We start from the raw sequence: 144,179 nt of genomic DNA, 5'->3' as shown, positions 1-144,179 counted from the left end.
TATTTTATTTATTTACATTTTACTTCTGGAAAACTGAACCACAAACAGGTTAAGTGACTTGACCAACCTCATGTTGGGTATATCTACACTGCAGTTAAACACCCACAGCTGACACAGGTCAGCTGACTCAAGCTCACAGGACTCAGGATACAGGGCTATTTAATTTCAATGTAGATATTTGGTCTAGGGCTGAAGTCCAGGCTTTGGGACCTCACAAGGAGGGAGGATTTCAGAGCCCAGGCTCCAGCCTGAGCCTAAACTTCAGTAAGTAGGTGTTTTACCTCACTGTGTTTGTTACTTAATTGAATATATCTGCACATTCCCTACCTGCAGTAATGTAAGCTGTGTGTGTTTCTTATGCATGAGCAGACCTTTTACAAAACTGGCAATTTGGACCTGCCTCAGTACAGGGCCCTGGACTTGATGACATCTCAAGACCCCTTCCAGCCCTACATTTCTAGGATTCTATGATAGAAAGATTGGATCACTATTTTCTGGCAAATCAGATTACAGGTACTGACAAAAAGAAATCAGTCTTTCCCTGTGATTGTGGCAGTAGAACCTACTTCTCTTGAGGAATTTGTTACAACCTCAGAAATCAGAAGATAAAAGTTTAGAAGACCTGCAAAAGAGCTTGTCATAAATATACAGCTAAGGGTAGCATAAAATCCCTTCTTTACCTGTAAAGGGTTAAGAAGCTCAGATAACCTGGTTGGCACCTGACCAAAAGGACCAATAAGGGGACAAGATACTTTCAAATCTGTGGGGGAAGGTTTTTGTTTCTTTGTGTTCTCTCTGGGTCAGCAAGGAACCAGGTCAGGGAAAATACATCTCTTAAAGCCATACCTGAACTAAGCATCTAAGATTACAAATTGTAAGTAATAGGAAGGAAATGCATTAGATTATCTTTAGTTTTAGATTGTGAATTTTCCCTGTGCTAAGAGGGAGGTTTATCCCTGTTTTTTGTAACTTTGAAGTTTTGCCTAGAGGGGAATCCTCTATGTTTTAAATCTTATTACCCTGTAAAATTACCTTTCATCCTGATTTTACAGAGGTGTTTCTTTTACTTTTCCCCCCCTTTATAATAAAGTCCTATTTTTTAAGAATCTGATTGTTTTTTAGTGTCCTAAAAACCCAAGGGTCTTGTCTGTGCTCACCTTGTTTACCTAGCTGGTTGGTAGATTATTCTCAAGCCTCCCCAGGAAAGGGGGTGAAGGGGTTTGGGGGATATTTTGGGGAAACAGGAACTCCAAGTGGTCCTTTTCCTGAATCTTTGTCTAACTCACTTGGTGGTGGCAGCAGTACTCATTGAAGGACAGGGAAGGATTTGTGCCTTGGGGAAGTTTTTAACCTAAGCTGGTAGAAATAAGCTTAGGGAGTCTTTCATGTGGGTCCACACATCTGTACCCCAGAGTTCAGAGTGGGGAGGGAACCCTGACAGAGCTTAACAGAGCACTACACACAAAAGCCAAGCGTTATTGTATAACACTGTAAGTTTCATAATAGATGAGGAGTATGGATGAAACTGTAGCTGTGGATGTGGCAGAGCTAAAACCTAACAGAATAGTGCTCATTTGGAAATGCCCTAGAGGATATGTTGTGGGACAGATTTATTTGTGGTATTAATAATGAGAGAATTCAAAGAGAAGTGCTGGGAGAGGGGAACTTAATCTGGCCCAAAGCAGTAGAATTGGCAACAGCAATGGAAGCAGCAGTGGAAAATTTACAGGATTTGTACATAGAATATAGGAACAATCAAACAGATTCAAGAAACAAAATGCAAAACCAGATGGAAGGGGCTCTGGCACCTGAGGGGTGTTTCTGTTGTGCAAGAGCTCATTTTGCATCAGACTGTTAAATTTAAACTGTCCCAATGCCATAAAATGCCTCCAGATTAGACACTTAGGCAGAATGTTGTTTTTGGACTGCATATGGAAAATAAGATGTGAGATATGTGCTCTTAACTGGGATGGGGGAGAAGCAGATTTTCCAATCTGTACATAGTGAGACACTGCACCCCATATCCTTCATAATGATATGATTATGACATAATTATGTTGCATCTTGGACAAGATATGTCTTGTGAGGTGTCTATGGAAAAGTTATGATTTGCTGAATATGAGTATCCTATTTGTATCCATGTATCATTTTTGTATCTGAAGTTATGAATATTATGTATCTGTATTTCAAATGTGCTTACTCTGGGTAACACCCACAACTAGCCTCTCAGGTACAACAATGAAGAAGCCAGACTGTGCTGATGGCTCATCAACAAAGACAATGGACCATGGTAGAGTTTAGCCTTCCTGTGAACATTTCAGCCAGACTATAAGTAATGGCTGCTATGACTCAGCAGGGCATGTGACGAGACCACATGACACTGAACTCCATTTTGGTTGCTGCTGCATATGGTGCAGTTTGAAGTCTAGGGGCTTCCACAGTAGCCCAGCCACTCACTCATGTATTGTAAATTGCAGGATTGGAGCATAGGTTATTGAAAATGGCTTTTGGTGCTAAAATGGAGAAGGCCATACCTCAGTTTTTCTGTATCATTTAAACAGACAGACAAGAAATGAATATATAACAGTGGTAACACTTCATATGAGTAGCTAAATTAGAGCTTGTTGAATATTTTTAACATATAATAGGGGTATTTTTTAGTTTTGACTGTCTGATAAACTTTAAATATTATAGACACTTTATTATTTGTCTAGAAAATTAAAGAAAAAAGATCATGTATTTTTTTGCTCTAAAAATGTTTCAGTGATTTGTGAGTTCATCCATGAAAGCTATGTCTCCTTTTATGTTGACAATCAATAGTAAATAAAGCAACAAAAACGGTTCTAAACTAGTGGTTCTCAAACTTATTTGATTGCGGCCCCCCTGCCACACGAGTACATATACCACTGCCTAGATCTGAAGGCAGAGTGGTGGCTGCTGGCCAGGCACCCAGCTCTGAAGGTAATGCTGCCGCCAGCAACTCAGAAGTAAGGGTGGTATGGTATGGCATTCCCACCCTTACGTCTCAGCTGCTGCTGGCAGCAGAGCTGCCTTCGGAGCTGGGCGCCCCGCCAGCAGCCACCACTTTCCTAAAGCTTCTCACGCCACTCCAGAATATATTTTGCGCCCTTCCCCCCCCCCCCCATTTGAGAACCTCTGTTCTAAACAACTGCAAATGGAATAGCCCATGTTAATGCAAACACAGGTAGTTTTATGCAAAGACGGTGTGGTCTTGATTGTGCAAATCCTCATTCGTGAGCAATTACTGGATAACAACATGAGCACAGACCACTGACATGAGTAAACGATTGGTGGATCAGGCCCTATATTAGCAAATTGAATAATATTCTTCTCTGAATGCAATCAAAATGTGTTTTGCTACTACTTACCCAAAGAAAGCCTATTTTTGTGTTTGTCCAGTTTCATTAGCTGAAAAATTGTTATTAATGGGCATTCTGATAGGGCAGAAGAGGAAATGTGCTTCTCACTAATCAACTTGCAGACAAATAAAAAAACAGTTCTGTTTGTGCAGAAAAAAGCAACCCCCTCCTGCTACATTATTCCATTGATCTAAAAACATTTACATCTCCTTTGTTAACTAGTTTTCAGTGGTTGTTTCGTAATCGCTGTGCAACTCTATTATAACTGCACCTCAACAAGCTGCTCTGTGTATACCCACAATTTACTTCACAGCTAGAAAAAAATCTGTTTTCTAAACTTAAGTCTGCCATACATCAAATCTGTCAGCCTTTTCATGGACATGCATTGTAAATAACTCAAATTGATGTTACAAAGGAGAAAAAAATGTACAATGAAGTTAAGAAGAATTGAACATTGTAATATTCCTGTTGTGGATTTTAAATCCTTTCTAAAACAAAATATGGATGGCAAAGCATATAAAAGTATATCATAAAATCCACTGTTGCATATTTTAATTACATGTATATTTGTTTTCTATGTTGAATATATTACCTTGATATAAATTTACTATTTAGGGATTTTTTTCCCCATCTAAATTTTTTTTTTAAATATTCGAATCACTTGAAAATTCTTGTAGTTATAGTAATAACGGTATCCTGTGCTGAACAAAGCCCTCAGTTATTTGTAGCAAACTATGAAACCAAAGGAGGTTGAGTTTAATAGCCATGGCTATCAAGTTAACAGTAAATACTTCAAATTATTACTATACTGATATTTCATTTAAATTCTTGATTTTTTAAACGAAGAAAAACCTACAAAAACTGTGAAACAACTTCTGAATGGCAAACTGTTTGTTTTATTTTAAAAAGGGTACAACATTGTTTTGGTCCTTCCTTTCCTCCCAAAACCTTCATCTTTCCTTCCTGCTCTCATTTCTCTATTGTCTTACAGATCAGCCAGGTGCTTCTCTAGTACACTGCAGTATGCTTTTGTTAAAATTGATATTAAATTGTAGTGTAGACAAACCTCCCTTTTTGAAACAGTCATTGCAAATTTACTGAGTAAAAAGTTGCCAGACTGATAGTAAAGTAAAATTAAGTCCTTTATTTATCCTAGGAGAAAGAGCAAGGCCAGTGCAATGTATGTTCCCCAAACTGTCCCAGGAAAGTCCCTAAACACTATTCAGGCAGGAATAGCAGTAAGATGCAGTTCAGTCTCCAGCCCCATTCAGCCCTTGACACCCTTGCTGGCAACCTCAGAAAGCCAGTTAGTGCCAGCTACATCTGTTTATCTGGGTTGATAATTATGTTCCCCATCATCACAGCATCTGAGGAACCTCACAAGCATTATGTCCTCACAACCACCTCTCTGAGGTAGGGCAGCAGCAGCATCATCCACACTTTACAGATGGGGAATTGAGGCACAGAAAGAGTAATAGGTTTACCCAAAGTCACAGAGGAAATCTGTGGCAGAGCCAGGAATTGAACCCAGGAAGAATCTCTCAAAACCCATCCTTCCTTTCTTCCCTGACCAACTACGATGACCATGAATTTTCTGATGTGACACCTTGCACTGAACTTGACTGAGAAACAGCCATCAGACAGTAACAACATTTTAGCCAATACTGCTATGGGCTGAATGGCTCATGGATCAGATATGGAAAGATGACATTGCACTAGTTAGTAATCATGGATTGTTCTCTTTTTAAATCTGATGGATCTTCATTCATCTGAGGGATGATTTACTGATTGTGGATAATTCACCCAACAAATATTGAGATGTTCCACCAAATAAAATTGTGATGATTTCCCCCCATTCTTTGGCCTGCTCTGCTGCCCACAGCCTTTGTTTTTACCCCTGATGAATTTCTCCTATCTTAGCTTGTCAACCAACAAATCAAAATTGAACATGTTACAAAATAAAATAACTGAATCCCCAGTATAAGTTTGGCAAGACAGCAATTCTCTTGATTGCTTTTCACTAAATGCCTTCCTTAAACTAGAATTTATTTTAACTTGTTCTTTTAAAGTCCACTTGTGCTACAAACGTTTACAGGGACAATATCACCTTTAAAGCAGTGCAGTGCTTTAAAAGGATTCTTTTGAGCCAGATCATCTCAGGGACCCATTTCTGCAGCGCTGTCCGCGTACCTTCCTAGTCCATCCCAGAGAGTTCTCTGCAGTGCTTGGATCTGCGTATAGGGGGAGTAGGACTGGGCAGTGAGCTGACAGGGCCTGGACCACATCAATAATCCACTGAACTGGCCCCATGTAGATACTTGGAAAATGTAACACAGCCTGGGGAGTGTATCCCCTTCTGTGAGACACCACACTCAGAGAGGAAACTAAGGAAGGGTACCTGGGGCAGCCCCATATTGGTACTGTTGTAGCATTAATCCAGTAATGCAAAACTTAATAAGAGCACTCATGTCTACTATTATTATTTAACATTTATAGTCTGGTAGTGCCTAGAGAGCAACAAAGTTAGGGTCCCATTGAGCTAAACAGCATGGAAACAAAGGAAATGATGGTCCCTACCCCAGAGAGCTTACAAATCTAAAAGACAAGGCCAGGAATGTCAGTGCTGGATCTCTGACTCCTGTTATTCCACTAAAATTAGATAAATACAGCTTAACAGGATGGTAGATTTCTCCTCGCCCCATTTTGGTTGTTCAGCAGCAAAAAGATAGAGCAGTTGTCATTCCCTGTAGTACTGCTGAAACAGGGAGGAAAGCTAGCTGCCTGCACTATTTGCCCAACAAACCTATTGCAAAGAATATAGTCACAATTCAAAGTTGTTTTTTTAATTATACCTCTGCCTACCACTACTTTGGCATTTAAGGGTTTATCTACACTGCAAATATAATGGTTAAGGAATCCACCTAAGAGATAGCAACATTCACTGGTGGGACTGAAACATGTCCCTATAACATGAGAGAATAATGCTTTTAAGACAGGGAATACAGGAAACTATGATCGTTATTGTTCTCTTCACCCGATTTGCCCTTGCTGTTTCAGAATGTTATAGTGTTGCCATGTAAACTGTTAACCAGCTACCACTTTCCAACCAAGAGGAAGCTGTCTTTCATGGGCAGCTGAAATAATTCTCTCTCTCTTCCTTAGTGAGCTCACAGAGTCTATGAAGCAAAATTAGCATTTGTAAAGCGCTTCAATATCCTCTAAGGAGAAGTGTACTACCACATTATGGCTCCCACCAGCACACAGAGATCATTGCGTATGGAGAAGCAGAGGCACAGGAAAGAGTCATCTGCCTGTTCTGCTACCAGGAAACAACTGCATGGTCCCATGATGAGAGTTTCTCTGAAGCGGCTAACCAGCCAAAAGTATCCCTCCCATGGGAGACTTAGTAAATTGGAAGCACAGCACCACTCAGTATAGTGGCTGCTCGAAGAGACCCAAAATAAATACTTTCCCCCCTTCCTTTTTCACCTTTGTTGAAGAATTGTCAGAGGGACTATTTTAGACACTATCACTGCATCCTAGGTACACAGCCTTGATCTGGTCAGTTTTACCTTCTCCTCAAAACAGGCTGGTGTGTTGTCCCAACGGGGTACAGTAGTACTACTGGCTTCAGATGCCTAATATCTAATGTCTAGACTAGAAGGATTTGAGGAAAGAGGAAGAAAAGAAGGGTGGGGTAGAAGAGGGCAAAATGTGACAAAATATTGGTGGGAGGGTAACATTGGTCAGGGGTTCCCCAACTTTTTTCCCTGAGGCCCACCTGTGCAGCTTCATTAGGCATTGTGCCCCGCTATTAACACACATCTGTCAGGGAGAGGGTCCCTGTGGGCATGTGCAGCCATCTTGTTGCAGCAGGGACCAGGGACAGCAAGAGGGCAAAGGGGCCTGGCAGGTGCCACAGCCAGCCCCCACCGACAGCCTTCACCTCAGCAGCCCACTGAGGGCCTTGAACTGGTCACCCGGCAGCCCTGCCTGTCACCCACCCAGCACTCTGGCTGCCTCACAGACACCCGCTCCATGGGAATTAGGAAAGGGCTTGAGGGCCGCCAATGCTGGACAGAGGCAAGCGCTCAGGCTGGGCCCAGCTGTTACCTTGATGGTCCTGATCACAACATTGTAAACTCCAGGCAGAAACAGAGGGGCAAGGCCAAGCCCGATCCCTGGGGGGTCTGCAGGGCTGATATTCCAGGGGGCCTAATAGCCCCAGAACACATGATGCGGCAAAGCGGGAATGGCCATAGTGTTACCATATTCAAGTTCCCAAATAGAGGACACTGCTGAGGGGAGAGGAGGTACAGCTAGGGAGTACTGGAGGGGTGTGGGTGTACTGAGAAGGGTATTTGGGGTGCTAGAAGGGGTACCTGCAGCCTCATTGTCAAGGTGGGGGGCAGTGTTGCATTCCCTGGCATGGTGGCAGGTGCGGGCTTGGGACAGTGCAAGCCCCTCAGTCAGCACCTCTCTGCAGGCCTCTCCCCCTCCCAAGGATGGAAGCCAGGGCCAGGCCCTTTCACCCCTCCCAGCCAAGCTCTGAGGCCCCATGACAGGGTAGGTGGCCTGAACAAGAGGTGCCTGGCAGCTCTGCTTATAGCAGCAAACCCTTCAGCTGCCCTGGAAACCACCACCCCTTGGAGTCGGCCCCTTCTCCTCCTCTGCCCACCGCCTGGTGGCTCTGCTTCACCTTCTGCTGCCCACCAGGGGCATTGAGCTCCTTTGACCCTGAGCCACCGCTGGCTGCCACTCTGCCAATGTATACAGTTTGAAGGAGGGCAAAACCTCCATGCACCCTCACTAACTCCACCCATAGTAGACCACCTGGGACTATGTCACGGCCCACAGTCTGAGAACTCCTAGCCTAGGGAACACAGATCTAGCTACAGAGATCCATGCCTTCAGGACCACACAGCTGGACTACTACAACTCACCCTATTAGGGACAAGCACCCCAAATCATGAAATCTTAAATTAGTTCAGAAGGCAGCAGCCAATGTTCTGTTTAGTACTAACTGGCTACTCACAGAATAATGGGTAAAAGTCAAGGTTTGTTAATTTTATCAAGTCCCTCTATGGAATTGGCCCATGACATTATAGAAAACTATCCAACAATTTTGTTCCTTGGGAACTCAGAAGCTGAAGGTCATGAGAAACAAGGCTTTGGAACTCATTACCAGAGAAGGGGAGTGACCACAAAACTCATGGCCTTCAGAATAAAGTATAAAACTCACTTTGTTCAATGAACCTTTCTCACAGTTGCAACTAAACTCAGCAAGGAACAGGAGGAGAAAGAGGGAGAAGATAAAGAAAAAATCAATAGGGCTTTTTTTTTTTGTTATTTTCTTTAAAGCTGCATAGCCCCAACAACCATAGGGGAAGTAGGGAGCAAAATTAGACCACTAGCATATTTCTTGTGAATTTGGTTCTCTTGGGATGTGCTCAGATGGATATCATTATGAGAACCTAGACAGAGATAAAAAGAAGGGGGGGGGGAGAAAAAACAGAAAAGGTAGAGACATGCATGTCAAGCTGTCTTGAGTAGCTCACAACTGTGAGTGAATGCCAGCCTCAGGGCAGACTGTCAAGAAGCAGGGCACAAACCCTAAACTGACTGTGAGCTCTATACTTAGATTTCACCAACTAAGTAACAAACATGAACTCCTAAAGCACTATAGCAGCCTAAGCATGGAGTCACAGACAGTCCCCTTGGATACTCTGGGCTCTTGCCACCCAGGCAAACTTGCCTTTGTGACAGATGGTCCCTTACACCAAAAATCACAACAATATTCAAGTTACTCCCAGTCCCAATGGACCAGTCACTTACCCTAGGTCAATTTCACCTTAAAACTCACACCAAAGGTAACACGTATAGCCAATCCTATAATAAACTAAAGATTTATTAACTAAGAAAAAAATAAGAGCTATTTACAAGGTTGAAGTAGGTAAACATACACACAAATAAGTTACAGTGTTTGGTTTCAAAAGTTAACAAAAACTGCTGTGATGTGCAAGCTTTCTATGTCCTCTAGAACTAATCCAAGCCAAGCAGCTTGGGGATCCCTTGCTTATGCTTAGAAATATTGCCCACTCCAAATTCCAAGGAGCATAGAGATACACTTCCTTCTGGTCAGGGATTTTTATTCCATTCCCCCAGAGTTCAAACTCATGGGACAAGTGTTTGTGGCAGTCTCCTCTTCGTGGGTGTGGAGAGCCAATCAACAAAGTCTTCGTCTTTGGATGTTTCACAGTGCCTCATTTGGTTTCAGTAGGCCTTCTTGTGTACAAGACCAGTACTTTACATTAATAAATGCTTCTTTCCTATTTGGGGAGTTACACAGTTACAGAGGTTTACAATGCAAACACTCACCATAATTTTATACCATGGGAGATGTTATAGATGTTATAAATGAGATCAATACATGGAACATCTTACAAGCATTTCATCAAGCCTAAACACATTCTTATAAATAGGGCCCCACCAAATTCACTGTCCATTTTAGTAAATTTCACGATCATAGGATTTTAAAAATCTTAAATTTCAGTTTCAGATATTTAAATCTAAAATTTCAATGTTGTAACCATGTGGGTCCCAACCCAAAAGGGACCATAAGGCCAGCTCTGCCCCCCCTCAAAAGTCATGACTTCCTCCCTCCCCCCCATACCAGGCCACCTTCACTTCTGCTGGCAGTGGTATTGCTTTCAGAGCTGGGCACCCACCCAGCAGCCACCGCTCTCTGGCCACCCAGCTCTGAAGGCAGTGCAGAAGTAAGGATGAGAATACTGCGACCTCCCTACTCTAGCCAGATTTCACAGTCCATGATGCCTTTTTCATGGTCGTGAATTTTGTAAGGCCCTACTTATAAACTTAACACCTTAACAGCTCCATATTAGCATTTTAATAATGCTAATGCGGAGATGAGCCAGACTGGTTTCCAGCTACGCATTTGTCAGTGTTCAGTGAGACCTAGAGGCCTTGGCATGAGCTGGCACCTAGTCTGCCAGAGTCACAACGCGCACACGCAAAAGGAATCCCATCTGGAAGAATACCTCATCAGACCAGAAGCACTGCCTCCTAGGAAAGATGGACATTTTGGTCAAACCTAGGAGGCGTGCCCAGGAGTGGGGCTCCACTGTTTTAGGCACTGTACAAACAAACAGTTCTTTACTTGCAGAGCTTACAATCTAAAAAAAGATAAGAGACAAAACTGATAACCTATTGTCAGAAGCCCAGAACTACTAACTTACAATCCCTCCCAATTTCCCCCTCAAACAAACAACTCTTCCCACTCCCTTTCCCTGAGTCTAGCTACCAAAGCCAAGATCCTTTGCTACCATTGCTCACAGAGTTCTCTTCCCATCTTCACTGCCCCCACAGCAGAACAGTGAGCCTCACTGTGGGAAGAAATAGGAAGGGTTTTTCTCCCCATTTTGTTTTTCAGAAACCTGTGAGGGGTGTGCTCAAGACCACTTCCCTGGAGGGGTCGGGGTCCATGCTCACCCCTAGGGGAGGGGACCCACATGGCCTGGTCTCTGGCAGCAGCTCAGAGCCATTCCCCCTCTCCACCACTGAATTTTGCAATTCTGAAGTGGGGAAAAAAAATGTAGCCATAACTCTTATTTTTTACTTCTATATTTCCTCTTTGGTATGACACAGTCCTAATTTAATACATTTCTGAAATGAACCCTTATTTAAAGCACTGGCAGATATACTTAGCAGAATTCATATGGTAATATTCATGACTTGTATTTATAGTATAATTTTTTATGTTATTTTAAATTTAATGAAAAATGAATATTGTTGAAAGTTAATTATATATTGTGACCCATGAAATCTGGCAAAGTCCCTTTAAGGAAGCCTTTTAAAAAGACTGAGTCCTCTTATGCAAGAGTATTTTTAAGTATTATGTTTCGGTTTATTCTAAAGTTAGAATCAAGCAATTTTAAATGTTCACTTTCCCCAAGTTTACAGATGATACATGAAGCATCCTTGGTTAACAGGTTTCACATTTATTCTCAACTCACTTGAAACAAAAACTAAGCTATATGCTCATTCAAATAGTTATGTCTGAGGATATTTAAATCCCAAATGCTTCACAAAACAAGTAATCAGAACACAGAGAATGAAGACATACAGAGTATAATGATGTGTAATTACATTTATGAATTTTAGAATTCTACCACTACAAAACTGTCATACAGGCATTGAAAGTTATTACATCAGTGGTTAAAAAACAATTTTTTAATCCTTGCTCTGTGACTCTAGTATTATATCTAATTGTAAAATTCACAGGCCTGGATAGAGACATGGTAATGTTAGCTGCTGAGGTTGTTTTCAAAGCACTGTCTCTATGTTTTTCACACTACTTCCTCTGAAGAGGAAAGTCTAAATACAGACAGAAGTATTGCATCTATAGTTTATTACTGCTAATATTTGTCATCACTTCTGATCAGTTTGTAGAACATATGAGAACAGGTGAATCATATTCCATATTACAGATAATTCCTCCTAGGTATTAAAGCTAACATTGCCCATTTTAAATTTATTCTTAACACTAAAGAAATTATCTATAGAAGTCAGCAGTTCTTTCAGTAGATAGATATTGACCTCTTACAAGCTACAGAAAGTGTACATGTGGGTTCAAGTCTTCCTTTCTTCAGGTCTGATCTATCCTGCAAAATTAACATCAACACAAATGAAGTTTTTTTTAACTGAGTTTAGCATTAAAGTTACCACTAATTTTGCATGTAAATACACATTTACTTACATTAAATTCCAAAAAAGTAAACAGACTAAAAGAGTCATACTGAACAATGAAATATATTAACTTGCAACACCCACTGAGAGCAAGTCCCTAAGTTTAATTAGGGAGGGGGAGAAAAAGGGAGAAGTACGTAGTTCTAAACTAATCAACAAATTAAAGTTGTACTTTATTTTCTCTTAAGGAGCCCCAAATAAAGTCCTATAAAACCACTCCAAGATTATTTCTCACAAAAGCTAAGAGATCTGTATTGAACAAGATCTTCTTTTTAAAAGACTAAATAACATCCCCACAGTCCAAGGTTTAATTACATTCCTGGCTTATAACAGCATGTATTCATCACCTTCTCTGTTTGCTTGGTCACTTTTCGTACTTATCCTTTGTGTGCCGGCTCCTGTTCCGGTACCTAGGAGGAGAATAGCTGACTCTTCTTCTGGCCTGAAAGCTGGGTGTGTAAGGATAAGTTCTATGTTTCTTTGGTTTTTCTTCTTTCCTGCTCTCGCTTGGCTCAGGTGGTTTACTGTCCTCCTCCTCCTGTTCATGTTCTTGGTCTTGCTCTTTTTGGGAGGGTAACGTGTTCTTAATAGTATTAATAAGAAATCTTTTATTTGTACCTGCAAGAGGGCACTTCATCCTGTAAAGACATTTCAAAGTAATCATAAAACAACATCTTAACACAAATGTAAAAGTTCCACATCAGAATTCCCCACAATTTTTAGAGAGATTCAAGTTTGTGGTTTTGGCTTTCCTTGCATGCCACCTAGTGTAAACTGTGAGTACAGAAAAAGACATTCAGGATGTTCCCATTCCCCTTTTATCTTAGTCTTAAGGCTGGAAGCAGAATGGTTGTGTTACTTTAATAGGGAGGAAATACAGATTAGAGAAAAAAGATGTGGAGACTGAAGCTTATGTTACATTCTACATATGTGGACTTGCATAGTTCATATTAGAAATTATTTGTCACTGCTTAAATTATCTGATTTTTGAATAATATATATTCCAAGTCTGAGGGGAAAGGGCTGCAAGATCATGTTTTACATATTCAGTGTAGTTTATTTAATGAATTGAGAAATGTAGAAAGTAAAAGGCATTTTTGCATTAGGAACATCAAGCAGTTATAGTAATAAAATAGATAGGCTATTAAAGTGTTTAACTTTAGATTTGGGAAATGTCTTTCAAAAGAAAAGTTTATTTTTCAAAAAACCCAAGACACCAATCCCCTTTTTTCCCTTGTATGTTTCTAATCTTTGTCATGTACCAGCTCATCCAGTAGTCTCTAGCACATACCAATTTTTCTTTTTATCCGCTAGTTTTATTAACTAAATATTTTGCACTTATTTCATTCCTCTTGCTAGGATTAACTCTTTACAACCTTTTATTCCCTACACGTGTCATCTGCTAACACATGCACTGAATAAAACAGATTGTTCAGTATCTGATTTAGATTTTTTTTTTCTGCTGTAAAAGTTTCTGAAGATTTCTTTTACCCTTGTGAGCTGCACTGACATTTTTCTCTCTCTTTGTTTAGAGTTCATGTGCAGGTTGAAAAACCTTCAAAAAATTTCTCTACAAATCCGAAGTGTTGATTCAGTAGGTGGCACTCTGTCCTCTAATTCTCAACATATGACCCAGAATTCATGTTAGGGATCACAGTGCTGTTGAAAGCAGAGTGTTTTGTATGAAATATAAGAAATACATCCTGATCATTTGCAATCATTCAGAGCCTATGGCTACTTCTGGGAAATTAGGGCTATTAAACCCCAATGTACAGGGGAGATTATTACTGTGCAGCTCCGTTTTGCACATCTAGCATCTTCCCTTAATTTCAACTGGATACAGTATTCATTCATGTTCCACAGGAATTTGCATAGCACTGCTAAGCAGTTGTCAAGCTTCACTCCAATGCTGGTTTCATTTCAGTATTAAAAAAAATTATTTATATAGATCTAGAATACATGATGATATGTCGGGATATAAATGTTTGATTGGTAAAAGTTAACGGATAATTACTCTTGAAGTAAAGCCTCAAGGGAATTATGCAGGTCATTTCAGAAGAGTGCCAATGAAAGAGTTATGCCACAACATCTGTTTTCTGTGCTTTACAGAATAGATCATTTTAGTTGCATGTAAATCTGGGATCTTTCAGCCGCACAAGTCCAGATGAATGAGAACATGGAGTTTCAAACTCCTAACAGTCAGGGAATGTTTTGACAGATATGCTGGGACATAAGATAAATTCAGAAGTATTGAACAACACAGAACAGTATGCATTTGCTTTGTTGTGTGAAACATACTTCTGTCCCGACTCAATGGCTTCTCAATGCAGGTGGGAATGAGGACCAAGATCAGACATGTTCAAAGAGATTTGGATTGAGTTAACCAGCCTTCCTGAGAGGATGGGGAATAAGACAAAGGACAGAAAGAGAAGTAAACAAAGAACAAGTTTGGGCAGATAACATAAGCTTTCAAGAGTGGAGCTGGGGTGGTTGTGTGTTTTCCTTTATAAAGAGCCTTTCTTCTGTATAAAACAGCCAGACGGCTTCTGGAAAGAGAAGACTTTATGGAAGCATTCGCACAGACTGGAAGGACAAGCTACGATAGCTGACAAGGCTAGGCCTGAATGATAAAGCTCAGAATTTTTTCCAACATGTCAGAAAACTTACCACCAGCTTTAAACCTTTGTACCTTAAGCTTCTTAGAGTATTAGGGCAGCTTTTTGCAGCCTCTGCCCAGATAAAAACTTTAAATGCTTTGCATTTGTCTGTTTGTGCTTGCTTTTTACTATTATTGTTAAGCAAATGTACTGTTCTAGCACTGATGTGCATGGCACAGTACGAAGCAAGACAGTCCCTGCCTTTATAAAACAATCCCCTTAAATAAACAGCATCTTGTTTAACTGTTTGCTTTTGATGGTACAGTTGCTGCCTGCACAACACTGAGAATGAAGGGAACAGTCCTCTGTGGAGGAAACCTGATGGGAGGGATTCATCAGCCCCAAGATCAGAAAGAGGCTGAAGCAGGGCTGCAATCCAGGTGAAACAGGTGTCATGGATTGGGGTCTGTGCTGGCATGAAGTGAGCCCTCAGAGCTCAGCAGCACAGGGATAAAATAACCCATTACAGTGAGATATCAATCTTTAGGTTTTAGTGATCTAGGAGTAAATAGAGCAAATCATCATCTTCAAGACAGCATTCCCTGCTCTTTCTTGATCCAGTCCAGGCTTTTCTCATGCTAAGATACTGAAGAGAGGGAAAATAAAGCATTTGAAGTACACACTTTTTATTTTTTTAAATGGTGGTAGTTTGAATATGAACAGTTTGGACTGCTAAAGTGGGACAGAAAAGATGGATTAGTGGGCAGTATGCACGGGAAATGGTCAGACGTGCAAATTTAAGGCAGTTTATTCCATAGTTACACAAATAAAAGATTTTTTGCATTTCACCACCAGATGTTGATACATTTATTTTATTCTCACGTGGTGGCGATACCCATATTACATTCTACTTTTGACCACCTCACCTGCAATCTCCCTCATGTATTGCAATATTCTAAACCTCTGCTTCAAACAGTCTCAAATTTTTAGTGTCTCCTTATCTCCCTCAAAAGTGCAATTCTCTATCTCCCCAAAATTACACTGGAGGCTGACAGTAATATTCCTGGACCAGTATCTTTCCTGGTCTGGATACCTTATGACAACGCTACGAAACTAAAGATGGAAGTACTATTCCATCTCTAGAAATGAAATGGAAAGAAATGATTCTTCTAGCACCAGAAAGTTTCAAGACCACTGGATACTAAAGTCAAGACATTTTTATATCTACAAAGAGCTATTTTAGCTTATTTTTAAGAGGCATTGTAAATGTCAGTGTTATTTTTTCTCCCCTTCTATACTAGGTGTGTAACTAAACTGGACTCCTAACTAAGGATTATGGCTTTCTGGATGGAAGGAAATAATAAATAATTCCAGGAACACCTCAAAAGCATTTTTATAAAGATGGGTAGCATGTACACAGTTGTATTGCGAAAAATAAAGTTTGGGAGTGATCCATATTACTCACTGGTGGACTTCACCAAGTGTTAGCAATGGTGGGAAAAATTTTAGAATGTTTCTTTAGGGTAGACAAGCCTTATGAGGCAAGAGCCTTGCCTCTCTAAGTAAAATGTACTCTTTTAGCCCTTGCCTTATTGAAGGTCTGATCCACAGAAGACTATGGAAATCATATCTTTGATTTTAAATGATGCAAGACAGCAAATATGCATTTTGTGCAAGATAAAGAATTTTACTGCTGACTAGCAAACAGTTCCACAGAATGGAATTTGTGCTTATTGTTTTTCATTTTAAAAAACCCTAGGAAATTAAAAATATTAAAGAACATTCAAGTTTCAAAGTGAAGTATGCATAAAGTACAGGTTCTATGGTATGTGGGGGAATGTATGTGATCATATAATTAAGTGTGCCTGATTTACAGTCTATTACACCGCTTTTACTCCACAATATCAATGTGGTTGTATGTTTTTAAAAAGTATTGTGTTTTTAAAAACATATTGGATACGTTCCCAGAGGCTAAAATGAATGCATATTTTATAAATCTAAAAATAAGTTACCTTAAACACAAGGATGCTGTGATAGCTTCATAATAGGAACAAAAATCATGCCTCTGGTCTTGTGGGTTTAAGTCAAAAGCTTAATGGCATTTTAATATTTGTAGTCCAACTGCTACACATCCTAATAAGCAATGAGCCACCTTCCTTTTCAATCTAATATCTGCCAGACAACTGCAGATGAAGAGTAGCACTGCATTCCAGAACATGGTGGTGCTTCCTGTTGTAAAACTGATTAAGATACTGGGCCATGACATTCTAATCACTGACTTAGCAACACGCACCCGGTGTATTGCATTTCTATGTGGAGCACAGGAACACTTTTCCACCGCAACCGTAGGCCTGAACTTAGAAAGGAGAAATAGGATAGGGACATAGTCAAATAGAGACAAGCAGCAATCAAAACAAAGAACAACAGGGATGCTCTCAAAACATTCCTGTTTTAGCCCCAATTTTGGTATCCTACAATGTTTCTGGCTAAGGATTTCTATTTAGTATTGAATAGAAAATAGTATATAGACACAGACCAGGAATTATTTAAGATTGCACTTTAGAAGTACAGGCACAAAATTATTTTTTTCTTCATTATGCCCCTTCCCCAACTGTTCTCTTGTAACACATCCAGCTGTACAGATTTTGCTCAAAACTAAGGGTTTGTCTACACAGAGTTTTCATACCTCTTTGACTATGATATGTCTACACTACAGGCGTTCTAGCAACAGAGCTATGGCACCGTAGCTATGCCATGTAACTCTAATGTAGGCACAGACTATAGTGATGGAAGGTTTTTCTGTCATTGCTGGAACTCCATCTCCCTGAGTGAAGGTAGCTAGGTCAAGAGAAGTATTCTTCCATTGACCTAGCTGCGTCTACAGTGCATCTACAGTGCTCATGGGAGTGGATTTTTCATACCCCTGAGCACCGTAGCTATGTTGATGTAAGTTTTAAGTGTAAACCAGGCCTACAATGGTTTAGAAACAGATGGGGATGCAGTTAGAATCACCTTTATACCAATATAGCTGCATCCCCATTACTATTTTGGTATAAAAAAATCACACTTCTAACCAAAATAGTTAAATTGATACAAATCCCTGTGAGTACACCAGGTCTAAGACTAGGGGTATGTCTACACTAAAAATGCTATAGCAGCAAAACTGCAGTTGCATTGTTTGTATCGCTTCAGTGTAGACACTACCTATGCTGATAGGAGGGGTTCTCCCATTGACCTAGCAGTGTCTACACCAGGGGTTAGGTCAGCATAGCTACATCTCTCAGGGGTGAGGTTTTTCACACCCAACTGACATTGCTATGTAGATGTAACTTTTAAGTCTAGACCAAACCGATGTGAAAAGAATGAGTCTTAAGCAAGTTATCACTGTACTTTAACCCATTTGCAGCTACTTTAAAAACAAATCACATGAGAAGCCTGCTGGTGTTGTGATCATACCATTACTCAGGGTGTATAGCTTCCATTTGCGAGAGTCAGGGCTGTCTTGTCTACAAATGGATTTAAACCGGTTAGAAACTGGTCTCACTAAACTGGTGCAATCTGGATGTGTGAACAGTCTTAAATTTGTTTAAGAGTGCCTGATATCAAAGACATCAAAACCAATTTGAGACAGATAAACTATACCTCTGATCAAATCACTGTATTTATTGTATTACAATACTATGTGCAGGTACACTTTGAAGGAATAACTATGAGAATTAAAATACTGCTTTTTATTCCAAAATAATGCTTTTAATAGTTGACATAATGCATACTAAAAGTATCAACAATTTTAGTTTTCTTTCCATTAAGATTAATTGAAGGGCAATTAAAATCCCGTGGATTTTATTTAAGATTACATTAAAAATCTGAAGGAAAAAAACCACCTTCCAAAAGTATATTTTACTTTGAGTTTACAGACTATTGTACTTTAAACAGAAATTTACTTCAAAAGAACAATTTATATTAAAAATATTTGTCATAAAGTTTCTTTGTTATGACATTAGTATTTTTAATCTAAACAAAAAAAATCCAACCTGAGTTGGATATGAATGTTTACTGGCCAACATGCAATTACATCTATGTTGAAACTAACTATCAAATATGTCCCAGGCTCATAAATATCTTGACTGAAATTTGATATAGTGACTATTGTGATAAGGACTTGCTACTACAAAAAGTGCCACTTGTTCTCCAACTGGTATATTCTGTAAATGCTTGGTATGGCAATCTTCACTCAGGGCAGAAATTTCTTCAGTTTCTACCCTAGTCAGTGGAGTTAAAATTTTTGTATCTCCTGTTATGTTTGGAGAAAACTATTTGTAAAGTCAAGAAAATAAATGTTTTAATGTTATGCTATTAAAAACTAAAAGTTGGAGATAAAAGCTCTGTCATATGTTAAGTTTATATGGTTTAATTTTTTGACACTGCTTAGTGTCTTTTTTTTTTCATTCCATCTATATTTTAAAGGTATGGTACATTTTTTTAATTTAATTTGTATCAGAACTTACCAACCCATAGCTCCCATGGTTTCAGCTCTGGTTTTCCCACGTTTTGCCTCTTTAAGAAGCTCTTCTACTGCCTTTCTAGATATGAAAAGGGGGAAAAAAATATTAAAAACAGATGTATAGACCACCTTACTAAAATGTCCCAAAAGTCACACTGCCACAATTGAGAAAGAAGGACGTACTGGTTAAAAAAACAACCTGGTTTAGAGGGGATGTGAAGGCAACTCTAAAAAATAAAATATACCTAACAAATGGAAGAAAGGGGAAATTGATAGTAATGAATATACATCAGAAGTTAGGAACTGCATAAAATTGATAAGGGAAGCAAATGGACACAATGAGAAATCTATGGCCTGCAGCGCTAAGGATGGTAAGTTTTAAAAATATATGAGAAACAAAAAGAATACTGAAAATGGTATTGGTCCAGTACTAGATGGAAATGACAGAATTATCAATAATAATGCAGAAAAGACAGAAGTGCATTCAATAAATATTTCTGTTCTGTAAAATGGGGGAAAAACAGATGAAATGGTCTCATCATATGGTGCTAACACAGTTCCAATTCCACTAGTCTCTCCAGAGGATGTTAAATAGAAGCTACTAAAGTCAGACATTTAAATGAGCGGATCCACATAATTTGCATCCAATAGTTTTACAAGCACTGGCAGAGGAGCTTGCTGGACCATTAATGTTGATTTTCATTAAGTCTTGGAACACTGGGGAAGTTCCAGAAGACTTGCTCAGCAGGTGCAGAATGAGAGCTGAATGTCTTTTGGTTGTTTGAAGAGTCACTGGCATTGTTGACTCACAAGATTGGACCTTAGTGAGAAAAATATCCCAATGGCTATAGCTGCCCACTGTGTCACGCATAACGTATGTGAAGCAAAGGGGGAAAAGTTTCTGTCGTGATGGAGGTGGAGTGGTTGTCTGCTGAATCTGAACAGCAAGATACAAGGGTCATCAGAAGAGCTCAATGCCGAGCTATACAACTCAAGGAGGCTTTGAAAGACCGTTTTAACAGTGAGCCAGAGTAGTGGGTGTTATTGTAGTGTGCTCTACATGGCCCTAGTCTTTGGTGGCTTGGCAAGAATCATGTGATGATTGCTGTACATACAGAAATAGAACACTGTCAATGTATCTATTGCATGTGTGAATGATCCTGAGTTGTGTGACATTGTGCAGTAACAAGTAATTAGTTGCTTTCAGAACTTCTGAGCACTTGGCAGCTAATAAACTAATAAAGATGAATTATGTTCCAGATAGGATTTTATTCTGTAGTAAAATCAGTGCAAAATAAAACCCTGTGTTATTTAAAACAAATACAGTAGAACCTCAGAGTTACGGACTGACCAGTAAACAACACATCATTTGGAACCAGAAGTACGCTATCACACAGCAACAGAGATAGATAAATAAATAAATAAAATGCAGCAAATACAGCACAGTACTGTGTTAAATGTAAATTACTAAAAAAATAAAGGGAAAGTTTAAAAAAAGATTTGACATGGTAAAGAAACTGCTTCTATGTTTGTTTCATTTAAATTAAGATGGATAAAAGCAGCATTTGTCTTCTGCATAGTAAAGTTTCAAAGCTGTATTAAATCAATGTTCAATTGTAAACTTTTGGAAGAAGAACCATAACGTTTTGTTCAGAGTTACGAACATTTCAAAGTTACAAACAACCATCATTCCTGAGGCGTTCTAACTCTGAGATTCTACTGTACACTAAAAAACTTAATACAACGTAATAAATTAAGAGAACAGAACTTATGAAAGGGAAAGAACATTCATGTCCATTTCAGCTACACATGCCATGGCTTTCAGAGGTCTGTATAGGTATGTGAAGCTGTGATTGTCTTTAATGTCCTGCAGAGTGGAGTGGTAGGGAGAGTGCAGCGACCCCTGATGCCACAGGGAATTTTAGGGAGATCCTGATATTGAGTTCTCGCTGGGCTGCAGAGGGAGCTGAGCATGCGATTGTTGAACCTGCAGGTCCACCAAAGTCTGAAGCACACGTGTGCTGCCTGAGAAGGCCCATTATGTCCTGGTGCATCTCCCTCTCCTTTTCCTACTGGGACTTATTGGACTCTCTCCTCTCCACTCTTTCATTCTCCAGGCTGTCTGCAATGTTCATCTTCCAGCCCTGTGCTCACTGTCTGATGCAGTACTGGCTTGCAGGATCTCAAACAGGTCCCCCTGAGTCCTCTTCTTTCTCCTCCTTGTCTGGCTCATGCATTCCACGGGTGTGGAGGGGGAGACCCTGAAGGCCGCTGCAGTGGCAGCAGCTGAAGATAAAACACACAGTAGTATCACTGTCAGTGCATTTACTATAGAAAGCAAAAATTAAGATGCTGAACTCACTTCCCTTGCTCCCCTAAAGTTTTATGCACTACATTCTTGCTTTCGGTGTGGACTGCTTGCGCACGGTGCCATTCAATACACTTGCCACAGTGAATATGGCCTGCCCACCTGGGGTTGGGGAAATGAGGAGAGAACTGCTCGGTTGCGTGATTCTAGTTGTAGAGAGCAATGGCACTGAATACTGGCGCTGTTTTCCACAGGCCACGGTGATTTTACCGGATACCTTAATCCTGAGGGTAACAAAGGCACTGAGAGCACAGCTGCTGTTGGTGTCCTGAAGCTGCCTGGGCCCATATGCTACTAGCCTGTGTACTGCAACAGTGCTGGCTGACATTGCCGAGCGGCATGGGAAAGTGTCCTACTTCAGAGAAAGAAAGGCAGCCCTCCCTAGAAATGTTCAGGGGAGGACTGCAGAGTACCTCCATGAAAGTTTCATCAAGATCTCTCAGGAGGATTCAAGGGACATCTCTGTGTACGTAAATAAACTGCACCACATCCCTCCCGCCCCCGACCTAGCTATGGAGAGGAACAAAAAGCAGATACCAACTCTATCTCTCTTGGTTGTACTACTACCTCTTCTAGCACGAGTAAAGTCAAAAGATGTGTTCTGCCTCTTTGGGGGTGCCATCCCTATTACTGAAAATCTATCTACACACTTACATGAGATCCCTTACCCCCACCATGCTTGACTGGCAGGACTGTGGTGGAGTCAAAAACAGATCCTGGCTCACTGCACAGCTGGATCCACAGGTTGCCTGTCCCCCATACACCTCTTCCTCATCCACCATCTCCTCCCTTCCTCAGTGTACACAGCAGGGGCTTGTGATTTGGGCTCCATGGAGGTATCCACGGGGCTGCTGGGGGTCGTGCTGGGGTCTCCACTGAGCATGGCATGCAGCTCTTTGTAAAAACAGTAGGTCTGCAGCTTGGCCCCCCGGCCTTCTGGTATGCCTGCTGCAGCTCCTTGTTATTCACTTGACACTGCCGCTGGTCCCTGTCATAGCCCTTCTCCTGCGTCTCCTGAGCAATCTGCTTGTAGATGTCGACATTTCTACAGCTGGTCCATAGCTGTGCCTGAACAGCCTGTTCTCCCACACAAGCCCAGGAGATCCAATATCTCGTCTGCTCCAGCCAGGAGCACGTCTGGAGCTTGTAACCAGCACAGCGAATTGGGCAGCTGCATTCAACAATGGAGAGCTGTTGGGTGTGTTCACCAAGCCAGGAAATCAGGAAAAGGAATTTCAAAAATTAGCAGGGCTTTAAAGGGAAAGAGGACCATCTGGTCTCCATGACCCCTAGACAGTGGAATTCACAATGGTGACCAGAGCGGTCAGTGTGGGGCACAGTGGGACAGCTGCTGGAGGACAGATTGTGTCAACATAATTAACGCAGTGTCTACACACTCACTGTGTTGACCTAAATACTATTCCTGAGGGCATTCTGCACCAGAAAATTCAAAATTCCAAAAGTTTTATTCGTCAATAAATAAATGCAGAGAGGCTCCAGCTTGGCTGTGGGGAGCACGAAGGTGGGAGATCACCCTGCAGCCTCTCTACCCGCAACCCTGAGACATAGACTCAGTGGTGAGGCTGTACCCGATTCTGACACAGCACAAGGCCTGGACCTGCCCCAGAAACACCCTAGGGCCCTGCCCTTCTGTGCCAGGTGCACCAGGTGTGGGGCAGGTAGGCTCAACAAGGCAGGATCCAAGTGTGGAAGGGCTCAGTGTGGGGGGATCCAGGTGTGGGGTGAGAGGATTCTGTGTGGGACAATCTGGGTGCAGGCAGCTCAGTGGCGAGCCGGGGGTCTAGGTGTGGGGGGATTTGGATGCACAGATGCTCTTTGGGGGAAGGGGGTTCCAGGTGCAATGGGACTCTGCAGTGGCTTCCAGGTGAAAGTGTTTGGGGTTCAGTGGAGGGGTCTGGGCAGGGGGGTCTCAGCAGGGGGTTTGGGTACTGGGGCTTGGTGGGGTGGGGGTCTGGGTGCAGCTAGTTGGGGGTCAGTGGTGTAGGGATCTGGATGTGGGGGCTCAGGGTGCTGCAGGGGGGTGGGGCTCATCAGGTGGGGGCTTGAGTGCAGGGAGCTCAGTGTGGGATGGTCTGGGTGCAGGGGTGGGGGTCTGGAGGCAGGGGGTCTGGAGGCAGAGGGGCTCCAAATGCAGGGGTTGAAGTTCAGTGGGGTGGGGTTTGGGTATGGAGGGCTAAGGGGGTTCTGGGTGTACGGGGTGAGGCTTGGCCAGGGTGTCTGGGTATGGAAGGTCCAGATGCTTGGGTCTGACACAGCCCCAGCCACTCCTTGTAGGGGAAACGAATTCCCATCCTCTCCTGCCTCTAGCCCAGCTTGGACTAGCAGCTGATCCTGGCTCAAGCTAGGAGCCACAGGCTGGGGTGTTCCCAGCCCTACGATGATTTACCTCTCCGCCGGTTGCTCTGGGTGCCTGAAACGATGTACCTGCGCAGCTAGGAAGTGGGTGGCTGCTCTTGCAGCTTCCCTTTGCTTCCCTGTCAGAAAGTCATTTTTCTGCGGGGAAGCAAATTAATATGTGGGGGACATGAATTCTGCACATACACAGTGGCACAGAATTCCCCCAGGAGTAAAATAAATTGACTGTGGCTCTATGCTGCTCGGGAAGGTGATATTACTGTCAGCATAATGGGTCACTTACAGTGGTGGGAGACCAATTTGAGCGTAGATGCATACACAAATAAATTGATGTAAGCTGCTTTGCATCAGCCTAACCATGTAGTGTAGACTAGGCCTAAGACTGATGCATTTATGTGGTTCCTTGACAACATCATAGCACTCTTTGTCAATAGCCTTACTCATATTACAAAATGTTATCTATACTTTGTAAAACTATGTAACTTACTATTTATAATTCCTGTACCTTCAACCTTGAGCCAAAAACTAGTCTGCTCTTTAGACTAGTTAATTTTAGTCTAAGGTAGAAATGAGTTGACTAACTGTTTTATAGGCCTTTGGTTCACGTTAATAGACAAACAATAGATGGGTAATATAAACCACCCTCCAATCCTCTGATGTGGTACCAGACTGACTGAACATATAAGCTAACTGGTTTGCTACATCCTCACACGGACGTATCTTATTATTCTGAGGTATAAACCATCCAAGTCCAATGGCTTATTACCATTTATATTGTTTAAATTTGCAAGCACAACACTAGTGGTTTTCGCAAAAAGAAAAGGAGTACTTGTGGCACCTTAGAGACTAACCAATTTATTTGAGCATAAGCTTTCGTGAGCTACAGCTCACTTCATCGGATGCATACCGTGGAAACTGCAGAAGACATTATATACACACACAGACCATGAAACAATACCTCCTCCCACCCCACTGTCCTGCTGGTAATAGCTTATCTAAAGTGATCATCAAGGTGGGCCATTTCCTGCACAAATCCAGGTTCTCTCACCCCCCCACCCCATACACACACAAACTCACTCTCCTGCTGGTAATAGCTCATCCAAAGTGACCACTCTCCCTACAACGTGCATGGTAATCAAGGTGGGCCATTTCCAGCACAAATCCAGGCTCTCTCACCCCCCCCCCCCCCGGGACACACACAAACTCACTCCTGCTGGCAATTGCTCATCCAAACTGACCACTCTCCAAGTTTAACCAGAACGTCGGGGGGGGGGGGGGTAGGAAAAAACAAGGGGAAATAGGCTACCTTGCATAATGACTTAGCCACTCCCAGTCTGGCTTAAATAGAGACTGGGAGTGGCTAAGTCATTATGCAAGGTAGCCTATTTCCCCTTGTTTTTTCCTACCCCCCCCCCCGACGTTCTGGTTAAACTTGGAGAGTGGTCAGTTTGAATGAGCTATTGCCAGCAGGAGAGTGAGTTTGTGTGTGTGTGTGTGTGTGTGTCCGGGGGGGGGGGGGGGGGGGGTGAGAGAGCCTGGATTTGTGCTGGAAATGGCCCACCTTGATTATCATGCACATTGTAGGGAGAGTGGTCACTTTGGATAAGCTATTACCAGCAGGAGAGTGAGTTTGTGTGTGTGGTTTTTGGAGGGGGGTGAGAGAACCTGGATTTGTGCAGGAAATGGCCCACCTTGATTATCATACACATTGTGAAGAGAGTGGTCACTTTGGATGGGCTATTACCAGCAGGAGAGAGAGTTTGTGTGTGTGGGGGGGGGGGGGGGGGAGGGGCGGACGGTGAGAAAACCTGGATTTGTGCTGGAAATGGCCCAACTTGATGATCACTTTAGATAAGCTATTACCAGCAGGACAGTGGGGCGGGAGGAGGTATTGTTTCATGGTCTCTGTGTGTATATAATATCTTCTGCAGTTACCACGGTATGCATCCGATGAAGTGAGCTGTAGCTCACGAAAGCTCATGCTCAAATAAATTGGTTAGTCTCTAAGGTGCCAAAAGTACTCCTTTTCTTTTTGTGAATACAGACTAACACGGCTGTTACTCTGAAACTAGTGGTTTTATCATCATCATAGTGCCCAATCATGCACCCACTTGCAGTATACTTGTTTAAACAGGTTTTCAGCATCGAATGAGAACATTTTATTCAGCTACATAACAATTCATGTCTGCTGATCAAGATATGCTGACCGTTGTGATAAGAACCTGCTGGTACAAAACGTCATCTGTTGGGGTATCAGTTTGTTTCTGTCCTACAGTATGTCTTTACTGGTTCCCTTTAGAACATGTTTGTAAAAAAAAAAAAAAAAAAAAAGGGAATTTTTACCTCCATATATTTTCAGCTGCCAGGGTTGACTTTCCTTTCTTTGTTTATTTCATTTTATAAATAATTTTCTACAAATATTGTTTTAATCTCTTCAGTCAAGATGTCCGTTTGCACTGGTCTGTTTAATAATGGAAAAAGTTTGACCTTGCTGCTAAATACATCCAGTCAGAATATATGTCAGAGCGTGGCTACATTGTGGCCTTGGAATGCACCAAAAATGTGGTTTCCCAAGATTAAAGATGTTTCTGCCCACTTCCATCCAACTATCACAGAAACATTTTACCACATTATAATCATTTCCACCAAGCAACTCTCTGACATGAAATTCCCTAGTCAGGTCTTCAAAATCAGTCACTAGTATTTATTATTTATTTATTTATTTATTTAGTGCTCTTTGGCTACATGATACACTGAGAAAAAAAAGTTCCTGCCACAAAAGGTTTATGATCTACATCAGACAGACAAATATGCTAGTGGAGCAAAAGGTCTATTTTTTTTAAAATTGCAGGTATTTTTATATATATATACACACACACACATATACATACACACCCACACCCACCACTTTTTTCTTTGGGGATTCATTATTGAAAGGCTTTGCAGAAGCAGTGTGGTTTGAGGATTTAAGTATAGGATAACTGATTGGTGCCCCAGAAGAGGGAGAATCTTTTGTCAGATCTCCCACCTGTTGACTTTATGAGTAGAGCACTGTTATAAAGTTCTCTACAAGACCCCAGGTTCCGCGGTAAGATTATCAGCTTGACTTTACCAATACTTTGTTCCTCAATAGCTTGGGGCTAGTTTTTTAAGTAAGTGCACAGTTGTGTGTCTAGTTTACACATGCAATTACCACGATTGTTCATGAAAATTGGGTATTTGCATATGGAAATTGCCATTTGTTTCTAATGCTCATATGCATTAGCAAATATCCAATCTGCAAACAGTTACAACTCCTCCTATGTGCAAGTCAGGACATGCAATTGTGCATGCGCTTTTGTAAATCAATCCCACAGTGTTTCCCAATTATCTTTCGTGTTGTGCTAATGTCAGGCCCTTTTGTCCTTTTCCACACTATTTCGGTAACATTAACAGAGGGATATCTTGTGATCCATCTTGCTACTCTTGGCAATCTTACCAAGTCTCAATAACATTTAAGTAAAATTCAGGTCTGACATACTGAATAGTGAAACAAGTGGTGTGCCCACTCCCTTTTTTCTGCCTTTCAATGCCTAAAATCTAAACAGAAAACTGTAAACAGCCTTTTCAAATGCCTCAGTAGAGAACTTCCAAATTTCCTCCTTTGAGAGTGCCATTTCCCCACTCTACCTTGAGAGAGTGATGATAAGCTATTTAAAACTGTGGAGGAAGGCAAGTTTGAGAGAATAAAAAAAATAAAAAGATCTGCATCTAGGTTGATAAGCTATGTATCATGAGAGAACATAATGCATTTAGAGACATCTAGGATACCAAACCTTCAAAAGACAGGACTGTAATAGAAAAACAAAAAGTAAAAGTGTTGACTTTCATCACAGCACTCCGCAAAATATCTTCGTAATTCTGTTCTTTGAAAGATCTGTGTCAAAGGTAGATTAAAATTCAGTGAATCTCACGTTATTTTATGAGTTAATCATACCTGAAAGAATTAAGTGGGTCTGAAACAATTATATTTTTACAATAATATAAACTACAGTTAAAATGTTGTTAGAAACACTACAAATCAATTAAGTGAAGCTAAATAGAACTGGATTATATGAAAACTAAAACACACACAAAATACAGGCATTTTGATTTGTATTTATCTATAAATGATATTGCAACTCAGATTGACTTGACACCCAACCCAGCAGTCTTTCATTGATCTGTCTCTTCCTAGCTAATCTGAGTCTTTATATCCATAATAATCCTCTTTTAAGTACACTAATTTTTGTTGCTCCTGACTCACAAGGACTATGAAAAGTCAATTGAAGAGAGTGGTATAAAGACAAAGGGAAAACACTTAAGAGTATCTTCCATGTAATGTATTTCCACATGCTGAATTTATACTCCCTCACAAATCAGCCAAAGGCTTCACAATTGTGTAAATAGGTTTTATATTTGCTTTTAAAAGGACTCTCCGGGCGGGACTCAGCACTCCTAGCTGTCTCCAGTTATAAAGCTTGGGTACAATACAAACGTTCTTGCAACTGCTGAATTCAACTATTAGAACAGCAATACCAGATAAATGAAGGAAAGGACTAGCACACAACAGTCAAAACCTCCACATGAGGAGAAGAGCCCAAAGCACGTAGGGAGCTATAATTAATAAAACTGATGCATGGTCTGATCCCAAAGGAATGCCACAACTAGTAATACTGGCATCATTTATAATATGAGCAGCAAAAGCATCCAAAACCTGCATATTTTTGAATGATCGGAAGAAGACCAAAATAATTACAATAGATTGGTCTGTTGGGGAGATAAGTTTGGTGAGAACAAGAGGTTCTTTTCCTTGCAGGAAAGGATGGTCCCTAGTCTTCTTATATTCCTGAATGATTAAAATTTTGCTGCATATTTTAAGTGATGATCAAAGAATACTTTGTGTAAAAAGTCTCTAACCTAAATTTATATTATATATGAAGAAAAAAAGGAAGTTAAGGCTGTAAAGTCAAGCCAAACAACATATATTCCCCTAACCTCGTTCCTGGAAAGGGATGGCTCATTTTTGCTGAAAATCACCTAGCATGAAAAGAAAAGGAGTACTTGTGGCACCTTAGAGACTAACCAATTTATTTGAGCATAAGCTTTTGTGAGCTGTAGCTCACAAAAGCTTATGCTCAAATAAATTGGTTAAGGTGCCACAAGTCCTCCTTTTCTTTTTGCGAATACAGACTAACACCACTGTTACTCTGAAACCTAGCATGAAAAGTTTAGACTGAATGGTTAAGTTCTATTAAGATATAAGCAACTGAAAACAGGTTGTTATGATAGAAAGCGTTAGGTAATTTCTAGCTATTGCTGCTAGCTTCAACTCTAATAGCACCTTTGATCTGCCAGGATCCTAAAGTGCATTATGAACTATACAGGGAATGGAGACATGGTGGGTGAGGTAATATCTTTTACTGGACCAACTTCGATTGGTGAGAGAGACAAGCTTTCAAGCTATGCAGAGCTCTTCTTCAGGTCTGGGAAATGGACTCAGAGTGTCAGCTAAATACAAGGTGGAACAGATTCTTTAGCATAAAGAGTTCACACATATTTCAAGGGACCATTCAAGGTAAAGTCACTCACCTTGTCTCTCTAATATGCTGGGACCAACACAGCTATCACAACACTGCATATACAGGTAACACTCAAACAGGAATTGCTTCACAACTACAATGCAACCATTTACAGGGTGGGCAAAATCAGGTACCAAAATCAGTACAGCGTCTTACAAAACTAGAGATGGCTCATTTTATCAAAGAACACAGAAACTAACATCTCTTAAAAAAATTCTCTGGGATCAATAACTTGACCAGGACCATTAGAGACTCATCTGAAAGACTGTTATAGCCAATTAGTTCATTTTGTCATTCATTTATCATTTATAGATGGGTTTCATATATAATCAATATGGGGGTCACTGCTGGGGATGGCCGCCCCACAGGACAGTCAGCGCTTGAACCCTGGTGAGAGAGTAGACAGCCACTATAACTAAACTAACATAAACTTACCCAGAGGTACTACGAACGGCTGTATGTAAGAAAAAAATTCTCAAAAACAGACCAATGAGCAGGGGGCGAAACACCGGACGGAGCTCTGACTGTAGCCACACCCAGTGAGAAGGAACTGAGGGGACTGGGGTGGTGCTGCCCTGCCCGGGGCACAAAGCGTGAGTGCCGCCCCTTTGGGCACTGCTGGGCAAAGTTCTCTGGCTCTGGTGCGCTGGGCATGCACACACCTAAGTAGCACACACGACTGTATCTACTTGAAGAAGAAAAGTGGGATGAGATTCAAAAACAAAGTCAACAGTCATAGGAGCAAAAATAGCACCACCATTACACTACCTAGGCTGAAGCATATATCATTCCTCATATTTCAGAGGTCAGGAGGCCTGGATCAGGAAGGAATTTCACCCTGTATGCTAAACAGATTAAATTGCAGAATTATAGAAATAGAAGATTAAGTATTTAAGAGTGATGAGCGTGCATTAGGTATTAGTAAAGCATGGCCGAAACACAAGGCCAACAGGATGAGACTTGTAAGATTTTAGCTTAGCCAGACTAGGCCATAGGTTTAAGAACACTTGACATGTATGCATGACCTAGGAATAACCCTATGCCAGCAAGGTTACCGCATAAGAAGTGCCAATAGGTGAGGTTATGGAAAAATGTATTGCAATAGGCCGCAACATATTGTCCAAGACCACGAGACACCCGATTGTAAGACCTTTGAATATCTATCTTGACCGTAGGGTACATGTCATACGTAGATGCTAAGGAGAATAAGAGGAACTACAAACAACCTATGAGAAATGGGGCATCCCAATCAATATTCACGGGATGTGGAAGTTCAGATAAGGGAAAGAAGGTTGACACCTGCATGCATGTGCATAAGGTATTAGGTGTGGTCAGAACTACAATATAAAAGAGAGTACTCTGGTTGGGTAAGAGTGGGAAGACCCAAGGGAATACCTATGTGAAAACCCCAGCAGGAACTGTCCCTCTACTGATGATTGTCTTTTAAGAGCTCCATCAGACCCTAGAATATCTTTTAGGATGGGAGTATGACTGTGACACTGCACTCCATATTTTTCAGTGATATTATTATATGATTATGGCATAATTATGATGCATTTTATGCAAATGGGTCATGTAAGATGTCATTGAAAAGGTTATAATTTGCTGAATGATTATCCTATTTGCATGCTTGTATCATTTTTGTATCTGAAGTTATAAATGTTGACTATGTATCTGTATTTCAAATGTAGTTACACCTGGGTAATGCCCACTAGACTTTCAGTCTAGTTAGTGGGTGGGGAAGGACCTATTCAGGGCAATGGGCCATTAGAAAGAACAACAGGCCTTAGGAGAAGCTTATCTCCCACCTGGTGAGCTGTCCTGAGAATGCTCCAAACACCCTGTAAGTAACGGCTGCTTTGACTCTACAAGGCCATGTGACCAGGCCACAGGATGCTGGCCTCCATCTTGGGATGCCAGTAATTTTCCCCACAGACTGGTCTGGGAACCAAGCCTTGGAACAAATGGTTCCCACCATACGCAGAAGCTATAAGGCAGGGAGTGACATCTGTGGTTCTTCACTCCTCACACAAGACGACTCCTGGAAACACCTGAGGAACAAAGACTGAACTGGGGGAAGTGCTGGACCCAGGCTAAAGGGATGTCTAGCCTGTGAATGAAACACCTGGGGATCCCAAGCTGTAAAGCAACTGCAGCTTGCCCCTTAAGAATCTGAAGCCTGCTTGCATCATCTCTTAGGGTGAGAATCTGCTAATTCATATCCAATCTATTTAGTTGATTAAGCTTAGTTTGCATTTTTTGTTTATTTGCTTGGTAATCTGCTTTGATCTGTTTGTTATCACTAAAAATCTATCTTTTGTAGTTAATAAATTTGTTTCTGCTTTATCTAAACCAGTGAGTTGGAGTGTAGCATATGGGAATCATAGCTCAAAGGGCAAATGCTTTTGCATATTCCTCTCCACATTAAGGGACGGGGCGAACTTTATGAGCTTATAGTGTACAGATCACTGTCCAGTGCAAGACAGTATAATTTTGGGTTTATACACCAAAGGGGGTGCATGCCAGGGGAGCTGGGAGTTACCTTGGGTGTAACCTTCTTATGCAGGAGCTGGTCAGATAGCCTGCATGTAACTGCAGCTGCGTGTGTCCTGATCTGTATGACTGCTGACGAAAGTGCAGGCTGCAGAGCTTTTCAGCGTGTCACAGCAGAACAGCATGAGGAGTCCTGACTGGCAGGTGAGGGGGCTCAGTGGTACCTCAGTTCCAGGTGGCACCCCAGGGGGAAACCATCACAATAACTATAGTTATAATTGCATAGGTTTTCATAGGATTTCTATATGCTTGGTGTAGTAGAAAGAGAGAGTCTGAGACATGAGACCTGGTATAAGAAGCCTGAACTAAAGTAGTGGTCAAGTCCTGCTAACATAAAGCAAAGTTAGCAAAAGTCAGGCTGTGAGCAGAAGTCAGGCTCTTCCTGCATGCAGGCTCACAGACCCTGGCCAGAACAGGGCTGGTATTGCAAAAACACACACACTCCTAAGCAGCACTAGGCACAGGACACCCCTGCAAGCACATTCGAGAAGGGTGGTACCAGAACACAGAATTATGGTGTGCACACACTCCCCAAAGATGACACAAGGACACACTGACCCCCTTTTAAAGATAAGGTCAGGATGACAGTGTGACGGATAGAGATGTTTTGACTGAACCAACATATACATGGTAAAGGGTGGTACCTAGCCACATCAGAGGGGCAGTAACTAGCCAAGTCAGAGGGGCAGTACGTAACTTGTTTGTATTGGGGTATAAAAAGGAATTTCAGAGGGAGTGTCTTTGGCCAGCCTAGGGGGAAATGGAAAGTTCGGCCATTCACTGAGCTGCATCCATTGTCATGGGCATGCATTTGTTAAATGTACTTGTAGCACGTATAGGACATAATACCATGCTTCATCAACAATAAACCTGGCCAAGTGCCTTCGCTACTGAAATGGGTCTGTAGTTTTATTGGGCAGTTCGATCGAGGTCTGCTGTGTCCGCTATCTGAGCAGAGCTGGGACAGCACACTGACAGAACACTCACATGCCGCCAGCATCTGACAACACACGGGTAATTGTAACTTTGCTTATTACTTTAACAAAACTTATAGTACAGATAAGACTTTGTACTTGTGATTGTGTTTATATGATCGTTACACTTGGATATTGTGTGTTCCTAGAGTCCCCAAATTTGAGAAAAGCTCCAGAAGCAATTTCACTATGTTGAGTTTGCAACCGTAGCAATCAGAGCCCAACCCATGGCAGTGTAATACAACATCAAAAAATTCACTGTAAATAAAATAAAAGGCTACGCTCTGGTGCTCAGATACTATGTCCCCTAGAACCAGATGGAGCATTGATTCAGTAGTGACTGAATATTCAAAACCACTTCCTGCAGCATTAAATACATTCAAGAACTGACTAGGCTCTACCCGGTTTTGCTCTGAAGATCAGAACTCAAGATGGTAGTGCTACGGATACCACAAGTGCCATTCTATTATACATGAATGTCATTGGAACTGGAGAAGCTAGTTGTTTTTTCAACACACCTAAGGATCCTGACATCTATTTTTACAACCTGTCCAAGCATTGGCACAGGACAAAAATACCAGTACTAGAGTCAGCAAGAAGAGGTACATACATAAGGGACATTAACAACAATGGACACCCAGGATGTAACATGAAATAATTAAATGGATATATACAGAAACTGATGAAAAGGATTTCAAAAAATGGAGCCTGAGGAATGCCACATTGAACAGCGAAGAAACAGGATTAAAACAAATACCAAATAGGCATATAAGAATCAAATGGAAAGCATGCCTTAGGAGAGTTTGGAGTTAACTCACCTGATTTAGAATTCCACTGTCTTTAAAAAGAAAAGGAGTACTTGTGGCACCTTAGAGACTAACCAATTTATTTGAGCATGAGCTTTTGTGAGCTACTAAGTGAGCTGTAGCTCACGAAAGCTCATGCTCAAATAAATTGGTTAGTCTCTAAGGTGCCACAAGTACTCCTTTTCTTTTTGCGAATACAGACTAACACGGCTGTTACTCTGAAAACTGTCTTTAAACAGTTTTAAGGCTGACAATAGATCACTTCTTTTAAAAAAAGCATTATTTTAAGCTTTTTTCTGTGCTAATGACCCCCACAGTCTGATTAGTGAAGATTCCACACAGGAATTCATCCTCAGTTTTTATTTGGCAGATCACCTTTACGTTGCATACCCCATGTCAAGTGGCAGACCTACACACAGAACCAAGATCTCATGATTGCTAGATCTATAGTCTAACGATTACTTTTAGCTATTAAATTGTGCTTCCTTTCTAACATGTAATTTTATAGTTTAAGGATTTAGATTTTAAGTGCAACTTGTGCACTTCAAAAAGTAAAACTGTTTTTAGTATTACATCCCATTGTTTTACAATACTATAAGGAGTTTATTCCAGATGCTAAGGGCCTTATCACCTAGGACAACAAACAATTTCAAATAGATGACACTGCAAACTAGGTTTGGAAGGCAGTTCTAGTAGGACATGCTATTCAGGAGTTGTGAAATGTTTTGGCAACTGTGGAAGAAATTATGAGTGAGGAAAAGTATATCCAATGCTTTCTCCAACAACCTCTAATATATTCCCATAAGACTGCATATTTGCTGTGTTGTTCTAGGGCCCAAGGTAGGGTATCTTATCTGTAGGAGATTTGATTGTTTAGAATGCAAAATCTTCAGAGCAGGGACATAAATGGTGTTGTGAACAATTAACATGCCAAAGGTGTAGAACAGGGAAGAAAAAGTAAGAACAGTGGAGGTGAAAAATAATCCAGCCCTGTCAGACACTTTGACACTCTTCTGTTAGTTTTTTTTATAACCCTGCATACCTATCCCTTGAAGTGTAAGTTATACTCACAGCATCAATTACATTTAATTGGAATTTGGCCTAGTATCTTAATAAGGCTATGAAATGTTTCAGATTTATATTGTGGATATTCTCCAATTAATAATAGGATGTTCAGAGGAAATTGCCAGCCTCTAATTTCCATCAGAAAGGAGTTGAAATTATTGGGGGGGAGGGGAAGTGGGGGGAGCATGCATAGCTCTATGGCATACTTGCCATAGATAGTGGCAAAGGTGAATGAGAAACGTAGCTTTATTTACAACCTGCAGGTATTTGTAGTCACTGCTTTTTTATTGCTTTAAATATCAGACTGTGTAAGGGTCACATAACAAGAGGTAGCCAATTCAGCATCCATCATTCCTGGTGACAGTAACATTTTAATTTATATTAAAGCAAGAAAAATACAGAACATAAGACCAAGTGAGTTAGTGACAGTAAAAAAGGAGAATAAAAGTGAGAAAACCTGGCACAATAATCCAAAACAGAACGAACAGAATGTAGAGCACTGTCTTTAAACCAGTGATATCAGAACTCAGTGGATCAGGCGCCATATTAGCAATCAACATTACCCAAAAGAGCCACAGTAGTGTGAATTCATTGTTTCATTATAGTACTACGATTCATATTTAAATAGTATGATGGAGGAATATATAAAAATATATAAATAAATGATGGGAGAATATATATCTATAATGATGGGGGAAGATAGATGGATATAGTCACAGCAAAATGACTAACCAAGTGTTATTATTTTATCAACTACAATTGGTTAGTAACATAGTAAAAGCATCCTGATTGGTTAATAAGTAAATCACACATTGTTTTAATATCATGAGCTGCAAAGAGCCGAGGGAGACACACTAAAGAGCCACCTGCAGCTCGCAAGCCTCAGTCTGAGTATTACTGCTTTAGACCATCAAAGCAGCAACTATCTTTCAATTTAATTTGCCTGAGAGAATGAAGTCACTATCAGAAACTTGGGACAACCAAGTTTTCTTGTCAGACCACCAGACTGTAGTCTTACCTGCATGTGGACAAATAATTAGAATTTTTTCCCTTGTCTGGAAAACTTCTGGCTTCCTAGTGGGACTCAGCAGGTGCTCTAGACCCAGAAGGTGTCCATAACAGACTTTAAATGTATAATGCTTGTAGACACTTAAAACACTATTTTAAGTCATTATTATAAACCTGTATGTTTCCTTGAGCACTTGGACTCATGGTAGCTAAGGCACCTAAAAATAGCTCAAATAAATATTTTTAAAACTCTTTAAAAACATCCCTAAAATAGCTTTTCTGTAACATGCGTGGCAGATGTAGAAGTCATGATGGTATAGTTTAGATTTGCTACAGCAAGTAATGCGGCCTTCACAAACTTTTGCCAATACCACCCCTCACCATGATATATTCTTATTTAGTTTGATATGTCAGACCAGTGCGGATGTAGTAGTTTTTTAAGATCATAGGGGAAAGGTGCCTTACTGAAAAATTATAGAGGCAAATGGATCATTAAATTTTCTTAGGCCCGATTATCCCCTCACTTCCACCAGCACAACTATTATCTTTGTCCCATCTACTATATCAGTTGGAGGCAGACAGTGAGGGCAACAAGTTATTTTTTGTAAATGGAGCCATCAAGTTAGTTCCTTATAGTTGGCTGTGAGACACACTGGACGAGCAGTGGGGGAAGCTTGCCTTGCCACTACCCATGCTATCATCGTTAGACATACAGCTAACAGGTAATCTCACATGAGATTCTGTTTATACATGGTTTAGTTGTAGTGTTGACAAGTCATGCTGCAGAACTATTATTTCAGTCATTCTTCCCAGGCAATTCTACAATAAGTAGCATAACACCAACAAGATTTACCAGTAACGTAGGTGTTTCTGGTCCATTTCCAAACCAGAAAGTAAAACAGAGGTCTGATATGACTGCAGTCAACTAAATGAACCTGCATTTAAACTGAATGTGTTCGTCTGGATATGACTTAAGTCAATTTGCATAGCAGAATGAATGATCTCATCCAAACAGAATGTAAAGCATCAGTCATTTTATTCTCCCTGAAAGTTATTCCAGTCAATGTAGTCACAATTTGACTATAATAAATACAAAGTCAGAGATTAGGCTTTTCTCATTTCAATTAACAAAACAAGGCTTATTAATTTTCCAACTTCCACTGTGATCTAGTTGCAGTCATAACTGGTACTGGCATGCAACACAAGTTTATTAAAGTGATCATGGAAAATCTCCCATCTTTCTTCATTTAATAGGGAGGTTTCATTTATTTATTTTATACAAGTATGCTTTTCCTTAAGTAAGGAGTTTGAAAAAGTTGAGTTTACATTTTATTATGAAGACACTGAGGCTCATAGTCTTCCCAGAAGCAAATTCCACAATTGTGGGCCACATGCCCAAAAAGTCTTCTGAGCACACTAGTCTCACTTTTAAGATTGGTAGTTATATTTTCCAGTAGATCATAACCAGGCCATGGGATAGAGTAAGACAATGAGGTAACCTGCGCCAACCCAACAGAGGATTTCAGAATTCAACAGAAAGTCAGCAGTATCATCAATGCCCCTGTTTTTTTCTCACAAATAACCTGAGTTCCCTCTGTGATAAACTACTCTCCTGAATGCATCCACTTGGAATCAGATTACTGCCTCACAACAGGGACAGAGGAATGATATTGCAATAGGGAGATAAAGGGCTCCCATAAAGAATGGCAGCCTCAGAAATCCTGGAATACTATCGTACCTCTTTCCATGTACTGCAAAGTACATCTTAAATGTTTTTTGGTAGTATACTGTATATGCTTCAACATCAATGTGGAAACCACTTATATAGTCTAAGACAGGTAAAAGTAAAATATACTTGATGTTGTAAGAATAGGAAAACAATTCTACTTCTCAAACTAAAGTCAAAGGTCTCTTGCAAGTACGTTTGTGTTCTGTAAACTGGGACCCCTGTCCTCCCAAATATTCCAGGCCATGCAGGCTTGATGTTTAGGTAAATGAAACTGTAAGCATCCACATTAATGCAACCCCCTTTAAAAAAAAAAGATTCAATTTTTATTATATGGCATAGAACGCTGTAGGATCTCTTTACAACAAAGTGGAAAATAGGAAATTTCAATACTTTAATCAGCACCAGTGAACAAGAGACAGTAAACAAAAGTGAAAAGAAAAGGAGCACTTGTGGCACCTTAAGAGACTAACCAATTTATTTGAGCATAAGCTTTCGTGAGCTACAGCTCACTTCATCAGATGCATATGTGGAAAGTATAGAAGATCTTTTTATACACACAAAGCATGAAAAAATGGGTGTTTATCATACACATTGTAAGGAGAGTGATCACTTTAGATAAGCTATTACCAGCAGGAGAGTGGGGTGGGGGGGAGAGAAAACCTTTTGTAGTGGTAAACACCCATTTTTTCATGCTTTGTGTGTATAAAGACAGGTTTCAGAGTAACAGCCGTGTTAATCTGTATTCGAAAAAAGAAAAGGAGTACTTGTGGCACCTTAGAGACTAAGGAATTTATTTGAGCATGAGCTTTCGTGAGCTACAGCTCACTTCATCGGATGCATGCCGTGGAAACTGCAGAAGACATTATATACACACAGAGACCATGAAACAATACCTTCTCCCACCCCACTGTCCTGCTGGTAATAGCTTATCTAAAGTGATCATCAAGTTGGGCCATTTCCAGCACAAATCCAGGTTTTCTCACCCTCCGCCCCCCCCCCCCCACAGAAACTCACTCTCCTGCTGGTAATAGCCCATCCATTCATGGTCTCTGTGTGTATATAATGTCTTCTGCAGTTTCCACTGTATGCATCCGATGAAGTGAGCTGTAGCTCACGAAAGCTCATGCTCAAATAAATTGGTTAGTCTCTAAGGTGCCAAAAGTACTCCTTTTCTTTTTGTGAATACAGACTAACATGGCTGCTACTCTGAAACCTAAACAAAAGTGCTCCAGCTTCTCTCTTCAAGGCTCTCTAATGGCCCCTCTGAACTACAAATGCAGGTTATTTACTTTCTCAAGCCCCACACCACAGCGAGTAGGTGGGCTCTCAATCAGCTGCTGTTACCTGACAGCAGAAAGATTAGCTAGGCACTTCCAGACTGAGGAGGGAGGGGACATGACGAATGTGCATTTTACTGGGTCCAGCACCAGCCCGTCGTGGGGCCGCCTCCCCCAAAGGTCTGGCACAGGAGTGGCCACGAACCCTACCCATGACCCCTTCCCACCAGGAGGATGTCAAGGGGCGGGTCTAGAACTGAACTTTTAAAACTCAAGAGGGAACTACCCAGGTAACCCCGCTCCTACTCTTCATTTCTTCATCCCTGCGCTTCCCCCGCCCCCACACCCCTCTGCTCCATCCCCCAGGGCTGAAGGGGGCCTACCAGGACAGGGAACAAATGCGTGCGCCAGGCCGGCGCGGTAGATCACAGCGGGCCCACCCCGCCCCAGCGCCCGGGAACACACACCCCGGAGGGCCCCTCTCACCTCTCCAGCTCCATGTCCTCTTCCATGGCGGCAGGGCGATGCGGCGCGGCGCGGCCCCCGCTAGGCCAGAAACACCGCGGCGGCGGCGGCTCAGGTACAGACGTAGGCCGGGCCCATCCGCTGCTCGCGGCTGGGGACAGGGAGGAGCGAAGGGGCGGAGCCGCGGGAGCGAGGACCCCGTGAAGGGCGGGGCCGGGGGCGGGGCGAGCCGCAGCTGGGAGCGGGGGCAGGGGGGAAGCGAGCGCCGCCTACCCTGGGTGCCTCTTAGCGCCCCACGCTGTGGCAAGGCCCGGGGTGGGCAGAGACCGAGGGGGACTCGGATCCCGCCCACCCTCCACCGGGTCTGGGCCCCGCTGCTGCCCCATGTGCTGGAGGTGGCGGCTAGGCCCCCAACGCCCATGGCCTTATCGACCCCGATTCGCCGCACTGGGGAGGAGGCCCCCGCAACACCCGCTGCCCATAGGCTCTTCCCTCTCCCTCGGTGTGTTAATTCCCCTCTGGAGATGGGGGGCAGGCGGGGTTTGCTCTGTGCTCAGGCTCTTCCTCTCTCAACATGGGCGCAGAGGGCTTTGCTGGGTACGTGACGCCTCCTTTCCGCCGCCCCAGAGAGAAACCCCAACAATTTCCCCAAAGCCTCCATCCCAAAGGGCGTCTCTCCCTCGCCCCACCCCCAAGTTTTGCATAATGGTGATGCTACAGAGGTTACCCACTGATCATCCTGGTGCCCAGCACAGGGCGGACAGCGGCAGCAGGCTGGTGAGTGGGGTTGCAATGACTCCGGTGCCAGTGACTGGGGAAGGGAAGCTGGAGGCAAAGGGGGACCAGCAGTGAAAATGCACGATCTGAAGCTGCACTGAGGGGAACGTGAACATGACAGTAACCAGGCTACAAAAAGGGAAGGGGTTCAGAGTAGCAGCTGTGTTAGTCTGTATTCACAAAAAGGAGTATTTGTGGTACCTTAGAGACTAACCAATTTATTTGAGCATAAGCTTTCATGAACTACAGCTCACTTCATCGGATGCATAAAGTGGAAAATACAGTGAGGAGATTTATATACACACAGACAAGGGTTATTTACCCTCATCCCCACTAGTGGTTGCAACTGTGGCTTCGCTTTGCGTGTAACCCAGCACACAGGAGCAACCTGTGAACTGAAAAAAGCTAATTTTTGTTTCCAGTGCGGCCTCTAGCTAGCCACAGTTGGTAACGTAGAATGGGGTGCCTGCAAAGCGGAAAAAAATCCCTCCTTTTTATGTATCCAGCGCTCATCCTCCTACTGCTTCGCCCTGGTCTCCTCCGGGCTCCTCCCTCGCTCATTTCATCTCAAATCTAATATCGCCCATTCCCTAAATCCAGTTATTGCCAGACCCGCCTCAAACCCCCTTCCCATCACTCCCCCACTCGCTTCCCCGGCACCCCACCGCCTACCCCCAGGCTCCACACCCACCTGCCCTTTCCCTGTTAACCTCTCCCCGCTGCTGCCCCAGCCCGCCCCGCGGGGCGCGTGTGCGGCTGGAATCAGGCGAGCGGCGGGGACACCCCAGCGCCGGGCCGATGTCGCCTCCTCAGCCGGGTCCCGCCCTGGCCCCGCTCCCATTGGCTGCGGAGCTTCCTCCGGCCCCGGGCTGGCGGCTGAGTGGCTGAGCCGCGCCGTCACTCGGGCCGCGGCGCTGCCCGCAGGAGGAGGCGGCCCGCCCAGGTGAGGCGTGCGGCGAAGTCCTTGCCCGGAGTTGGGCGCTTGTCTCTTGCCAGGACCTCGGCGGTGACAGCGGGAGGCGGAGCCGCCGCGGGCGGGGGCAGGGAGGCGGCCCCCGGCCGCGGGATGAGCAGGACCCGGGCGCCGCGTTGAGTTGGGGCCGGAGAGGAGGAGGAGGAAGAGGAGGTGACGGCGTAAGCCGGTCGGGGTAAGTTCGCTGCTAGGCTGCGCGCTCTTAGTGCCGCAGCGCCGCCATGCCCTGTGCCCCGCCGCTGGGCTGCCAGTGGGCTCGGGGGCTGGCTGGTGCCTCCTGGGCTCTGTATCGGAGCTGGTGGTGACATCTCCACCCCCCTGGGCTTCTGTCAACTGGCTGCTACTTTAGCCTAATATCAGACCAGGGTAGTAAAAACCTGCGCTCAGGACCACAGATAGTGATTGTGCTTGAAATCTGAAGGCAGGGAAATAACCTCTCTCCTTTCCCCAGTTCTGTTTCTTGTGTGTGTGTGAGGGAGGCAGGTCCTCTCCTCTCTCACGGGGACAGGGTCTGTTTTGGGGGAGGATGTGTGGGTGGGTTGATGATGATGATGATGACTACTCACTTCTCTTCCTGGGCACGAGTCTCTCAGTCTCCACTCAGTGGCAGATGGGGGTAGGGTGTTGATAATGATATCTCCTCCTCCATCTCCCCTTGTACTGTCTCTCTGTCTCTGGAAGACCATTATTCTTTATGTATGTTGTGGTGGCAGTGCCCTAAGGTTCTAGTCAGGTTTAGGGCCCCATTGTGCAGGGCACTCTGCAAACACATAAAATGGCACAGTACCTGCCTCAAAGGAGCTTACTGCTTTTAGGGTCCTAATCCTGAAAGTTGATCTGCTTGGGTGGACTCCTACCCCCACATAGTGCCCCATTGAGGTCACTGAGGCTTTGCTTGGGGTACAGGGGTCAGCCTGTACCCCAAGGTTTGTTCGGGGCCTAAAACACATGCAGTGAGTATGGCCAGGATAAAAGTAATGAGAACATGTATTTATATAGGATAATAATATGCATACCTCAGAAGTTCTGGATTAGTTCAAAGTTTTGTTTTATATTTGTGTAAATAAAAGTATTTGCAATCTCCACTGGTTCTCAACCTGGTCAAAGATTGGGTGGGGAGAGATACTGATTTTTCCTCCTACTCCCCATAGTTCTCTCTGAGTCCCTTCTCCATGTTAGAGATTTGTGAAGTGGGTGAGTCAGCCTCTTACTGGGAGACAAGCTGGGTGAGAAAATATCGTTTATTGCACCAACTTATGTCAGTGAGAGAGACAAGCTTCAAGCTTACACAGAGCTCTTCTTCGGGTCTTGGAAACGTACTCAGAGTGTCAAAGCTAAGTACGAGGTGAAACCGATTGTTTAGCATAAGTAGTTAACATGTATTTTGAGGCAGATTTACTGTTTCTTGAGGATATGTTGGTGGTGATTACCTCTATGCTCCTTCAAATTCTAACATACTGCATTTCCTGTCACTGTAACTGGGAGATTGTGAATTCCCCCCCCACCCCCCATGTTTCATACCTTTCAGACAGAAGATTTGGATAAATCCTGCATTGCAAGCAGAGGCTGCCTAAATATGTCTGTTGACCGTCAGCTTGACTTTGTCTGTATATATATTCAAATTTTTATTTGAATATAAATAAGTTGTCATTACCTTTTGGGGGAAAATACAAAACAAAAACAACAAAACCCACACATTCTGAGGATAGAAAAAAGCAAAGGCAAAGTCATCGTTGCAAAAATGTAATGAGAGAAGAGGGTTTACCTTGCCCCCTGTGGCTGGCTGTTGCCATTTCTCATCTCTGTAGAGAAGAAATGGGGTTTATTCCTGGTGCTTGTGGTATTAAACACAATGAAGGAGAAAAAATGGGTATTTTCTGGATGGAACTGCACACTAGGTGTCTTCCAAGAACTACACAATTCTCTACCCAAACCTGAACTGTCATTATGTGCTAAAGACTACTTAATCCTAAATTGCATGTGCGCCAAAACTGATGTGTTTATGCTTTAGCTTATGTACAGAGGATTGACTACAGATGCATTTATTCTGTCAGATATTGAAATACATCTATTTTACTTTGATATTATTTTATGAAAGAGCACTGAAGTCTGAAAAGCAGTTGAATTACTGAGTGTGTTGGAGGAAGAAAGAACCGCTGTAAACAAGCCCCTATTACAGGAACTGGATTACGGTTGTGTGTTTTACAACCGTGCCAAAGAAAACCATAGACATATGTAAACTTTCCCAGAAGCATGTAGAACAGGCAGCCATTTCAGAACTTAAATGTAGACGTCTACTTTTTAAATAACAAATGCTTTTTCCTTTTTTGAGCTCTATTTTTTTTCTATCAGAAAAATAATGTAAAAGCTAGAGTGGTCTTCTGCTAAACAACTGAATTTTTCCAACGAATGCTTTAGAAATTATTCTTTATTTTGAAAAAAATATTAGTATTCAGTCAGCTAAGTGAATAACCAATTGTTTTAGATGTGTCAGTGGCAAATATGACTGTCCCTTACCATATTGTTAATGAATACTATTTGATTGTTTACATCTGTAGAAATCCACTATTAAGCACTTCTGAGCTTAATTTAATTCCTTTTTTTAATTACATTATATTGTGGGTTTATTTTTTGATCTTCATACAAAATTAAAATATTTGTTACAGATTAGTTCTGGCGTATGTTTGATGATAGTCTCTGAAAATAAATTCAAAATCGTAAGTGCATTTGACCTATTCTTAAAAAGAGAAACTGTTCTGAGCTAGACTCTTCATTTAATGAAATAAACAATTGGAATGGCTGATATTTATTCTCGTTCCCATTTCTTTTGGTTTGCTAATTTTTATCCTAAGAATACAAGCAGATAGCAGATCAAGGAGGCTTAGGAAGAAACATCAGATGGCTTGAAATAGTGTCCAGCTCCATATCCACTTTGAAAATAAAGATGTAGTGCCTTATGCTGCTGTGACTTTATTAAAACAAATTTCCTCAGAATGGAAACAAGGTACATAATCTAAATACAAATTGTAGAACATTAGCATGATTTAATAGAGCACTGTTAGCGTTGCTTCTGTAATTAAGCTTCTTGGAGTAGGAATCTTATCTTCCTTTGTGGTTGGTGCTACATAAAATAATGCAGTGTTTTGGTGATGGAAAGTTAGACCAGGCTGAGAAGCAAATGCAAAGAGAACCACTTTGTTAGTCTAAAGTGAACTGAAATGATATATTTAAAAAAAATAACAATAACTGTTTCCTTTACTAAATCACTAAAATACATGGATAAATGTAACAATTAAAGTTTATTTTAAACTAAAATATTCTGTACTGTTTTCCTAATCTGGCTGCATCTTCATCCTGTATTAGCATTTAGTAACATCATCAACTCAGGCAGGGTGGAGAACCCCGAACTCAGGGCAAGTAAGTAAAGGAAAAATGATTTTCAAATATTGGGGTTTAAATATTTTTGCTTCTTGTGATGGAATATATGAATGGATTCTATTCCAGCAACTTTTAAAAAAACAAAACAAAAAAAACCTAGTTCACTTTAAACAAAGCTATAAACCATGGATCCGGTTCTGGAAGAGAAGGTGGGCACCATGTTTTTGTTCTTGTCGATTACAAGAAATATCGGCCATGGTACTGCAAGCTGCACTGGCACCAAGGGTCTGCTCTCCCAGGAGTCTTGCTAACTCCAAGGTATTGGCGTAAGGGTCCCACCTGCACAGGGCAGTCTAAGAATCAGGGCTGTGGTGCATGTGGTGTGTCAAACCACCACGACGAAATATATCTGTGCATATATCTATGTACTCACTTGCTGACAACAAGCAAGTTTGTTAGCTTCTGGTGTAAAGTAGCCCCACCATCCCATAGAAATTTAATCTACTTCAAAAGATAAGTTAAAGTAGTTTCAAGCCCCTAAGTCTCCCTGCTCACTCATATGTTTTATAATCTCAGTTTTGTACTTTTTAAAATAAATCTTCATGTAGCTGAAATAGACAGTGCAGAGGAAAGAGTGAAATTGACAAAATTTTATGTATAATCATAACAAGAAAATGGAACAAAATAGATTTTCTTATTTTAGTCTTGCACTTATAATAATAATAGGAGGTAAAACATTTTCAGACCAATGCATTTTTTCAATTGAGAGTATCACTTTAAAATTAAAAGTGAAACATATAAAAAGAGAGTGTTTATTAGTTATTGGATTAATCTAAATTGATTTCAGAAATCAGTAAGATGTAGTGTGTTTACTAAGTATTAAATGTTGTAACTAAAAAGAAAACTGCAGTAATTTAAAAGCAAAATGTTCTTTGTCGGAGCTGTAGAAGACAACAGAGGACATGAAATCTCAGTCAGTCGTTGATCTTCCGTATTTAAAAACTCTGTATTGACTTTTATTTGCAATGACAATTGGTTAATATCAAATCACTGACTTGCATGCTTCTTAATTGTCTTATAGTAGACCTATAGAGTTACTTGTTCAGAAAGTGTATTGCCTTCTAAAGATGAAAATTAAATCCTTTCAACTGTCATTATTTAATTATGTAATTGTTGGGTCATGGTGTCTATAGTGCAATAAAAAATAATGTTGTAATGCATGCTTTTTGTGGCCCCAATTCTGCAAACACTTATTCATGGGCTTAATTTTAAACATGAGCATTTTCATTGGAGCTAATGGGTCTACTTTTGTGTTTGACGTTAAACCTATGCATAAGTGTTTGCAGGATCCAGGCTTAACAGGAATAAATTTGGTGGAATAAACCTAACCATCCATGCTTAATACCAAAGCACTTCATATTTTGCATGAAACCTGTAGTTTGTGTGGGTGTGTGTCAAATCCAATGGGCATGCCAGCTCCAAGATACTTTTCCAGCTCATAGCTCTGTTAGCGGTACTGTTGTCTTATTGATGACAATATGATTGCATATGTCATGACATCATATTTGCAGCATATTTTACAAAAATGTAAACGTGTCATAGTTTTTAATTGTTAAAAGAGTTTTTTGATTGTATGATTTTTATGTTGTGAACCATTATATTGTTTTAGATTTGCATTTGTGTCAATGAATATTAATTCCATAAACTGGTAGGTGTTCATTTCATGTGCCCTTTTTAGTATTTTGGATAGGGAAAAGAAAGAGATGAAATCGTGAGCTTCAAGGAAGTACATATTAATCTGGTTAAGATCATGTTTGTTCAGTACAGCAAGAATGTAAGAAAGCATGTGTTTTGAAGATCTAAGCATTTTTCTTGTTTCTAAATGTCAATGCACTCGTAATCAAGTTCTAAATATACTTTTGTAGGATAGTTTATGGATTATACTGTAAAAAGTTATGGCTGTATGTGTATAATTATGGCAGACTTTCAGAGGAAGGGCATTTACCTTGTGAGATTTCAAAAATTAACATAATACTTTGCATTTCTGCAACATCTTCCACCGAAAAAACTTAGCAAATTTTTCCACAATTTAATGAATGAAGCCTCACAACAGCCCTGTTAAGTAGTTTCATTCTCACTTTTTATAAAAATGTAAATAAGTTGTGAAACTGCTCTGTATCTACTGTAGCCTCTTAAAAATTGTCTGAATTTTGTTTGTACTACCATTTGGCATAGTGAAATAGGTCAAAGCAGATAATAAAGTAAAATAAAATAAATGCAATGAAGCCAGAAATGATACTGCTATTCTTATATATGGTCATTTGGATCTCTGGAGGCCCTACTTTTTCTGAAATATAAACTTCATATTTCTTTCCATTACCCTAAATAACAAAAACAAATCAGATGTTTGACTTGAATGTCAGTTGAATCTGCCTATGTATGCATTTTATGGTCCCAATACTGTAAAATACTTAGGATACTTTATTAGTATGTACAGTAGGGAACCCTTCAACCAGAGGTGACACGTAACTGTGGATGGGGGTGGGGTGGGGGGAGTCACAATTGAAAGGTTCTGTGGGGGCATGTGACCACTTTGTATGTTGCCTCTGTCTCCATCCCCTGAAACTTGATATGTATGTACATAACATACAGTAGCAACTACCTCCTCCTTCTCAGTCCTGTGGCTGCCCAGCCCCTTACAGAGCTTGCAGGTACCCCTGCCTGAACTATACTCAATCAATTTAGCAAGTGTTCAAAATAAGACTAACAAAAGGAGCAACACAGTTGGGATGCACATTTCCCCCATGAATCATCAGGGTAGGTGGCACCAGGGTGGGATTGTGCTTGGGGCTGGATCGTCTCAGTTAACAAGAAGTTGGAGAATTATCAGTCACTTTTTGTTGGAAGGGGGAATATGGGACTCCCAAATTGCCTTCTCCTTGATATGCATGTTGGAGGCTGCTGGAGTTTAAACGCACCCCCCTGCTGCTGGGATGGCATGGAAGCAGCAGGGTCTGCCCTTTTTTCCCCACTCTTCCCACCTCCCCCCCCCTCGCTCACCCCCAAGGCTCTTGGGCTGGATGGGGCTCCACCTGAGCTGCCTGGTGCTGAGCACCATGTTGCTGCTCCTCTTCCCAATCTGGAAGATGCCACTTTGACTCGCCTCAGTGAGCGGTCTGCAAAGCAGACTGTGAGAAGTGCTGGGACTCCAGCAGCAGGGAAGGAGAAGCAGCCTCAGGTAGTGGGGGTTGCTCAGTCTTCAGCCAATCGCCCTGCTGCTTTCTCCCTCCCCACTGTGCACGGACACAGGCATGTGACCCCCCCCCCCATGTTCCATCTGCCTTCAACCATCTTTCCCCCCCTTCACTTAAAAAGAAGGATGAAAGCCTATTAGAACTCCAGGTTTGAAATCACTCTGATAGATCTTTCATTGAAATGATACTTTTTTGTCCCTAGGTCATCATCTCAAATTTACCTGGCAAATGTTTTCTTCAAGATGCAGTTTAAAAATAAAAGTTTCTAATTCATAGAACAGAAATTGTGACAATAACTAAGTCACGGTATCCTGTTTAGACAGGAAGTTGTCTAGGATGGAAATGCTTTAGGAAATAGGCTAATGTAAGTGAGAGGATATTCAGCTTCCTGTTTGCACATTTGATTTTTGTTGTCCAGTGGATGAAGATAGACAATTAACTGTTTCCTCCCCCAATTCCTTTAATGAAGTGAGGGTAAATTTCATTGCAGAGGTTTGGGAACATTTACTTAACTAATGGTAGTTAGAGTAGACAAATACTTATGTAAGAACTATTGGCTGTGGTGCAAAAATCATGGTGACTGCGGAGGCGCATATTCATTTGGGATGATTTAACTGGGAATTGGTCCTGCTTCGAGCAGGGGGTTGGACTAGATGACCTTCTGGGGTCCCTTCCAACCCTTATATTCTATGATTCTATGATTCTATGATTACATAATTAGATACCATCTTCTAAAGGTCTAAAATCTTAGGTACAAACAGTGATAGATACCCAGAAAAGAAAAAGACATTAAGGAAATGTGATGCGTAAGATGTACCTATACCTACCAATATATGTATTGGATTAAAACACAACTGAAAAGAGGTGTGTGCAGGAAGCAAGGAATCAAAAAATAGCAGTTGCAAAAAGGCAAGGGTTAGGTTTCAATTTTTCCTGTCTGGAGTGGTGTAGTTCTGTCAAATCTTCTTCTTCGTGTAGCTGTTGGGGGAAATGATTGGAGTTCCCCACAGTTGTGCATCAAAGCACAGAGAGAAATATTTCCTTGAGAGCATATAAGTGATATTGAAATATCTTATAGTTTTACTAACTCTTCTAGTGATAGCCGTGAGAATATGAAACTGCAGTGCATTATCTTCCAAGAGCTTGCACAGGTCCAATGGAAATTATGTCAGGAAGTCTGTGTTTTGCATCTCTTTTTACTGCTTGATCAGAAGATGATGCTGGAATAAGAACAGTTGCTATCAGTGACTGCAATAAGGTTCAAGTCAGTATTCCTTATCTCTTCCATTTTTGCAACCTCTTTTGGTATTGCTCTGGTTGCTTCTGTACTAACATATGTAGAACACACTACTTCCACTTGAATGCAGGATACACAACCCCAGAGCCCTTTGTTATGAACTGTATCCCCTTTAAAACTTGTGGCAGATGACTACTGCAGTCAAAAGACTCCAAATTCTATCTTTTGTGGTTTTCTTTGCTGTTTAAAAATGAGTGTGAACACTAAATTATTAGGTGGTATTGAGGTGCATATGTAGCCACAGAGCTTTCCTAAGCAACAGAGGTAGATGTAAATACAGGCAGAACTATAGTTACTTTGAAAGGTGGAATGCATGGAGAATTTTTTTGATATGGAAGTGAAATATTGGTATCTAACATCTGTAGGTATATTTTGTTCTGGTCACGCTTTAGCTGCCATCCCAAAGTAATTGACATTTTCTTGTCCCAAAGTAAGTTCTCACTTGTTATGTCTACACTGCAATTAGATACCCGTGGCTGGCCTATGCCAGTTGACTTGGGCTAAGGGGCTTGGGCTAAGGGGCTGTTTGACTACAGTATAGACATTTGGGCTTAGACTGCAGCCCGAGCTCTGGGACTCTCCCACCTTGCAGGGTCCCAGAGCTTGGGCTCCAGCCCAATCCCGAACGGCTATACTGCAGTTAAATAGCCCCTTAGCCCGAGTCCCTTAGCTGTAGTCAGCTGACATGAGCCAACTGTGGGTTTTTAATTACAGTGTAGACATACCCACTGTTTTTCAGTCAAGCTTATTCATAGATACTAAGGTCAGAAGGGACCATTATGATCATCTTGTCTGACCTCCTGCACAATACAGGCCACAGAATCTCTCACACCCACTCCTGCGAAAAACCTCTCACCTATGTCTGAGCAATTGAAGTCCTCAAATCATGGTTTAAAGACTTCAAGGAGCAGAGAATCCTCCAGCAAGTGACCTGTGCCCCATGCTACAGAGGAAGGTGAAAAACCTCCAGGGCCTCTTCCAATCTGCCCTGGAGGAAAATTCCTTCCCGACCCCAAATATGGCTGTTCAGGTATGTTTTTGAATCCAGTGCAGGTGCTTCTTGCCACTTGTTTCACTTGGTGTGCAGAACAACACTTTAAAAAGCCCTTTTGTATTTTGATTTTTTTCTCCAAATAGCATACCAGGTAGTGACTTTCTCAGCCAAGGAATAGATTCTTAAAGGTGACTTCTCTGTAGTGGTAGGTTATACAGTAAATCAGATTTCAAGGAGGACATATGGGCTGTGGGTAATTGTACATGACTCATGGATAGTCAGGTTTGGCAAAACTAACTTTTTAAAAATAATTTCAACAGATAATATCAATGTTTACTTTAAAACATTTTCTTAATTTTTTATCAATTTAAATTGTCACAGTTGCGGGAAATTATGGTGGGTCAGTCAACAACTAATCACAGTAGACATTGAGTTTCAAAAAGCTAAGGCTTTATAACTTAAAATATTATGTCAACATCACATGTCAAAATATATAAAGTAAATATCCTTAAATTAAACTAAGTTCTCTAGCAGCATTCTTCTTACTTTGCCTATTACTGATGGAAATATTTTTCTGTTGGTATGTGTGTGGATGGCTAAATCAATGTTTACTGACATATACCAAAAAAAAGAATGAATCCTTCTAAACCTATGGATAATGCACTGAGAATCTACAGTATATCACTCACATAAGTAGGGACCATGTTAGATTGTTCCTACTCAGAGAAAAATCAAAGTAACAGCTGTTGAAATATGAGAACTTGTGCGGCTAGTTCTTTATGTTCATTTTGGATTTAATGCATATTTATCTACTCCCCTCTCTTCCCTGTACTTTCTTGGTATGTTTCCACAGCAATGAAAAGCCCGCATGTGGCCCATGGCAGCCGACTTGGGCTCGCAGGGCTTGGTCTGCGGGGCTCTTTCATTGCTGTGTAGACTTCTGGGCTCGGGCTAAAGCTGGAGCTCTGGGACCCAAACTGAGAAGTCTACACAGCAATGAAACAGCCCAGCGAGCCCGAGTTGACTGGCATGGGCCAGCTGCAGGTTTTTCTTTGCTGTGTAGACATACTCTCTATGACAGAATATTCCCCTGTGTTCACACCAACACATTATTGTAATAATCTTTGTATGAAGTATATCTTCTAAGTTACGTCAAAACTTATAATTTGCTGTTCAATAATACCATGGCAAAATGCACATAGCAGCATTATATGTGAAGTTATAAACATAAACTGAAATCCTGACTAAAAGTATGTTTTCTAGATAAGTCTGGGGAGTGGCCAAACCAGTCCCTCAGAGACAAAGGGTAAGATGATGTTTCAGCCAGATGTAAACAAGGCTGATGGACCATTACCTGCTAAATGGCCGTTCTTTGGCAGGAAAGGGAGCAGGGGAAAAAATCTACATCTTAGCACAGAAATGGCATGGCATTTCCTTCCTTCCTTCCTTCCTTTCACACAGACAACCTGTCACCTTGCTCCCAGCTGGAAATGTTTTTCAAGAGAGGGACTGAAACTATAAAAAGCAGGGGCAAACACCTCAAGGCAAGGTGAACACCTCCACCCTTCCCTCCCCTCCATCACATTCACTGCACCTGAAGAGACAAAGGAAGTAGCCATTGGACTCTTGGGGGAGGAGTCCTGACCTAAAGAGTTTGTTCAGTAAGACTGCTGAAAGCATGTGATGAAAAAACTTTGCTTTGAATCTAACATAGTTTGTTAGGCACCAGTAAGCATTTTATCTTTATTTTTCTTGTTGCCATTTCTGACTTTTATGCCTCATTACTTGTATTCACTTAAATTTTTTCTCTTTGTAGTTAATACATTTGTTTTATTGTATTATCTAATCTATTGTGTTCAAGTTGAAGTGTCTGGGTAACTTTATTTGTAGTAACAAGTTGTGTGTATATTATTCCTTTAAAGGAGTGACGGACATAATATATTTGCACTATCCAGGTGAGGGCTGGGCAATACAGTACATATGTTTCGGGGTGGAGGGTGGAATCTGGGACTAAGAGTGTGTTGGGGTCACCCTGTGTTAATCTTTAAGGCTGATAGGAGCCAAGGTGTGGCTGTCTGGCTGCAACATCCACAGACATAGATGGGAGTGACTTATGTGCTGGATACTGTTTGTGAGCAGTCCTGGTTGGAAGCTACTACAGCAAGGCATTGTAAAGGACACCCCAGGTTACAGGGCAGGGGTGACACAGTTACTGATTAGTATGGATTATACCCTGGTATATCACACTCTCACCACTACTAAGTAGATATTTCCCATCATACTCATTTTTTTTCTGTTGCAAGACACTTTTTCTCCTCAAGTTACTGAGACTTTACTTATGACTAAAGAGATTGCATGTTAAATCTATATTTTTGTAACTATTGACCCTCAACTGCTCTACATATGGTTCTTTTGTATAGTGGAAAACACTTTATATAAATAAAACAATTTGAATAAACTCAAGAACTGAACTTCTTTGTTTTAGCATCACTAATACAAAGATAAAAGTATCATTTACTAATTTATTTAGTCTGGCAAAACTAATTGCAGCGGAAGCACCTGTTGTTTGCACATTGTCTCAGTATGTGCAACTCTTACACATCAGATGCAATAGAATATTCAAATTTATGTTCTGCTTCTAAATGGAAATGAACATAGGGTGAATTAAATTTTTGCCGCATGTACTGCATTAAGTCCATCTTAGTCCCCGTGTACACTCGTAGATACAGTACTGCCTAAATCGTATTGTGATTCTACAGTTTTTTCACTTTGAAATACATTTTGGCTCATAACTGGTGAGTTATCAGGTCTGGTTCTTCTACTTGGTATTGGAGTGGGGGTTGGGGGAAGCTTTCCACTGAAGTAAAACAGGCGATACAGTAGCTGTGAAAGGGAGAATCAGCAGCATAGCTTGTCTATGTATTTGACCTAGGCTGTCTTGCCATGTAAGCAGAAAAAGAGAATCTATGGGAAAATGATCACTGAAACAGATAGTGGTGCAAAAATCTTGGATTACGAGAGGGTGAAATGAAGCTGTGCACTGTAGTTTCTTCTGCATCAAGCTATATGTGCCATAAAAGCATAACTCTGACAAAGAGTGGAACTATCTGAAAAGTGTCAAGGCCAGTAATATTTGTTGCAAAGTGCCATACTATCCTGAAGCAGATATTTGATGAGAAACTTTCAGGTGAAGTCTGACATCCATCAGTTTTTAGTTGTTACAAAACCTTTAGAATAAATGCAGGTTTTTTCACTGTTATAAGTCTTGTAAATTAGTCCCAGATTTATTATTGGTAGGATGTTTCAAAATATTGCTTGATGTTGTCATGGCATCCACCATGAGCTCTTTAATGACCTGAAATTAAAAAAGAATCCTACAAAAAGTGGAAACATGGACAGATTGCTAAGGATGTGTATAAGTATGTGGGGACAAAATGAAAAAGGCTAAGGCACAAAATGAGTTACAACTAGCAAGGGACATAAAAAGCAAGAAGAAGAGGTTCATTAAATACATTAGGAGCAAGAAAAAGATGAAGGAAAGTATAGGTCCTCTGCTGAGTAGGGAAGGAGAGCTAATAATGGACACCATCAAGAAGGTTGAGGTGTTGCTTCAGTCTTCACAAAAAAGCTAACTGAGATCAGATACTTAACACAACACAATATTAACAAGGGGGAAGTAATACAAGGCAAAATAGGGAAAGATTAGGCTAAAGAATATTTAGATAAGTTAGATATATTCAAGTCAGCAGGGCCTGATGGAATTCACCATAGGATACTTAATGAACGAGTTGAAGAAATCTTGGAACTGTTCGCAGTTATCTCTGAGAACTCCATGGGTATGTCTACACTGCCATTAGCAACATGTGTCTGGCCATGATGGCTGACTCAGGCTTGTGGGGTTTGGGCTGCAGGGCTGTTTAATTATGGTGTAAACAGTCGAGCTTGGGCTCTGGGACCTTCCCACCTTGCAGCACTGGTCTTGGGACCTAGGGCAGCTGGACTGCTTGGTTCCACATCCCAAAAGGGGTACCAGCATTTGATTCTGTACCCAGGAGTGTGCCTGAAAGGCCAAACTTAAAGATAATGAATCTGAGTCATGTCCAGACAGTAGGCTTAAAAGCACATGAGAGCTGTGGTTCTGGTCCAGTACATCAACCTGGTGACTATCCACAAACTCAGCCAGGGTTGTAACAACCTCTCTGCTTTCAGCTGTGAATTACCCAGAATATGGGATTCTGATGCACTACTTAGTCTTCTGGACAGAAGCAGAGTTTGGTGTTATGCAGGGACTATATAATCAGCATGGTTCAGACAAGGTGTAGGAAACAAAATGAAACTGCAAAGTGTGTGGAGGAAGCTGAGGTCACCATACAAGAGGAATCTGACTTCTGGCTCTTACAGATAAGCCAGACCAATCCAAATGTGCCAAAACATGCCTGATAGATGCCATGCTGACAGGAGTGCGTGTCTTCCAAAAACAGATACAGTTCTGAATTCTATTGTCCTGTTTTTCTGTTGAATTGTTTTGTTTTTGTCATTTTGCTGCAATGCTCTGTGACACAACTTCCTTCACAAACAGAATTTCGGTGAACATTTGGATCATCACTTCTAATTGCCAAAGAGTAGGAAGGAAGGAACTCAGGATTGTTTTAGCAGCCAAGTTTCAATCTCTTTCCTATTCTGGGCTCAATTTAGGACCTTTTTTGTTTGGGGTCAGTTATATTGACTCACTAATGGAAAGCTTCTCTGAATTATTTTTTAAGTTCGTGTGTGGTTCTAGTTCATTTTTTTTATTAGATCAAGTCAAATTTCCACATTCTTTAATTCATTAAGAATTTGTCATTTCTAATTTTAAGATTTTTATATCTAGTTAACTTTATTATACAAATTTTACAGAAAGCTGGTACAAAATACTTTTGATAAACTTCACTGCTCATTAACGTATTGCTTTTGCCTGCACTTGTTTATCTTCAGGAATACCTTTTAATCTTCTAGTGCTACCACTAACTTTTCATAGTAATAAGTTTGATTGATGTATTGCCTAAACTATGAAAGCTGTGTGATCCATATCTCCATCAAAGAGATTGTTTGTTTGTTCAAGATACTCAGTTACTGTGTTTATACTCCTCAGTTGCCATAGCATTTGTTACATAAAATATAGTTGACTAGAATACTCCATATGGTTTCTGTGTATTTGTTTGCATCAAAAAAATGTAGAAAACATTAAATAGATTTGAAAATTAATATAATTCAATTAATATGTGTATATTACCCTGACTGAATCCATAATATTTTCATTGTATTAATCTTTTTCAGTTTTCATAACTTCAGAAATACAGAATGACAGACTATAAAGTGCAATTATTCAAACACCTTGCAAACACGTATGTAGACTTCTCTTTTGTTAAAGGAGAGTTTAATATTTCAGGGTAACTTTTTGCTGAATTCTTTTAGAATTCAGATGTTAAGCTGTAACCCTTTTAAGGAACAAACAGTAGTTTGCAAGGTTGCATTAATAGGGGACGGATGTTTGCCTTTCAAGTTTCCTGTTCAAAAGTTAGTCAACTTTCCAATATTTGAAATAAAACTGATGTAGCCCCTTTAAATAAAGGGGCAACACTTTATTTCTGCAGATCTTAAAAACTCCAGAAGTTTCTGGTTTAAGTGTGGTTTTTGAAATCCGAGAATGGAAAAAATGGCTCTGCTTTAACAAATGGATTGGAAGAGGATTAGTATCTAACATATATTAATTATGGTTTCTTTGTTAGAGCAAAATATTTTAAACCAAGCTTTTGACTTTAAAAACTTCCTTCTTTTCCCCCCAAATGTTTTCTTTAGCATGAATGATGTATTGTGGAACAACTGTAGCTGTTAATACCATTATCTGTACATTACCATTGATTTAGCAGTTTATTAAATCTTTTATAAATAAATCCTACTCTTCTGGGTGCACATTGTCAGCCTCTGTTGCATGCTATGGAAAATGCCCCAACCTGACCAGAGTGTCATGATACAAGTTGACATAAGTTGTCATAGTAAACGTCAACTTAACTATTGTCTTCACACCTGTGGAGTAACATTATGTTCCATGCAGTGGTGTTGTAGCTATGTTGATCCCAGGATATTAGAGAGCCAAGGCGAGTGAGGTAATATCTTTTATTGAACCATTTTTTCTTGGTGAAAGAGATAAGCTTTCGAGCTTACACAGAGCTCTTCTTCAGATCTGGGAAAGGTACTCAGAGTGTCACAGCTAAAGACAAGGTAGAACAGATTGTTTAGCACAAGGAGTTAACACATGTTGTAAGAGACCACTCGAGGTGAAGTGGACACTTAACACCTCTGCGGTCATAGGACAGGGAAGGATTTGTGGGTTATAGATTTTTGTAGTGAGCCAGCCATCCATCCAGTGTCTTTGAGTCCATGATTTTTAGTGTCTAACAAAGTTATGAGTTGAAGTTTCCAGGCTCGTTTTTTGAAGGCATTGTGCAGGTTTCCTTTGAGGATGAGGAGTGTGAGTTCAGATGTGGAATGATCGTTTTGTGAAAAGCGTTCACCCACAGGTTTTTGTCTTGAATGAATTTACAGAGAAAAATAGTTCAGGAGCATAGTGATTTGTCTGGTTTCATCCACGTAGTTGTTGTTTGGGCAGTTAGTGCAGTGGATAAGGTAGACTACATGTTGTGATAGGCATGTGTAGGACTCATGGACCTTGAAAGGTGTGTTGTGGGAAGAGTTGATAAGATTGAAAAAAACCTGTAGACTTCTCTCCACTGCTACAGTGTTGTTCTGATAGGGTCTGGTGCCACTTTGAGTTGGTGTGGCCTGGTTTGTGAGGAGCTTGCTTCTGATGATGAGCTTGGAGAAGTTGGGGTGTTGTTTGAAGGTTCAGAAAAGAATTCTTTCAGGGTATGGTCCCTATCAAGTATGGGTTGTAATTGTTTAAAGATACCCCATATGGCTTCCAGTGTGGAGTGGTATATCACAACTAGGGGTGTGCAGTAGGAGGGTTTTTTGTTTTTTCCATATTGAATCAGATTCTCTCAGGTTATTTGGGTGGCCTGTTCCCTGATGCGATCTACTTCTCCGGTGGAATGTCCTTATTTGATGAATGTCCTTATATGATGAAGGCAGTTTTAAGCGCATTAAGGTGTATATCCTGGACTTTCTCCTTGGAGTAGATTCTGTGGTGTCTAAGTGCCAGGCTGTAGGTAACAGATTTTATTGCTGGGGTGATTACTGGATCTGTGAAGGTAAGTGTGGTGATTCGGCAGTTTCTTGTATATAGTTGTCTGTAGTTTTCCATTATTGAAGCTGATCATGGTCCAGGAAGTTGATGCTGGTATGGGTGTATTCCAGAGAGAGTTTGCTGGATGCGTGGTGGTTGTTGAAGTTGTGGTGGAAACCTGAGGGAGTTTAGGTCATCTGTCCATGTAACTCAGATGTATCATTGGTTCCGTGTTGCATTTGTCCAGAAATTCTTCCTTGAGGTAACCCAAGAAGAGGCATTTTAGGGAGCCATCATAGTGCTCATCACTATTCCCATGGTTTGGACAAAATGTGTTTGTTGTTGAATGTAAAGTTGTTACGGGTGAGGATGAAATGGATGAATTTGGCGATGTGTTTGGGAAGGATATCTATGTGTTGTCTTTTGTCTTGTAGATCTCTGAGGCAGGCAGCAATGCCACATTAGAAGGGATGTTGGTGTATGGGGAGATGACATCGAGGCTGGCAAAGATGGTGCTCTGAAGGAGGTGATTAACATTGTGGAGTTTCTGGAGGAAGTCAGTTGTGTCCTGGAGGAAGCTGGTACCTTGTGTGATGAGTATTTGGGGATGGTTGCTATGATTCCCAATATTCCTTGAATAAGAGTGCCATGGCCAACTTTGATGAGTGTGCCTGGGCTCCCTTGTTTGTGTATCTTGGGAAGCATGTAAAATGTCCCTGGGGCAGGTTGGTGGGGGATGAGGTTGTAGAGTTTCTTCTGGAGTTGTCTGGGAAAGAATTTGATGATATCCTTAAATTGCTGGGTAAATTGTGTTGTGGGGTGGTGTCTTCTTTGAATTCTTTACAGTATATGGTGTCGGAGAATTGTCGGTTGGCCTTGTTTGACATAGGCATCATAGTTGAAGATCAAGATAGCGCTCCCTTTGTCTGTTGGTTTGATCGCTATCTGGTGCTTGGATTTCAGGGACTGTATAGCTGTCTTCTTGGCAGTAGAGAGATTGTGGTGGATGTGATGTTTGTTAAGGATTTCACAGTCAATTTTTTTTCCCTGAAGCAGTCATTGTAATGATCAAGTGTGTGGTTTTGTCCGCTGTGGGATGTCCAGTCAGATGATTCTTTTTTCTTATGACTGTTAGTGGGGACGTGGTAGTTGTAGCTGGTGTCATCTTTGTTGTGAAAGAATTCTATGAGGAGTCTGCGAAAGAATTCGTCTAGTTCTCCAAATGTTAATATGGTGTCGGGTTCTATGACAGGGCAGAAGTTCAGTTCCTTGGAAAGTACAGATAATTCAGCTCCAGTTAGGGATAGCCTTGATAAGTTGATGCTGTTGAGATATCATGTAGTATCCATGTAGTGGCCCTGGTATCATGGTTTCTTTTAGAAGTGGTGTTCTGTGGGTTGTGGAGATGTAGTTGGTTCCATTTTTTGTTTTTGTTGGATGGCTGTCATCAGGTTTTTTTTTATAGTTGTTTTGGATTGCTTATATGATCTCCAGGTACGTTTCCGGATTTTTTTTTTTCCTTCCAGTATGTGGAAATATGCGACAATTTCTTGTTGAAGGTGGTTCCTTCTGCAATCTGTGAGGTACAGGAGATGATTCCTCAGTTTTTCTGATGTCCTTCTGCAGAGCTGTTCAGCATAAATAAATTATGCATCTCTGACATACTGCGGTCACAAGGGCTAAGGTGCACCGACTATGGGCACTTCTATGTACCCACAACTGAAATGCAGACATGGCTGGGGAGGAATGCAGCAGCTCACAAAGAGTTCAGAATAGGAAATGGCAAAGAATACCATAGCCTGTTGAAACTTCAGGGAAGAATTTAAGTTGGCAGAATGTAATCAACTTAATAAGAATTTAGAATACTGGGGTTGACATCTGGACTCCTGCAATAAGTACCAGGAGAATTAATGACGACTGATGATCAAAATCTTGCTGTTAACTGAATGTTTTTTACCTTATGTCCAGCTATAACAATCCCCCTCCCATGAGGTCCGTTCAGCAAGGTTTGAACTCCAAACTTGCAGTACTGCTTGAGGATTAGATGGCAGCAGAAGGAAGCTTTTATCCCACGGGGAGAAATGGGCTACTGGGCCTATGTGTTGGGACCGGGGGGGTAGGAGTGGTTGGGGGAAGTCAAGCCCAGCCTGACTTTGACTCCATTACAGCTGCTCTGGCAGGTCCTAGGTGTTCCCAGTACAGTGGGGGGAATTGGAGGGGGTGGAGCGTGCTGTGCTGTGGCAGTTTTGTGTGCCTGACCGTAGAATGTTCATTCTCAGTTATTTTGGCACATTGCCCAAATTCTCCTGAGTAGCACAAATGGGAGAAGAGAAATAGCAGTTTTTAATAATTTTTGTTTCCACAATCCTGAATGGAATTTCAGGGGATAGTGCAAACAATGGAAGGGTTTAAAACTTCACAGAAAATGGTTGCAAGGATCTTTTATAATGGGAAATGTCTGGCAAGCTAAATATCGCAGTCACTACCAGCTTTCGCAATGTTTTTATTTTTTAAAAAAAAAGTCCTTATCCCAGTGTTCTACAGCATACATATAAATTTAAATACAAAATGTAATATAACAAAGATAAGCAAATTAGACATCTCTTCTGATGACAAGCTGAAGTAACGATATCCTGTTTTTCTGGCAAAAGCCTGAGTAAACAGATGGGTTTGATGCTGTGCCTGAAGGTTAATGTACTTAATTTCCAAGCAAGTGGGGGAAGTGTAGTCCAGAGTTGAAGGCCCTCTACTGAAAACACTGCCAATAGCCACAAAAAACACAATGTGGGGCTTTCTAGCTCCAGCTCAGGTATTGCAGGGGTGCTGGAGAAGAGGGATTGTGTCAAGTAGCAAGGTCCTAAACCATGTAAGGCTTTAAAAGTCAATGTTAATACCTTGCATTGGACCCAGAAGCATATAGGAAGCCATTGCAGACTGTATGAGCCCTTGTGATGGTGGTTTATTTATTATTTGTATTACATTAACGCTTAAAGGCCCTAGGATGGGGGTCCCATTCTGCTTTGCACTGCCTCAAAAAGCTTACAGTCAAATGTACTCCTTATTAAGTGGCTGAGCTGGCACATTCTGCACCAGATGCAGCTTCTTAATGGCCTTCAAGGGTATGGCTGTATGGTGATTTCTATAGTAAGAAATGTTAATATTTTTAGCATTAATGCTGAAAAGACCTATATAGGAACAGAAACAGACAGCGATATTCTTGATTTTCCAGGCTGTTAATATTATATTCTCATCTGTCCTCAGGCATCCCGGCTATTTTGTTTCCTCTCTAGTGGCATGAACCAGGATGTCATAATATCCAAAATCAAATGTACCAGAAAATGTAATAAATTAGAGTCAATTTAGCAGAGTAATTGAAGAATAAACTGAATTTTAAACATTAGATTGCGTTATGAATTGATTACTATGCACAAAACATGCCATCGGAATGCAGCTTCATGTGAATTTACTATTGATGGCAACATTTCTTAGGTTGCTTGTGATGATAATGAAAACGAAGTGATCTGAACTTTTAGTTCATGCCACTACGTGATTTTGTAACAGGGAACAACAGCCAAACTGCAAATTAATTTTGAGAAGGAAAGATATCTTTTTTTAAGAAATGTAGTCATGCAGAGTGGTAATACTAAAATTTAATAAAGCATAAACATGAATACAAGTGGGGGGAAAGATTCCAAATATATAGGGTTTTTTTCACTAATAAGCAGTTTTTTTTATATAATTCATTTTGAACGCACATCAGTGCAGGGGATTCTTTGTAGCTCTGAAAAATAAAATTTAACTCAAGAAAATTTGGCAAGAGTGACTGTTAAGATGTTGTAAAATGCATTTTTAACTGTACTTCCCTTTCAACAGCACAGTCGACATTTTGCTGACATCCATTCACCAATTCTTGTGTGAATGATTTATTCATGTGCCTATGGATTATTATATCTGCTGCCTTTTACATCATTTAAAATATAGGGTCCAGTCTTCCTAAGTAAAGTGGCTAGTAAAGCTCCAACTGATTTCACTGACAGCACAACTGGACCCATAGCGCCGGGAGCCACCTGGGGAAAATAGGTTGCTTCCTTATTTTGGCAAGAGACATTTTTCAGCAGTCATTACCTGGTGGCCTACGGTTTCTCAGTGTCTGTAGTATGGACTACATCTTAATAGAAAGCTTATGCTCCAATACGTCTGTTAGTCTATAAGGTGCCACAGGACTCTCTTGTATCAATTTTTAGTTTATTTTAATGCAGGCAAGCAACTAGATACAAGGAGAGTCATCACCAGTAATTTCACAATGTTGTAATTGTACAGGTCCTGACCCAAAAAGAAGTTGTGGGGTAGGGGGTTGCAAGGTTATTGTAGGGGGGTTGTGATACTGCTACCCTTTCTTCTGCGTTGCTGCTGATGGCGGCGGTACCTTCAGAGCTGGGTGGCCAGAGAGCAATGGCTGCTGACCAGGAGCCCAGCTCTGAAGGCAAAGCCACCGCCAGCAGCAGCAGCAGCAGCACAGAAGTAAGGATGGCAAGGTATGGTATTGCCACCCTTACTTCTGCGCTGCTGCCTTCAGAGCTGGGCCCTCGGTCAGCAGCCACCCCTCTCCAGCCACCCAGCTCTGAAGACAGTGCAGATGTAAGGGTGGCAATACCGCGACCCCCTAAAATAACTTTGTGACTCCCCTGCAACTCCCTTTTGGGTCAGGATCTCCAATTTGAGAAACACTGGTCTCCCCCATGAAATCTGTATAGCATAAGGTAAAAGAACTTAAAAGATGAGATTTCACAGAGGGAGACCAGATTTCACAGTCTTTTTTTGATGATTTTTTTGTGGCTGTGAATTTGGTAGGGCCCTAATCATGCTAATCTAATCTGACCTCCTGTACATTGCAGGTCACAGAACCTCACCCATCCATTCCTGTACTAGACCCATAACTTCTGGCTGAGTTACTGAAGTCCTCAAATCTTGATTTAAAGACTTCCAAGTTAAAGAGACTCCACAATTTACTATAGTTCAAACCAGCAGCTGACCCATGCCCCACGCTGCAGAGGAAGGTAAAACCACCCCAGGGTCTCAGCCAATCAGATCTTGGGGGAAATTCCTTCCCAACCCCAATATGGTGACCAGTTAGACCAAAAGTGGGCAAACTACGGCCCGCAGGCCACATCCGGCCCACGGGACCCTCCTGCCCAGCCCCTGAGCTCCTGGCCCATGAGGCTAGCCCCTGGCCCCTCCCACACAGCCTCAGCTCACTGTGTCTCCAGCACAATGCTCTGGGCAGTGGAGCTGTGAGCTCCTGGGACAGCGCAGTTGCAGAGCCCGGCCTGACCAGGCAGGCAGCGCGGTAAGGGGGCAGGACCGGGGGCGGGGGGGGGGGGGAGTTGGATAGAAGGAAAGGGAGTTTGGGCGTGGTGGTCAGGGGGTGGGGGAGTCAGGGGGCAGGGAATGGGGGCATTGAATGGGGGCAGGGGTCCCGGGGGGCAGTCAGGAAGGAGAGGGGGTTGGATGGGACGGCGAGGGGCAGTCAGGGAGAAGGGATGGTTGGATGGGGCAGGGGTTGGGGGGGGGTGGAAGTCAGGGGTGGGGGTTCTGGGGGTTGTCAGGGGACAGGAGTCCTGGGGGTGAGGACAGGGGGGACGAGGAGCAGGAGGGGGAGGAAATAAGGGGCGGGGTCTGGGCCATGCCTGGCTGTTTGGGGAGGCACAGCTTCCCCTAGCAGGCCCTCAATACAATTTCTGAAACCTGATGCAGCCCTCGGGCCAAAAAGTTTGCCCCCCCCCCCCCCCCCGAGTTAGACCCTGGATGTGTGGGTGAGACCCACCAGCTAGACACCTGAGAAGGAGTTCCCTGTAGTAACTCAGAGCCCTCCCAATCTCGTGCCCCATCTCTGGCCATTAGAGGTATTCACTAAAAGCTTTCTGGAGTTGATTTAGTAAAGAATTTCTGTGGATTATAACTGGATACACATAGGCATCAAATGGACTCCACACAGGTGTAAGAGGTCTGCCCTTCCAGATTCTTTTCCATCATCAGAATCTAAATTCCATAGCAAAATAGGCAATGCGGGAATTAGCTTCAGTAAAACACATGGAAGGACTGCTTCCATGTGTTTTAACTTCACCGATTTTACTTCATTGAGGTTCTGTGCAGGCATAGCAGTCCACCCACATGGAGCACAATGGGAGGATCAGGGCCCTAGCTAGGGTGTGGTCTTTGTTTTTTTAAGTTTTTTGCTCTTCAGGTCCTCAATCCTGTAAACAATTAGGCACATACTTGACTTTACTATTCTGATTTTTAAAGTCCCATTGATTTTAAAGATGTAACATTAACTGATTTTAATGGGACTACTCCTTGTAGTAAAACTAAGCATACTCCTAGGTGTTTGAAGGATTAAGGCCCAGGTTTTATCGGACTGGGTGTCGCAGGCAAAAGTACCATCCTGGACAAAAATAAGGTAAAGGAATATTTTAAATGAAGGGGTTTAAAATACTATAATACAGTATAATTAAATACAAATTTATTTAAAAAAAAAGCCAGTTTTTAAAAGATTAATCAGAAACATAAATAAAAAACGATTTAGTCTAATTTTGAAGTAATTGTTAAACTAGATATTTTGGACTTTAATTTACTGATTTAGTAGAATTTCAGATTTCACATAGAGATTTTTTTCAACTAAGAAGCTGAATATTTAAAATGTTCATCTATGTAAAAAAATACAAGTCAGTATTTTTACAAGTACTCCTCCTGAAGGTCGAAACAACAGACTGGACTTCTACATAGAGTGCTTCCACCGACGTGCACGGGCTGAAATTGTGGAAAAGCAGCATCACTTGCCCCATAACCTCAGCCATGCAGAACACAATGCCATCCACAGCCTCAGAAACAACTCTGACATCATAATCAAAAAGGCTGACAAAGGAGGTGCTGTCATCCTCATGAATAGGTTGGAATATGAACAAGAGGCTGCTAGGCAGCTCTCCAACACCACTTTCTACAAGCCATTACCTTCTGATCCCACTGAGGGTTACCAAAAGAAACTACAGCATTTGCTCAAGAAACTCCCTGAAAAAGCACGAGAACAAATCCGCACAGACACACCCCTGGAACCCCGACCTGGGGCATTCTATCTGCTACCCAAGATCCATAAACCTGGAAATCCTGGACGCCCCATCATCTCAGGCATTGGCACCCTGACAGCAGGATTGCCTGGCTATGTAGACTCCCTCCTCAGGCCCTACGCTACCAGCACTCCCAGCTACCTTCGAGACACCACTGACTTCCTGAGGAAACTACAGTCCATCGGTGATCTTCCTGAAAACACCATCCTAGCCACTATGGATGTAGAAGCCCTCTACACCAGCATTCCACACAAAGACGGACTACAAGCCGTCAGGAACAGTATCCCCGATAATGTCACAGCAAACCTGATGGCTGAACTTTGTGACTTTGTCCTCACAAGTCCATAACTATTTCACATTTGGGGACAATGTATACCTTCAAATCAGCGGCACTGCTATGGGTACCCACATGGCCCCACAGTATGCCAACATTTTTATGGCTGACTTAGAACAACGCTTCCTCAGCTCTCGTCCCCTAATGCCCCTACTTTACTTGTGCTACATTGATGACATCTTCATCATCTGGACCCATGGAAAAGAAGCCCTTGAGGAATTCCACCATGATTTCAAAACTTTCCATCCCACCATCAACCTCAGCCTGGACCAGTCCACACAAGAGATCCACTTCCTGGACACTACGGTGCTAATAAGCGATGGTCACATAAACACCACCCTATACCGGAAACCTACTGACCGCTATTCCTACCTACATGCCTCCAGCTTTCACCCAGACCACACCACACGATCCATCGTCTACAGCCAAGCTCTACGATACAACCGCATTTGCTCCAATCCCTCAGACAGAGACAAACACCTACAAGATCTCTATCAAGCATTCTTACAACTACAATACTCACCTGCTGAAGTGAAGAAACAAATTGACAGAGCCAGAAGAGTACCCAGAAGTCACCTACTACAGGACAGGCCCAACAAAGATAATAACAGAACGCCACTAGCCATCACCTTCAGCCCCCAACTAAAACCTCTCCAACTCATCATCAAGGATCTACAACCTATCCTGAAGGATGACCCATCGCTCTCACAAATCTTGGGAGACAGGCCAGTCCTTGCCTACAGACAGCCCCCCAACCTGAAGCAAATACTCACCAGCAACCACGCACCACACAACAGAACCACTAACCCAGGAACCTATCCTTGCAACAAAGCCCGTTGCCAACTGTGTTCACATATCTATTCAGGGGACACCATCATAGGGCCTAATCACATCAGCCACACTATCAGAGGCTTGTTCACCTGCACATCTACCAATGTGATATATGCCATCATGTGCCAGCAATGCCCCTCTACCATGTACATTGGCCAAACTGGACAGTCTCTACGTAAAAGAATAAATGGACACAAATCAGATGCCAAGAATTATAACATTCATAAACCAGTCAGAGAACACTTCAATCTCTCTGGTCACTTGATTTCAGACCTAAAGGTTGCAATATTAGAACAAAAAGACTTCAAAAACAGACTCCAACGAGAGACTGCTGAATTGGAATTAATTTGCAAACTGGATACAATTAATTTAGGCTTGAATAGAGACTGGGAGTGGATGTGTCATTACACAAAGTAAAACTATTTCCCTATGTTTATTTCCCCCAACCCCCACTGCTCCTCGGACGTTCCTGTTAACTGCTGGAAATGGCCCACCTTGATTATCACTACAAAAGGTTTTCTCCTCCCCCCCCCCCCCCCCGCTGGTAATAGCTCGTCTTAAGTGATCACTCTCCTTACAGTGTGTATGATAACACCCACTTTTTCATGTTCTGTGTGTATATAAATCTCACTGTATTTTCCACTGAACGCATCCGATGAAGTGAGCTGTAGCTCACGAAAGCTTATGCTCAAATAAATTGGTTAGTCTCTAAGGTGCCACTAGTACTCCTTTTCTTTTTGCGAATACAGACTAACACGGCTGCTACTCTGAGACAAGTCAGTCTTTGTTCATGCCTATTGTGGGAACAACAAAAGCTCACATTCAAAATAAGTATGTAAATGGTCCCTGTTATACTAGCAATCAGTATTGCTACAGAGGGTCCTTTAAGACTGTGGAGGGGAGTCTATCATATTCCGGGGCGGGGAGAGGGTGGGAGGTTCTGCAAACACAGATTTAGGAAACAACAATAGAGAGAGGAAGTGGGTGGTCCTGGAATTGCATTTTGTGATTTGAAGAAGATGTACGCAGCTAACTCTGTGGAAGCCTCACATCTGGAACCTTGAAGTGTTGGCAGGGCAATCCTCTTCTTTCTCTGGCCAGTGAGAGAGAATCCTCGGAAATGTAGCCCCAGAATTGCTGTGATTTTTTCTGGCCTTCCTATTGGGTCATGCTGGGGAAGGATATAGGAGTTAAACCACCTCCTTCCCACAGAACTGTGACTGGAGCTGCTGATATTCTTTGTACCGGACACAGTCAGAACCTACTTGGTTAGAGTACCCCACAAACTTCTGATCTCTAGAGAGACTGAAAACTCAGCAGGAACCTTTTGGAAGAAGAAACTCTGGGGGCATTTTGTTTATGTTTGGACTTGATTACAAGACTGTTGTTTGTTTGGGACTTTGCAACAAGACCTCTGAGGAGAGTCTTAGTTCTCTAGAAAATGCCCATCCCTAAGAAGAATTGTATTGCTTGTTTTTAAAATAGCTTGATAGACGTAGCCTCTGGGTGACATTCCCTTGCAGTCTATTTAACATTCATAGATAAACAAAATGGAAATGTTTCAACCAAACTATACTCCTCCATCAGGGTTTGCAGTGGCTGGATGTATCCTGGATGATGAAGTGTTAAGGTCATTTTCAGAAACTATCCCATGAGTGCAGGTATATAAGTACAGATGGACAATGTGATGTTCACAGGGAATCTATCGTGTGTACTACAAGAAGTGCTGAGAGCGTTGTTAGGACAGCATGATATCTCTGGTCAACCCTATTCATAGGTGTGGCAAATTCAAATTTTTTTGTAATTTTTGATGATATTGATTATTTTTAAGCATTTTTTCCTTATTTTTTTCTATTTAAATTTTCACAACTGTGGGAAATTGAGGGGGCAGGAACAGGACCAGACAATAATTATTTAATGACATTAGAAACTGAGGTTCAAGAAGTTAAAGCTTTATAAGCATTAAAACACAAAATTGTCAACATTGCACCTCAAAACATACAAAATAAATATCCTTAAATCAAACTCTTAAGTCTTCAAGCAGCATTTTTCTTACTTTGGCTATCTATAAATTTTGATTATTGGTAGAAATATTTTTTTTAATCAGTGTGTGTGGATATGGTGAATGCAACATTTACGGACATACACAACTAAAAATTAAATCCTTGCAAGCAGGGTTGCCAACTTTCTAATGGCACAAAACCGAACACCCTGGCCCCGCCCCTTCCACAAGGCCCTGCCCCCTGCTCACTACATTCCCCCTCCCTCCCTCACTTTTACTGGGGTGGGGCAGGGGCTTGGGGTACCAGAGAGGGTGAGGGTTCCAGCTGGGGGTGTCAGATCTGGGGTGGGGGGGTGGGGCCAAGGAATTTGGCATGCGGGAGGGGTGTGGGTTGAGGCAGGGGGTTGAGGTGCAGGGGGGTGTGAGGGCTCTGGACTGGGGGACAGGCTCTGGGCTGAGACGAGGGATGAGGGGTTTGGGGTGCAGGAGGGGGCTCCAGGTTTGGGGGGGCTCAGGGCTGCAGCAGGGGCTTGCGGTACAGGCTCTGGGCTTGGGGTGCAGACTCTGGGGTGGGACCGGGAATGAGGGCTTTGGGGTGCAGGAGGGGGCTCCAGGTTTGGGGGGGCTCAGGGCTGCAGCAGGGGCTTGGGGTGCAGGAGCGGGTACAGGCTCTGGGCTTGGGGTGCAGACTCTGGGGTGGAGCCGGGAATGAGGGCTTTGCGGTGCAGGAGGGGGTCTCTGGCTGGGGGGGTCTCAGGACTGGGGCACTGGGTTGGGGCACGGGATTGGGGCTTACCTTGGGTGGCTCCCAGTCAGCAGCACAGCAGGGCTAAGGCAGGCTGCCTGCCTGTCCTGACACCGTGTTGTGCGTGCCCTGGAAGTGGCCAATAGGTCCGACACTAGTAGGCGGGGGGGCAGGAGGCTTTGCGCCCGTGGCCCCCACACCTAGGAGCCGGACCTGCTGGCTGCTTTCGGAGCGCAGTGCTGTGCCAGGACAGGTGGGGACTAGCCTGCCTTAGTGCCGCAGCACTGCTGAGCGGACGTTTAATGGCCTGGTCGGTGGTGCTGACTGGAGCCACTGGGGTCTCTTTTTGACCAGGTCTTCCGGTCGAAAACCGGATACCTGGTCACCCTACCTACCTATTGATCTGAATATTTTATTAGATTTGCTAATGACAGGATCAAAAGGTGCATGAGAGAGAGAATATAAGTGCCGTGTGATTAGTTTTGTGACAGTGCAGCCAGTGTGGTTGAAAAATCTTATTTTATGTGGTAACAAATGGTTGTTTGGTACATGGTTCAGTCTTTCTGTCAGTAAGCTCAGACAGAAGGTATGTCAGAGATTACATTACCTATATGATTTAAATTGTTTTGAAGCAACCACTTTCTGTTTGTATTTAGCAGCTGGGAAGGTGGCTGTTGTTTTGTCATCCTCATAAAGTAAGGTTGAATACTTTTGGAATTTGCCTAGACGTTTGTTTGGGAGAAACCCAAGTTCATGAAAATCTCTGAAGAGTATAGACAGGATATTGACTGTTTGCCAGAAGGTAACAAATATTAATTTGAACTGGTGTGCAGAAGAATTACTTCACATATTTAAGCTGGCAATGATACTTTTTTCTGTACAGTGGAATTCACATTAAATTGCTGAAGCTATTGAAGTGTGGAAGAAGCTTGAAAAACGTTTTTGATCAGTCTTTAATATAGTCTAATTTTCTACTCACAACAGAATTTTGATTGTTCATAAACAAGCCTCAGAGTTTTACTGCTCTGCATCTTGAGGATTTTAGTAATATTAAATTTGTGGAGAATTATTTAAAATTGAGTAAATATTGCCTAGTTTTTCCATTTTGATAACTGACATTATTTTCTTCTCTTAAAAACAAAATTATAAGAAACTAATTGAGTTCATGTGCCATGAGGATAATTGATTTTCAAACAAAATTCACTTGTTACACTGGAAAGATGAAGAATGTCATGTACATATGAAAGATAGCTGGCATTAACTGAATAGACAGTGTGGTACATGATCACTCTATGTTCATTATTGCTGTTTGGCAGGTTGCTTAAAGGAATAACAGGAGGTTACATAAAAGTAGAAGATGGAGGAAATGGAAGAGACAGGGAGAGACCAAGGCTAAAAGACCAAAGTGGACAAGTACTGGAGTGATGTAGTTTATATAGCCTTGGTAGATGATATTCATAGACTGAGATGCCTTGTAGAAACACCCAGCAGAAAAGGAATTCACCCAGGCCATTTTTCTAGTGAGGCTAGAAAATGATCAGTGTTTGAGACCTCCTGTGTCCATTCACTTAAGCAGAGTTTCTTGGTGTTCCCAATGGATAAATAATGGAGACAAGTCACGAACACAGAACAATCTGAATAATTTGGTGAGCTGCATGCAGTTAAACAGCATGTGTTTTAATATGGACAAATGCAAGGGTGTACATTTAGGAACAAGGAATGTAGGCCATAGTTACAGGATGTATCCTGGAAATCAGGGACTCTGAAAGTACTTAGGGGTCATTATAAGTAGTCAACTGAACATGAGCTTCCAGTGCAGTTCTGTGGCAAAAAGGTCTAACACACTCCTTGGATATAGAAGCAGGGGAATATTGAAGAGGAGTAGAGAGATGGTATTACTTCTGTATATGACATCGATGAGACAACTACTGGAATGCAGTGTCCAGTTCTGGTGTTAATGCTTTAAAAAGATGTTGGGGAAAGCTAGAGGAGGTTCAGAAAAGAGCTACAAAAATGATTTGTGGTCTGGAAAACCTGTTTTACAATTACAGACTTAAAGAGTTATTTCTTCCTTTTTCCAGAGAGACAGTTAAGATCTGACTTGATCGGTCAGTAAGTACCTACACAGGGAGAAGATATCTGATACCAAACTTACTTAAACTAGTAGACAAAGGCATAAGATCCAGTGGCTGGAAGTTTAAGATCGAATTGGAAACAAGATCCAACTTTTAAAAGTCCGGATAATTTTACCACTGGAAGAGGTTACCAGAGCAAGTAGTACATTCAGCATCTCTTTATCTACATAGTCTTTAAATTCAGTGCCTTTCTGAAAGCGGTTTAGCCACAAATTATTGGGCTCAGTAGTATTCCCTTACATTCTTACAAGAATAATTTCCTCTACTTACAGGAATTACTTTTGGTTTGTGTTATGTAGAAGTTCAGTTAGTGGTCTCATCTCGCCTTAAAATGTATGGATCTGTGCAATCCTCCATTAGGCATTCGTAGCCAATGCATTTTAAACTCTTGTAAATGTTGCAAGAAATGGGCAAATAAACCATAACATTTCACAATGGGGGAAAAATTCACAATTTTAAAAAATGATTACCTTTCTTTTTGTCTTAGTAGGTTTATTGCAATGCAGTTAATACAGCTGGGTAAGTGCAGGACTCTGGATAACGGCCCACAACACAGTGAGTTAATATGAAAGAAAAGGACACAAGGACTGAGATTTTGTTAACTTTTGGTATCAGTAAACATAAATAGCAGATGCCTGTAAGTAAAGATTTCACTATTAGATCAGGAATTGTTACATATAAAACATTACATGCTAATTAATTATTTTAAGTAGAGACCTAGGTTAGTAGAGACACTGCTGGAAACAGTAGTTAATGTTACCATTTGTATTTGGAAATGGCTGACCTACAGTGGATGGGCAGAGAGCTAATTATATGTAAAAATGTTTATATCATCCCAGGGTGGCTGATAGAAGAGGACAGGTGGGACCAGAGATCCCTAGGCATTCCTTTAGAAAGTGGCAGTAGATGTCCTGGCATAGCAATGGGGGGAGGGATAGCTCAGTGATTTGAGCATTGGCCTGCTAAACCCAGGGTTGTGAGTTCAATCCTTGAGGGGGCCATTTAGGGATCTGGGGAGAAAATTGGGGATTGGTCCTGCTTTGAGCAGAGGGTTGGACTAGATGACCTCCTGAGGTCCCTTCCAACCCTGATCGTCTATGATTCTATGTGACTACAGTGACAAGCCACAGAGGCTTATCTTGGTATCTATGTGTCTGTAAGGAAATGCTTTTAGTCTAGTCAACAACATTTCAGTGGAGACTGTTGCGCCTGAAGTTCCCATTCAGTTTTAAATTATGCATGCCCCATAGCACGTATAAATGAATGTTTTGTATGAGGCTGTTAGAGAGGGAGATGGATGGCTTATAAATTGAGATGTTATTCTGTTTCGTGTTCGGCCAAATTGAGTTTGATAGCTGAGAGTAGGAGCACAAAGTTATTTGAGTTTTGTGAATGCAAGAAGGAATATCAATGGAAGAACCACAGTTTTTACCACAGAAAAATCCAAAGGTAGAAAAAGGAGGGATTGCCTTGATTGTATTTTGCTTTGTTTTCTTAGCTTGCTAAAGGCTGATTCTTTTCAGCTTTCATAAAGATTGCAGAAGTTGAAAGGAAGCTTTTCCCATATAAAGAAAAAGGTTGAGGAATTGTAAAATGAGTTAAGTATTTCCATTTAAGATCCTACAAAGTGGCTTATATGGGATGTGTATGGTGCTCTGGAAAGGGGAAGTAGTAAAAAACAGCTACGTTCTTCCATACATTAGTGCTCCCTGTTCTGGATCCATCTTTCTTTTCTCTCCTTCTCTTTAAACCCTCTAGTGTGGCGGGATAGCCTACAGAAATTATTGCAGTGCTAGGTCACGGAGTCACCCCTGTGTACACCCCTATCGAAGGGCAGAAAAGAGTAGAAGAAAGAAAGCCCTAGCTGTCTACCTCCTCCCTTCATTTATAGCAGAGGGAGCTTTCCTGTTTCACCCTTGATACCTCAAGGGAGCTTCCACTCCCAGTTGGTTTGGAGAAGGTAAGCTCTTTGGGGAAGAGACCATGTGTGTATATATATAAGATGCACCATTGTATGTAAGACCGTCATCACTAATTGAAGGACAAAGTCTCCTTAACACCTTCCATGTCCCTTCTATTATCTTGTGGGAGTGCAGGGATGACACTCTCAGCCCAACAAGCCCTTGTATTTAACTTTGACGGCTCCAGAGCTCAGCCAGGGAGATATTGTATCTGGACCGTGTAGGTCCTTTTTACTAGCCAGGAAGGAACCAGCACCCTTGGTTATGACACCTCTCCAATGTCATTCCTATGAGCCTTTGTCAAGCTGGAAGGAAAAAGTGGAACCACTTTTGTGTTACTTTAATCATTACATGACAGCTGTTGAGAGGGAAGTACCCCCTCAGCATAGAGACCAGACTATGCTCCTGAGTGTCCCCAAAAGTCCGTAGAAGCAACCCCAAGAGGCTGAATTTGAGCCCTTTAGAACCAGAGCATATTTTCTGCTGTTTGGCATTTGTTAATAAAGTGAACTAAAGAATCAGAAATAAGCATGTATCTTTAAAGGAGATAGTAAATGTCATCTTTAGATGCCTATTGCATTTATTATACATTTTTTCTATGTACAGCACAGTGTTTATTATAATTGTGACATATTAAACTGGAAAAGAGGGGATATTGAAGTTCAAAAATGAAATATTCAGCATTATAAAAATAGTGGCTGATGTAGTAGGAGGTAATAGTTTGTAGTTAATAGCTGTGCTAATATGCAATATATCTAGTGTTAAAAATACAAAACAGACTTCTGTGAGGGAGACTGAAGCAACAAAAGCAGAGTAATTTTCAGGTGTAAGGCTGGCTTTCCATGCTGAATTCTTCCATTGTGACTAGATGTTATAACACAAATGATACTTAAGATCAGACTGTCCTGAGATATTTTCATCACCTACGCAAAGTTGTGGGAGAATTTTAATATCACTTTTGTGTTTAATCTCCTGTTTTAATAATAGGGTTTGTTTTTTTTAAATAAAAAAGGGTGCAGAGAAGGAAAACAGACATTAAATGTTCTTGGACCATTATTTTGTCAGGCCAGGTATAATTGGGTCCTTGATGGACTGGATGGCCTAGTGGTTAATGCACACCCAGCCTTCGGAGCTGTGGTAAGGGAGCCTGGGCCTGCCCCCTCTAAAGGGTTGTGACCATAGGAGTATCAGCAGTGTTTGGCCTCCAGAGGGGCTCTCTGAGCTATCCTCCCTGGTCACTTCCTACTGCCGCTTTCCTCCTTCAGCTTCTGGTCCCGGATAAGGGAAAAAAAGAAAATGAAAAAGAAACCAAACCGTGAGCCCTAACTGGGCTCAGCATACAGTCCTGTTTCTTCAGGAAGGCTTCTCCGGCCCCTTTGTCAGGAGCCTTCACACTATCCTCAGACTCCCTTTCTGTGCTGGGTTGCTCCATTTTCAACCCTGTCTCCAGTTGCAGCATGTTCTGCAGGGGGGAGGGGCTACCTGGGCCCTGCAGCGGGGTGGGACTACCAGGGCCCAGTACTGTCCTTTAACCCTTTCCAGCCCAGTGTGGAGTTTGTATACTCCATCACACTAGGCTTTACGTAATATTGTTAACACACTAGGACAGGATGTAATACAGTGGCTCAGAAATATGCTGTCCGTGATTTACAGCTAATATGCATGAGGTATTATGGCACTGTTCTTGCTATCTGTGATACATACATGCTCTTGATGTGTCTTTAAAATGCTGCATATTACATATCATGATGCTATTTCATTACATGTTCATGAGAACTTGTAGGCCAAGTTTCTGCTTGAAGCTAATTTTAGCATCTGATTTATTTTTTGAAAAAAGACATATTAAATACAGATCCTTTAACCATTGGCAGGTGCCACTCTAGTTTATTGGAACTCTAGCTATTGAGGCTGGACTAGCATCATACAGCGTTATGAGATCAGATGTGTTTACTTGCTTTAAATAAATCAAAGCCTGTGTTACACTCCAGTAGTTACAGAGGGGGCTGGTCCTATTTTAATTACCCACTGGTGTATTCACTTGTACCAGCATGCTGACAACCTTTTCCCTTGAAGTTCACTGTCGTCATGTGATATCCTCTTTCTCCATTGGGAACAACAATGTATGTTCTTCTTTTCCTTCATATTGTGCAGGTATGTTTATACTTCTGTCAAAATTCTGAAATGAAAGGGTAAAAATATGTGACTAAAAAAGATTAAGGAAGGGTACTGGCATGCTTTATGTTCACAGGTTTTGCAATACATCCTCTCTGCTGTCTGCCTCTCTGTCTGCAGAGGATTTGTAAGAAATCCTACCTGGGTGTTTCCTATGTTCTGTTCTGCATTTTTGAAGAAATTGTGCTTCAGAGGTTGGACTTACAATTAGATAATCTATGTTAGAACCAGTGATGTGCCTGACAAACAAGAATTACAGGAAATATTTTCAAATGCTGCATGTTTCAAATGCACAAAATATTCAGACAAGATGTAACATCTACACAAATCTGATCTGTCTCAAATTAGCTGTTTTATGCCCTTTTATTTCATTTTGAAAAAATATGTACTTTTGAAGATGCCTTCCTAAATTATTAGGTTCTGCATGTTGTTGTATTTTACAGGATAATCTTGCTGGACAGTTTGGTCAGTAATCTGAATTTAGATTCTAAGAACAGGAGACCGTTTTGGTAATTTTCACAAGATATATTTTTAAGATCAGAGAATTCTAGCCACTCTGGTTTGAAAAATCCAAGTTTCTTTAAAAAAACTGTGTGTGTGTGTGTGTATATATATATAATATAATTTAGGAAGCCAAAAAGAGATTTCTAGCACCTTGTAGTAAGAAAAGAGTGGGGGACACAGGGAGGGAAGGACGGTAATATGCAATAGGAAACTATATGCTTATAATAAGCCATAAGTGAAGGTTAACATACATTCTGGCCCAAAATAAAAAGTCAACTTTCTCCTTTGTCAAGGCTACTTGTTTTATTTATAGATCCATGTGATTTGTATTAGGACTCGGGTAGGGAATTAAGTCTTTAAACATAAGATCGCTTTGGTCTCCTAGGATACATACAGTAATCGCTATACAGTTATCCATAAGGTTTCACGGTAGCCAGCATAGAAATATTGTTAAACTTTAATTTAGTAATTTGAGCTACTTTATGAAGAAAGGTTTTGATTTCATTTGCTTTCTGTCCATTGCAAAATAAATACAAAAATTTGATGTGAAGAATCACCTCCTAAAAACTTCACTCAAAATGATGCACTATTAAATTAAAAAGAAAAGTAAATCAAGACATTTTGAAACAAAGCTGCATTCCTCTATTATTTAGTTTTCTTTTTTTCTAATTCTGTTCATCTTACAGAACTTCCTGCTAGTAAAAATTACCCATTCAATATCTCCTAGCTTTGTATTTTGAAGCAATCATATTTGATATTTTCAAATGGAGATCCTTGCAGAAGATAATACTGTTATTCCTTTTGATACAAGCAGCCAAAATTTGGAGTTTTATCACAAAACTTTTGTGGGTTATTTCTGTTAAGCAGAGAACTTGATGATGGAGTCAGGTATTTCTTTGATGCAATCCTGTTTTATTTACAAATAAAATAAAGTACTGTTTTCCTGGACAAAGTGGAAATCAAACTGGATACAGATTCTTTGCTCCCAGTTCCAAACTTCTGTCCAGATAGCACTCTTCTCCAAAGCTCTCTTAGCTTTTTCTCAGGGACATGCTGCAAGTGCTCCTCTGAGGCTTCCTTATTGCCTTCTCTGTCTCATTCTGAGGTAAAAAGAAAAGGAGTACTTGTGGCACCCTAGAGACTAACCAATTTATTTGAGCATAAGCCTTCGTGAGCTACAGCTCACTTCATCGGCTGCTACTCTGAAACCTGTCATTCTGAGGTGTTTCTGGTGCTTCTGTGTCACACACACACCTGTGATCCAATCAATCCCTTGCCCCTGCGTTTATCAGACCTGTGGGAAACCCCTTGGCCCCTGCAACTGCCCAGGCTTGCGTTCAGTCTAGTCCTTGTTCAATGGTTTTCCATTGTTTTAACTATCACTAAACTAAGGAGCATTTTGACATGGAAGAAACTACAGAAAAATAAAATGGCCAAGAGTGTGTCTGGGAGCTTTACAATTAGCATCATTTGTTTATTAAACTTAATGTGATGCAACAATAATCGTATTAATAATTCATGTGGAACAATACTTTATAGTGAAATCATCACATTTATGGTCTCCAAAAGATAGCCCAAGTGAAATGTATTTGAGCCATCATGTTAATTCTCTATCCTGTTGCCTTTTCCATACAAAACTCCCATTTGAAGTCCAGGAGTCCCAACACAGAAAAACTATGAGATCAGGCCTTGAACTGTAACAATCTCACAGATCATATCATACTCAAATTAAGAATGAAAAAAATACTGACTCTATTAATTAGTCTACATGAGAAAGTTGCACTTGTTTAACTTAGATCATTTTTAAAAAAAGCTTTAGTGAAACCAATGCAAAATCGTGTATAGACAATTATATTTTAATAATGCTTTATTTCCTTTTATCTTAAGTCAGAAAGGAATTGACTTAAGCTAAACTGAGATGAAATTCTTCAAAACAAGTGTCTACACAGGATTTTGCAGTGGTTTAAAATCACGCCCTTTAGTTAAACTGGTCTGTGTAGACAGCCCGCAAGTCTGTGTGTTTCCGATGTCCTCAGTTTTGAAGCTCGGAAATGGAAGTGGCTTGGCTAGAAGGGGCTTTTTAGTACAGTACGCTATTCTTCTGTTTTAGAGTGTTTCTAGTCTGTAGACAAGACCCAAGATCATTCAACTAAAGTCCTTTTCAGAATCCCTGGATTTTTTTTCCTAACCACAGGTGGAATAAGTTCTCTTCACGCTGCCTTAGCTGAATAGTCATTAGAGAGAGGGCTGGTTCTCTGACCCTTTTTTTTTTATTAAATGTCTTCTAATATACTACAAGTGAGAGTAAGGTATTCTACTACAAAGTGTTCTTAGTTATGTTAAAAGAAAAGGAGTACTTGTGGCACCTTAGAGACTAACCAATTTATTTGAGCATGAGCTTTCGTGAGCCACAGCTCACTGTGCTCACGAAAGCTCAGGCTATGTAGACTCCCTCCTCAGGCCCTACGCTACCCGCACTCCCAGCTACCTTCGAGACACCACTGACTTCCTGAGGAAACTTCAATCCATCGGTGATCTTCCTGATAACACCATCCTGGCTACTATGGATGTAGAAGCCCTCTACACCAACATTCCACACAAAGATGGACTACAAGCCGTCAAGAACACTATCCCCGATAATGTCACGGCTAACCTGGTGGCTGAACTTTGTGACTTTGTCCTTACCCATAACTATTTCACATTTGGGGACAATGTATACCTTCAGATCAGCGGCACTGCTATGGGTACCCGCATGGCCCCACAGTATGCCAACATTTTTATGGCTGATTTAGAACAACGCTTCCTCAGCTCTCGTCCCCTAAAGCCCCTACTCTACTTGCGCTATATTGATGACATCTTCATCATCTGGACCCATGGAAAAGAAGCCCTTGAGGAATTCCACCATGATTTCAACAATTTCCATCCCACCACCAACCTCAGCCTGGTCCAGTCCACACAAGAGATCCACTTCCTGGACACTACAGTGCTAATAAACAATGGCCACATAAACACCACCCTATACCGGAAACCTACTGACCGCTATTCCTACCTGCATGCCTCCAGCTTTCACCCTGACCACACCACACGATCCATCGTCTACAGCCAAGCTCTGCGATACAACCGCATTTGCTCCAACCCCTCAGACAGAGACAAACACCTACAAGATCTCTGTCAAGCTTTCTTACAACTACAATACCCACCTGCAGAAGTGAAGAAACAGATTGATAGAGCCAGAAGAGTTCCCAGAAGTTACCTACTACAGGACAGGCCTAACAAAGAAAATAACAGAACGCCACTAGCGGTCACCTTCAGCCCCCAACTAAAACCCCTCCAACGCATTATTAAGGATCTACAACCTATCCTAAAGGATGACCCAACACTCTCACAAGTCTTGGGAGACAGGCCAGTCCTTGCCTACAGACAGCCCCGCAACCTGAAGCAAATACTCACCAACAACCACATACCACACAACAGAACCACTAACCCAGGAACTTATCCTTGCAACAAAGCCCGTTGCCAATTGTGCCCACATATCTATTCAGGGGACACCATCACAGGGCCTAATAACATCAGCCACACTATCAGAGGCTCGTTCACCTGCACATCCACCAATGTGATATATGCCATCATGTGCCAGCAATGCCCCTCTGCCATGTACATTGGTCAAACTGGACAGTCTCTACGTAAAAGAATAAATGGACACAAATCAGATGTCAAGAATTATAACATTCATAAACCAGTCGGAGAACACTTCAATCTCTCTGGTCACGCAATCACAGACATGAAGGTCGCTATCTTAAAACAAAAAAACTTCAAATCCAGACTCCAGCGAGAAACTGCTGAATTGGAATTCATTTGCAAATTGGATACTATTAATTTAGGCTTAAATAGAGACTGGGAGTGGCTAAGTCATTATGCAAGGTAGCCTGTTTCCTCTTGTTTTTTCCTACCCCCCCCCCCCCAGATGTTCTGGTTTAACTTGGATTTAAATTTGGAGAGTGGTCAGTTTAGATGAGCTATTACCAGCAGGAGAGTGAGTTTGTGTGTGTATGGGGGTGGGGGGGATGTGAGAAAACCTTGATCTATGCAGGAAATAGCCCGACTTGATTTTGTAAAGAGTTGTCACTTTGGATGGGCTAGCACCAGCAGGAGAGTGAATTTGTGTGGGGGGGTGGAGGGTGAGAAAACCTGGCTTTGTGCTGGAAATGGCCCACCTGTTGATCATTTTAGATAAGCTATTACCAGCAGGACAGTGGGGTGGGAGGAGGTATTGTTTCATATTCTCTGTGTGTATATAAAGTCTGCTGCAGTTTCCACGGTAAACATCTGATGAAGTGAGCTGTAGCTCACGAAAGCTCATGCTCAAATAAATTGGTTAGTCTCTAAGGTGCCACAAGTACTCCTTTTCTTTTTAAGGTGCCACAAGTACTCCTTTTCTTTTTGCGAATACAGACTAACACGGCTGTTCCTCTGAAACCAATTAGTTATGTTACTGATTAAATGAAATTGTGTATTCTTGATGGACAAAGGTGGGTTTTACATCTCTAGTTCTTAGATGGTTAATTTTAAAGTGCAATGTTAATTTTTGGTTTCCAGAGCTACTAAAATTCAGGGTTTTTTGTTTTTTACTTTTAAAAGTGTGGCAATCCTTTAAGAACATTTTCCAAAAGGTTAGTGTTATTTCTGCTGAACCTTAACTCTGGGTTAACAAAGTTCGACCTGCAAATTAATTATTATAAAGCTGATGACTGACAGCCTATGAGACTGAAGTTCTCTGTCTCTTCACAGAACAGGAACAGTTTGGGCAGCAGCAATGCAGATTTCCTCATACTGCCTGCCAACATGCCTTAAATCTGACCAGGAAGAGGCCACCTAGAAGGGTGAGAACTGAAAGTAGTTAATTTTCCATAATCAGTTACTATGTGGCTTTTTTTTTTTTTTTTTTGCTAGCGAGGCTGTCATTTGTGGGTGAATTGTGTGGAAAGGCTCCACTTGTCCTTTGGGGACTGGAGTGAGACTCATGTCACACAAGGTACTGAGTTTCTGTGAGATGGTGGCAGCCCTGAGTCACTACCAGATCTGGATTTTTGAAAAAGTAATCTACCACTGAAAAGCTCCATTCCCATTTCTAATCTGCACTGCATTCACACTGAGATCTTGATAGACATGCAAAATATTACTTTGTGTAGGTATCTTATTTGTTACAAAAAGATTTTGGAACATTTAGCTTGGGATGGGGAGAAAATTCTATAGACTTTAGAAAGAAGTATGAGTTAGAATTTTATCTTTATGCCAACCTACCCTGTCAAGAAAAGTTTGAATTTCCAACCCTGTGTGTCTTACGTGCACATAGGCAGGTTATTTCCAATGATAGAATGTAATTTCTTAAAGAACTGCTTTCAGAAGTATTGCATCCTGTAGTACCATGCTTCAAGACCATAACCATGAGTACCCAAAGTAGGTCTGGAAGTTGTGACATAGCCCTTAGGAACTGGGCAAATAGCATAGGGGGAGTATAGTCCAAAGTATCCTTGTTAGAATCTGCAGTGCCAAATTTAAGAATGCCTAGAAGACTATAGGAGGAAGGAGGAAAGGGCTGACTGCTTCCCCATATTATTGACTGTCTTCACGCATTCTCTCTCTGTCATTGGAGCATTGACCAAGAATTTCAAATATGCATGCATGAAGTTAGGCTTTTTAAATAAGTGGCCTGATTTTTCAAGTGCTGAGGAGCCAGCAGTTCCCAGTGAAGTAAAAGGGAGCTGCAGGGACCTTGGCACTTCTGAAAATCCAGCAGTTTATTTAGGATCTTAAACATGGTTTCAGGCTCCTAACCATAGGCATCCATTTTTTAACATCTTGGCTTCTGTCTATTTTGGCTGACATTCAATGTAAATGTTATCATAGCATGATACATCCCTCATTTGCTAACTCTGCAGCTGTAATCCAAATTAGAGCCCCTTGATTTTTCCCAGTTAGATTTTTTTTCCATATTTAGTCGTGGGATGAAGTACTTGTCCATATCTGTTGCGTGCATGAACCAGGGTGGGTGAGGTAATATTTTTTTATTGGACCAACTTCTGCTGGTGAAAGAGACAGGCTTTTGAGCTACACAGAGCTCTTCTTCAGGTTTGGAGAAGAACTCTATGTAGCTGAAAAGCTTGTCTCTCTCACCAACAGAAGTTGGTCCAATAACAGATATTACCTCATCCACCTGGACTCTCTAATATCCTAAGAACCGACACGGCTACAACAACACCACTTTTATGAACCAGTAATTAGGTGAAATTATTTTAGTGTTTTGCATTAGTACTTATTACTCATTTTTGTAATTCACTTTTTTCTCTGGTTTTCCTAAAACTTGTTATGGCTTCTGTACATCTGTATGAAATGAAGTCTGACTACTGTTTAATTACAAAGTAGTAATTTTCACTTTCATGCTCATGTTCTATTGTGTCTTTAAGTTTTAACCAAAAAAAAAAGAGCTAGACTTCCAAGAAAAGTGAACAGAGATGTTGCTGGCATGTAGGACTGATTATTCTTTCCTTCTGTGTCCAGTGTTTTGAAAATTGGGCTTTCCTTCCATGTGATCAAGTGGAAACAAGTTATTTAACATCTGGCTCCAGACTGCCATGCAAGTTTAAGAGTAAACCTAGAATGTGTATCAGAATCTGTTCTGTTAAGTTGCTGTATTATGGTAACACTGTACATCTTTGCTCGCAGTTACACTTGAACCCTCTACTGCAGTGGTTTTCAAACTGCAGGTCGTGACCCAGTACAAGGTCACGGATTGGAAGGGATTGGGTCACGGCAGCTCTGATCCGCACGGCTGACTGGGCCGTTAAAAGTCCCGTCGGCGGTGCTGCCCAGCTAAGGCAGGCTAGTTCCTACCTGTTCTGACACCATGCTGTGCCCCGGAAGCAGCCAGCAGCAGGTCCAGCTACTAGGCGGGGGGGCCCCATGGGGCTCCATGCACTGCCCCCGCCCCAAGCACCGGCTCTGCACTCCCATTGGCTGGGAACCAGCCAATGGGAGCTGGGGGGCTCGGTGCCTGTGGGCGAGAGCTGCGCAGAGCCACTTGCGTGCCTCCACCTAGGAGCTGGACCTGCTGCTGGCCACTTCTGGGGCACAGTGCGGTCACGGTGCCAGGACACGCAGGAAGCCTGCCTTAGCTGCGCCGTTGCCCGGGAGTTGCCTGAGGTAAGCCCACACCCCAACCCCATGCCCCAATCCCCTGCCCCAGCCCTGACCTCCCCCCAAACCCGGAGCCCCCTCCTGCACTCCAAACCCCTCATCCCTGGCCCCACCCCAGAGCCCCCCTCCCATACCCTGAACCACTCATTGCCAGCCCCACCCCAGAGCCTGCTCCCCCAGCCCAGAGCCCCCCTCCCACACCCTGAACCACTCATTGCCAGCCCCACCCTGCAGCCCTCACCCCTTCATCCCCAGCTCCGTTGGGTCATGGGCATTAACAATTTTCTTCAACTGGATCACAAGAAAAAAAGTTTGAAAACCACTGCTCTACTGTATTTCAATAACCTCTTGCTGAAATACAGAAATACTTTGTTCCCAAGAACACTCTTGTAGGATACAAGGGATGTACTGTACTGGACAAACTTCCCACTCCAGTGTATGTACTGTTTAACGTACTACATACCATTGAGAGAACCTTGCTGTTCTGTGGATCCTGATGACCCCAGGATTACTATTTATTTTAATTGCAACCAGCCAAGATGGTGACTGGAATAGGATTTTAAGGGTGTAGAACTAAAAAGCTTTAAGACATAGAATGGATATGGAAATGGATTTAAGAAAAACAGTTCTATCCAACAAATGCTCCTTACAAGTCTCTCTAATTCCACGGCCATGAAATGTGCTTACAAAGACTGGAGTAAGAAAGTGTATTATGCCCAGTTTTTGACTGATACAAATGCAATGTTATCTTAATTTGTATATTCTTTGTCTCTTTTGGATATATCCACACAGAGATTTAATTTCTGTGTGAATTCTATTCTTAAAATCCTGGATAAAGTGGGTGGGGTAGGGGTGTTTGTGTGTAAATATATATATATATATATATATATATATATATATATATAAAGAGCTGTTTATCTTTCTAAACACAATATTTAATTAAAAGAAAGTTTTATGGGTGTCTCATAATATTCACTAAATGTAGCAAGTTGTAGGGAAGGGATAACTCAGTGGTTTGAGCATTGTCCTGCTAAACCCAGGAGTTGTGAGTTCAATCCTTGAGGGGGCCATTTGGGAGCTGGGGCAAAAATTGGGGATTGGTCCTGCTTTGAGCAGGGGGTTGGACTAGATGACCTCCTGAGGTCCCTTCCAACCCTGGTATTCTATGATTCTAAGTTACTACTGAGTAGATTGGATAGATTTATATCAGATATGTGTTAGACCTTAGTTCCTCCTGTGATGCTGACACATTGGGCAGTCCAGTTCCTTCACTGATTACAGTCGCTTGTTAATTGTAGTAGCTCTTCCCAGGTGATGCCACCGCATTCAATATTCTCTGTCACTGTTTTCTGCCAGTTCTTCCTTGGCCTTGCTCATTTTCTCTGTTCTTTCTCGGGTACCCAGTTCAATGCTTACTTAGCATGTCTCCCATCTTCCATACAGTGTACATGTCCCAACCATCTGAGCCTTCTTTCACAAGTTGCAAGTTATTACTGTATAGATTTGTATCACATAAGTATCTGTTTATTTTAAGTGTTGTATTTTTGTCCTTAGAATTTCTTTTGCATGCAATAAAGATTTTTACTTAAAACTAGGTGGTATAAGAATGTCCAGTTACTCATAACCAGGGCATCCAGTGTTTTCCATGGCATTCTGGATTTAAATTTTGCAGAAAGGTCTGTAGTTTCTGTAGTATACCAACTGCTAAAACCTGTGACATTCTGAAACTTCTGTGGTGCTTTGAAGTGAATGGAAAATCATTCAGAAGAACTAAAAACCAAGGAAAACCAGAGGCTGCATTGTGAATCCTCATGAGTGGACCCCAGCTCTTGTGCAGAGCCCTGTTGACTTTCGTGAGGCTCTGTGCAGGAGACATCCATCCGGTGCAGGTTTGGGACCTAAAGTGGAGCCAGTCCTGCTCCCATTGAAACCAATGACAAACCTTGCATTGACTTTAGAGGTGCTGGGTTGGGCCGTTGTCAGGGGATGTCTTGATACAGATTTCTAATTTATTTTTCCTCTCTTGTCTGTTCATGCACTATTTTACTATATGAACTTGGTTATATTACAGCAACACCCATTTGGTATGTCTTCACTGCAGTTAACTCGCTTGATCTGCACCTGGGTCTGAGCACTTCAGTTGATCTAACTCAGGTGTGACCAACCACCATCTAGAGGTTTGTCTTTATTGCAGTGTTAACTCAGATGTTACCCCAACTTAAATCCCATCCACACATTAAAACCTCATAACTTCAGTGTGTTGGTAGTTTTTAACTTGAGGTGACTGATCCACCAGGGCATGTAGCACAACTCATTAGCTCTAATACAATCACACTGTGCTGCAGACTAAATGGAATAACTCTGCAGTTAATACAGTCATTCTGTGCAACTCAAATGCTAATTTTCAGCTCTTACTCGACGTAGGCTAATTAGAGTATAGATAAGTCTGCCATGAAAACATAAGAAGGTAAATTTATTTTTTAAGAGCTGCCTCCATCCTGGTAATATTTACCGTGCACTGGGAATAAGTAAATAGTCTCCAGATCTCTGGAGAAGCATTCCTTTGTTATGACTGTAGGCCAGTTTAAGTGCTTGCTAGTGATGGCCTTTAGCCAGTTGATGCAAGTGACTGAAGCTTCAAGTCCCCCAGGATGCCTTTTGTTCCCTTTCTATAACCCCTCACACTTCTCCTTCATAGCATAAAGTGCCTTACGCTTTGCGGTTGGAAGTATTTCCTGCACTTCTCTGAGAATGTTTGGTAACCTATGATATATTGATTCCCCCTGCCTGTTGACGGAGAGCTATGGCCTTCCTTTTCCCTGCCAAGGGCTGAGCCATTTGTAAAAACTATCTCCTTGCTTTATCTCAAGAGTCCATCCTTCACACAAAGAAGAGTGGGCAGAACCAAGAGTTCCCACCTGTCCGGTTTAGATCTCCTTAGAAATTCTCCATTTTAGATAAGTGTTCTTTTACATTTGATCATATATTTTACCCAGTTTCCTTATCCTTTTACTGAGCCAAAGAGCTTGTTACTGAGCATAATCTGCCTCACAAAATAATTTCAACTCCCACTGCCATCCAGACTTTGACTGACTGGCAGAGAAGGGGAAGCCAAAAAGGAGGTAGGTGTCTGTCATGGAAGGTGGTGTAAGTTTGTCTGAAGGGTCAGGTTTCCTGTTTCTGCCTACAGACACCCTAAAAACTCTTACTCTGGAATCTACTTCCACTGGGGGAACTTGCAGGTAGCAATTGATTCTTTCTTTTCCCCCCACCCTCCCTTTATTTTCTGCCTGTTTTGGGTTCACCTCTTGTGGCTGCTGAGACCTTGACCCTCTCTCCAGGGTAGCTCCAAGATAGTTATCTCCTTGGGGATGTCTTCATTTAGACCCTTAGGATACTGATGTGATGGGGGCTTGCTCTCCAATTAAGACACCTCTCAAGCAAGATGAAAAGGGAATATAGCCACACTTCACTTTTTATTTCTCTCACCTGCCTCTGACTTTTAAAAATCTATATAATTTAATCAAATCATGTCTTTTGTATGTTACATTCTGGGTAGCCAGGAGCCCATTATGTTTAATGTAGTTAAAGTTGTTCTGCTTTTCTGTGGAAGCTGTCATTTGGGAACAGGATACATGGGAATGGGCTTTATAGAAGGTTTAGCTTCTTGATTGATGGCTTTCTGCTGTTTTAATCTCTCCAAACAGAAAGGGCAACCCAAATGTGAAAAGCTGTTAGATAGATTGTCTTGTAGAAAATAAATGCATGGATAAGCAACATTTTCACTCTCTGCCTCCCTCTGCAATTCAGTCAATCAGTAGGAAAGAAGCGGTCTGGCTAATTATCCCCTTGCTGTTAATTTCTTGACTGCAGGCATACTAATTTTTTTTTCCTCAGACATAAAATCCTACCGCTTACAGTGATGTTAATCAAAGGTTGTGTTGGTGCTTTTCTATACTTTGGAGAAAAGCCATGTTTAGCTGAATTACTTAAGCTTGGGGAAATTGTTTTTTCAACTAAGAGAGCAATCAGGTTATTTAAATTTTGCAGTCTTGTACCAAAAAAAAAAAAAAAAAAGCTTTGTTTTTAAAACAAACAATTTTTGGTCTCAGACTTGGTGAACGTATAATCCTGAATGATTTTTTTTCCTTATTAGATGAAATTGAGTCTGTTATTTCAAAAGTAATGTACTTTACTCTTCTTCCTGATAGAACACAGCAGAGTGCTGAAGAGAGGGGAAAAAATCACCTACTAGCTTCATCTGTCTGAAGTATAATGGTGACACATCCATAGGTCCCTCTGGTATACACTCTGTGTTTATGGCAAGTTTGTGTTTTATTTTCATGGTATAATAGAAGCCATGGGTAAGGTCTGTAAAGTTCTGCATATTTATTTTGGCATTATGGCATATGATTATTATGGCCACAGAATAGCCAGCTTGGCTTTTGATATCCTGACTATTACACTGTAATGTGGGTTTTGAACCTGGGAGTCATAAGCAAGGGTTCACAACCATTTCCCTTTCTTCCTGGTTAATGGGAGGGAGCTCCCATAATATTTTTGTGTTGTAGCATGGGGTCTCAATACAGGTATGAAAAAGATAGAAACCCATTGCTCCTTGAATGTTTACGGTCTTAGTTTGAACTCTTACATCCTTGTTTTGATGTGATTTTTTTTAATGTAAAGAATTTTTAAACACTTGTGGATCCTGAATATATGTCCAACTATGACTACTGGTATGTAGAACATCTCTTGGGGTTCTGTACTTCTCTCTAGTTCTTTATGCATTTTCAGAATATTCTGCCATTATTTAAAGGCTTTGAGATAATATTTCACTGTTATGCAGATGACACCAAAATATATTTGTATTTTATGTCTGATTCTGGTATGCAGGTTTGCTTTGCTTTTTAAGTTGATCTACTGAAATTCAATATTTGACAGCAACAGATGGTCATTGTCTTTAATATAGTTCAGGTCATTCTGCTGTTAATTTGGTCCAAAGCACTAGTGTAAAGTACCTTGGGCCTGCTTTTCTAGAAAACTTTGATATTTTAGACTGAACTTTTACTCTATACAACTACAATATTTTGTTTTGAGTTTTCAATAACAGAGCCTGGATAGAGCATTTGTTTTCTATAAATGGCGTAAAAACTTGTTCATGCTTTAAATACAAATGTGCTGACTGTTTTTTATTTATAAAGTACTGTATGTTGGCCGCCTTCTTGTTTCTGTACGTATTTTCTCCAGTGTGTCCAGAATGCAGCTATTAGGTTTCTTGTGTGAGTCAAATTTGCTTCTCATATTACCCCTGTGCCAGAATCCCTATATTATGTCCTTGCTCGGCAATGAGTTAGTTTTAAATTTCTAAGAAGTCCTGCATGTGTTAGAACAATTTTGTCTGAGTTTCTTGCTCCCTGCCTCAGTCAGGAGTGGGTGAAGTAGGTTCTGAAAGGGAGGAGAGAGAGCACATAATTTTGGTGATTGTCACTAAGTGGGGTTTGGTGTTTTTGCATTAAATAGACAAAGTGTTAAAAAAAATAACTTGGTGTTCCCTGCTTTCACACCATTGTTTATTCTACTGTACATCTTGGTTTCTCTTTTCCTCCAACTTTTTGAGGGTCTCTTGCTCGGTCTAAATTTTCCACATCTAATAAATATATAAATATATATATGTGTGTGTGTGTGTGTCTTAAATTAAAGATTTATCTTCTTTGATCTCTCCTTTTCTTTGAGTCGGAGACTTATCTGATGTAGTCTCTGTATGTGTTATAAGGAGCTTGGCGTTTCATTGAAGAGTCCTATGAGGTACCAGTCCTCATCTCTCCTGTTTCCATTCAGATTTGTTTGACTAGAGTAAGTCTACTGCAAGCTCCTGAGCCAAAAATGAGTGTTCCCACTAAATGGGTTGTGGAAGGTGGCCACTTGATGATTTTTGCACACTTTGAACAAATACTTCTGGCTAAATATTTGGTCTTTTGTAGTTGCTGCCCGGTTTAATAGGGTTCCTTTCTGGCACCTTCCAAGCTACTTTCATGTAGAGCAGGAGTGGGCAAACTTTTTGGCCTGAGGGCAGCATCTGGGTATGGAAATTGTATGGTGGGCCATGAATGCTCATGAAATTGGGGGTTGGGGTGTGGCAGGGGGGTTGAGGTGGGGGGGGATGAGGGCTCCGGCTGGAGGTGCAGGCTCTGGTATGGGGCCAGGGATGAAGGGTTTGGGGTGCAGGAGGTAGCTGCGGGCTGGAGATGGAGCAGAGGGGTTCAGAGTATGGGAGTGGTCTCCAGGCTGCGAGTCAGGGTATTGGGGTGTGGGAGGGGGTACAAGCTCTGGGCTGGGGGTGCAGGTTCCAGGGTAGAGCCAGAAATGAGGGGTTCAGGGTATGGAAGGGGTACCAGACTGGGGCAGGGGGTTGAGTCGTGGGAGGAGGTTGGGGTGCAGACTCTAGGTAGCACTTACCTAAAGCAGCTCCTGGAAGCAGCAGCACGTCCCCCTTCCGGCTCTTACGCAGAGGCGCAGCGCCAGCCAGGCCGCTCTGCGCGGTGTCCCATCCACAGGCACCACCCCTGCAGCTCCCATTGGCCACAGTTCCTGGCCAATGGGAGCTGCAGAGCCTGCGGACGGGGCAGCGCGCAGAGCCGCGTGGCTGCCCCTGTGTGTAGGAGCTGGAGGGGGACATGTCGCTGCTTCCAGAAGCCACATGGAGCCACAGCACGCGCAGAGTGGGGCAAGCCCCAGACCCCACTCCCTGGCTAGAGCCCAGAGCGGGGCAAGCCCCTGACCCTGCTCCCCGGCGGGAGCTCAAAGGTCGGATTAAAAGGTCTGACAGGCTGGATGCAGCCCGCGGGCCATAGTTTGCCCACCCCTGATTTAGAGTGTACCTGCTTCTCCTTCCCGTGCATCTTTTCCTTTAGTTGATAGGATCACTACTTGGATCCTATCAGTCTAGACAAGTGGATCACAGAATGTAAAGTTACAATGATATTGCATTGATCCAATTATTCCAGAGTCTTAGCTTTTTATAAGAAAACATACAGCAGGTGTCCTTGCAAGAGACCTCTGTTTAAAGGAGCTGCTGTAATTAAAGCCTGTAGCTCTTTGTTACTATGGAAACGTAGCACACCACAAATATGAAATGCAAGTTTCCGTAGTGTTGACTCTTCCATAATCTGCATTCACCAGATTTAGGTGATCCTTCATTTGTTACCCAGTAAAACTGCCTTCCTGCTGAAGTAGCTAAAAGTACTTTTCCTAGAGATGTGACTTATTTAAAAACCTTAAAACTGAATTCCTGAAGCATAAAAACAAAAGCATTGTCTGCAGTATGTTCCTGAAATTTTCTGAAGTCGATGCACTGTCCAAATGCAGTCTACTATGAGCACAGATTTAATTGTAAAGTATAATTATTATATGGGCATTGTTTTTATGGAAAGTAGATACTTAGAGTAGGTGGAAAAGACAATGTAAATCGATGACAGTAGTTTGAGCCCAGCATTGTTTGGTTCTGGTATAATTTTGGCCATATACAAAACTTACCATTGGGATGTAATTTTATTTGCTTGAATACAAAAGGCCTGCTTATTCTTGTGAACTTAATATTTTAATTTTCCTGGATACGATAGGGCTGAACGTCAGTCTGAAAATGTGCATGTTGGATAAAAAGACCTTTAACAGAAATCTGCCAGGGCTTTGGTCAGCACTTCTGCCTCTCCAGCAAAGTTATTGATTTTTGACTTACCAGACACCTTCCTGTGGCATCACAGCATTTTAATAGTTTATATCCTACAAAAAATTTGACAATGGTTAAGCTGCTGGTGTGCTGAGACCACAACCTATCATGCTGATCAATATTGTCCCATTGTTTCCTTATACTGCCCAGTCACTTTATCTGTATCCATTTGTTGTATATTTTCTTATACTTACTCTTTGGGGGCAGGGACTGTCTTTTTCTTCTGTGATTGTACTGCACCTAGCACAATGGGGTCCTGGGCCATGACTGGGGCTCCTATGCTCCATACAAATAATAATAATTAGTAATAATAAATACCCAAAGTTAGAATTGGGATAAACTTTTAGTATTTTCAGAGTAAAATCTTACAGGATTACTTTAAAATTACTTTTAAAATCTGTTTTCCTGCATATGAATATAATGAAGCCCCAGATATCTGAATCATTAATACAGACCTTATAAAGCCATCAGAGTATTGTTTCTAGTTCTGCTTCATTTACATGGGTATTTTTACTGTATATTTTCAATAATAAAAACAGAAGCTGTACCTGCTGAGTCGGCTGACAGGCAATGTAGGCAGTGGGAATTGACATGGAGCACTGCTCTTATTCTATAGCACCTATCAAGGTTCCTTCCCCACTCTGAACTCTAGGGTACAGATGTGGGGGCCTCCATGAAAACCTCCTAAGCTTACTTTTACCAGCTTAGGTTAAAACTTCCCCAAGGTACAAACTATTTTACCTTTTGCCCTTGGACTTTCGCTGCCACCACCAAACGTCTGACCAGGTTTATTATTGGGAAAAAGTCGTTTGGAAACGTCTTTCCCCCCAAAATCCTCACCAAAACCTTGCACCCCCCTTCCTGGCAAAGGTTTGATAAAAATCCTCACCAATTTGCATAGGTGACCACAGACCCAAACCCTGGGATCTTAAGAACAATGAAAAAAGCATTCAGTTTCTTACAAGAAGAATTTTAATAGAAGAAAAAGTAAAAAGAATCACCTCTGTAAAATCAGGATGGTAAATACCTTACAGGGTAATTAGATTCAAAACATAGAGACTCCCTCTAGGCAAAACCTTAAGTTACAAAAAGACACAAAGACAGGAATATCCATTCCATTCAGCACAGCTTATTTTCTCAGCCATTTAAAGAAACCCTAATCTAACGCATATCTAGCTAGATTACTTACTAAATTCTAAGACTCCATTCCTGTTCTGTCCCCGGCAAAAGCATCACACAGACAGACCCAGAAGCTTTGTTTCTCCCCCGCTCCAGCTTTGAAAGTATCTTGTCTCCTCATTGGTCATTTTGGTCAGGTGCCAGCGAGGTTATCCTAGCTTCTTAACCCTTTACAGGTGAAAGGGCTTTTCCTCTGGACAGGAGGGATTTTAAAGGTGTTTACCCTTCCCTTTATATTTATGACAGCACCAGATGTTTGTCATGAAAAATATGATGAGATTAAATATGGAAGCGTTTCTGCCATCTCTAATTATCTAGTCATACTATTGCCTACTTGAAACAGCTATCAGAGTCACCAAATTAGTTACTGTATTTACTGGTAAGCATGATATTGGACTGAACATTGCACTGGGAACTAGGTGTGACAGATAATGCAATCCCATGCAATATACGTGTGGACCATATTGTGTTTAGTTTATAAATGATTTGTGTGTCACTGTGGGCCAGGTATTGTATGCAACTCTGGGCGGAGGACTACTGCAGCTTCTCTAGAAATCAAAAACAATGGCAGATGATTAAGATGAATAATTCAGGATTGTAAATATCTCCAGAGAGGTACCACGCACTCAGGAGGCTCACATATACTGGTTCAAACTGGGTTTTCCAGAGACGAACAAAGAGAAAGGAGTTTTGATATCAAAAGGCTGTGTTTAAACTGACTCAGGGCCTTCTGTCCAAGGGGGGCCCCAACCCTTGCAGAAGGATTGCAAAGACTTTGGCCTACTGTAGCCCTATAAGACTAATGGTGACCTCTGGTAAGCTTTTAGTGTGCTTTGATTTTTTTTTAAATGTTTTCTCTGTAATGCTTTTACCATAAGAATAAAGGCGTTTGCCTAGAAAGAGCTGTGTGGTAATTTGTAACTGCTGGCAGTACACTGTTCACAGCCCTTGGAGATAAAGCAAAGGACAGGTGCTGGTGTAACACCGACGGACCCCGGTTGTCGGTGAGCAGGATCGAACCTGGGACCTCTGGAGCTAAATGCATGAGCCTCTACTGCATGAGATAAAAGCCATACTTCTGTTAGCTAAGGCTGTAGAGCAGACTCATTAATCTCTCTCTAATTGGTCTCAGTGCCCCTAGATGGGACAGAGCACCACACGCAGGAGGTGTGTGGGTGACATTGGTCTTTAGGCAGACCAGCTTGCTGGTGGTATCACAGTGTAAGGCAGGGACCTTTGCAGCCTGTAAAGCCCCCAGTCAAAAGGGAGTGGGACAAGAGTGCCTGCCCAGAGAGAGGTGATGGCTGGAGACCTGATTGGGCACTCCGGGAGTGGACTCACTGAGTAGGGGGATACAGGTGTGGTTACCCTGAAACTATGACACCAGGAATTTCTAATTTTTAATCTTGGCTCTGCTGTAGTTTGGGGCAAGTGATTAAACCTCTCCCTGTTTCGTCATCTACACAATACAGGGGTGGTGCTTACCTGTACCTTTTGGGTGGTATGAAGGTTATTTTATATTTGTATGAAGGTTTGAAAATGTAAAATCATATGTAATTATGGAGAATAAATATAATAACAGCTACCTCGTGCTCAGCTAGCATGGTGATGGGTGCAGTACAAGAACCAGAACAGAAGAGGATTCAGAAATCTTTAAAGACTCTTATAACATATATTGTCCTTAGTCAACATATCCTGTGACCCAACATGTTGATGAATGAGGCGTTGTGATTTGTTCATGTAGTTATTATTTCATCTAGCTATCTCTTGGGCTGTGTTAGAGCAGCTATGCATCACCCTGCCGGAACAGATTTCCTCAATCTGGTTGCATTAGAATGCCCTATATTTAGGCACTGCTGGTTGAGTAAAGCCTCCATAGTAACTCCTACACCTTCCCTACCCAGAGCTGCTGGGGAAAGAGGGCATCTCTATGCCTCAGAAAGTAGAGTAGCACCTTAGGGCTGTTGGTAGCCAGCCCAATTTAGAGAAGCCCTGAGGCTGCGGGAACAGGCCAGCATAGAACAGCCCTGGAACAAGGCGGAACAGAGCTGGTTATTTTTTTACTATCAGTTTGGTTTCATAGCTTTCAATTGGATATCGTTTGATTGGTTTTATATACATGATATTCAATGAGCAAATGTCCATACCAAAATAAATTGTTATATCAGTTAGTTATATAGCAATGAAAGCTGGATCGTTTCAGTCTTGGAGAGAAGCTGATGCCATGCAGGGAGGCCACTGAGTACAGCAAAGGAGTAACGGTGGCAGTCATTGAGAGGGTACTCGTTGGTCTTTCCTTTTGTTGAAAGAAAAGGTGCAGAGTAGCACATGTAACTGGAAACTCTGGGATGTGAAACTTTTAAGAGGAACTGAGAATGTAAAACAGTTAATTTTAAAAATTTTTTGTATTTTGGGATCAGGGAAAAATCTGTTGTACAGTTTTAAAAATGATAAATAATTATTAAGAACTAATCCTCCAATTTCTTAATGTGAAATTTTGAACCAGGCTAGTTTAAATTCTTCCAGGCATTCATTCAGAAATACATAGTCGTCTTTAAATTGTGAAATAATAGAGTCTGTTCTTTGTCATGCATGAAGGGGACAGTACACTAATGTGAGGGAGGGCACAGCTGTTGTTTGTACTATTAATGTTTTATAGTATTGTTCCAGAAAAAAAGGTGAAAATCATGGCATTTGAATCTAGTTCCCCCCCAGAAAAACCCGAAACAGACAACATTTCAAGCCACTTCAGGAATTTGAGACGATTGACTGAGAATTGTAGTTATATCAGTAAATCAGAACCAAAAGACCCATAAATAAGACCAATTTTAGACAAAAAAGAACTTGCTAAATATTTTTTGCACGGTTGGATATCCAGTCACAGGCAGTTGCCTAAGGGACAAGGCATTTTATTATAGCAACAAGGGTACCACCTGCGCTATTCTGCTGTCTCACAAAAATCCCAGGAGACTTATTTTCTGGTGAATTATATGTGTTGAAAGACAAAGTCAGAACACTTCCTTTTTTTTCCCCCCTACAGCTTTTTTTCCACTTGTTTGCAGTTTTTTTTAGTTAATACTATAATTCTAGGAGACATTTCAGCAGTTGTACATAGTCATGCTGGCTACAGGATACTGAATAATGGCTTTCACTAGCCATGGAGGGAATGGATCCTTTCAAGACTGGGAAATGGTCTGTCTGGGTCTGTCACACTACATTTTCTAGAACATTTATTTTTTTACTGATTTTATGTGTAGAGAGCAGTCCTTAGGAAAGTCCCACACCTTCTATATTATTTTAATGACCAGTGTGGACGTAAAGTTAAGGGAATTAGATTCTGTATAGAGAGAGGCCCTAGACACAAGGTTCCTTGTCAAATTTTTTGTCAGATTTCTTGCGTAATATATTGAAGGCTGGTTTCCATGTCATCTAGTTCTGCATTCACTGTCACTAGTAACAAAAAACTGTTATCCTATTCCCTCATGAAATCCTTTGCCAAAGGTGCACATTATCTACTACAAGATAGGGCAATGAGGAGCATCAATTTCCACAGCAGTATAGAATCCTGGATTACAAATTGCTATTGAATCCTTTTTGCATCAAAGAATATCATAATCCTTGCAAAATGTGCCCAAAGTCTTGTGTTCCGCTGTGTGAGGTTAGAATGTGCAGTCTAGCAAAAAGGAAAAAAAAAGTTTTTGCAATGCAGGAAAATCTTGAAGGACTAACAGCTGTTTAGAGAAATAAAAAGCCTAAAATACATTAGATTTGTTTTATAAATAAAAACATTTATAGTCACAAAGCTACTTGGAGGCAGAAGTAATTATTATTTATTTTTTTGTAAAGGGAGAGAAAATTGGAATAAGAATTGGTGAGGAGCCCAATCGGTATTTGTATGAACTTTAGGTCTACTGTAGAACTGAAACTTCTGTGATAGGGTGACTAGGCTGTGTAGTTCCCTGGCCATGTATATCTCATTATTTATTAATAAAGTTAACATGCTTAAGGTTTGGAAAATAAATCTCATAATAAGCAAGGACTAAATATTGACTTTGACTGACATTTGAGTATCCTAGTTAGGTGTAAATTCTTTCTATGTGAGTGTGCTATGTTTAACTTCATTAGATGTAAAAGCAAACATATTGATTGTGTGGTGTCAATAGTTATGCACAATTTATGATCAGTTTACACCATACCTTTTTCCCGGCCTTTTACTACATTTTGAATCAAATGTATAATATTGGGTAGAATTAGTTACCCTCAATGTGCAGTAATCCACTAATTAAGAACGTATAGGCACAATGTGGCATGTGAACAGTATTTTGTTAATGGGATGCCACAGACTGAGCAGCTATTGAGGTTGCTGAAGAAATTCCTTTCTTCATGTTTTAGAGTATACATTTGATTAATTGGCCTCATAACCTCAGTTCACAGTGGAATATATTTGTGTTAGTTAGTAAAACTAATTGTTTTGTTTTAATCTAAAATAATATAACATAGTATCCTTGCTGTTAACCCACAATCCTCTTGGAGGCAAAAGCTACACAATAATTGGAATTGTATTACATTACAGCTGTTACGTAGCAATAAAATGTTTCTATTGTAATACAAAATTAGTGTTATGGGTTTGTTTCATTGTAACCCTTTTATGATGGATTTCTGGAAAGAAAAATAAAATTTATATCCATTAATCTAATTGGGGCATTTTTAATAAATATTTTGATAAACTGGAACAATTTAAACTGTTCTAAACAGTGTTTTCATATTGCTCATTTGTAGCACAGCGTGAATAACTTTAATTTTCTTGTATGTTGCAGAAAAATGAACTTTCATTAACGAGCATAAGAATAAGTCACCTTACTGTAAAAAATCAAGACTACACAACAAGTCTAACTGATGAAGAAACAAAACCTGCACCATATGTTGTACAATGGGTACTACAAATGATGAGATGGTTTCAGTAGAGCAGACTTCCTCCTTGAACCCTCTGTGTTTTGAATGTGGCCAGCAACATTGGACAAGGGAGAATCATTTGTACAACTATCAGAATGAAGTGGATGATGACTTGGTCTGCCATATTTGCCTTCAGCCTTTGTTGCAGCCGTTAGACACCCCTTGTGGACACACATTCTGCTACAAGTGCCTAAGGAACTTTTTGCAGGAGAAGGATTTCTGTCCATTGGATCGAAAAAGGCTCCATTTTAAACTCTGCAAAAAATCCAGTATTCTCGTTCATAAACTGTTAGATAAATTGTTTGTTTTGTGTCCCTTTTCTTCAGTATGTCAGGAGGTAATGCAACGATGTGAGCTGGAAGCACATCTCAAAAACAGGTGAGCAATGGAGGGGATTGTCTAGTACAGCTTTTTGTATTGTTAGGATAGTTTTAGTAGCAGTCTAAATTGTGTGGATTTTATACAGTAAAATTTTGTCAAATATTCAGTATAGAAGATGTTTATTGAGAAATCTGTTCCTGGAACAGGTCAGTCACTCATTGCTTAACTGTGTTTGGTTTTGTTTTATTTTATTTTATTTTTTTTTGTGGGGTAGCAGACGCACTTATAAGGTGTTTGATTTTTTTTTTTGCAAGTTTCATCCTGTGAGTTTTGGAGCACCATCAGCTCCCAATGAATGGGAATAAGACACTTAGCACTTTGCAGGATTGGGTCCCTTATGAGCAGACAGGGTGGATTGTGCTATATAACTTGGGAGGTGTAAATTCTGGAGTATCTTCCTTGTTTTTGCTCTGTGGTCTGTCTCCAGACCTGAAAGGAACTGAGATGCAGGGCACTGTGCTATGATGTGGTTATAGGGCAGGGGTGCGCAAACTTTCTAGCCCGAGGGCCACCTTGGCATTACAAACTGTATGGAGGGCCGGTAGGGAAGGCTGTGCCTCCCCAAACAGCCTGACACCCGCCTCCTATTCACCCTCTCCCACTTCCTGCCCCCCTCAGAACCGCCGACACATCCAACAGTCCTTGTCCCCTGACCGCCCCCTCCCGGGACCCCTGCCCCTAATCGCCCACCGGGACTCCACCACCTATCCAACCCCACTTGCTCCCTCTCCCCTGACTGCCCCGATCCCTATCCACACCCATGCCCCTGACTGCCCCATGGGACCTCACTCCCTATCCAACCCCCCCTGCTCCCTGTCCCCTGACTGCCCCGCCCCCAAACCTCCGCCCCATCCAACCTGCCTCCGGGACCCCCTGCCCCGTATCCAAACCCCCCCACCCCCTTACCATGCTGCTCAGAGCTGCAGGAGCTCACAGCTCCGCCACCCACACTGCCCAGGAGGAGCAGCGGGACAGAGCGCTGATGGTATGGTGTGCTGACGCTGCGGAGGGGGGGCTAGGGACTAGCCTCCCAGCCGGGAGCTCAAGGGCTGGGCAGGATGGTCCCGTGGGCCGTAGTTTGCCCACCTCTGTTATAGGGTGAGGAGTAGAAATGGCTGCTATAGAGCAACTGACAGGGATTATTTCTGAGGGCTTGGTGGCTCATAAAGGATGGCGGTGTAAACCTTAAAACTCCACCAGACTGCCTGAATATATACTGTACTTGCTACCCTGGTGAAGTGATGGCCTCTGAGATTTCTTTGTAAGATATTACTCAAAGGTTTAGGGCCTTCTGCTACACAAATTAAAATAAACCTGGTAATTTTATATTTCTTTTCCCTCTTACTCCCCAATATCTTGAAATATTGAAAGGAGAGCAAGATAAAGGGAAAAAGAAATACAAACAACCAAATTAGAGGTTTCAGAGTAGCAGCCGTGTTAGTCTGTATTCACAGAAAGAAAAGGAGTACTTGTGGCACCTTAGAGACTAACCAATTTATTTGAGCATAAGCTTTCGTGAGCTACAGCTCACTTCATCGCATGCATTCAGTGGAAAATACAGTGATGTAACAGTCACTGTATTTTCCACTGAATGCATGCGATGAAGTGAGCTGTAGCTCACGAAAGCTTATGCTCAAATAAATTGGTTAGTCTCTAAGGTGCCACAAGTACTCCTTGTCTTTTAACCAAATTAGAGAAGATGAAGTTATGTAACTTGGCCCCCCCAATGTCTGCTATATGCACAATTGAGGAAAGTACTATCTAGTAGTACAGTTGTGTTGTGTTGTCTAGGCAGTATTTCACTCTTAAATGTAAACTGTCATTTTTTTGTAATAAGAATGTTAACATTCTTTGTTTCATTGAGCGACATTTCATTGCTTTTGTTTTCTAAACAATATTTCAGGATATTTTCAGTAAATATTTAGAGGGTTTTATTATTACTCTTATTTCATGAACTGAAATGGGGCCAAGCTGAGTCAAATTTGCATCATCGACAAAAATGTGAGCATCCCATCACATTTGGTGTGAGGAACTGAAGTATGATAGTGATAGCGAGTTAGTGTGTTGAAAAGCATTGTGAATATGTAGCCCCTAATAAGTGTCACATTTTAAAGGGTTTGGTGGTCTTAAAATTAAAATAGGAGAGGAATATGGTCAAGCATTAAATGAAAAGAGGGAGGTGATGGATAAAAGTGAAATATGGAATCCATAGAATCATAGAATATCAGGGTTGGAAGGGACCTCAGGAGGTCATCTGATGCCAGAAATTTTTTTCCACCCGTAGATGTTATTTCATTCAAGCCTCTTTACACGTGCATTGCGTTTTACATTTTAAACAATGTATTACATACACTATTGAAGGCGGAGGTTTCCATAAAGTTCTATCTCTGCCTTTCTCTGGAAAAAGGTCCAATCCCCTCCCCCAGTGAAATAACTATTTTTAATTTGCATTCAGCTTTCTGTCAGCAACTTTCACTGTTTTTCTTCATTCAGGACAGGATCACATCTAACCTACATGATGGTGAAAAAAAATCTGATTTGGCTAACCGTATAACCCTAATATATTAAATCATTTTTTTAAAAAAACAGAGATGCATCCCGAACATTACATTCAAATGATATTTCACTACTGTTGCCCCCTTCCTAGCCCTCTTCCATTATTTGCCATTTCTTTCTCAATTGAGTCAAATTTAGATTGTAAGCTCCTCATGGCAGGGACTTGTCACTTTGGTGTAAAATACAATGCATACACACTTCAGCACTTTATAAAATCATTGTGTGTCTAATGCACAAGTCATATAATGAGGTCTAATTTAAACTGAATCATTATTTATTCCCATCAATCAGTCTGTAACAACATTTCAGTTGCTGTGCACCAAGTATATGGAATTCCCTTTCTGTTGACTTGTGCTACTGATAACCTTCATGCATTTTATATATGTGGTAAAGTTGTTTTTCAATATAGCTTATTTGTAAACATTGGAATACCTTTATGTAAAGTACCTCTGCTGGCATAAAAGGTGCTATAAATGCATAGCTTGAATTAGATTTGATATGGATTGGTGAATCCAATAAAATACTACTACTGATTATTACATGTTAGATAAATGTACAATTCAGTACTGTTGTAATCTTTGTCTTAGGTATTACAAACCAGCTTCAGCGAGCACTCGGATGAACATGCCTGCTTTTCTAAGAAATGAAATATGCTAGTCTCACTGTTAAAAACATTCAGACTCAGAACTAAAATTTCCAGTGAAATAATAATTGGCTTAATTTAAGCAGAAAGGCTGCAAGAAATTTTATAATATCCACCAGTCAACTCCAGAGTGTGTGGTAAATGCAGACCACTCTATCAAGGAAATTAGAAGCAGAAGGCACAAATTTGATGATTTCATGGGCAATAATCACCCCCAAGTTTTCAGTGCTTAATTAGAATCTCCTTGATTTATCAGTTTTTCAGGTTCATCAAATTTGCTTGGGAACCACAGACCCTTAGAGTCAGCCCTTGTAAGGGTCTCTTGTACTTTATTTCCTTAGCATGTGGTATTTTGAAAGCTTGTTAATGTTTAATAACTAACAATGGTGTTGGTATCTACTTTATCAAAGATCATTTACTTGACACAGGTCCAAGAAAACCTTAGTGAACTTCTGCAATATTTGATTTAAATGCAACTTACTGAGTCTTCAGATCTAATCAAATTCCATTTTAGAAAGGTACAGTTTTTGTCCAGCACAATGCAGTTTTGGTTCACATGAAGATTTAGGCCCCGTCTTAGTGGTTTTTTATTATTATTTTTATTTAACCTGAGCCACAATTTGCCATCCAGTATTAAAAAGTATAGCCACTTCAGAAGGTACCACAACACTCCTCCATATCCCCCATTACTGAACATTTAGTGCTTCCTTTAAAAGGAATTTTTTGTGGAAAGTTAAATTTAAACCTTCTATAAAAGCCTCTTTTGAGTTGCTCAGTGGCTGGAAACCAGCATATTTAATGTGTAGATTCATACATGACTATAGCAAGATTTACAGAAAAAAGCATTACAATAAATGCAAAACCTACTATTCAAAAGTAAGGAAAAACCAAAGGATTGGAGTTCGAACGTTCCTTGCGTAACACCTATTCTCACCTAGGTTACAAGCTGTGTTCCCATCAACAAGATGCCCTGGTGAAAGCCTAGCTCGTTGCCACACTCAGTTGCTGGGAAGGAGGAAAGTGCTGGGATTCCTACCAGGATGCTGTCCCTGGCCCCTGTTTTGGGTGCTCATCTTTCATATCTGTCTTTAGATACTAAGTGTCTGATGCATATGAAGCTTTTCTAGCCTTCCAAAACTTCTCCAATTGCTGGAAGGGTGAAGGAGCTTTCTGTGGTTTTTCCCACTCTTCACCCTTCTGGCTACTGAGAGAAGGGGTCCTCATCACTGCTCTTACCCCTCCTCCAGCTTCTGAGTTTGCACAAGAAAGGGTGGAGGGAAAAGAGATCTCCACAATGGAACCCCTCCTCCTGGAGGTTTTTTGGGTCCTCCCCCACACTCCCAAAGCGAATAGATAGCACCAATGCATGGGTTTACTGCTGACCTGCTCCTCCTAGTCCTGGTAGGCCATGATACATAAGCTCTGACACATATGGCGCCCTGATCTAAGGAAAATCTATTTTACATCATTTTGGAGATTTTTAAAAACGCTAATACCACCTCTTCTATTATTCATAAGTAAGATGACCTGATTTTACAGATGGAATAACATGAAAAATAGTGCCAGTAAAATGCATTTTACATTCTGAAGTTCTGATCATGTAGCTTGTTGTGTGAAGATCGATCTCTGTGCCCTCACAGAGACCCACTGACTTCAGCAGGGCTCTGCCTGAGGACAGCGAGCTACCCATATACAACAAATTTCAAGATTGGGGCCCAAAAATAGCTTTTCTCCAAAATATTTGAAATAAACAAAATAGGTCAAGGTGTTTGGTATGGTCTGGAATTTGTATTGGCCACTTGTTTGGAATGGGTGGCTTCAATATTTGAATAATGCACACATACTGTGCATGATAAACCCCTTTATCTAGATAATAAGATTCCAGGAATGTCACTCTGAAGCCTAACGTGTCTGTGCTAGTGAGAAATGATGGAAGTAGCTACAAGTATGGTTAAGAACTCTTTTTGTTCAGAATATCACCAGTAGAATCATCACTAGGGTTCATGGTCTATTGCCTTCCAATGTTTAAGTTTTCAGCCATTTGACTTTACTAATCACACTATGAAGTGTGCAGCTGCAGTATTATCATGACATGTATCTATGCCATGCCTAGAGTCCTAGACCATTATAAGATCAGGTAACTCAACCAATCATTGCTTTCTACTCTATAGCTAATTTGCTTGCCACATTTGCATTGGTTGTATGAGGGAGACTGCACAGATGGGAGATTATTTGGCCTTGGTGCTATACCCAACTGCCACCTGCACAAATCCACACAACTCTCCTAGCACAGAACACACAAATCAACATAATCACCCAAACAGAGCACGCAATAACCCCAAACATTACCCTTTAGCCTAAAGTGTCTGTTGAGTCAGTGTGACGTGAGGGGGAAAGCTATAAACATAGCTGAGAATTCTTTTTATTTGGACTATCACTAGGTTCAATTGTCATTGTGATCTGTAATCTGTTACCATCCAATTTTTAAGTTCTCAGCCATTTTTGGTATTTTACACACACAACTTTATGAATTACACCTGTGCAATAGCACAGACTTTCAGCTATTTGTATAGTAATCAGAAGCTATATACTGCTATAGGGTAGATAGATATTCTAGGTCTATAGTCAAGGTCAAGGACTAGCTTGCACAAGAAAGGGTGGAGGGAAGAGAGATCTCTGCAACTCAACCCCTCCTCTGATCTGAAGGATTATTTGGGTCCTCCCACCCAATGTTGACTGGCATTTCATCATCCATTCTAGCTCATTCATGAGGCTCTTCTTACAAGCATTTGTTATCTGTAAATTGGATTAATTATGTTTTAATAGGTTAGTCACATAGAATACTGCATGAAAAGTACACTGGGATCACTGGACATACTTATCATGTTATCAAAATTTCCTCATTTTAACTTCAGTTTATAAAGTTCCTATTTAGGAAAATAATACCAAAACCTTATTTTTTGTGAAGACTTTAGTCATCTGCCAAATACATATGAGAAATACACCCTATGGAAGAATTGACACCAGGTTGTAAAGCTGGTTGTAGTTTTGACAGAGACAGGACTCTTCAAAAATATTTCTAAAAAAAAGTCTTCTCTAACAGTATCAAAATAAAATTCTAGATTACCCAGCATCCATATCCCCTAAACTGTGATGTCTATAGATCTCATGAGCTAGATTGATAGTTAGAACAGATCAATATTTTAATGAGACTTATAGGGAACCTTCTACAGGCAGTAATCTTCGTGCTTCAGTAAGTGGAACTCGATTCCTTTGGTGTAGATACTGAACCCCAGTGTGGTGCTAGGGGGAACTGTGCTGCTGGAAATTTTTCAGTATTACCAACTCAAGCATTTAAAACTACGAGTCAGATCCTGAAATATCATATTGACTTAAAAATCATGAAATTTTAAATAATAAATTTGTTTTGTCTTTTGGTGTTTGAGCCTTTTGGGACTCACATTTTCAATCTTTGCTCTGCAGCCATGAGGGCTAGAAACGTATTATTAAAAAAACAAAACTGAGATTCTCATGACTCCAAGAGCTGGGGCTTTAAGAAAAACACTTCAAATCATGAGTCTCATGATCAAATCATGAGCGTTGGCAACACTCCATCTTACGGATGAGACAGAAGACCCAGGTCCAGACCTGATCACCAATGTACATGAAAGGCATTATGTAAATGTAAGACCATTATATAAATGAAAGATCACCATAACATTGTATAGTCCCTTTAAGCTTACAGTTGTCGCCGCATATAAATAACATATAGGAAACTCACAAACAAAAAACACTAAGTAGACGGGGAACAGCTTAACTAGGGGCTCATTAAAGCAGTTATGAAGAGGAGGTAGTGGAATTCTGAGGGAAGGACCAAGTGGGGGGAAAAGGAAAAATGTGTATTTCCAACCCATCCATAGGTCAGGAAGCAAGAGGAGCTGGGAAAATAAAAGGCTTTATACTAATTAAAAGGAAACTTTGTAAATTAAGGACTGTGCATTTTTTATTTTCCTGCCTGAAATTATCTGTTGGTTGCTGTCTTTTTAACCATAATGAAGAAGGCCCTGGTTCTGGCTCCCTGTATACTAGCCTGGGGTAGAGAAATGCTCTGTTCAGAAAACTTATGCATGCACAGGTGACAGCAGGATGTAGAGTTTTTTTCTTCCCTTCCCACCCCCACTTTATTTGTTATTTTTGGCTACAGCCGTGGCCATGCTCATATAGAGCTGACTCAGAAGCAGGCTTTAAATTGTTAAGCAATACAAATTGATATGCTACCTATTCGAGGCATGGATTGGTGTGATGGGAGGGGAAGTGTGTGTGACATTGCACTCTATATAATTCTATAAAAATATGCTAATGAGTGTGACTATAATGTAACTGGAATATGCTTCATGCAAAAGGTCTCTTGTAAGGTATCATTACAAAGATTATAATCTACTGAGTGTGGTCACCCTATTTGTATAAATGTATCATTCTTGTATCTGAAACTGGAAATATGAAATATAACTCTAAGGTCCTATTGTAGTTATGCAAAATGTGGGCCATTAATGGTGGTTTGGAATCTTAATGGCTCCCATTAACCAGGACAATTAACTGTAAATGGCTCTGTTTTACTTGTAAGTCTTCCTCTATACATGTGGCCTGGCAAGTGGGTAATGAAGTCTTACAGTAACATATGATCATGTCACCTGAACTGAAATCCATCTTTAACCTGGTGCTTTTCCATTGAGAAGGAGGGGTGGGAACCCAGAGGGACAAAGGATTCCTGCCTTATGCAAAAGATATATAAGTGGGTGGAACAGAACAAAGGGGGCGGCAATCATGAGAAATCCCCTAGCTACCACCTGAGCTGGAAAAAGGGCTGTACCAGGGGAAAGGATTATGCCCAGACTAGGAAGGCTTCCAGTCTGAAAGAAACTTATTGAAACATCTCTGAGGGTGAGATTTTATCTGTATTCAGTTTTATTACTGTACTAGACTTGGACTTGTGTGTTTTATTTTATTTTGCTTGATAATTCACTTTGTTCTGTCTGTTACTACTTGGAACCACTTAAATCCTACTTTCTGTATTTAATAAAATCACTTTTTATTTATTAATTAACCCAGAGAATGTATTTATACCTGGGGGGCAAACAGCTGTGCATATCTCTCTATCAGTGTTATAGAGGGCAAACAATTTATGAGTTTACCCTGTACAAGCTTTATGCCGGGAAAAATGGATTTATTTGGGGTTTGGACCCCACTGGGAGTTGGGCATCTGAGTGTTAAAGACAGAAACACTTCTTAAGCTGCTTTCAGTTAAGTCTGCAGCTTTGGGGCATACGGTTCAGACCCTGGGTCTGTGTTAGAGCAGACTGGCCTGTCTGGCTCAACAAGACAGGGTGCTGGAGTCCCAAGCTGGCAGGGAAAGCAGGGGCAGAAGTGGTCTTGGCACATGAGTTGACAGCCCCAAGGGGGTTTCTGTGATCCAACCCATCACAGTGTGGAGGGAAGTTGAATAGGGGACATACAAGGGGGCAGGGCTTGGACTCAGAGTAAGGGATTGGGTATCATGGAACTGTGATACCTGTTCTTGGAAATGAGGAAGGGGGCATTCTATGGACGGCAAACGAAAGGATGCCTGGAAGGGGAGCAAGAGACTGGTAGGACGTAGACTGGAAGGCATGCTGGTGACTGGGGAACATGGAAGCAGTGGGCGCTGTGGACTTGGAGAGCCATGGAAGTGGGTTACATGAAATTTGGGACAGGAATGTTCAAGCGTTTTGTGCTGTGTAGTATGACCACTTTTGATATATATTTGAAAGTAACATGACAGTCCATCTCTAGGTGTCCTGGAGCTTCCCATCGAAGGGTTGTACTGGAGAAAAGGAAGTCTAGCAAACTGCAGACGGAAGCTGAGAATGAAAATGGGCCGAGTGTGATAGATCACCCAGGCACGTTATCTCCAGATACAGACCATGCTGGGCCGGGACCTGTGCCAGTGGATCAGAACTTTACACCAACTACTCTTCCTGCGTGGACAGATGAGCCTGGCCTTGACAACCCTGCCTTTGAAGAGAGCACAGTAGCAGACGGTATGTCATGTTTGTCTTTTAATTCTCTGTTTGATCTGTCTAAATCAAACTTAGAAACTTAAAGTGACATAATTGTAAGTTTATCTCCTGCAAACAAATAACAAACCCTACATCTCCAACTGCTGTGCTTGTCGTATAGTAATTCTTATTGGAAAGTTAAACTCCCCAAAGAGTTCTCTACTTGAAAATGTAGCACTTGAATGAAAACACAATTAGTTGGGAAAGATCTATCTGTTGTTTTTACTGCAATAGTATCATACTGGTATAACACAAAGCTATCCGGTACTGTAGAGCATGTCAATGTCTGCGTTCTGTTAATGGTCTGATAGCTACATTGAGGCAATGTGTTTTCTATAGAATTGCTGAAGCTGGTTTCTAAGATGAGATTTTTTTCCCCCTGGATCAACAGGCTTCCCACCTATGGAATACTGTCCTGTTCGAACGAAAAGGCAACTGAGTAACTCCTGCATCCATCTGCATCGAACTAACAGTAACACCTCTAGCATCTGCGATATTAGAGAGGAAACACTGAGCCTTACCACAGAGGAAGGTGGTCTTTCCCCTTCCTTTTCCTGTTTGTAGGCTGTGTACTCACCATTCATTAGCATCCTCCTCTTCCATTGTAGCTGTCTGTGTTTGTGTTTGGAGGGGTGCTTGCTTCTTGCCTTGACCTTGTAAATCAGTGACAGCTGTTGCTGTCGTGCGGAACTGGTTAAGGAAGGAGTGACAAATATGTAATTCTAACTTCTTAGATTTGGACTCACAATGTTATGTTTCTTTTCTATTATTATCTTTTATAAACGGAACTTTAGATAAACTGAAACATTTGAAAGAGCTAATTGAAAAAGAAAATGTATGAAAAAGAAGATAATTATTTTTAAATAATAATAATGGGGGGAGGGATAGCTCAGTGGTTTGAGCATTGGTCTGCTAAACCCAGGGTTGTGAGTTCAATCCTTGAGGGGGCCATTTAGGGATCCGGGGAAAAAATTGGGGATTGGTCCTGCTTTGAGCAGGGGGTTGGACTAGATGACCTCCTGAGGTCCCTTCCAACCCTGATATTCTATGATTCTATGATTAAAGGTTAGGTCCCAAAGGGTTCAGAATATCCTCTTTTTAAAGTAATACCTATCTTTTTCTCTTAGTGCATGGATACTGATCACTTATTCTAGGTCTTTATCTTTTTGTTAACCAAGGTATTTCAGCAAACAGTGGAGCCAATCCAATTTGTTTTATTTGCATTATACCATTGTCGTCTGGTGTGCTTATATTGTCCTCCAATAATTTTCAATGTTGAAAATGTACTGGGATATAAAATATATTAACCTTTCTTTATTTGTTTCTTTAAACTTGTCAGCAACCCACCAGCCACCTACCTTGCCCGAAGGAGAAATCACTACAATTGAAATTCACCGGTCCAATCCTTATATTGAGTTAGGAATTAGCATAGTGGGTGGCAATGAAACTCCTTTGATCAACATTGTTATTCAAGAGGTTTATCGAGATGGGATCATTGCCAGAGATGGAAGACTCCTTGCTGGAGACCAAATACTTCAAGTATGGAATCTAATTAAATTGTCTATCTAGTTGCATGCATTCAGTCATTGATGTACAGTATGTTATGAGATGGTGGTAGTTCTCTTGCCAATCTGTGTTGTGTAAATGTTAGCTTTGCAATATTAGTTTAAAAACAAATTATTATTCAGACTGAGCAGAGTCTGTTATTCCACTACTGATACCAATGATTTACATAGTTCATGGGGCTTGGCTTCCTATAATTATTTCTGTTCAATAGCTTTTAAAACGGATAAGAAAGGCTGAGTGTATTATTTTCTATTTTTAATGGTCTGAGGCTCTCCTCCTCCTCTTTTGAGGTATAGGCACCCCCTCCGAAGAAAGCAAAGGTTATTTTTGGTTAGGAAGTTTAATTTAATTTGCCTTTTGCAATTGCATTTGTGAGTTACTGGATTGATTTTTGCCCTGTTTGTTATGCTAACTAGGCTGCAATGTTCCCTTCCAGCTGCAGCTGCCCTGCCATTCTTTATTACTTGAAATCAACAATTATGTTTAAAAACAAAAATTTTGTGGTGAAGTCCTTCACTCATGTGATTTGAAATGTTCTGTTATGAATATTAGGGTTATATTTTGTATTTAAAATTAACAGATAAAATAACTTTGGTTATTATTTTTATAATTATATAATAAATCTAGAAGAATGAGGAAATAGCAGAAGAAAGTATTAAAAGCTTTGGTTCTGTTTTATTTCAAATGAGTTCTTTAATTTTATTTTCAGGTACTTTAAGTATTACTGTCCTTAGGATCCGACATACCATAGTAAATGCCCCCTCCTCGCCAAATCTGGACAATTCCACCTCGTTGTAGATTGTCCATATGCTGGATTTTTTTTTGTATTTTATACACACACACACACACACACACACACACACACACACACACACACACACACACACAAAATCCAGCAGGTAGACATGGTTGGGAAATTTTAGTATCCTTTAAATAAAATTAGTATGGACTTCAGAAAATAAAACCTTCCTTTCCTGACGTTAGAGAAAACAGCCCTTTTACTATCACAGAGTATTATGACAGAGGTTGGCAAAAAGTAACCCAAGATATGTTCAAAACCAGGCAGTTGCAGGTGTTGTTTGGATGCTATATCCAGTCACTAACCCCAGCAGCCAATGAGAGCCTTTCAGTAATCAAGGGTTGCGTCGTGAGCTGCCAGAATGATGAGCCTGTTGAAGCTGTAGAAATTCTTGTTGAGCAGCTGGCAGTTATGGTTCCAAAAGCTATAAGTATTTGTAAAGTGCCTCTAGATGGGAAAAAATTGGAACTGCAGTGTAAAAACCCTATAGACTTGATAACACTGAGGCTCTGCAAACTCTGTAAGCAAGTTCAGTAGAATCTCCTTGCCATTGTAAGAAGGGCGTGTAGAAGCAGGGTGTGGAGAGGTGCAGATGACACAAACCAAACTCTGTGGAAGACCTAAGGGCTTCCTTGCTCAGAGTTGGCCTGTGTTGATGCTAAGATGGCTCATGAAATTTACTAGGCTTGGCCTTTGCAAAACTAGGTATTGTGTTGCATGCAGTTATATGTTCATGCTTCAGTTGTGGACATCTGAAGATCTCTTCAGAGAGTGTTATCTGAGAAATTTAGACAAGCTGAATATGACTGTAAGATGAACTTTAGCTCTTCTTGCCAACCCAAATGGAGAAGTATTTTTTTTTTCAGGTAACCTTTAATACTTGACTGAGAGCACAAGGTTTAATACTATTATATAAAATTATAAAGTATATTTCATATCAACAGGGTTTTAAAAAAATCTGATTAATTCATTGTTTGCCTAACATTATAAATATCTATCTTAATATTATTTAATGTATGTAATTTTATGTAAACATTAAGAAAGTCAAACAATTTAAAAATATTAATTGCACGATTAAAAAATAGTCTAGATTAATCACAGTTTTAATCACATTGTTAAACAATAATAGAATACCATTTATTTAACATTTGGATGTTTTCTACATTTTTAAATATATTGATTTCAATTACAACACAGAATACAAAGTGTGCAGTGCTCGCTTTATATTTATTTTTTTTACAAATATTTGCACTGTAAAAAAGATAAAATAAATAGTATTCTTCAATTCACTTCATACAAGTACTGTAGTGCAATCTCTTTATTGAGAATGTGCAACTTAAAAGTGTAGAATTATTATTATTTTTTTACACAACTGCACTCAAAAATAAAATAATTCAAAACTTTAGAGCCTACCAGTCCACTCTTGTTCAGCCAATTACTAAAACAAACAAGTTTGTTTACATTAATGCAGATAATGCTGCTCGCTTCTTATTTACAATGCTACCTGAAAATGAGAACAGGTGTTCGCAGGGCTCTGTTATAGCCAGCGTATTGTGTACCAAATATACTACACATTCGTGTGTCCCTTTATGCTTCGACCACCATTGCAGAGGACATGATTCCATGCTGATGACGGGTTCTGCTAAGTAACAAACCAAAGCAGTGCAGACTGATGCAGGTTCATTTTCATCATCTGAGTCAGATGTCACCAATAGAAGGTTGATTTTCGTTTTTGGTGGTTTGGGTTCTGTAGTTTCCGCATCGGAGTGTTGCTCTTTTAAGACTTCTGACAGCGTGTTCCACACCTCGTCCCTCTCAGATTACAGTGTTGCATAGTGGTGTTATGGACTTTTTGATGCACTATTATGTTACGAATCACATGATGTTATAACACACAGTTGAGGGAGGTCTTTATTTTGGCAGAGAAGGGTAAAGAGAAATATGTCTTTGTTCAGGGACATCTTACTTTGAGCTACTATAGTGTCATCTGCTAAACGCTAAAAAGAAGGTATTTGGCACTTTTTCCACATACTTTTTCCACTGTGTTTCACTTAGAAGGTCTGTGTGGAAGAAATAGATGTTTTGCTTTCACACCCAGCTTGCTTTAATATGTTTTAGAATTAACACAGTAGTGTGTAAGAAGTAGACTATTGATTCCTTCTAAAGCAAGGACGACTAGGGCTTAAAAATATTACTCAGTGGATGAAAAACATCATTGTTTGTGATTGGTTTGTTTGTTTTTAAATTGAACTTGTATTTCATTTCAGGTTTCTCTTTCATGGCACATTTTTGGAAGAGACCAGAAAAAATACACTTCCTTTAACATATTTCCCATATAAACTCTACTTTCGTAGGCCTATATGACATTGGAGGTCATTTCACTTACGTCAAGAAATGTCATCTATCAACCAAAAGAAGTTAGTTACCAATTGTAATACAGATTAATAACTGAAACATCTTAGATATTTATCAAAAGAGATCCTGGAATAAAATCTCTCTCAGAGATCCCATTATAAATTCCTGTTTTCAGGGATTTGATACCAGGTTATATTTGTCCATTTCTCTCATGAAACTTACAGATTGAAATGACTAAGGTAAATAATAATATGCCCATTATGGACTATTTTGTACCAGCACTCATTTACTAAAATGATACATTTATTAAGGGTGTTTTTTCTCAAAACTTTTTCCTTCATTTTCTTCTTTGTACCTAAGTGTTGGAGCACATGTACTGATAATATGGTAAAATCACCGAATGTTTGGAGACCCTTACAACATCATCCTTAACTCATCCCATTGTGCCTTGAAGTTTCAACCTTAACTATGAATTTCCCTTACTTCTTGTGGATTTGGCTCAGATACTTAATGTTTAAATTCATTGTTACAGGCAGATGTTTTTGATTTTTTTGTACTGTTTTTTCCCTATCAAATCTCATTGCAGATGTATTTATTGTTTTAGGGACTGCAGGAAATGACTGTACTGAATTGAAACATTTCTGCCACAAAGAGAAATACTCTATATTCCTACAGTCGTAGAATCGTAGGACTGGAAGGGACCTTGAGAGGTCATCTAGTCTTAAAAATCTCTAATGATGGAGATTCCACAACCTCCCTAGGCAATTTATTCCAGTGCTTAACTACATTGACAGTTACAACGTTTCTCCTAATGCCCAACCTACACCACCCTTGCTGCAATTTAAGGCCATTGCTTCTTGTCCGAAACTCTGAGGATAACAAGAACTATTTATCTCCCCTTTCCTTGTAAGAACCTGTTATATATTTGAAAACTGTTACCATGTCCCCTTTGAGTCTTCTCTTCTCCAGACTAAACAAATCCAGTTTTTTCCATCTCCCCTCACAGGTCATATTTTATAGAACTTTAATCTTCTCTTTTTTGTACTCTTCTCTGGACTCTCTCCAGCTTGTCCACATCTTTCCTGAAATGTGGTGCACAGTACTGGACCCAGTAGTTCAGTGTGCAACTGTTTGTTCCTGTCTAAGTGGAGTATTTTGCCTTTGTCCTTATTGAATTTCATCCTGTTTACTTCAGACCATTTATCCAGTTTGTCCAGATCATTTTGAATTTTAATCCTATCCTCTAAAGCACTTGCAACCCCTCCCAGCTTGGTATCGCCTGCATGCTTTATAAGTGTATTCTCCATGCCATTATCTACATCCATTGATGAAGATATTGAACAGAACTGGACCCAGAACCAATCCCTGAGGGACCCCACTCGACATGCCCTTCCAGCTTGACTGTGAACCACTGATAACTTCTCTCTGGGAACGGTTTTCCAACCAGTTATGTACCCTCATTATAGTAGCTCCATCTTGGTTGTATTTCCCTAGTTTATGAGAAGATCATATGAGACAGTATCAAAAGCCTAACTGGTTTCAGAGTAACAGCCGTGTTAGTCTGTATTCGCAAAAAGAAAAGGAGCACTTGTGGCACCTTAGAGACTAACCAATTTATTTGAGCATGAGCTTTCGTGTAGCTCACGAAAGCTCATGCTCAAATAAATTGGTTAGTCTCTAAGGTGCCACAAGTGCTCCTTTTCTTTTTGCAAAAGCCTAACTGAAGTCAAGATACACTACTGCTTCCCCCATATCCACAGGGCTTGTTACCCTATCAAAGAAAGCTATTAGGTTGGTCTGACAGGATTTGTTCTTGACAAATCCATGCTGACTGTTATTTATCACCTTATTATCTTTTAGGTGTTTGCAAATTGATTGCTTTGATTATTTGCTCCATTATCTTTCCGGGTACTGAAGTTAAGCTGACTGGTCTGTAACTCCCTGGGTTGTCCTTATTTTCCTTTTTATGGTTTGGCACTATATTTGCCCTTTTCCAGTCTTCTGGAATCTCTTCCATCTTCCACGACTTTTTGAAGAGAATCATTAATGGCTCAGATATCTCAGCTATTGTATTAGTGCATATCAGAGTAGTGAGTCAACAGGTCTGGCAGTTTATATACTGTAGGGTTTGGTTTGGTTTTTATATTAACAATACAGGCTGTAAGGGCAAAACCTGAGCCCATTTATATCAACAGGAGTTTGCTATTAACTTAAATGGGAACAGGGTTTCACCCTAACACTTCTGCATTTTAACTGTTGATTTTTTTTGAAGATATTGCACTTTTTACCTTGTGATTAATCATAATCAGAAAGAAACCTTTTCACAGAAGTATATTGGTTTTGATGAAACTTCAGTCAGGAGAGGTTTCTTAGGTCCAGGACAAAATTCCTGGTCAAAACCCAGAGACACAAAGAATAGCTAGTAGCCCAGTGGGTAGGGTACTCACGTGGGCTGTGGGGAAGCCAGTTTTAAGTCCCTGCTCTGCCTGACTTAGTCCAGGAACTTAAACCTGAGTCACTTACATCCCAGGTAAGTGCCCTTCCCACTAGGATAGTCTGTTTGTGTCCCTGTTTTTGTTTGTTTGTTTGTTTTGTTTTTGTGAAAAGCTTCAAGAAGTCCCATCCCAATGTACAATGGGAAGCATTTCTGAAATCTCAAATTTTTACAGGACTGGAAAAATGTTTCCTTCCCAGCTCTAGCTTACAGTTTACGGGACTGAAAGTATTTATACCAGCTGCCCAAAGTTTCTGTACCACTGATGGGTGTTGAATTACAGAATTTTAAAGTGAAGGTGTCATCTGATTTAACCTTTATAGTTCCAAAATTTTTGCTGCGTAAAACTTAAGGCCAAGGGTTTCAAAACTTTAATTTGTAAAGTTAAGCACTCATTTCTGGAAATCTTGGCATTAGCTTCAGAGCTCTTTAAGAACATGTTAGTGAATATTTGTACCTCCTCAATGTTTCCCTCTTCCAGAGACGTCTGAGTCTCATATTGTTGCTAGCGTAAACAGCTTGTTTCCACATTCAAGAAGAGCTACAATGGTCCAATTATATTGAAAAAATGTTGACTTTATGCTTTTTTCCCCCTAAATCTAATATTTTCCTCCACTTAATTGTGCTGTGGTCATTCTGAATGTGGAAACAGGGAGCTGCTCAAGATGGCAGCAGTAGCATGAAACTCCAAGGTGCTCTCATTTTCCTAGGAGAGGAAGAAAATTAATAACTTTGGTAATACACAACACAAAAGTCAATTTATTCAGACTTTCCATCTCTCTTCCCCTCCCATTCCTACTATTTTAGCAGCCAATATTCTAGAATTCTTAAGAGTTAAAAATTAATATTTTCAAAGCATTAGCTGAAATTCCAAGCTTTCAGACCACTTCCAGCATTGAATCTAGCTCTAATAGTTCTCAGATAGAAGTCAGTAAAATCAGATCAGATTTGAGGTGGAGTTAATTAAAAAAAGGTATGATAATAGGAATTATAGACATAATTCTAATATTCTGCATCTTGCACACTTTTGAATTATTTGATTGTAGCTCAGATGTTGGTATTTCAGCCCAGCAGTGCTAATTTCTTTATGTTTGTTATGGTACAGGAGGTGCATGACTTAATATAGTTTTGAACTTGCATCCAAGACAGCATCTGTCTCTGCTTCCTTATGTACTTATGTGGTATCTCATTTACATTTTTGTTCCTGAGCTCTAGGCCTGCAAGATGAACTGTGAAATGAACATCCTATAATTCAGATACTATCCTTTAGGGAAACATATAAGTGTAATATAAAGTATGCTGAAATACATGAAAAAAAATAAATATTTTCTTCACACTCTAAACATGAATTAGAATTGTACAGTAGTCAAAAACAGTTTATTCTACAACATATTGTACTATAGGCCAATTTTATAGATTTATCAGTGTTCTGATAATCTGACTGGCTGAATATCTAAGCACTTATCCCAACTGGAGATGATCTACTGTTGAAATATTTGGTACTTTTCTGATACAAAACACCTGCATTTACTGCAATCCCATTCACAGAAACACTACTTTTTGTATAATATGTAAGATTATAAACCAATCCTTAAAATTCCTTTCTTTAAAAAGAACATGTGTAAAATTCTTTAAAGCTACTCATATTTAAAGTGACAATAATGTGTTTGGCCCTATAAAGGCATGAGTAGAACAAACAGCCCCTGCCTTGAGGAGCATACATAGTGAAAGACCCAGGATGATCAGTCACAAATGCACTGGGAGACAGAGAGGATGGCAGTAATTTAGAATGTGGTGGAAGTTAGTGTTAATTGCAGTAATGATGGCATAATGTTGATGTGGGTTAGCTTTGCAGGCTCAGCTTAGGAAGTGTTTATTTAGGAGAGAATTGAATAAAGAGAGGAAGGAGCAGAGAGGGGTAAGTAGATAATTCCAGGTATAGGCTATTAGAGGTTTGTAACAGGGTCTCTGAACTTGGCAAGGATTTTGATACATCTTGAAACAACTAAACAGTTATGAATATTGTTTTACTTCTTGTTTTCCAGGTCAATAACTTTGACATCAGTAACGTGTCCCATAACCATGCTCGAGCTGTTCTTTCCCAGCCCTGCATGGTGCTGCATCTCACGGTGCTCCGAGAGAGACGATTTGGAAGCCGGACACACAACCATGCTGACAGCACTTCCCTGCGAGAAGATGGTTTTCAGGTGATGCTGCATAAACGAGATTCTAGTGAACAGCTTGGCATTAAATTAGTGCGCAGAACAGATGAGCCAGGAGTTTTTATCCTCGACCTTTTGGAAGGGGGATTGGCTGCTCAAGATGGCAGACTCTGCAGCAATGACCGGGTACTCGCAATCAATGGACATGACCTGAAACATGGGACACCAGAACTTGCTGCTCAGATTATCCAGGTAAACTCTAATGGGGGTACTTTATTCAGTCTGAAATTTAAAATGTATTATATGTCAAGACACTTATTGTATGTATCGCCAAATTTCACCCAAAAATGGCATTATACAGTACTGAACAACTTGTGTATTGCCCCTAAACTGTGTAGTGTTTTTGGCCGATGTTACTCATTACTAGTAGCTGAAAGTCTGTGCTGTCGCTCAGGTCATTTTATAAAGTTGTGTGCTTTTAAAAACAAACAAACAAAACAGTTGAGAACTTAAAAATTGGATGGAAACAGACTGTGAATCCCAGTGATGATTGAACCTAGTGATATTCCAAACAAAAAGAGTTCCCAGCCACGATTTTAACTAATTTCATTTCCTTCCCGCTGACTCAACACACTTTCTAGGCTTCAGAGTGATGTTTGGGATTATTGTATGAGGGTGGTGTGACAGATTCCCCCCAGGGTGCCACGTGGAACTGGGGTACCACTGGACCGGCCTGACCCACCAGCCTGTGCTCCCTTTCACACTGTGGTGCTGTGATAAATTGCTAAACTCTCCACGCTTGCTCTTTCCGCAGCCTACACACAGGTAGGGACACACCCAGCTGCACCTTCACCCACATGCTGAGATCAGCTCTGCTTGGGAAGGCTCAGCTAAGGCACCTTCCAGTTGCTAAGGCACACAACCCCCTCTGGAGTGTAAATCCAAAATTATACCGTCTTGCGCTGCACAGGGAACTGTACAGCGTAAGCTCCTAAAAGTCACCCCTCCCTCAATGTGGAGAGAGAGATGGAACAACTTTCTGCCCCAAGTTATAATTTTTACACACTGGTTTTAGACAAAACAAAATCAAGTTTATTAATTACAAGGATTTTAAGTGATAGCAAACAGATCAAAGCAGATTATCTAGTAAATAAACAAAACTTCAGGCTGATCTTAACATACTAGCTAGGTAGGATATGAATTAGCAAATTCTCACCCTGAGTGATAAAGAGGCTGGCAGATTCTTAAGGCACAAGGTGCCTTGGCTTTCCCAGGTTTTCATACACAGGCTAAAAATCACTCTAGCCTGGGACCATCACTTCCCACAGTTCAGTCCTTGCCCCTCAGGTGTTTTCAGGTGTGTTGTTGCAGGGAGAGTAAAGTCCCACCATGATATCATTGTTCCCCTTTTATAGCTTCTTCCCACTTGCTGGAAAGCTCTTTTGCTGTGACCTGGGTCAAACAGTTCCCATTGTGTGGTGCTATCTCTGAGAGGTTTCTATTGTACACAGTTCCTGGAGTAATCCTTGTGCTTGTGTGCATTTCTTGAATAAGTCATTAACATTGTTTGGCCTTTTTACTGTTGTACCTGAAAGGCTGCTTGTGGGTGTTTTTCAACCTCACATGTTTAAGTAACGCATACGTAGCCAAACTTCGTAATTTCACATATGACGGTAGCACATACAATCCAATGAGATATTAATGTCTAGCAGATCAAGACTTTTAGAATTATACCTCACAAGGCATGCTTTGTACAAAACATATCCTAATTACATGACAATGGTGAATATTGGGGTGCCAGGGTGTCACAGGTGGTTGCGTTGATTTGTGTGTGGGTTGTGTTGTGCTGGGAGAGTTGTGTGGGTGGCAAATGAGGGGTAGGTACTGCATTGAGTGGCTTTGGATATTGTGTGGTGGTGGTGATTTGTATGCTGGTTGTGCAGGGGGGTGGATGTGTTGATTTGTGGGAGGGTTATGCTTGGAGATTTGTGTTAGTTTGTGCAGGTGGCAGTTGGCTGTGTGACAGCTGGGCCAAGTAGCTGTGCAGTCTCCCTCATACAGCCAATGAAATTGTTGCATGCAAATTACCCGGGGAATAATGATGGTGACTGGTTGTGTTACCTCTGTTGTTGCAATGGTCTGGGACTCTTGGCATGGCATAGCTACGTGCCTTACTGGTGTAATTTGTGAAGTCAAAATGGCTGAGAACTTAAAAATTGGATGGTAACAGACTGCAAAATCCAGTGAAGATGCAACCTGCTGATATTCTGTACAAAAGAAGCTCCAGCCATGCCTGTAGCTGATTCTATCACTTCACCCTGACTTTACAACCATTTTAGGCTTCAGAGTAACACAGAGCAACATTCCAGGAATCTTATAATATAGTTTTATAGAGTTGTCACATTCTGGGGTGAAATCCAGACTAGTAAGAGGTTGTGTCACTGCCTGCCCTGTAACCCTGGGTGCCTCACAATGCTTTACTATTGTAGTTCCCAAACTGAGCCACTCACAAACAGGCAAACAGCATGCAGGCCACACCCTGAGTGTCTGTGTTTAACTACAGCTCTGACCCCAGCTGCCTGTCAGCAACACTCCAGTCACACTCTGGCTTCCACCAGCCTTGGTTACTCCTTGCAGGGTGGCCCCAACACATTCCCAATCCCAGATTTTCCCCCAAAAGATGTGTTCGCACTGTCCATCCCTCTCCTGGGCAGCTCAGATATTAGAGGTCCATTGCCCTGTAAGGGATCAATATTCAACAATTTGCTACGTGAACTGGAGTTACCCAAACAGTTAAGTTTAAACACAACACTGGATTAGTTTTGATTAAAAAATAAAATAAATTTATTTAACTACAAAGAGAGAGATTGTAAGTGAGTACAAGTAAAAGGCATTCAAGTCAGAAATGGTTACAAGAGAAATAAAGATAAAATGCGCTCTAGTAGCTAAACTTAACAAGCTAGACTTGGCTCAAAGTAAAATTCTTACCACAGGTTTCCAGCGACATTGCTGACTAAATTCACAGGTTAGGATCCTCCCTTTTGTCACAGGGCTGGCTCCTTTGTCGACTTAAGTGAGTGAGAGAGATGCCTTGGGGTGTTTTTGCCCCTCACTTTTATAGTCCAGTCACCCTTTGAAGTGGATTCTTCTGAGGATTACCCCTCAAAGCAAAGTTTACTCAAACAGTAAAGAAGACAATGTGGAAGCTGGTGGTGAAAGTGGCTCCATGCTCTTTCTTCCCCATGTGTGCTGAAATGCCGATTTGCCTGGTCTCATGCCATTTCCCCCTCATGCTGTCTCAAGGACCCTGTTTACTACTTATATGTAAATTGAGGTAAACACACATTCCTTTGCCTAGGATAGACCCATTTAACACCTTTTGCCTAGTCAGGCCTGTGTGAGTTTGAACATGTGCTAACATCATCATACAGGGGAAATTCATAACTTCACATATAATGTTGCTACATGTATTTCGCCATGATATTATTGACCGGCAAGTTATTAGTTTTCAAATGATACCTCACAAGGAATATTTTGTATAATGGTTATTACAATGGTGTATTGGGTGTGAATACAGTGGGTGCTTTCAGTCACAATAGTGCAACATGCACTGCAGACACCCACCCCCTTTTGGGCCTCAGATGAAACCTAGTAATTGAACTCATGTGGCCAGAAGTGAAAAGTGTGTTGGCCTCGTCCAGCGTGTGCCATAGCTTACTGAAGGCTATAAGACTATTCATGTGTATGAGGTGATCTCAGTGTAGTCTGGAGTCTAATAGAAGAAATCTAGGAAGATCATGATCCTGTGTACTTATCACTCTCTTTATCTCTAGATCTCAAAAAGCTTTATGAAACTAAGTATCATTGTGCCTCAGTTTCCCTATCTTTAAAATGGGGATTAAAAAGGAGGTAACTTGCCCAAGGGTCACATAACCAATCAATGGCAAAGCTTGGGGGTGGGGACGGGGATCTGATTCAAAGCCATGTACTCATCCAGTAAACCACCTTACCTAAACACTAGGACTATGTAGAATACTGTTGTTTATTATTTGATTAACTCCCTGCTCCAACAGCAGTTGGAGACTTGTGATACTGGTGGGGGTTATTTGCTTGTATAATTTAAATTTCGTCTCTTGTAATTAGGGGGAAATTCTTATAATCTTGTGTTATTTTTATGTCAGTTTTTCAATTTATTGAGATTTTGAAGAGGTCAGTTTTCTATTTGGAGATTTTGGTGTTGGGATTTTGGAACATTAGGGTAGCCATTGAGTTTTTGGATAGTCCCCAAAACTGCAGTTTGGTGATCTGACTATATATTCTCTCCAACTACTTCAACAAATTCTCTGACTCTGCTTACAAAGTTACTTATTCCAGGTAAATAATTTGTTTTTAAATATCAATTAAGATTTGAAGCATTGAGTAGTTTTGAAAATTATGAAATCATAATTTGTCAGTGTACTTAGTCCATTTTCTTGTTATTTATTTCTTGTATTACAGAAGTGCCTGGAGACCTACCTGAAACTGGGGGCTACACTGCGCTAGGTGTTGTATGTACACATAGAGACAGACCCTGTCACAGATTTTACAGTCTGAACAGACAAGAGAAAGGGAAAGAAAGAAAGTATTAAAATCTCCATTTTATAGATGGGAAACTGAGGCAGGAAAAAATAAATGACTTGCCCAGCATCAGACAGGAAGTCTGAGGCAGTTCCAGGAATCAAACCCAGATCTCTTGAGTCCCAGCCCAGTACCTTAGCCACAAGATCGTCCCTCGTCTCCTAATTAATAATAATACAGTGTGAACTTTATTATTATTTTCATTTTCATTTTGCATGTATATCCCTCAGGCTAGTGGGGAAAGGGTGAATTTAACAATCTCCAGACCAGTGAAATCGCAGACAGTCGCTATTCTCCGAGAAGCAGGGACTCATAACAGCAGCCAGCACCAGGCGCAGCAGCTGTTCTACAGCAGACACAGTTCGCATAAGGTTAGTGTTTCTCTCTTTCTCCACTTGAAAAGAAAATGTAATAGCAATTGATGGTATTCAGATTTGCTGGCTACAGCGACATATACAAGTCTTGTGAATGAGATAAAATTGTAGTTCTGGAGTCATGTGTGGGAAAGTGGGTAATGTGTTACCACCATGTGGAAGGATTGCCATTCAGGAGCAGCCTTTAGACTTCTGCTGTGCAAGCCATTGAACTGCAAGACCCCAGGAGCTGGAGCATATCCACTAGCCATATAATATTCCTGGGAGCATTCTGCGACAAAAAATGAAAAATTCTGCATATTTTATTTGTCATAATAACACTACATAATCACGCCAGTTTCAATTATTTTGGTAATTTATTTCAAAATACCTGTCAGCAGGCATGTCTGTAACAATACAGACACACACAAAAATTCCCCCAGGAGTAGAGAGTTAAAGAAACCTCTACAACAACCCAATTCCTGTTTCTCTGCCTCCTTCTCCTCTCCCCACCCCCCCAGAGCCCAGCCAGGGGGCCAGACACCCACAACCCCTCCGCCCCAGAGCCCAGCGATGGGGGCCCCCCTGGCCCAGATACCCACACCCTAGAGCCCTGCTGCACAGCCCAGGAATCCAGAGGGAGAAACAGACTGATGCTCGGTCCCAGGTTTGAACAGAGTTTCCTGCGCACCGCCCTCTCCTTCCCTCAGGGCATGCTGGGAACTGCAGCTGCCAGGAACACTCTAGCTCCCTCTCCCTCCCTCCAGCAGTGTCTTCCATGTGCAAGCTGGGCTGTGCTGAGTCCAGTGGCAGATAGCAGCACTGCAGCCCATTTCTTTAGGGGAAAGGAAATTCTGCGCACAAGTTAATTTCTGCAAAATTCTGCATTGTGCAGTGGCGCAGAATTCCCCCAGGAGTTATATGAACAGATTGTCATTGCCTGTGGCGGAAAATGTCATGTTTTCCCTTCCCTGAATCAAAGGAAAGAGAGCTGTGGCTACTGCATGGGTACTGGGTGGCTTATATTTTATATGATAGGGTGAAGCAGAATGAAGAGACTCCATGAATCTAGTGTGGCATTATGCAGAAGACCTACTACAAAAATAAAATACTATTCAGAGCTTATGCTTCAGACATTTTGGTAGTTCCAAAAATATGAGTTCTGGCCCTTCAAATTCAATGAATCATATAATCATCTAAAGTGTCAGGCTTTTAATAGACCTCCTTTATATCCTTTTTCAACAAATGGTGTTGATAACCAAATTCAATGTCAGTCACTTAAGTTGTAAGCACTTTAGATTTTTTGCCAGGATTTTCTTCCAAACATTTGGGAGATTTCAGAAAAAGTCCCAGGGGGGTTCATCATATAGTTCACCTGCACTCCTTTCTCATCTAAGGATAAGCCAGAGTCGTTTTTGAAGTTTGTTGTCTTAAAGAATGTTGTATACATAATTGTACAGCACCAGCAAGTAAATGGCCACAAAACCTGATGGAATTAAAAATAAATTGCCTTTAATATGTATACAGTGGTATGTGTCTGCCACTCTAATACTAAACTACTTCTGACATGTACTGGGAATATAAAAGGGTACTGTTTTTTTTCATGTGCGGTGAAGAGATGATATAACTGCCACTGGAAGATTAACTGGTGTAATTTCTTATTTCCGTATTTCTACCTCTAAACCTTCTGTAGATTTGAGATGATCAGTGGAGGTAAATGTGGAATGCTTTAAATATATCAGCAAGTACATGAGGATGAAGGCATTTAAGCAAATAAAATACATTTGGGCTTGTCTACATAGGCAAATTAATTTGGATTAAGGTGAATTTAAATTGGAATAGCTATTATAGAATAACTCCCTGTGGGGACACTCTTATTACGGAACAAGAGTGTTTTATGCTAAATTAGTCTAACCTACTTCCAAAATGGATTAAACTAATTGGGAATAAGGCAATCTTATTCCAGAAAAAGTGTCCCCACATGGAGTTAATTTGGATAACTATTGCAGAATAACTCCCTGTGTAGACAAGCCCTTAGTTCAGGTTTAAACCCTCCTAATGGTGTGAAGCCAAACATAGGTAAGCCTGATTCTGGAGACAAGCTGCAAAAGAAAAAAAAATTGCATATATAAAAACAAACTGTTTAAAAGGTGTTTCGACGTGTGACCCTTAAAGTACACATGCTTTTTCAGTTCACATTGAGTCTGTAGAGTTTGGTCCATATGATACTTACAAAAATGATGCACTTAGTAAGTGTGACATCCACCTAAACATCAAAGTCCTGTGTCTCTCAGTGCCATGACGCTAGCCATATGAACATATGGATTTTGTACAACAGCACCAAAACTTGGCATTGCAGATCTTCAATGTCCAGTGCAGTGATATCCTCTCTAAGCATATTGTAAGTAAATTAGAAGTGAGATTTAAAAAATGGATGCTTAAAGTTAGACTCCTAATCCATATTTAGGAACCTAAATAAATGGATTGATTTTTCGAAAGTGCTGATCACCTGCAGTCAATCAGGGCTGCAGGCAGGGCCATCCCTAGGGGGTTTGGGGCCCAGGAGAACCCGGCCCAGGCCCCACCCCCACTCCACCTCTTCCCCCAAGCTTCCGCCCCATCTCTTCTGGCTCCTGCCCTGCCTCTTTCCGGCTTCCGCCCCCTCCCCCGAGTGACACCGGCAGCGGAGCGGGCTGGGGTTGCTGCTGCTGCTTCCCACTGGTGAGTGCGGGCCCGACCCGCACTGTCAATGCCAGGCCATCTACTAACCCCCTGGGCTAGCCTGGCCCTCTGCAGCCTAACCCCACCCCCCTTGCACCGGCCTAACGCCCCCCGCACAACACGCACACAGAGTTGTCCCTAGGGTATGACGATTCGGGGCGGCCGCCACTGGGCCCCCAAAGCGCGGGGCCTGGGACAGCTGCCCCAATTCACCATACCCTAGGGACGGCTCTGGCTGCAGGTTCTCTGTACCTTTGAAAATCAGGCTGCTCTCATGAGCTACCTAAATATAGATTAGGAGCCTACTAAGCATCAATTTTGAATTTTTTTAAATAAAGGGTCTTTTGTTGTCTTCTTGCAGATTCTTTCCCAGTGTGTTACATGCCAAGAAAAGCACATTACGGTGAAAAAAGAGCCACATGAATCCCTTGGAATGACAGTAGCGGGAGGCAGAGGCAGCAAAAGTGGTGAACTACCAATCTTTGTTACTAGCGTGCAGCCTCATGGCTGTCTTGCAAGAGATGGCAGGATCAAACGAGGTAGGCTTTGACTCAAATGGCAGCGTGTGCGTCTTTCAGTTATTCTGTTGATGAGTTTGTTTTGCAAGGTATCATAAGGTTTCTCAGGAGATGTAGGGTAGCAGTGATAAATGCTTCTCTCAAATATTCCACTCTTGGAAATTCAATGTACAATGCCACACTTTCCCCTGGCTTGGGAAAGGGCTGTGTAAAGTTGACTGTAATACCCCTGTGAGTTAAGGGTCTTGTCTGGTGTTTTTCACTTCAGCACACACGTCCTGTTTTTGGTTTTGATCTCATGGGTTGGGTCCTGTAGCTGTCTCAGAAACCACCTCTTTCCTTGTGTAATATCTTCAGTACCTCAGCTAAACTGATCTGTTCTGATGACAGGCACCTGGTTTAACTGTGCTAATAGCAGGGCATTTTCAGCAAGTGACCCTCCTTTCTGTAGTTCACTTTCCCCATCCTTGGTCTGACCTAAACTGAGCTTGCTGATCTTCAGGACAGAGCATCTGTTATCCCCAGCTTTTGAGAAAGAAATTGGGTGGGGTGGGGTGGATGATATTGGTAATACTGATGTAATAATGCTTAAGGTACAGCCTGACATTTTCCTGATCTATTTTTTTTAAAATGTGTTGTACATGCGCCTAAATCACATAAATACATAATGCAACCCCATGCAGTACTGCACAGACTTAGAAATCCTATGGGCCCATACTGACATAAGGGCAAAGTTTAGACAGTAACTGAAGTGTGCAAATTTAAAATGAGGTAATGGAGGATATTTTTCATGACCATGTAAGGTAGGAACATTAAATGCAGTATACAAATGTGCACAGTATCTTTTTCTAAACATTATTTAAAAATCCATTTGTCGAAGCAACAATTGTGACTTTCTTCCTTATGTGATGTTAAAGCCGAAACTACAAAAGGAATTAGCCTTCCCTGCTATGCAAGTTTCTGGAAAGTGATTGATTCTCATATCTTGTGTAACTGAGTCCTGGATGTTGCTGATTTGTTCTGCACTGCAGCAGGAACACTGTAACCACTCAGACAATAAGAGACACTCTCCTTCTTTTAAAATATTCTCAAGGAAAATTGTTTTCAGCAATCTTTGTATTTTAGACTCCTTCCAGATCATTATAATCTTTTTACAGATGCTCTTGCTTCCTCAGAGCTGATTTTTCTTTATTAATCTTTCCTGTGATCCCTGTTTTGTGTTTCCTGATTGGCAAAGCACAGACACGCAGTAGGATTGAAGTGTGCATGTGAGGATTGCTGTGCTACCTTCTGCAAGACTTCCCCTCTCTCTCATGGCTACATTACACCTTTTGCCATTCTTTTTCCCCCTTCCCTTTAAACCCTGAGGGACGATTATGAGGAATGGGATACATTAAGAAAAGGAACACAAAGCTGGAAAAGTCAGGGAAAAAATCCATAATGGTGAGAATAGTTTCCAGTGGCAGAGGTAAAAACTCCAGTGTTCAAGTCATTTAAATGTGGACTGAACAGAGCACTGGAGGATATACCATAGGGGTCATTCTATTCTGATGCAGGAGTGGTGCCTGACCTAATAGATCATTTCCACCTCTGACTTGTATGATAGCAGAGCATGCTAGCCAAGCACAGCGTTTCTGTTTCTGCTGAAATATGCAGCTGTGAAATAGTTTACGCATTATGTTTAAATTGTCCGTATGAGGCTGCAGAGTTAATACACTGCAGTTCACACCTCTGAAAGTTACTGTTTCTGTCTGTCTAGGCCCAGGGAGATAACACATTGACATGAACAGGTATTGGGTAATGTGTTATAAGTACAGGCCAGGTATTAGCACAGGAAGACCAATAGGCCACATGACTTACACTCTTATTTGTGCCTTTTAAACAGGTGATGTGTTGCTAAATATTAATGGTATTGACCTGACCAATCTAAGTCATAGTGAGGCAGTGGCTATGCTCAAAGCCAGTGCTACCTCTTCAGTGGTGGCACTCAAAACACTGGAGATCCAGATTGCTGAAGAACATACCCAGAGTAATGAGGAACAACCAAGCACAATCAGCGAAAATGAATATGATGCTAGCTGGTCACCCTCCTGGGTCATGTGGCTGGGGCTTCCAAGGTACTAGTTAATGAATGATCTGTTTAAACTCATGTTTACACTGCTGTTATAATATTAACTCCTGCATTTGGCTGTGTCACTCTCCTGACATTTTTCAGTTTGCTATAAAATATTTGTGTGACGTACACAGGGCTGAAGCAACATGTTGAAGGGTTTCTTTCTTATACATGCATTCAGATACAATAACAGTTAATTTTTAGTGGGGTTTTACTTTGTGCTGCTGCAGCAGTTTTAATTAATATAATATTATTTAAACTCTAAAGCAGAGAACAGCTTAGTTACAGCACCTGCTTCACCCTATTGCTGCCTATCTATTGCAGCCACATTCAATTTACAATCCACTTACAAAGGATTGTACAGCAAAAGTATCCTGTTAGCCAGCCGGAAGATAGAAAACACTGATTATCCCTTCAGAAACCTTGGGAAAAGTCTAACACTAACCAATTCAATTCCCCCGATGAATGTAAACTGTCCTTTTGCTCCCTAAGTTAAGCCTGAGTTTTAAACAGGAAACATAGAGCACTTACCCAAATTACCCTATATTAATATACAAAACGAAGTTTAGAAAGGCAAATGAATAACTTCATAGAATGAAGGATATAACCTTCACTGATCATTGACTTTTATCACACAGGTTTTAGGCACACATGCAGAAAGAAGTTAGAACAGACCAATCTGCATTCACAAATCTCATATAGGTAACTCAGAAAACCAGCCACCAACTCCACTGAGCACAAATACACCCGCTGCAAACCCATTTCCTTTTCCTAACTTTTGGCCTGACTGATATCACCAGATTTCACTTATCATCCCATTTTTCACTCTCTGGTAGCTATATCGACAAACTGTGGGCCTAATTCTGGGAAACACTTATTATCAAGGATAAAGAAAAGGAGTACTTGTGGCACCTTAGAGACTAACCAATTTATTTGAGCATGAGCTTTCGTGAGCCACAGCTCACTTCATCAGATGTGTACCGTGGAAACTGCAGCAGACTTTATATACACACAGAGAATATGAAACAATACCTCCTCCCACCCCACTGTCCTGCTGGTAATAGCTTATCTAAAGTGATCAACAGGTGGGCCATTTCCAGCACAAAACCTGGATTTGTGCTGGAAATGGCCCACCTGTTGATCACTTTAGATAAGCTATTACCAGCAGGACAGTGGGGTGGGAGGAGGTATTGTTTCATATTCTCTGTGTGTATATAAAGTCTGCTGCAGTTTCCACGGTACACATCTGATGAAGTGAGCTGTGGCTCACGAAAGCTCATGCTCAAATAAATTGGTTAGTCTCTAAGGTGCCACAAGTACTCCTTTTCTTTTTGCGAATACAGACTAACACGGCTGTTCCTCTGAAACCTGAAAATTATCAAGGATAGTGTTTATTACTGTGCATAGTCCTGTTAACTTCAATCACACTGTGCACCACACTAAGCCCTATCCTTAATAGTAAGGGTTTCCAGGTTTACACCCACGGTTTGCAGATGTAACCACAGAGAGCATGTAGAATGTGATGGTAACAGAATGAAATCCTGAAGTCATTATCATAGCTTATTACTCCAAAACCACAGCCAAGATTTGTTGTTGTCATTTATCTCGAGTAGTTCCTTTGGAGTAAGGGATGTTGACGGGGCACTGTGGCAGCATTCAAGTGTTTTGCCTAGGCTCTCCACATTCACGTCTGGGGTCGTTTGTCGGCTTCCACTTGGTCATATTGTCACCAGTCTTTGCCACCCAGCTGTCACTCAATTTAGAGTACACCATTGTTTTCATCTGAGGTCAGCAGCTGGAGAGAGTTGTTCTGAAAGAACTAGGTTCTCCAAGATCATTGGTGTTTCCCACCCATTTTGTTTCTCTGTAGCCTTCCACAGTGGTATTTTGGGGTAAGGGACTTACAAAGGCAAAGCTGTTTCTGGACTTCAGACTCTTGGGTGGTGGAATGTGTCCATTCAGTGGCTGTCTTGAAACATGCACCTGTTTTTGTGTCTCCTTTTTACTGAAGGCATCCCGCCTCACTGATGGTGATGCAATCCCCGCGAGGCAGTATAGCGACAATGTGGGAGTCGCTCTCAGAGTCCCTCTGATGATCCTACAGGATTGATTTGAGTTCAGTATCAGTTTTGTGTGCATGGCTCGAGCATGACCATACATGGGGTCATGTCAGATACATTCACATCATGTCCCATGTTAATCTCCCATTGCAACTAACCATGGGAGAAACCAAATCTGACAGTCAGCATTGAGACCATAATATAAATCTGAAGTTATTATAACTACACACAGTAACAAGCCACTTCCCTTGGTAAAAAGGTCTTTCAGGATCAGGCCCTCATTGATTTCCTTTAGGTTTTTCTGTACAAGATGTCTGTATGTAACTTCCTGTAAAACAGTCATAATGTCTTGTGAGTTATACAGTTACAGTAAACTACTTTCAAGTCTGATAAATAACTCTGCTTAACAATAGCTGGCAATCATTTATTGCTCACATACTACAAACAACTAAATTTTGCCGCTTAATTATGCCTTATATGCTACAATGCATGGCACAACATGATTAATGTAGAGAAGCAACAGTTAGGCCTACCTCAACATTTTCTGCTTCTCTGGATTTGCATAAAGATTTTCTATGAAAAGAAAAATGTTCTTTAATTCAACACTTTTGGATATGCATTACCACTTTTGAAAGTATGGTTATGGTCAGGAAAGTGACTCATACATATATATATAATATGTTAGGGCTATCGATTACTTGCAGTTAACTCATGCGACTAACTCAAAAAAATTATTCGCTGTTTTAATCACACTATTAAACAATAGAATACCAATTGAAATTTATTCAATATTTTGGATATTTTTCTACATTTTCAAATATATTGATTTCAGCAACACAGAATACAAAGTGGACAGTGCTTACTTTGTTATTATTTTTTTATTACACATATTTGCACTGTGAAAATGATAAACAAAAGAAAAAGTATTTTTCAGGTTTCAGAGTGGTAGCCGTGTTAGTCTGTATCAGAAAAAACAATGAGGAGTCCTTGTGGCACCTTAGAGACTAACAAATTTATTTGGGCATAAGCTTTCGTGGGCTAGAACCCACTTCATCAGATGGATGGAGTGGTAAATACAGTAGCAGGTGTATATATATACATAGTACATGAAAAGATGGGAGTTGCCTTACCAACTGGGGGGTCAGTCTAACGAGACAATTCAATTAACAATAGAATATCAAAGGAGGAAAAATCACTTCTGTAGTGGTAATGAGAGTGGCTCATTTCAAACAGTTGACAAGAAGGTGTGAGAAACAGTAGGGGGAAATTAGTATGGTGAAATTAGGTTTTGTAATGACCCATCCACTCCCAGTCTTTATTCAGGCCTAATTTGATGGTGCCCAGTTTGCAAATTAATTCCAGTTCGCCTCATACAAATACTGTAGTGCAATCTCTTTATTGTGCAACTTACAAATGTAAATTTTTTTTTGTTATATCACTGCACTCAAAAACAAAACAATGTAAAACTTTAGAGCCTACAAGTCCATTCAGTCCTACTTCTTGTTCAGCCAATTGCTAAGACAAACAAGTTTGTTTACATTTATGGGAGATAATGCTGCCCACTTCTTATTTACAGTGTCACCTGAAAGTGGAACAGGCATACGCATGGCACTTTTGTAGCTGGCATTGCAAGGTATTTACGTGCCAGATATGCTAAGCAAACAGATATGCTCCTTCATGCTTCGGCCACCATTCCAGAGGACATGCTTCCATGCTGGTTATGCTCATTAAAAAATGTGTTGATTAAATTTGTGACTGAAATCCTTGGGGGACAGTTGTAAGTCTCCTGCTCTGTTTTACCCGCATTCTGCCATATATTTCCTGTTCTAGCAGTCTCGGATGATGACCCAGCACGTTTTTCATTTTAAGAACACTCACTGCAGATTTCACAAAATGCAAAGAACGTACCAGTGTGAGATTTCTAAAGGTAGCTACAGCACTCGACCCAAGATTTAAGAATCTGAAGTGCCTTCCAAAATCTGAGAGGGATGAGGTGTGGAGCATGATTTCAGAAGTCTTAAAAGAGCAACACTCAGATGTGGAAACTATAGAACCTGAACCACTACAAAAGAAAATCAACCTTCTGCTGGTGGCATCTGACTCAGATGATGAAAATGAACATGCGTCAGTCTACACTGCTTTGGATCGTTATCAAGCAGAATCCGTCATCACCATGGACACACATCCTCTGGAATGGTGGTTGAAGCAGGAAGGGACATATGAATCTTTAGAGCATCTGGCACATAAATATCTTGCAACACCAGCTACAACAGTGCCATGCGAATACCTGTTCTCACTTTCAGGTGACACTGTAAATAAGAAGCGGGCATCATTACCTCCTGCAAATGTAAACAAATTTGTTTATCTGAGCGATTGGCTGAACAAGAAATAGGATGAATGGACTTGTAGGCTCTAAAGTTTTACATTGTTTTATTTTTGAATACAGGTTGTTGATTGGTTTTTTGTTTGTTTTGGGGTTTTTTTACGTAATTCTACATTTGTAAGTTGAACTTTCATATGAAGAGATTGCACTACAGTACTTTTGATGGGGGAATTGAAAAATGCTATTTCTTTTGTTTTTTACACTGCAAATATTTGTAATAAAAATAAACATAAAGTGAGCCCTGTACACTTTGTATTCTGTGTTGTAACTAAAAAGAAAAGGAGTACTTGTGGCACCTTAGAGACTAACCAATTTATTTGAGCATGAGCTTTCGTGAGCTGTAGCTCACGAAAGCTCATGCTCAAATAAATTGGTTAGTCTCTAAGGTGCCACAAGTACTCCTTTTCTTTTTGCGAATACAGACTAACACGGCTGTTCCTCTGAAACCTGTGTTGTAACTGAAATCAATACATTTGAAAATGTAGAAGACATCCAAAAATATTTTAATAAATGATATTCTATTATGATTAATCGCAATTAATTTTTTTCATCACTTGACAGCCCTAAGATATATAAATAAAATAATATGGCACGTTTTTACCCAACAGATTTTCTCTTTGTGCATTTTTCAGTCATTTCTCCTTGTTTTATTACTACTTGTTTCCCTACTGTAGGTATTTCAAAGCCAATACAGCTACTCGAATGCAATCTGGTTTATTTATACTCTGCCTTTTGCGTCATCCAAAAACCTGTCATCTGATTGCAAAATTTTCATTACTGGTAGTGATGAACCAGGAAGAGGCAGAAAGAAAACAGATGGGTTTTCAGGTCCTAAATTCAAGATGGAAAATACTAAACTGACAGAAAAATCATCTTTCATTTTGCAAATGAAATACATTGGATATGGAAGCTGGTGGGGGGGGGGAAGGATAAATATAAACCCCCACAACATCATTTAGAAGTGTCACTTTCTAGATGTAACTGTATTTAACCAATAATTCCAACAGTTCATTCTTTATGTTTAATACATTTTTACCTCCAGAGTTTTTTTGTAATTTTAAGCACGCGGTAGTCAAGATGGTTAAATATTACAAGATGATTCATCCTGGGAACACTTAATTACCATCCTTTACCCACCATTACCCCTTCTCTTTCATGCTTATTGCGGTGGTGCAATAGAGCAAGTGTTGCACATAACATGAAAATATTTACATGGCATGTGTTTTTTCTCCTTCCACACTATAATCTCACCCCACAGCGGCCTACATAGCTGCCATGATGTAGTGCTACGGAGGAGCAATTTAGGAAGTTGGGGCTTTAGCATCGTTGGTGGATATGAGGAGAATCACACAAACCAACCTTTCTTCATTAAAACGATTGTTCTAGGAACTCCAGCATACTTTGACGGAAGGTTAAAGTAAGTGCTACTGCATTCTTTTTAAATGGTATTAGAAATTGGATGGACAAAGTGATGATAAGGCATATTGCATGAAGTGATTCATTACATTACATATAATCCTTGGAAAACTGACTAATATCCAGGTGTTTTTTGGGAGCTGGCCAACTCCCTAAAGCAGCTTGGCAAGTCTACTAGGTGCAGTGCTGAGAAGTCAGAAGGATTTTTGGCTGGGAGAAGTGGGATCAGTCAGAACTTGTGGGAGCATCTAGTCCCAGTCATTCTTCCTTCCCCCACCTTTCTTTGGAAACACGTTCCACCATCAGCCAGTGGTGCTGATTTGACCCATCTCCCCCATCACCTCTACTGATTCCTTGACTCCTCCATTAGGCCAAGACCCAGCATAGGGGGGAAATGTCTTGCCCAGGATTTGGAGCCTAGAGTAGGGAAGTGAACATGTTGTATAATGCTCTCTGCCTACTTCGAGGAGGATTACAAAAGCTAGAGGACTTCATTTTATAATAGAGAAGTGGGGAAGCAAGTGGAGGAGAGGCTAAAGCAGTATCTAGTCAAGATCACTGTGAGAGGCAATCAACATGCAGGTTCCAATTTTCAAATCTGGCACTTTAAGAGGATCTGCAAATCTGGCATTCGGGGTGTTCATTTTGGCTGAATTTAGGGTCCCTCCAGATGCAGGATTTGAAATGCCTGTTAAAGCTTCCCTTGTTTGTAAATTGGACATTACAAAGGTTTGATAACATGAGTAGAAGATGGTACCATATTTGTTTTACATACAGGGTAGATATGAATCATGTGATGACTACAAAATGAGGAAGGCTTAATTTATTTTCAGAACAGCTTAATGCATGTTTCCAATGACATGGCGGTGACTAGAGGCCATCTTATGACTCAAATCATAGCAATAGCTAAGCTACTAAGAGTGACGCTGTGTGGTTTTCGGAGCTCTGTATGACTCTTGGAGGTTTACTATGCAATAATCTCTCTATTTCTATTTTGTTACAAATTAGCTTAAGAAGAAAATTCATTTTATCATTCTGCATGCCTTATTCCTGAGAATAGGGTTTCCCTGCTCATATGCATTAAGACTGTATACCAGTATCCTAACAAGTTTTAAAGGCCCTTAAATATCAAATAAAATAACATTCTCAGGCTCTTAAGCATACGGTATTTTTGTTATATGGTACTATAAGTTGCTATTTTTATTTTAATATACAATTACATTAAAAACAACTATATTAAAAGAGCATTGAGTTCTTGACTTTGCAACCTTAAAAGTTAGGAAATGTTCTCCCCCCTCGCTCTGCTCCTCACCACTCTGAGTCAGGCTGCTTTCTCCTACCCTGCCTATACAGGAGCAAAAGGAATATTGAGAATAAAGGACAGAGAATTCTGGTGTCCCCAGTATTCAGGAGAAACAATTGCAGGGAAATTACTGCTCATCCCCTGCAACGCAGTGCTGGAGCATGCTCAGTAGCCCTGTGGGAATAGAACATATACTGTCAAGTCACAGATGGGAGCAGTGTGGGGATAGAGGCCTGTAACCTAGCCCAGCTGTCCAGGGTTCAAGCCCTAGGGCTTCGGCCCCGGGCGGTGGAGCTCGTGCTTCGACTTTGGCTCCAGGCCTCAGCAACTCTAAGCCAGCCCTGAGGTTGGCTTTTTAATTGGGTCCCAACCCACAGTTTGCGAACCACTTAGATAGAGCATGCTGAGTGCAGAAAGAATCTAAAGAGACTGTAGCTGGTAAACTCAAACAAGTCTCTACCAAGCATGTACAAACTGAGATTTTTCAGATGTTGATAACTTGACCAAATTCGGCCAAGTTTTCACATGGATGGCAAAAGGTGCTTTCTCTGCCTAATTTTAAATCCCCGCTCCAAAGAGTGGGGACAGTAGATCTTCTCAACGAAATGGTTGTAGGAATTTTTTTAACATGGGCAAAACAATGTATTTTCCCTTAACCTCATTTTTGGAAATAGTTGAACCATTTTAGTTGAAACTTTCCTATATATACACTTTACCAGACTTAACCATTCAAACTAAAGTTTCCCATGCCAGGTGTCTGCCTCAGAGAGAGAGAGAGAGTGTGTGTGTGTGTAACTTTACAAAACTTAGCCATTCAGGCTACACACACACACACCCTGAGGCAGACACCTGGCATGGGAAACTTTAGCTTGAATGGTTAAGTTAGGTAAAGTTATAAGCAACGGAAAACAGGGTCTTATGTTGGAAAGTGTTGAGCAATCTTCAGTATAGGTGTCACTGCTTTTTCCAGCTACAATAAATGCAAATCATATGTAAATGTGTGTTAACCCTATAAACATGTATATATATTTTTATCATATAAACATTTATATTATAAATCTGCATATATATAATGTTTTTATTATTATCCCCTACTTAGCCCCGGTAAATGATTACTTTTTCTCTCTCCCTCTCCCACTCTTGCATCAATCCTGGTAACTTTCCACAGGCAAACTCTTAAAGCTAGTGTTGGAATTACGCCAGAGCTGAACCCCAGGGGTTCAAGAATTCCCCATACTACTTAACAATGGGCGGTCAGACTTCATTTTTTTAATTGAATGCTTTTAGCTCTTGCAGCTGAACTTCAAGTCCAACAGAAACCTGAGGCCCTAACTATGAAATGCCATCTGTTACTCATTGTTGTGTTAGTTGTTGTGCACTATCATTGTTCATCAGCTGCTTTCCATTTTGTTTCCTTTTTTAGGTGTGGTGACATGATTGTCGCTGTAAATGGACTATCCACAGTGGGCATGAGCCATTCCTCACTAGTTCCTATGCTGAAGGAGCAGAGGAACAAAGTAACTTTGACTGTTGTTTGCTGGCCTGGAAGCCTCATATAGATTTGTAAAACAGCTTTGGTTCGAGCAGCTGATTTTCTACATGGCTGGAACAAAGCCTCCATTTTTTTTTTCTACTGATACAGCTGGTAATAAGCAGGGCCAAAAACTGCCACGTTCATTTTTTTAAAGGGGAGCATTCTCATCCTCTTTACTGTACGTATGTTGCCATCTTGAAACAGCCATATCTATCAAGTTTATTGTGCTCATTGTTGAGCTGGCATATGCACATTAAGGTGTTATTGTCATTAAGCCTTCCCAGACAGTAATATTCTGACAGTAAGCAGAAGAATTCTGTGGTATTTCTGGTTTCTCCTAGTATTTTTTCCAAATTGAAACATAAAATGGTAAGCTATGTACTCTCTCCTTGAGAGAAGGTTCATGTCAGTAATGCAGTTAAAGTCCTACCCATTGCTGCTGTGAATCAAAATTGGTGTAAAAAGGAATGCATTTTTCATTGTTTGTAAATATTTTCAGTTTGTTCCAGTATGTTAAAACCATTCAAGGACTTGTCTTACTCAGAAGAAAGGGTTTGGTCCCATGGTTTTTGTTGCAGGTCATCAGTGTTCACAAAAGAGTAGGACAAAAGCCTGATGTTACTGGAATTTTTATAAAGTGCAATAATCGGACTCTTTGCTAGAAAGCGATTTAATATATTACAAAGTTTGTATCCTATAATGCAAAGGAATATGGAAGTAATCAGTCAGAATGCTGGCAACAATAAAAATGCCCGGGTCACCTCTGATCGAACGGCCTGCTGTATTAGAGTTTACTTTCCAAATGAATGTTTTCCTATGTCAGAAAATTTTGATGAACATTTTTACTAAAACCATTTCTACAGTTTATATTGTGATTGTCAGTAGCTCTTTTTATTCTTGTGTAGAAACATTATTGTGACTCAACCTGTAAATCAGAGAGGTATTTAAAAAAAAAGAAGAAAGCTGTTTATGACCGTATACATTACCGTTTAAAAGCAAGGAGGTGTGGGACTCCAAGTGCAAAAGGAGCTGCAAAGTTTTACTTATTTTATTACTTGCTGACAAATGTCTTGGTATAAAATGCTGAAAAGATCTGTCTTGTATTTGAGAAATCATTTTTCTTTGGCAAATACTTGCCACTCAATTGTTGACAACTATAATATTTTATATCTTTTAATTATGTTTAGCATTTTTAAAGCAAACCTATCACTTGCAGGTTTTGCTTTGTCCATAACGTTTGCAGGATAAGCGTCCTTTTGTAAAAGCACACCAACTAATGTGCTGATCTGGAGCAAAATCTGTACATTGTTAATGTTCTGCGTACTTGAAAAAGCGTTCCATTTAGAAACCAAGTTCAGAATCTGAACTAATTTATGAATGACCTCTCTATTGTAATAATGATGGTATTAATTATCAGCGAATGTATTTCATAATCACTGCATATTTCAATTGTGAAGCATGAACTTTATTTTCAGATTTAGCGGCTATACTATTGGGGCATATTATCGCATGTCACTGATTCCAGTAGCTTTGTTTAAAAAATAAAGCTACCATCTCTTGCAAAAAATGTAAAAGCTCTTATGACTGAAGTAGTTTTATTCCTCTCTGTGGTGTATGATGTTTGTTTGCTTTCACACTATCAGGACACAACTCAGTCGCCCATGCAGTATATTACTGTATAGAGAATATTTGTTTTTGAAGCAGTCAGAGGCTACATTTCTTTGATATCCCTAGCTGAGATGAGAACAAGTTTTGCCAACTACGTCTTTGCATAGCATTTAGGAAATATATTGACCAGTGTGTTGAATTTAAAATATTTCATTTGAAGTGACATCCTATTCAAAATCTGAGCAAAAATCACACTTTTACCCTTTTTTTTTCTTTTGTATCATGAAAGCGTGGTTAAGCTTATGTTGTGCTATATGTTTTGTTCCACTGGGCAATAGCTTTTGATCACAATGTCTTGAGACAGAAACTTGTTCCGAAGGGGCCCCAATGTTTTTAGTGGGAGGGGGGGTTCTCTTATGATCTTGTGGTTAGTTTATCGGGTTTATTCTTCTGTGCCTTCTGTTTTAAATTATTTCAAGATTTTTTTTCAGATGTTGCTATCTAATTGTGTGGTATTCTTGAAGAATGAATGAAAATAAAAGTCCATTCTACCCATTTTAACTAAGTATTGTGTCTCTTTACAAAGAATGTATGTAAATTAATTCATCACCTTCAATTTAGGGATATATTTCTCTCTCTAGTTAATCACAAGTTACAGTTATAGAACTTTACAGAAAAATCTCAGAGCACACGCATAAGAAAATAGGAACATGAGACTCATCAGACTGGAACACCTCAGTTATCTGTCCCACTCGCATTCCAGCAGTGGGTAATGTCAAAAACCTTCAGAAGATGATGGAAAACCCACACATTCTAGTACTCTACCACCAGGGCAATTTCTTTCTGATACCAGCTAGTGCTGATCATCAGGAGGACCCTGCCATGAGCCAGGTTTGGCACAGGGAAACACTACCAACCTTGCTGAAAAGGCAGCTTTATTCCCTCAAGCAGGAGTCATTCTTTGTAAGGAAGGTGAAGAGCAACCTTTTAAAGATCTGGTTAAGCCCTCACTAGATGTGCTGGGCCAGATCCTAGATTGTGGTTCTTGATAGGACATGGCCCAGTAGATAGAATGTTAAGGAAGCCTTACACTGGATAAAAGATTACCTGAAAAAAGAAAAAGATCTGCAGAATTTGCCAGTACATCAACTCTGGTGCATCTGTCTAGTGTGAAAGTGAAAGGGTAAGGATACTGATGTAGCTGCTGCATCTGAACACACACGCATCCATTCCATTAGGTCCTAGACTTAGTAATCTGTATACTTTGTCTTCCCATAAGTAACAGCCTAAGCAATCATATGGATCTTTAGCTAAGATTATAAAGCAGTTTATTTTGCCTTCTGGCATACTAGTGAAGCAAAATCTGCAGGTTCATGATTTCACTGGATCAACTTCTGTTTGAATCAAGAACAACTGAGGGAAAAATTCAATATCGCAAAACTGAAAGTTCTTGTAAAATGCAAGCAAATGCAATGAAAATGTAAACCCACTTTCCAGATTTGTTGTGTCGCAAACAATATTATAAACAAGGTAAGTTTCACCACAGTGGTCTTCACTTGAGTCTAGTTAAATACTGAGGATATTTTTCTCTTCATATTCATATTATGTGCCTGGGCCTCTATCAAGTTCTGGGAAGCAATTCCAGACCAGTGAGGGGTTGTGTCACCCTTGCCCTGCATCCATAGGTGCCTTACAATGCCTCACTGCTGTAGCTCCCAGCCTGGGATGCTCACAACCAGCCTACAAGCATGCAGATCACACCTGTGTGTCGGAGGGGTCAATAGCTCTGTCCCCAGCAGCCTGTTTACAGCCCCACTCTGGCTTCCACCAGTCTCGGTTACTACTTGCAGGGTGGCCCCAACACACTCCCAATCCCCTGGACAGTTTAGAGAAATAATCTGGTTCATTTGTTCCTCTACAGACACAGGAACACATCACAGTTTATTAACTTAACTGGTCTGAACACACCCTACCTTTTAAACACAGCACCAAGCTGGTTTTAAACTAACTAAATTTGTTAACAAAATATACAGTGGCTATAGTGAATTCAAGTATAAGCAATAAAGTTAAAACAGGTTACAAACAAATAAATGAAAACACTCATCTAAAAGTCTAAAACTTAATTTAGCGAGGTACAGGCCTTGTTCAAGATGGATTCTCTGACCAATGCTTCCTCCCAGCCATGGCTGACTTTCAGTCAAAACCTTCCACAAAAGTACAAGGTGCTGGCTTCCCTTGTCTCCTTAGGCTAAAGATTTTTACCTAAGTATGTTTCTCACCTATATTTACTTCCAAAGACTTAATCCTCTCTTCCCCCACTTGGTGGAAGGACCCATCTTTCTCAGCTTACAAGAGCTCTGGCCTCTTGTGTCTGTCTAGTGATGAATGCCAAAGATGGCTTCTGTCCTTGCTTATATCTTCCAAAGTTCAATTTCTTTATTTCAAAAGGCAGGATGACCTCATGCTGTTCTTCCCTTCCTATGGATTTCCTGCCCTGTATGATTTCAATGTAAATGGGGCTTATATTGTTTCTGATTCCACCATGCTTAATTTACATAGGAGACAGGTAGATGGCTGTGACATTCCCTTGTATCTGGGCAGACTGTACAGCCTAATATCAGTGAATATCCATAACTCTTACATTGTGTTAATACCATACATTTCACAGTGATATTAATCACCAGTGTATCATTTTCTTTCAGAAAAAAACACACACTATACACTCTTATAATACCATAATATTGTACACAATCAGTTGATTCAGTTGCTTATCATAGAATATTAGGATTGGAAGGGACCTCAGGAGGTCATCTAGTCCATCCCCCTGCTCAATCCCCAACTAAATCATCCCACCCAGGGCTTTGTCAAGCCTGACCTTAAAAACTTCAAAGGAAGGAGATTCCACCACCTCCCTAGGTAACACATTCCAGTGCTTCACCACCCTCCTAGTGAAAAAGTTTTTCCTAATATCCAACCTAAACCTCCCCCACTACAACTTGAGACCATTACTCCTCGTTCCATCATCTGCTACTACAGAGAACAGTCTAGATCCATCCTCTTTGGAACCCCCTTTCAGGTAGTTGAAAGCAGCTATCAAATTCCCCCTCATTCTTCTCTTCCGCAAACTAAACAATCCCAGTTCCCTCAGCCTCTCCTCATAAGTCATGTGTTCCAGTCCCCTAATCATTTTCGTTGCCCTCCATTGGACACTTTCTAATTTTTCCACATCCTTCTTGTAGTGTGGGGCCCAGAACTGGACACAGTACTCCAGACGAGGCCTCACCAATGTCAAAGACAGGGGAACGATCATGTCCCTCGATCTGCTGGCAGTGCCCCTACATATACAGCCCAAAATGCCGTTAGCCTTCTTGGCAAAAAGGGCACACTGCTGACTCATATCCAGCTTCTCATCCAATGTAACCCCTAGGTCCTTTTCTGCAGAACTGCTGCCTAGCCATTCAGTCCCTAGTCTGTAGCAGTGCATGGAATTCTTCCATCCTAAGTGCAGGACTCTGCACTTGTCTTTGTTGAACCTCATTAGATTTCTTTTGGCCCAATCCTCTAATTTGTCTCGGTCCCTCTGTATCCTATCCCTACCCTCCAGCGTATCTACCTCTCCTCCCAGTTTAGTGTCATCTGCAAACTTGCTGAGGGTGCAGTCCACGCCATATTCCTGATCATCAATGAAGATATTGAACAAAACCGGCCCCAGGACCGACCCTTGGGGCACTCCGCTTGATACCGGCTGCCAACTAGACATGGAGCCATTGATCACTAGCCATTGAGCCTGACGATCTAGCCAGCTTTCTATCTACCTTATAGTCCATTCATCCAGCCCATACTAGTTTAACTTGCTGGCAAGAATACTGTGGGAGACCGTGTCAAGATTTGCTAAAGTCAAGGAATAACACGTCCACTGCTTTCCCCTCATCCACAGAGCCAGTTATCTCATCATAGAGGGCAATTAGATTAGTCAGGCATGACTTGCCCTTGGTGAATCCATGCTGACTGTTCCTGATCACTTTACTCTCCTCTAAGAGCTTCAGAATTGATTCTTTGAGGACCTGCTCCATGATTTTTCCAGGGACTGAGGTGAGGCTGACTGGCCTGTAGTTCCCAGGATCCTCCTCCTTCCCTTTTTTAAAGATGGGCACTACATTAGCCTTTTTCCAGTCAGCCAGGTCCTCCCCTGATCGCCATGAGTTTTCAAAGATAATGGCTAATGGCTCTGCAATCACATCCGCCAACTCCTTTAGCACCCTCAGCTGCAGTGCATCCAGCCCCATAGACTTGTGCTCGTCTAGCTTTTCTAAATAGTCCCAAATCACTTCTTTCTCCACGGACGGCTGATCACCTCCTCCCCATGCTGTGCTGCCCAATGCAGTAGTCTGGGAGCTGACCTTGTTTGTGAAGACAGAGGCAAAAAAAGCATTGAGGACATTAGTTTTTGCCACATCCTCTGTCACTAGGTTGCCTCCCTCATTGAGTAAGGGGCCTACACTTTCCTTGACTTTCTTCTTGTTGCTAACATACCTGAAGAAACCCTTCTTGTTACTCTTAACATCTCTAGCTAGCTGCAACTCCAAGTGTGATTTTGGCCTTCCTGATTTCACTCCTGCATGCCTGAGCAATATTTTTATACTCCTCCCTGGTTATTTGTCCAATCTTCCACTTCTTGTAAGCTTCTTTTTTGTGTTTAAGATCCAAAAGGATTTCCCTGTTAAGCCAAGCTGGTCGCCTGCCATATTTACTATTCTTTCTACACATCGGGATGGTTTGTTCCTGTAACCTCAATAAGGATTCTTTAAAATACAGCCAGCTCTCCTGGACTCCTTTCCTCCTCCTGTTATTCTCCCAGGGGATCCTGCTCATCAGTTCCCTGAGGGAGTCAAAGTCTGCTTTTCTGAAGTCCAGCGTCCATATTCTGATGCTCTCCTTTCTTCCTTGTGTCAGGTTCCTGAACTCGACCATCTCATGGTCACTGCCTCCCAGGTTCCCATCCACTTTTGCTTCCCCTACTAATTCTTCCCGGTTTGTGAGCAGCAGGTCAAGAAGAGCTCTGCCCCTAGTTGGTTCCTCCAGCACTTGCACCAGGAAATTGTCACCTAAACTTTACAAAAACTTCTTGGATTGTCTGTGCACCGCCGTATTGCTCTCCCAGCAGATATCAGGGTGATTGAAGTCTCCCATGAGAACCAGGGCCTGCTATCTCATCCAACTCATCCCCCTGGTCTGGTGGTCTATAGCACACTCCCACCACAACATCACCCTTGTTGCTCATACTTCTAAACTTAACCCAGAGACTCTCAGGTTTTTCTGCAGTTTCATATCGGAGCTCTGAGCAGTCATACTGCTCTCTTACATACAATGCAACTCTCACATCTTTGCTGCCCTGCCTGTCCTTCCCGAACAGTTTATATACATCCATGACAGTACTCCAGCCATGTGAGTTATCCCACCAAGTCTCTGTTGTTCCAATTACATCATAATTCCTTGACTGTGCCAGGACTTCCAGTTCTCCCTGCTTGTTTCCCAGGCTTCTTGCATTTGTGTATAGGCACTTGCTGATCATCCTGCTTTCTCACTATGAGGCAGGAGCCCTCCCCTCTTGCGCTCTCCTGCTCGTGCTTCCTCCCGGTATCCCACTTCCCCACTTACCTCAGGGCTTTGGTCTCCTTCCCCTGGTGAACCTAGTTTAAAGCCCTCCTCACTAGGTTAGCCAGCCTGCTCGCGAAGATGCTCTTCCCTCTCTTCGTTAGGTGGAGCCCGTCTCTGCCTAGCACTCCTCCTTCTTGGAACACCATTCCATGGTCAAAGAATCCAAAGCCTTCTCTCCAACACCATCTGTGTAGCCATTCGTTGACTTCCACAATTCGATGGTCTCTACCCGGGCCATTTCCTACCACAGGGAGGATGGACAAGAACACCACTTGAGCCTCAAACTCCTTTATCCTTATTCCCAGAGCCACGTAGTCTGCAGTGATCCACTCAAGGTCATTCTTGGCAGTATCATTGGTGCCCACGTGGAGAAGTAGGAAGGGGTAGCAATCCGAGGGCTTGATGAGTCTCGGCAGTGTCTCTGTCACATCGTGAATCCTAGCTCCTGGAAAGCAGCAGACTTCTCGGTTTTCCCGGTCAGGGCAGCAGATAGATGACTCAGTCCCCCTGAGGAGGGAGTCCCCGACCACCACCACCTGCCTCCTTCTCTTGGGAGTGGTGGTCATGGAACTCCCTTCCCTAAGACAGTGCATCTCATGCCTTCCAATCGACGGAGTCTCTTTCTGCTCCCTTCCCTCAGATGTATCATCTAGTCCACACTCCTCATTAGTACCTGTGGAGAGAACATGAAAACGGTTGCTTACCTGTATCTGCATTGCTGGTACATGGATGCTCCCCTTTCTTCTTCTGGGGGTCACATGCTGCCAAATTTCTTCATTGTCCTTCTGTCCCCCCTGCACAGCCTGCTCTGAATCTTCAGAATGTTGTGCCCGTAGAAGCATATCCTGACATCTGTCTAGGAAATCTTCAGTTTCTTTTATGCAACGCAGGGTTGATACTTGTTTCTCCAGACCCTGAACCTTCTCTTCCAATATGGAGACCACCTTGCACTTTGTACAGACAAAGTCGCTTCTGTCCTGTGGAAGAAAGACAAACACAGCACATCCTGTGCAGGTAACAACAGTTGAACTCTCACTATCCATATTACCTTCCTTCTAAGAGCTTCCTCAGGTGTTGTGGTAACTACTCAGAGAAGTCTGCAAGATGAAAGCCTCAGTCGGCTCTCCCCAGGTGAACTCCCAGGCAAACTCCCCCTGTTAGCCTCTCTGCTGTTCGCAGCTGACTGCTTTTTTATAACAGTCAGGCCTACTCAAGGCTCATCTGGAACAAAGCACTCCCAATTCACACTTTTCAAACAATCAAGCATCACTTGAGGTTCAGCCCCCCCTGTCTTTATAGATCAGTAAACCTTCGTAATAGATTCTTCTGATTGTTATCCCCCAAAGTGAACTTTATTCAAGCTACGAGGACGGCAACATGAAGTCTGGTGGTGAAGGAAGCTCCATGCTCTTTTTTCCTCCACTTGAGTTGGCAGGAAACAGAACAATTTGCATTTCAGCAATCTCCCCTGCTGTCTCGATGGTCTTGTTTTTGCTTTAGATGGAAATATGGACCTTCATTTTCTTTGCCTGAATATCAGGCTGGTCAGAGAATCAAATCTACATTACTTTGCCAAAGATGGACCTGTTTAACAACTCCCTCTGATATACCTGGTTTACACATACTTCAGTCATAATTCCAGCATTATACACATCACCCAAGATATTAATGATCAGTGAGTTATTAGTTTTCAAATGATACCTCCCAAGGCATATTTTGTACAAAGATTATTACAATAACACATAGGGTGTGAGTACAGAGTTGCTTAGTGCCCCAGCCTCTCAAGACTAAGAATTAGGATAGTACCTATACCAGCGGTCGACAACCTTTGGCACATGGCCCACCAGGGTAATCTGCTGGCAGACCGCGAGACACTTTGTTTATGTTGACTGTCCACAGGCATGGCCCCCTGCAGCTCCCAGTAGCCGCAGTTCGCCGTTCCCGGCCAATGGGAGCTTCAGGAAGCAGCAGCCAGCATGTCCCTGCCATGAGGCATTTGGATACCATGAAAGTGAATGTGGTGTAAAACCTGCAATACTTCAAAAGGTATATTTTGGTGAAATACGGTTTTCTTGAGTACCTGAGTTCAAAGATCATGAAAGAGGAATGTAGTTCGACCAAAAGTGGGTCATACGCATCTTTTTATCTGCAAACTCTTGTCTATAGGTGGAATACTGGGCAATTTTTCTCCCTCCTCCTTGTAACAATCTTTTATGCACTTGATAACTGTTATGTCCCCTCTGTCTTCTCTTCTCCAGACTAAACAAACCCACTTTTTTCAATCTTCCTTCATAGGTCATGTTTTCTAGACCTTTAATCATTTTTGTTGCTCTTCTCTCGACTTTGTCCAATTTGTCCACATCTTTCTTGAAATGTGGTGCCTAGAACTGGACACAATACTCCAGCTGAGGCCTAATCAGCGTGGAGTAGAGTGAAAGAATTACTTCTTGTGTCTTGCTCACAACACTCCTGCTAATACATCCCAGAATGATGTTTGCTTTTTTTGCAACAGCGTTACACTGTTGACTCATATTAAACTTGTGATCCACTATGACCCCCGGATCCCTTTCCGCAGTACTCCTACCTAGACAGTCATTTCCCATTTTGTATGTGTGCAACTG

The 144,179-nt window shown here is 41.2% G+C and overlaps 2 protein-coding genes across 7 annotated transcripts; one reads left to right on the top strand and one right to left on the bottom strand.

The window, feature by feature from the left end:
- Nucleotides 1-11,378: 11,378 nt before the first annotated feature.
- Nucleotides 11,379-39,656, bottom strand: POLR1D (RNA polymerase I and III subunit D). 2 transcript variants are annotated; one of them, XM_048846368.2, is made up of 4 exons: nucleotides 39,490-39,656; nucleotides 19,252-19,326; nucleotides 12,494-12,784; nucleotides 11,379-12,061 (listed from the first exon to the last, which is right to left on the bottom strand). In XM_048846368.2, exons 1-3 carry the CDS (start codon nucleotides 39,513-39,515, stop codon nucleotides 12,511-12,513), a joined length of 375 nt encoding a protein of 124 aa, XP_048702325.1. In that variant the 5' UTR covers nucleotides 39,516-39,656; the 3' UTR covers nucleotides 11,379-12,061; nucleotides 12,494-12,510. The 2 variants fall into 2 exon arrangements, with proteins under 2 accessions (XP_048702325.1, XP_048702339.1); XM_048846382.2 differs by having other exon boundaries at nucleotides 11,379-12,784; nucleotides 19,252-19,322; nucleotides 39,490-39,652.
- A 1,539-nt stretch (nucleotides 39,657-41,195) lies between these two features.
- LNX2 (ligand of numb-protein X 2) lies at nucleotides 41,196-136,461 on the top strand. Of its 5 annotated transcripts, none has more exons than XM_048846327.2 (12): nucleotides 41,197-41,393; nucleotides 79,960-80,051; nucleotides 96,088-96,601; nucleotides 105,633-105,880; nucleotides 106,290-106,430; nucleotides 107,238-107,437; nucleotides 115,158-115,526; nucleotides 120,122-120,262; nucleotides 123,327-123,504; nucleotides 125,369-125,600; nucleotides 131,298-131,456; nucleotides 134,182-136,461. In XM_048846327.2, exons 3-12 carry the CDS (start codon nucleotides 96,201-96,203, stop codon nucleotides 134,315-134,317), a joined length of 2,205 nt encoding a protein of 734 aa, XP_048702284.2. In that variant the 5' UTR covers nucleotides 41,197-41,393; nucleotides 79,960-80,051; nucleotides 96,088-96,200; the 3' UTR covers nucleotides 134,318-136,461. The 5 variants fall into 5 exon arrangements, with proteins under 5 accessions (XP_048702303.2, XP_048702284.2, XP_048702286.2 ...); XM_048846328.2 differs by lacking the exon at nucleotides 41,197-41,393 and adding an exon at nucleotides 74,547-74,646; XM_048846346.2 differs by lacking the exon at nucleotides 106,290-106,430 and having other exon boundaries at nucleotides 41,196-41,393.
- The last annotated feature ends 7,718 nt before the right edge of the window (nucleotides 136,462-144,179 follow it).

This window comes from Caretta caretta, chromosome 1, assembly GCF_965140235.1.
Source record: "Caretta caretta isolate rCarCar2 chromosome 1, rCarCar1.hap1, whole genome shotgun sequence".
Taxonomy (NCBI): Eukaryota; Metazoa; Chordata; order Testudines; family Cheloniidae; genus Caretta; species Caretta caretta.
This window is presented reverse-complemented; position numbering and strand designations above follow the sequence as displayed.

Excerpts from the sequence above, each read along its gene's own strand:
- POLR1D (XM_048846368.2), bottom strand. The coding sequence starts at position 39,515 with ATGGAAGAGGACATGGAGCTGGAGAG. Across the intron at positions 19,327-39,489 it reads GAGGACATGGAGCTGGAGAG|AAAGGCAGTAGAAGAGCTTC; the intron begins GTGAGAGGGGCC and ends TTTCATATCTAG. Across the intron at positions 12,785-19,251 it reads ACCATGGGAGCTATGGGTTG|GATGAAGTGCCCTCTTGCAG; the intron begins GTAAGTTCTGAT and ends ATGTCTTTACAG.
- LNX2 (XM_048846329.2), top strand. The coding sequence starts at position 96,201 with ATGGGTACTACAAATGATGAGATGGTTTCAGTAGAGCAGACTTCCTCC. Across the intron at positions 106,431-107,237 it reads GAGCCTTACCACAGAGGAAG|CAACCCACCAGCCACCTACC; the intron begins GTGGTCTTTCCC and ends TAAACTTGTCAG. Across the intron at positions 107,438-115,157 it reads CTGGAGACCAAATACTTCAA|GTCAATAACTTTGACATCAG; the intron begins GTATGGAATCTA and ends CTTGTTTTCCAG.